The sequence below is a fragment of the Triticum urartu genome, chromosome 7, assembly GCF_003073215.2.
Source record: "Triticum urartu cultivar G1812 chromosome 7, Tu2.1, whole genome shotgun sequence".
NCBI classification, from domain to species: Eukaryota; Viridiplantae; Streptophyta; class Magnoliopsida; order Poales; family Poaceae; genus Triticum; species Triticum urartu.
This window is the reverse complement of record NC_053028.1, coordinates 74,041,069-74,185,247: the sequence shown is the minus strand read 5'-3', so window position 1 is coordinate 74,185,247 and position 144,179 is coordinate 74,041,069. Positions and strand designations below refer to the sequence as shown.

At 46.6% G+C, this 144,179-nt stretch overlaps 5 protein-coding genes and 1 pseudogene across 6 annotated transcripts; 2 read left to right on the top strand and 4 right to left on the bottom strand.

Annotated features, from left to right (window-relative positions):
• Positions 1 to 62,987: 62,987 nt before the first annotated feature.
• On the bottom strand, positions 62,988 to 65,874 carry LOC125523207. 2 transcript variants are annotated; one of them, XM_048688258.1, is made up of 2 exons: positions 65,387 to 65,874; positions 62,988 to 63,044 (listed from the first exon to the last, which is right to left on the bottom strand). In XM_048688258.1, the coding sequence occupies exons 1-2, from the start codon at positions 65,650 to 65,652 to the stop codon at positions 63,008 to 63,010; spliced, it is 303 nt and encodes a 100-aa protein (XP_048544215.1). In that variant the 5' UTR covers positions 65,653 to 65,874; the 3' UTR covers positions 62,988 to 63,007. The 2 variants fall into 2 exon arrangements, with proteins under 2 accessions (XP_048544215.1, XP_048544214.1); XM_048688257.1 differs by lacking the exon at positions 62,988 to 63,044 and adding an exon at positions 64,330 to 64,382.
• Positions 65,875 to 79,722: 13,848 nt separating this feature from the next.
• Positions 79,723 to 87,341, top strand: LOC125519977 (proline-rich receptor-like protein kinase PERK10). Its single transcript, XM_048684754.1, has 5 exons — positions 79,723 to 80,077; positions 80,689 to 80,735; positions 81,777 to 81,995; positions 83,067 to 83,168; positions 86,979 to 87,341. Exons 1-5 carry the CDS (start codon positions 79,858 to 79,860, stop codon positions 87,108 to 87,110), a joined length of 720 nt encoding a protein of 239 aa, XP_048540711.1. The 5' UTR covers positions 79,723 to 79,857; the 3' UTR covers positions 87,111 to 87,341.
• Positions 87,342 to 87,494: 153 nt separating this feature from the next.
• On the top strand, positions 87,495 to 89,507 carry LOC125519976 (GDSL esterase/lipase At4g01130-like). The gene is made up of 5 exons (XM_048684753.1): positions 87,495 to 87,970; positions 88,079 to 88,291; positions 88,375 to 88,526; positions 88,642 to 88,912; positions 89,035 to 89,507. The coding sequence occupies exons 1-5, from the start codon at positions 87,628 to 87,630 to the stop codon at positions 89,289 to 89,291; spliced, it is 1,236 nt and encodes a 411-aa protein (XP_048540710.1). The 5' UTR covers positions 87,495 to 87,627; the 3' UTR covers positions 89,292 to 89,507.
• Positions 89,508 to 90,741: 1,234 nt separating this feature from the next.
• LOC125520496 (histone H3.2-like) lies at positions 90,742 to 91,427 on the bottom strand. The gene has a single exon (XM_048685444.1). It carries the CDS (start codon positions 91,349 to 91,351, stop codon positions 90,941 to 90,943), a length of 411 nt encoding a protein of 136 aa, XP_048541401.1. The 5' UTR covers positions 91,352 to 91,427; the 3' UTR covers positions 90,742 to 90,940.
• Positions 91,428 to 111,400: 19,973 nt separating this feature from the next.
• LOC125523115 lies at positions 111,401 to 121,237 on the bottom strand (annotated as a pseudogene).
• A 4,140-nt stretch (positions 121,238 to 125,377) lies between these two features.
• LOC125520767 (histone H3.2) lies at positions 125,378 to 126,023 on the bottom strand. The gene has a single exon (XM_048685782.1). The coding sequence runs from the start codon at positions 125,939 to 125,941 to the stop codon at positions 125,531 to 125,533; it is 411 nt and encodes a 136-aa protein (XP_048541739.1). The 5' UTR covers positions 125,942 to 126,023; the 3' UTR covers positions 125,378 to 125,530.
• Positions 126,024 to 144,179: the final 18,156 nt, after the last annotated feature.

Here is a 144,179-nt window from a genome sequence, read left to right as displayed (position 1 = left end):
ATTTTATCGCTTTCTGGTAAAAAATGAAAATTATTCTCGTGAGCGCATACTTTCTGTTTTTATCAGCAAGATCAAAAAACAATCACCCAAGAAGATCCTAAAGGCTTTACTTGGCACAAAAACTAATTAAAACATAAAAACACAATCATAACAGAGGATATATGATTTATTTATTGCTAAACAGGAACAAAAATAAAGTTGGGTTGCCTCCCAACAAGCGCTATCGTTTAACGCCCCTAGCTAGGCATGATGATTTCAATGATGCTCACATAAAAGATAAAAATTGAAAAATAAAGAGAGCATCATGAAGAATATGACTATGATATTTAAGTCTAACCCACTTCCTATGCATAGGGATATTGTGAGCAACAATTTATAGGAACAAGAATCAACTTGCATAGGAAGGTAAAGCAAGCAAAACTTCAAAACTTTAAGCACATAGAGAGGAAACTTGATATTATTGCAATTCCTAAAAGCATGTATTCCTCCCTCATAATAATTTTCAGTAGCATCATGAATAAATCCAACAATATAACCATCACATAAAGCATTCTTTTCATGATCTACAAGCATAGAATTTTTATTACTATCCACATAACCAAATTTCTTCTCATGAATAGTAGTGGGAGCAAACTCCCCCTGATGTTTTTAGGGTATAAGAGTATATATAGGCGAAAGAAGTACGTCGGTGGAGCTCTGTGGGGCCCACGAGGGTGGGGGCGCGCCTACCCCCCCTCCCCGGGCATGCCCTCCTATCTAGTGGGCGCCTCACGGAGTTCTAGACTTCCACTCCCAGTCTCCTGGTTTGCGTTTGTTCCAAGAAAGATCCTCGTGAAGGTTCCGTTCCGTTTGGATTCCGTTTGATATTACTTTTCTACGAAACACTGAAATAGGCAAAGAAACAGAAACTGGCACTGGGCCTCTGGTTAATAGGTTAGTCCCAAAAATAATATTAAAGAGCATATTAAAGCCCATTAAACATCCAAAACAGATAATATAATAGCATGGAACAATCAAAAACTATAGATACGCTGGAGACGTATCAAGCATCCCCAAGCTTAATTCCTGCTCGTCCTCGAGTAGGTAAATGATAAAAACAGAATTTTTGATGTGGAATGCTACCTAACATAATTTTCAACGTAATTTTCTTTATTGTGGCATGAATGTTCAGATCCAAAAGATTCAAGACAAAAGTTTAATATTGACATAAAGATAATAGTACTTTAAGCATACTAACCAAGCAATTATGTCTTCTCAAAATAACATAGCCAAAGAAAGCTCATCCCTACAAAATCATATAGTTTGGCTATGCTTCATTTTCGTCACACAAAATGCTCCAATCATGCACAACCCTGATGACAAGCCAAGCAATTGTTTCATACTTTAGTATTCTCAAACTTTTTCAACTTTCACGCAATATATGAGCTCGAGCCATGGACATAGCACTATATGTGGAATAGAATGGTGGTTGTGGAGAAGACAAAAAGGAAGAAGATAGTCTCACATCAACTAGGCGTATCAATGGACTCAAATCATACAAGACGCTCCAAGCAAAACACATATCATGTGGTGAATAAAAATATAGCCTCAAGTAAAGTTACCAACAGACGGAGACGAAAGAGGGGATGCCTTCCGGGGCATCCCCAATCTTAGGCTTTTGGTTGTCCTTGAATTTTACCTTGGGGTGCCTTGGGTATCCCCAAGCTTAGGCTCTTGCCACTCCTTGTTCCAAAATCCATCAAATCTTTACCCAAAAACTTGAAAACTTCACAACACAAAACTCAAAAGAAAATCTCATGAGCTCCGTTAAAAATAAGAAAGCAAACCACCACTTTAATGTACTGTAATCAACTCATTCTTTATTTATATTGGTTTTAAACCTACTGTATTCCAAATTCTCTATGGTTCATACCCCCCCTTATACTACCCATAGATTCATAAAAATAAGAAAACAACACACGGTAAATAGAATCTGTCAAAACAGAACAGTTTGTAGCAATCTGGAGGTTCCGAATACTTCTGTAACTCCAAATATTCTGAAAAATTAGGACGACCTAACTAATTTGTATATTGATCTACTGAAGTTGGAATTGGTATTTTATCGCACTCTGGTAAGAAATTAAAATTATTTTTGTGAGCACATACTTTCTGTGTTTTTTCAGCAACATCAAACAACAATCACCCAAGAAGATCCTAAAGGCTTTACTTGGCACAAACACTAATTAAAACTTAAAAACACAATCATAACAGAGGCTAGATAAATTATTTATTACTAAACAGGAACAAAAAAGTAAAGAACAAAAATAAAATTGGGTTGCCTCCCAACAAGCGCTATCGTTTAATGCCCCTAGCTAGGCATAAAAGCAAGAATAGATCTAGGTATTGTCATCTTTGGTGAGCAATTCTTCAATTGAACACTCATATCCTTTAGGAGGTTCTTTGTTTTTGTTGAAGATGAAACTCCTAGGCAAGAAATCAAGAAATTCATTTGTAGCAAAAGGTTCCTTAATGATAGCGAAAAGGTTGGGGTGAACACTTATTAATTTGAGATCTTCATTCTGCTTACTAGAAGATTCACCCTTATTTTTAGGAACATACAGAAACTTAGCAACTTTGGTAGGAGGATGGTTTGAGGTGTTTCTAATGGAAGAAAAAGCATACCCCAATTTGGTAATAATATCCTCAAGTTTATCAATCCTAGTGGAATATTGATCTATCTTTTCATTAACTATGGGTTCCTTTTCCTTCAATTTTTTCAGAGTAACTCCAACCTTAGATCCATATTGGGTAATTAGGTTGTGAATCTTTTTATCCAAATTCTCGATGAACTCTACAGTGGCAATTTTATTTTCAATAATATCAAGCCTTTGCATTACATGTTCCAAGGTTAAAATAGTTCCATTGACCAAAAGAGGTGGTGGGCCTAACAAATCTATGTAGGATTGAAAGTATGTCTAGAGCGGGGGGTGATTAGACTACTTGACCAAATAAAAATCTAGCCTTTTCCCAATTTTAGTTCTTGGCAGATTTTAGCTATCTTTCCACAAGTCAAGCAATCTTCACACAATTCAAGCAAGCATGCAAAAGAGTATATGAGTAGCGGAAAGTAAAGCATGCAACTTGCAATAATGTAAAGGGAAGGGTTTGGAGGATTCAAACGCAATTGGAGACACGGATGTTTTTGTCGTGGTTCCGATAGGTGGTGCTATCGTACATCCACGTTGATGGAGACTTCAACCCATGGAGGGTAACGGTTGCGCGAGTCCACGGAGGGCTCCACCCACGAAGGGTCCACGAAGAAGCAACCTTGTCTATTCCATCACGGTCGTCGCCCACGAAGGACTTGCCTCACTAGCGGTAGATCTTCACGAAGTAGGCGATCTCCTTGCCCTTACAAACTCCTTGTTTCAACTCCACAATCTTGTCGGAGACTCCCAAGTGACACCTAGCCAATCTAGGAGACACCACTCTCCAAGAAGTAACAAATGGTGTGTTGATGATGAACTCCTTGCTCTTGTGCTTCAAATGATAGTCTCCCCAACACTCAACTCTCTCTCAGAGGATTTGGATTTGGTGGAAAGAAGATTTGAGTGGAAAACAACTTGGGGAAGGCTAGAGATCAAGATTCATATGGTTGGAATGAAATATCTTGACCTTAACACAAGTGTAGGTGGTTCTCTCTCAGAAAATGTGTATTGGAAGTGTAGATATGTTCTGATGGCTCTCTCCGCGAATGAAGAATGGGTGGAGGGGTATATATAGCCTCCACACAGAATCTAACCATTACACATAATTTACCAAACTCGGTGGGACCGAATGGTTAAACTCGGTGAGACCGATTCAGCAAACCTAGTGACCATTAGGATTTTCGATGGGACTGAGATGCAACTCGGTAGGACCGATATGGTTAGGGTTAGGGCATAATGTAATCTCGGTGTGACCGATTACACAAACTCGGTGGGACCGATTTTGGTAATAAGCTAACCAGAGAGTTGGTCAGGTAAACTTGGTGGGACCGATTCGCTCATCTTGGTGAGACCAAAATGTTACAAAAGGGAAACAGAGAGTTTACATTGCAATCTCGGTGGGACCGATCGCTCATCTCGGTAAGACCGAAACGTTACGAAGGGAAACAGAGAGATTACAATACCATCTCGGTGAGACCGAGATCCCTATCGGTGAAACCGATTTGCTAGGGTTTGGGCAGTGGCTATGACATTTGAAACTCGGTGGCGCCGGATAGAAAGAATCGGTGGGGCCGAGTTTGACTTTTGGTTTAGGTCATATGTGGATGTGGGAAGGTAGTTGAGGGTTTTGGAGCATATCACTAAGCACTTTGAGCAAGCAAGCCATTAAGCAACACCTCATCCCTCCTTGATAGTATTGGCTTTTCCTATAGACTCAATATGATCTTGGATCACTAAAATATAAAAAGTAGAGTCTTGATCTTGAAGGTTGAGCCAAAAATTTTGTCCTTAGAATTTTGAGGGATCCACTTTCCTCATCCATGCCATGCCATTCATTGAGATTTTCCTGAAATATTAATCTTGGAATAATGTTAGCTCAATGAGCTATATGTTGTTAGGAATTACCAAAACCATCCGGGGATAGTTGCACTTTCAATCTATCATAGCATTATAAGAATCAAAAGTATGGCTACCCAAGAAATTCCCTCTGGTAATGGTATCAAGAATATATCTATTCCAAGGGGTGATGCCAACGTAAAAATTGCGAAGAAGAACTAAAGTAGATTGCTTTCTAGTGGATCTATTTTGAGCATTGCAAATTCTATACCAAGCATCTTTTAGATTTTATCCCTCCCTTTGTTTAAAATTAAGAACTTCATTATTGGGAGTACTAACAATGATAGAAGGACTAGCCATGAAGGCGAAACAAACGATCTAACACACGGGTGCACAAGAAGCAAGCGAAAAGAGACGAACGGAAAAGGGGCGAATAAAACGGCAAAGGTGAAGTGGGGGAGAGGAAAACGAGAGGCAAATGGCAACTAATGTAATGCGAGGGAGAAGAGTATGATGGGTACTTGGTATGTCTTGACTTGAGCGTAGATCTCCCCGGCAACGGCGCCAGAAATCCTTCTTGCTACCTCTTGAGAATGCGTTGGTTTTCCCTTCAAGAGGGAAGGGTGATGCAACAAAGTAGCGTAAGTATTTCCCTCAGTTTTTGAGAACCAAGGTATCAATCCAGTAGGAGATAACATGCAAGTCACCTAGTACCTACACAAACAATAAAGAACCTCGCAACCAACGCGATAAAGGGGTTGTCAATCCCTTCATGGTCACTTGCGAAAGTGAGATCTGATAAAGATAGTAAGATAAATATTTTGGTATTTTTGTTGTATAGATTGGAAAGTAAAGATAGCAAAATAGTAAACGAGATGCGATAATAAAAGATATGAAATATAATAAGAAAGAGACCCGGGGGCCATAGGTTTCACTAGTGGCTTCTCTCATGATAGCATGTATTATGGTGGGTGAACAAATTACTGCCGAGAAATTGATAGAAGAGCGCATAGTTATGAGAATATCTAGGCAATGATTATGAATATAGGCATCACGTCCGTGTTAAGTAGACCGAAACGATTCTGCATCTACTACTATTACTCCACACATCGACCGCTATCCAACATGCATCTAGGGTATTAAGTTCATAAGAACAGAGTAATGCATTAAGCAAGATGACATGATGTAGAGGGATAAACTCAAGTAATATGATATAAACCCCATCTTTTTATCCTCGATGGCAACAATACAATACGTGCCTTGTGGCCCCTACTGTCACTGGGAAAGGACACCGCAAGATTAAACCCAAAGCTAAGCACTTCTCCCATTGCAAGAAAGATCAATCTAGTAGGCCAAACTAAACCGAAAATTCGAAGAGACTTGCAAAGATATCAAATCATGCATATAAGAATTCAGAGAAGAACCAAATATTATTCATAGATAAACTTCATCATAAATCCACAATTCATCGGATCTCGGCAAACACATCGCAAAAAGTATTACATCAAATAGATCTCCAAGAACATCGAGGAGAACTTTGTATTGAGAACCAAAGGGAGAGAATAAGCCATCTAGCTAATAATTATGGACCTAAAGGTCTGTGGTAAACTACTTACACATCATCGAAGAGGCTATGGTGTTGATGTAGAAGCCCTCCATGATCGAATCCCCCTCCGGCAGATCGCCGGAAAGGCCCCAGATGGGATCTCACTGGTACAGAAGGTTGCGGCGGTGGAAAAGTGGTTTCGTGGCTCCGCCTGATGTTTTAGGGTATAAGAGTATATATAGGCGAAAGAATTATGTCGGTGGAGCTCCATGGGGCCGCGCCTACCCCCGCCCCTGGGAGTGCCCTCCTATCTCGTGGACGCCTCACAGAGTTCTAGACTTCCGCTCCAAGTCTCCTGGTTTGCGTTTGTTCCAAGAAAGATCCTCGCGAAGGTTTCGTTCTGTTTGATATTCCTTTTCTACAAAACACTGAAATAGGCAAAAAAGAGAAACTGGCACTGGGCCTCCAGTTAATAGGTTAGTCCCGCAAATAGCATATTAAATCCCATTAAACATCCAAAACAGATAATATAATAGCATGGAACAATCAAAAATTATAGATACGTTGGAGACGTATCATGTATCAGTTCCCAGAAGGGTTTAAACCCATGAACACTGAATCATACGATGGTACAACAGATCCCGCAGTATGGATCAAAGATTTTCTTCTCCATATCCACATGGCCCACGGTGATGATCTCCATGCCAGCAAATATCTCCCACTCAAATTAAAGGGACCAGCACGACACTGGTTAAACTGTCTCCCAGAAAACTCTGTTGGCAGCTAGGAAGACTTGGAGGATGCCTTTAGAGACAACTTCCAAGGTACCTATGTTCGGCCTCCAGACGCTGATACGTCTCCAACGTATCTATAATTTTTGATTGTTCCATGCTATTATATTATCTGTTTGGATATTTAATGGGCTTTAATATGCACTTTTATATTATTTTTGGGACTAACCTATTAACCGGAGGCCTAGTGCCAGTTGTTGTTTTTGCCTATTTCAGGGTTTCGCAGAAAAGGAATATCAAACAGAATCCAAACGGAATGAAACCTTCGAGAGGATATTTTTGGAACAAACACAATCCAGGAGACTTGAAGTGGAGGTCAAGGAAGCAACGAGGTGGCCACGAGGTAGGGTGGCGCGCCCCCACCCTCGTGGGCCCCTCGTAGCTCCACCGACCTACTTCCTTTCGCCTATATATACTCTTATACCCTGAAAACATCTAGGGGAGCCACGAAACCACTTATCCACCGCCACAACCTTCTATACCCGTGAGATCCCATCTGGGGACCTTTTCCGGCGATCTGCCGGAGGGGGATTCGATCACGGAAGGCTTCTACATCAACACCATAGCCTCTCCGATGATGTGTGAGTAGTTTACCACAGACCTTCGGGTCCATAGTTATTAGCTAGATGGCTTCTTCTCTCTCTTTGGATCTCAATACAAAGTTCTCCTCGATGTTCTTGGAGATCTACACTACAAAAAAAATACACTTCCATGATGATATGTGTTTGTCACAGTAGGTCACGTTTTCTGTCATGCATGTACATCCATGACGATTTTATGACAGAATCAAGATAGTCATACCTGTGCTGTCGTAGAAGTGTTCCATGACATTACCAAAATTATCATCACGGAATTGTCCACTTCCATGACGATAAATCGCGCGTCACAAAAGTGCTTTCGTCAAGGGTGACCGACACGTGGCATTCACCGTAACGGAATGCCGTTAAGCTATCGGGTCCGGTTTTGGATCCGATAACCCATTAATAGCCCCGACCAATGGGGATTTTCCATGTGTAAAATCATCATTGGCTGGAGGAAACACGTGTCGGCTCATCATTGGGACAGATGTCATTGATGACCCACAAGTATAGGGGATCTATCGTAGTCCTTTTGATAAGTAAGAGTGTCGAATCCAACGAGGAGCAGAAGGAAATGATAAGCAGTTTTCAGCAAGGTATTCTCTGCAAGTACTGAAATAAGTGGTAACAGATAGTTTTGTGATAAGATAAATTGTAACGAGCAACAAGTAACAAAAGTAAATAAAGTGCAGCAAGGTGGCCCAATCCTTTTTATAGCAAAGTACAAGCCGGAACAAACTCTTATATAAGGAAAAGCGCTCCCGAGGACACATGGGAATATCGTCAAGCTAGTTTTCATCACGTTCATATGATTCGCGTTCGATACTTCGATAATTTGATATGTGGGTGGACCGGTGCTTGGGTGCTGTTCTTACTTGAACAAGCATCCCACTTATGATTAACCTCTCTTTCAAGCATCCGCAACTACAATAAAAGTATTAAGGTAAACCTAACCATAGCATGAAACATGTGGATCCAAATCAGCCCCTTACAAAGCAATGTATAAACTAGGGTTTAAGCTTCTGTCACTCTAGCAACCCATCATCTACTTATTACTTCCCAATGCCTTCCTCTAGGCCCAAATAATGGTGAAGTGTTATGTAGTCGACGTTCACATAACACCACTAGAGGCTAGACAACATACATCTTATTACAATATCAAACGAATACCAAATTCACATGACTACTAATAGCAAGACTTCTCCCTTGTCCTCAGGAACAAACGTAATTACTCACAAAGCATATTCATGTTCATAATCAGAGGGGTAATAATATGCATATAGGATCTGAACATATGATCTTCCACCAAATAACCCAACTAGCATCAACTACAAGGAGTAATCAACACTACTAGCAACCTACTAGCACCAATCCCGGACTTTGAGACAAGAATTGGATACAAGAGATGAACTAGGGTTTGGAGATGAGATGGTGGTGGTGAAGATGTTGATGGATATTACCCTCTCCCGATGAGAGGAGCGTTGGTGATGACGATGGTGATGATTTCCCCCTCCCGGAGGGAAGTATCCCCGGCAGAACAGCTCTGCCGGAGCTCTAGATTGGTTCCGCCAAGGTTCCGCCTCGTGGCGGCGGAGTCTCGTCCCGAAAAGTTCCTTCTTATTTTTTTCTCATCGAAAGACTTCATATAGGAGAAGATGGACGTCGGAGAGCCACCAGGGGGCCCACGAGGTAGGGGGCGCGCCCCCACCATCGTGAGCAGGGTGTGGCCCCCTGGACTTCATCTTTGGCGAGGATTTTTCTTTATTTATTTTAAGATGTTCCGTGGAGTTTCAGGACTTTTGGAGTTGCGGAGAATAGGTCTCTAATATTTGCTCCTTTTCCAGCCAGAATTCCAGCTGCCGGCATTCTCCCTCCTTATGTAAACCTTGTAAAATAAGAGAGAATAGCCATAAGTATTGACATAAAGTGAAATAACAGTCCATAATGCAATAAATATCGATATAAAAGCCTGATGCAAAATGGACGTATCAGTCATCCACTCATTGGACCCAAGGCGCCTATGATACGTCGACACGTGGCATGGCCCAACAGAGGCCCATTCATATGAAAAGGCCAGCCCGTTTGACTTGGTCAAAAGGTGGCGGGCAGGCCCACGGAAAGCCTGTTAACGACATGTTCGCATATAGCCCATTTACAGCCCGCTAACTCACGGCCCGTTACGGCCTACCGGAATTAGGCCCAGTAGCGTCATCTGGGCCATCCAATATGATTCCAGCCCGTTGTAAATTCCGGCCCATGTATGGCCCATGAAGTATTTCGGCCCATATGAGTCCCTTTGCAATTCTTGGCCCATTAACGATCAGTGGTGAAACCGGCCCGTAATGAATAGTGTATCGCTTTATACCCATTAGCGGCCCATTATTCCATTGGGTCGTTTCCAGCCCGTGTTACCTTTCGGCCTTCTCAGGGCCCATTTATTCTTCGGATCATTTCCAGCATTCGGTTACTTACGGCCCGTTACTAGCCTTTTCTGCTTGTGGGACAAATTCAGCCCGTGGATACAGTCGGCCCGTTTGTGGCCCGTTAATCTTTCGGGCCATTTTCATAGCATCATCAAATACGGACTATTAATGGCCCGTTATGGTCAGCCCATAAAATGTACGATTTCCGCTCTAGCCCGTTTACAGCCCCTTATACGGCCCGTACAAGGCCCATAGAAGAGACGGCCCGTAGAAGGCCCATGGATCCTACGGGACGTAGAAGGCCCATTGACCCGACGACCCATAGAAGGCCCATGGATCTGACAGCCCATAGAAGGCCCATGGATCTGACAGCCTATAGAAGGCCCGTGGATCCAACAGCTCATAGAAGGCCCACGGATCCGACGGCCATAGAAGGCCATGGATCGTCCGTCCCGTAGATGGCCCATGGATCGTACGGCCTGTCGAGGGCCATGGTCACTACAACGTTTGGGCGAGTTGGCCCTCGTTTGAACGATATAGCATATTCAAAGAATTATCCTACTCTATACTATCACCTCTAAAAAACATACACTATACAATAAAGAGACTAAGGCATAGAAACGTAGAATAATCCTACACTATACAATAAAGAAATTATAGCTGATTATACCCATTGTGCATTATGGTACGGCACTAGTGATAATAAAGCATACACAAATAGCAAATTACATACACTAGGCAAATACAGCTCATACATCATGGACGCGCATCAACATAACTTACCATTTGAACTATAATCTCTTCACAAAATAGGATTGGCCGGATTTAGATAGAACAAATTTCAGTCTGCAAAATCTCCAATTCCTTCATTGTTACCTCAGTGTCTTGTTTCATTTTTTTGACTCCTGCATCTAATACCTGCATGTCCAATCTCAACTTGTTGATTGTATGTTGAGAACCATGTACAAGTTGTCTTGCCACCTCTAGTTGATGCTCGAGAACATCAGCACATTCCAATTCCAATCCATAATTATTCGGTAACGGCCATGCCGCACTGCTCGCAGATCTTTGAGTTGATGTCACTTCATCCAGAAATGTTTCTGTAAGTACACATGACTAGGGCAAACATATAGTTAGAACAGTGAAGCGAGGAAGACAGACTATTTTGTACATGGCAAACCAGGACTAACAATAATGTTACACGTCATGAAGCATAAGCAGGTGATATTTTCAAAATTATAAAAAAGGTAGTATGTATAGCCTGCATCCAGAAATCTCTCTTAGCTCACTAATAACCCGCAAGTATATGGGATCGCGACAGTTTTCGAGGGTAGAGTATTCAACCCAAATTTATTGATTCAGCACAAGGGGAGCCAAAGAATATTCTCAAGTATTAGCAGCTGAGTTGTCAATTCAACCACACCTGGAAACTTAATATCTGCATCAAAGTGTTTAGTAGCAAAGTAATATGATAATACATGTAATGGTAGCAAAAGTAATATTTTTGGGTTTTGTAGTGATTGTAACAATAGCAATGAAAAAGTAAATAAGCGAAGAACAATATAGGAAAAGCTCGTAGGCAATGGATCGGTGATGGAGAATTATGCCGAATGCGATTATTCATGCAACAGTTATAACATAGGGTGACACAGAACTAGCTCCAATTCATCAATGTAATGTAGGCGTGTATTCCGAATATAGTCATACGTGCTTATGGAAAAGAACTTGCATGACATCTTTTGTCCTACCCTCCCGTGGCAGCGGGGTCCTATTGGAAACTAAGGGATATTAAGGCCTCCTTTTAATAGAGTACCGGACCAAAGCATTAACACATAGTGAATACATGAACTCCTCAAACTACAGTCATCACCGGGAGTGGTCCCGATTATTGTCACTTCGGGGTTGCCGGATCATAACACATAGTAGGTGACTATAGACTTGCAAGATAGGATCAAGAACTCACATATATTCATGAAAACATAATAGGTTCAGATCTGAAATCATGGCACTCGGGCCCTAATGACGAGCATTAAGCATAGCAAAGTCATAGCAACATCAATCTCAGAACATAGTGGATACTAGGGATCAAACCCTAACAAAACTAACATGATTACATGATAAATCTCATCCAACCCATCACCGTCCAGCAAGCCTACGATGAAATTACTCGCGCACGGCGGTGAGCATCATGAAATTGATGATGGAGGAAGGTTGATGATGACGATGGCGACGGATTCCCCTCTCTGGAGCCCCGAACGGACTCCAGATCAGCCCTCCCGAGAGAGATTAGGGCTTGGCGGCGGCTCTGTATCGTAAACGCGATGAATCCTTCTCTCTAATTTTTTTCTCCCCGAACCCGAATATATGGAGTTGGAGTTGAGGTCGGTGGAGCTTCAGGGGGCCCATGAGGCAGGGGCACGCCCAGGGGGTAGGCGCGCCCCCACCCTCATGGACAGGGTGTGGGCCCCTGACGTGGATTCTTCTTCCAATATTTTTTATATATTCCAAAAATAATCTCCGTTGATTTTCAGGTCATTCCGAGAACTTTTATTTTTGCACAAAAATAACACCATGGCAATTCTGCTGAAAAAAGCGTCAGACCGGGTTAGTTCCATTCAAATCATGCAAGTTAGAGTCCAAAACAAGGGCAAAAGTGTTTGGAAAAGTAGATATGACGGAGACGTAGCAACTCCCCCAAGCTTAAACCTTTGCTTGTCCTCAAGCAATTCAGTTGATAAACTGAAAGTGATAAAGAAAAACTTTTACAAACTCTGTTTGCTCTTGTTGTTGTAAATATGTAAAGCCAGCATTCAAGTTTTCAGCAAAGATTATGAACTAACCATATTCACAATAACATTTAGGTCTCATGTTTACTCATATCAATGGCATAATCAGCTAGAGAGCAATAATAACAAATCTCGGATGACAACACTTTCTCAAAACAATCATGATATGATATAACAAGATGGTATCTCGCTAGCCCTTTCTGAGACCGCAAAACATAAATGCAGATCACCTTTAAGGATCAATGACTGACTAGACATTGTAATTCATGGTAAAAGAGATCCAGTCGCAGTCATACTCAATGTAAACTAACAGTAATGGATGCAAATGACAGAGGTGTCTCCAACTGGTGCTTTTTAATAAGAGGATGATGACTCAACATTAAAGTAAATAGATAGGCCCTTCGCAGAGGGAAGCAGGGATTTGTAGAGGTGCCAGAGCTCGGTTTTGAAATAGATATGAATAATATTTTGAGCGGTATACTTTCATTGTCAACATAACAACCGAGAGATCTCGATATCGTCCATGCTACACACATTATAGGCGGTTCCCAAACAGAATGGTAAATTTTATACTCCCCCTCCACCAACAAGCATCAATCCATGGCTTGCTCGAAACAACGAGTGCCTCCAACTAACAAGAGTCCCGGGGGAGTTTTGTTTGCAGTTATTTTGATTTGATTTGCATAAAGCATGGGACTGGGCATCCCGGTGACCAGCCTTTTTCTCGTGAGTGAGGAGCGGAGTCCACTCCTCTTGAGAATAACCCGCCTAGCATGGAGGATATAGACAACCCTAGTTGATACATGAGCTATTCGAGCATACAAAACAGAATGTTTATTTGAAGGTTTATAGTTTGGCACATACAAACTTACTTGGAACGGCATGTGGATACAGTATATAGGTAGGTATGGTGGACTCATATGGAACAACTTTGGGGTTTATGGAGTTGGATGCACAAGCAGTATTCCCGCTTAGTACAAGTGAAGGCTAGAAAAGGACTGGGAAGCGACCAGCTAGAGAGCGACAACAGTCATGAACATGCATTAAAATTAATCAAAACCGAATGCAAGCATGAGTAGGATATAATTCACCACGAACATAAATATCATAGAGGATATGTTGATTTTGTTTCAACTACATGCGTGAACATGTGCCAAGTCAAGCCACTCGAATTGTTCAAAGGAGGATACCACCCTATCATACCACATCACAACTATTTTAATAACATGTTGGCATGCAAGGTAAACCATTACAAGCTCGTAGCTAATTAAGCATGGCATAAGCAACTACAATATCTAATTGTCATTGCAAATATGTTTCTTTCATAATAGGCTGAATCAGGAATGATGAACTAATCATATTTACAAAAACAAGGGACGTCGAGTTCATACCAGATTTTCTCATCTCAATAAGTTCATCATATAATCATCATTATTGCCTTTCACTTGCACGACCGAATAGTGTGGATAATAATAATAGTGTACGTGCATTGGACTAAGCTGGAATCTGCAAACATTCAATTCAAGAGAGAGGACAAGGTAATATGGGCTCTTTGTTAGATCAACAATAATGCATGTAAGAGCCACTCAACATTTTCATTATGGTCTTCTCCTCTCGACCCCCAAAGAAAAGAAACAAAACTATTTACACGGGAAAGCTCCCAACAAGCAAAAGAAGAATGAGAAATCTTTTTGGGTTATCTTTTTAATTACTACTACTACAGGCATGGAAAGTAAACTGACTAAAAGCTACACTAATTTTTTTTGGTTTTTTCTTAAGATTTTTCAAACACACAAGAAGAAAGCGAGAAAATGAAGATAAACTAGCATGGATGATACAATGAAAGAGTATGGGCACCGACAACTGGCATGAGTGGGTGAACATGAATGTAATGTTGGTGAGAGATACATACTCCCCCAAGCTTAGGCTTTTGGCCTAAGTTGGTCTATGCCCAAGGATGGCCTGGTGGATATCCGAAGTTGAAGCTGGGGTCGTACTGAGATGCATCAGCTACTGCCTGAAGAGTTGCAGCATGGAGGCGAGCTGCCTCCGTTCTCCTCTCGTACTCGGTCGTATCCTCCTTGGTTATAACATATCTCCCTTTTGCCTGAAAGTCAAAGAAAGCAGGAGCGGGGAGAGCAACATGATAGGTGCGTCGTTTGTCAAAGATTAGTCGGTACCGGAGGGACTGATTGTCCCTCTCAACAAACTGATGATGCACCATGGCATCATAATCTAAATAAGCAAGAGGCAACTCAATATCATATCCACGAATGGGTATCTCAAGAAAATCAGCTAAACGGGTTGCATAAATTCCACCAAAGAAGTCTCCATTAATTTTGTTATTATGCAGCCTACGTGCAACAATGGCCCCCAAGTTATATGTTCTATCTCATAATACAGCACTCTTGAGAACAATAAGATCTGGCACACACATGTGACATGCCTCATCCTTACATTTATGCATCTAGCTATAAAGAGAGCAAAATAATGTATAGCAGGAAAATGAATGCTCCCTATGGTAGCTTGCGTGATTTCCCTAGATTCCCCCACAGTTATACTAGCAAGAAAGTCTCTAAATTCAGATTTGCGAGGTTCACTAACATTACCCCACTGTGGGAGTTTACAAGCAGTGTTAAAGTCTTCTAAGTCCATGGTATAAGATTTATCATAAAGATCGAACAGGATAGTTTGAGAATTGCGTGATGATGAAAATTCAAACCTTCTCACAAAGGAATCAGTGAGGTAGTGGTACTGATGGCACTTATCTGCCATGAAGCTCTCAAGATCGATGTTATGCACATATGCGTCAAATTCCTCCTTGATTCCTGCTTGGACCATGAAATCTTCTGACGTCCATTCACAATGCCACACTTGAGCATCCCTCGATGGTTCGTCGTCCGGCTCACGCATTGCGGGCCTGGGTCGTTGCTTCCTTGAAGAACCACCTTGGTACATTTTCCTAAACATATTTCCTCCTCTGAAAAATTTCTGAAATTTTTAGTAACTTCAAAATAAAAGTGAACCCAACTCAACAAAATTGATAGCAACTACTCCTACAAGTGCCTAGAGGATATATCATGCATTAAAATACTTTTGACCACATAAATTTGACATGCAAGCTCAAGAACAAGTTCAACTAAGCAGCAAAAATTTGCAATGAATAAAGCACTAGAACAAAAACTAATTGGACCATTGGAGGAGTCACATACCAAAGAACAATCCCCCAAAGCAGTTTTGTGAATGGAGCTTTGAGCTAGGAGATCAAAAATGGCAGCAAGATGAGCTAGAACTCATGCTTGGGCTGGTTGGTGATTTTTTTTTGGGAGGAAGAAGGAGTGTGTGGTGGCTGGAATAAGTGGAGGGGGGCACCAGGGGCCCACGAGGCAGGGGGCGCGCCCTGGGACCTCGTGGCCAGGTGCTAGCTCCCCCTGATGTGTTCTCGGTGCCAGATATTCTCAAATATTCCAGAAAAAAATCATATTAAATTTTCAGGGCATTTGGAGAACTTTTATTTTCGAGGTACTTTTTATTGCATGGTTAATTCAGAAAACTAACAGAAATTACTATTTTTGCTTTATTTAATATAAATAACAGAAAGTAAAAGGAGGATACATAAGGTTGTTCCTTCTAACTTCATCCATCTCATGCTCATCAAAAGGAATCCACTAACAAGGTTCATCAGGTCTTGTTAACAAACTCATTTCGAAGAACATGAAACCGGAGAATTTTTGAATGACACTATGTTACCTCAACGGGGATATGCACATCCCCAACAATAAGAATATCATATTTCTTCTTGATAGTAGGAAGAGGAAATTCAAAACCTCCAATAGTGATTGTCGAAATTTTTCCAATAGAATTGATACTTTGGACTTGAGGTTGTTTCCTCGGAAAGTGTACCATATGCTCATTACCATTAACATGAAAAGTGACATTTCCTTTGGTGCAATCAATGACAGCCCCTGCAGTATTCAAAAAGGGTCTTCCAAGAATAATAGACATACTATCATCCTCGGGAATATCAAGAATAATAAAGTCCGTTAAAATAGTAACGTTTGCAACCACAACAGGCACATCCTCACAAATACCGACAGGTATAGCAGTTGATTTATCAGCCATTTGCAAAGATATTTCAGTAGGTGTCAACTTATTCAAATCAAGTCTACGATATAAAGAGAGAGGCATAACACTAACACCGGCTCCAAGATCACATAAAGTTGTATTAACATAGTTTCTTTTAATGGAGCATGGTATAGTTGGTACTCCTGGATCTCCATGTTTCTTTGGTATTCCACCCTTAAAAGTGTAATTAGCAAGCATGGTGGAAATTTTAGTTTCCGTTATCTTTCTTTTATTTGTAACAATTTCCTTAATATACTTAGCATAAGGATTCATTTTAAGCATATCGGTCAAACACATACGCAAAAATATAGGTCTAATCATTTTCGCAAAGCGCTCAAAATCCTCATCATCCTTTTTCTTGGATGGTTTAGGAGGAAAAGGCATGGGTTTCTGAACCCATCGTTCTCTTTCTTTACCGTGCTTCCTAGAAACAAAGTCTCTCTTATCATAACATTGATTTTTTGATTGTGGGTTATCAAGATCAACAGCAGGTTCAATTTCTACATCATTATTATTGCTAGGTTGAGCATCAACATGAACATCATCATTAACATTATCACTAGGTTCATGTTCATTACAAGATTGTGTTTCAGCGTCAGAGATAGAAATATCATTAGGATTCTCAGGTGTGTCTACAACAGGTTCACTAGAAGCATGCAAAGTCCTATCATTTTTCTTTTTCTTCCTCTTAGAAGGACTAGGTGCATCTACATTAATTCTCTGAGAATCTTGCTCAATTCTCTTAGGATGGCCCTCAGGATACAGAGGTTCCTGAGTCATTTTACCACGTCTAGTCATAACTCTAATAGCATTATCATCATTCTTACTATTCAATTCATTTAGCAAATCATTCTGAGCTTTAAGCACTTGTTCTACTTGAGTGGTAACCATAGAAGCATGTTTACTAATAAGTTTAAGTTCACCTTTAATACTAGCCATATAATCAGTCAAGTGTTCAATCATATAAGCATTGTGTCAGTTGTCTACCAAAATAAGCATTAAAATCTTCTTGCTTAACCATAAAGTTATCAACTTCATCCAAACATTGGCTAGCAAACTTAGCAGGAGGGATTTCAGCTTTATCATATCTATAGAGAGAGTTTACCTTTACTACCCGTGTCGGGTTATCGAGACCGTGTGTTTCTTCAATAGGTGATGAATTAAGACCGTGTATTTCTTCAACAGGAGGTAAATTCTTAACATCTTCGGCTTTTATACCTTTTTCTTTCATAGATTTTTTTGCCTCTTACATATCTTCAGGACTGAGAAATAGAATACCCCTTTTCTTCGGAGTTGGCTTAGGAGTTGGTTCAGGAAGTGTCCAATTATTTTCATTGGTCAACATATTATTCGATAGAATTTCAGCTTGATCAACTGTTCTTTCCCTAAAAACACAACCAGCAAAACTATCCAGGTGGTCTCTGGAAGCATCGGCTAGTCCATTATAAAAGATATCAAGCATTTCATTTTTCTTGAGAGGATGATCAGGCAAAGCATTAAGTAATTGGAGAAGCCTCCCCCAAGCATGTGGGAGACCCTCTTCTTAAATTTTCATAAAATTATATATTTCCCTTAAAGCAACTTGTTTCTTATGAGCAGAGAAATATTTAGCAGAGAAGTAGTAAATCATATCCTGGGGACTAAGCACACAACCAGGATCAAGAGAATTAAACCATATCTTAGCATCACCCTTTAATGAGAACGTAAATAATTTAAGGATATAATAGTAGCGATTTTTCTCATCATTAGTGAACGGGGTAGCTATATCATTTAATTTAGTAAGATGTGCCACAACAGTTTCAGATTCATAGCCATAGAAAGGATCAGATTCAACCAAAGTAATTATATCAGGATCGATTGAGAAATCATAATCCTTATCAGTAATAAAGATAGGTGAAGTATCATAAGCAGGATCATATTTCATTCTAGCATTCAGAGATTTTTCTTTTAGCTTAGCTAATAGTTCCTTAAGATCACTCCTATCATTGCAGGCAAGAAAGTCTCTAGCAATTTCTTCATCCATAACATAACCCTCAGGCACAACAGGCAATTCATATCTAGGGGGACATTCTTCATCATCACTTTCATCAATATTATCAGTTTCAATAATTTCATTCTCTTTAGCCCTAACAAGTTGTTCATCAAGAAATTCACCTAGTGGCACAGTAGTATCAAGCATAGAAGTACTTTCATCATAAGTATCATGCATAGCATAAGTGGCATCATCAATAACATGCGACCTATCGGAATCAATAGCATGTGTAGGTGTCGCAAGTTTACTCATAATAGAAGGTGAATCAAGTGTAGAGCTACATGGCAGTTCCTTACCTCCCCCGTAGTTGAGGGAAAAATCTTGGTTCTTTGATCTTTCAAGTTCTTCATAATGATAAGCAGATATAAATCCCAAGTGACTCAAAGAATAGAGCTATGCTCCCTGGCAATGGCGCCAGAAAATGGTCTTGATAACCCGCAAGTATAGGGGATCGCAACAGTTTTCGAGGGTAGAGTATTCAACCCAAATTTATTGATTCAACACAAGGGGAGCCAAAGAATATTCTCAAGTATTAGAAGTTGAGTTGTCAATTCAACCACACCTGGAAACTTAATATCAGCAGCAAAGTGTTTAGTAGCAAAGTAATATGATAATAGATGTAATGGTGGCAAAAGTAATATTTTTGGGTTTTGTAGTGATTGTAACAATAGCAACGGAAAAGTAAATAAGTGAAGAACAATATAGGAAAAGCTCGTAGGCAATGGATCGGTGATGGAGAATTATGCCGGATGTGATTATTCATGCAACAGTTATAACATAGGGTGACACAGAACTGGCTCCAATTCATCAATGTAATGTAGGCATGTATTCCGAATATAGTCATACGTGCTTATGGAAAAGAACTTGCATGACATATTTTGTCCTACCCTCCCGTGGCAGCGGGGTCCTATTGGAAACTAAGGTATATTAAGGCCTCCTTTTAATAGAGTACCGGACCAAAGCATTAACACATAGTGAATACATGAACTCCTCAAACTACAGTCATCACCGGGAGTGGTCCCGATTATTGTCACTTCGGGGTTGCCGGATCATAACACATAGTAGGTGACTATAGACTTGCAAGATAGGATCAAGAACTCACATATATTCATGAAAACATAATAGGTTCAGATCTGAAATCATGGCACTCGGGCCCTAGTGACAAGCATTAAGCATAGCAAAGTCATAGCAACATCAATCTCAGAACATAGTGGACACTAGGGATCAAAACCTAACAAAACTAACTCGATTACATGATAAATCTCATCCAACCCATCACCGTCCAGCAAGCCTACGATAGAATTACTCACGCATGGCGGTGAGCATCATGAAATTGGTGATGGAGGAAGGTTGATGATGACGATGGCGACGGATTCCCCTCTCCGGAGCCCCGAACGGACTCCAGATCAGCCCTCCCAAGAGAGATTAGGGCTTGGCAGCGGCTTCGTATCGTAAAACGTGATGAATCCTTCTCTCCGATTTTTTTCTCCCCAAACCCGAATATATGGAGTTGGAGTTGAGGTCGGTGGAGCTTCAGGGGGGCCACGAGGCAGGGGGGCATGCCCAGGGGGTAGGCACGCCCCCACCCTCGTGGACAGGGTGTGGGCCCCATGACGTGGATTCTTCTTCTAGTATTTTTTATATATTCCAAAAATATTCTTCGTTGATTTTCAGGTCATTCCGAGAACTTTTATTTCTGCACAAAAATAACACCATGGCAATTATGTTGAAAACATTGTCATTCCAGGTTAGTTCCATTCAAATCATGCAATTTAGAGTCCAAAACAAGGGCAAAAGTGTTTGGAAAAGTAGATACGGCGGAGACGTATCACTCACCAGAGGAGCATGATGTTGGGGCCCAATCCAAAACACAGACAAGTTACAAATTTAGATAGCACATTGCGTAGCAGTAAGCAAGCAGTTGGCCATTCTGTAGCTCAATTAAAGTCTTAGGGAGCATAATGAACAGCAGAGGGTTTCATACAAACATACTACAACAAGCAAAACTATGCAATCATTAGCCTAGTATAACTAGATTGTGAGCCTCATGCAATAATAGTTGGTTAATAGACTTCGAAGCTTCAAGCACACTTCGGTAGAGTAATTAAATGGTAAGGTCTTTAATTATGTCAACTAATGGTTATACAAGTAGCCAACATCAGGCATCATTCTTTGGGCATCTCATTAACTGAGGACAAATAAAGAAATTGAAAAGAGCAAATTAACTATGCCTGAAACAAACAAGGAATTGAACTGTTGAGTTGGATACAGTGACTTACCTTAGCAGGTTGAAGAGGCTCATCGCAGCTCCTACTTCTCTTGCAAGGCTCCTTCCTAACATCTTGTACTTTGAAATCCTCAATCTTATCTTCATTGCACCCCCTCTGCAAGGTGACACAAACTAGTTACTCGTCTCCTTGGAAGATAAATATGCATACTTTCCAGTATGTGAACACAAAAGGATGAGATTATAACAAAACAACACAACATAATGAAACATGCTGCATCTCTTGCACTTGCACACAATGAAATGAGCATTTACTATGTCTGCACTATGTAAAAACTAGGCATACCTTCGAACTGGATCTCTAGGTACTCTTGGAGAGCCTACTTTAGTGTACAGCCAAACCTTTATGTCACCTATGAGTTAGAAAAGGCCCCACTACAGCATCCCTTAGTGTTTGAATCGTTGACAAGCTCTATTAGAATGTTAGGTCAAGAACAACAAGTAATCAAAGCAAACAGTCCTAGTATGGCTGGCTGATGCAAACAAGCAATTGAACATATGTGTGAGCAAATCTTACATATCAAGAAATAAGCAAAGAAGGAGGCTTAAAGACCATCACTTGACTGACCAGATTTAAGGGGCATTTAAACATCATGTTCAATGTATGAACTAACATAAACATTGCATATTCCAGATTCTATAATGAAATGCACATGTATTAGGTTATGAAATGTATGATGATGCCTAAATGTACACTATAGCAGGCAGGAGTGATTCATCATTGCACGCACAATTGAATTGCAGGTTAAGGGCCAGTTCTATTCCGCCTTTTCAGGGCTTATTGTCAAAATAAGCCATAAAAGATGTAAAGAAGTCATTTTTGAGTTATGTTCTTGGGCTTAACTAATTTCACTTTGGAGGGGGGTGTTTCGGGTAGAACCTCACTAAAAATTGAAGGGAAGAGGAGTAGTGAAATGACTCTATTGTCTGCCTATATTACACTCAAAATGCAACTACTGACGCTCACGTCACACCTCACCCTCAAGTAAAAACAAACACGCAAGCGTTCATTGCCCTGTCCGCTTGCATCTCCTCTCCCCTTTCCCTCTACCTCGATCCCCTGCCTGCAGCACTAGGGTTCCTCCAGCGAGCCGTTGCCACTGGTCCCATCTAGCCTGGTCCTCGATGATGCTCTGTCCAGCTAGGCTACATGGCCGGCGGGTAGGGGCAAATCTCCCTGGTTGCTCCTCCCTCTGGCGCCGCCCCTCATTCTCATGGTCTCCAGCAGCTGCTCCACTGTGGTTCGTCCAACGCACTACTATGGCAGGCGCTGCACAACTACGGCTGATGCCACACTGTGGCAGAAGGCACCTTATTCCCCCTCCCCGCCTCCCAGGCCGTGGCCTTGAGGTGCTGTTGAAGGATGAGCTCATCCAACAAGGTGAGGATCTCCTCTGATTTTTTGCCAAATTTTCATTCTGATCCACTATATGATGAATTGCTATGAGCTGCTTCTGCTGCTGCTATATGATGCATTGCTATGAGCTGCTCCTTCTGCTGCTATATGATGAATTGCTATGAGTTGCTGCTGCTATATGATGAATTGCTATGATCTGCTGCTGCTATATGATGAATTGCTATGAGCTGCTGCTGCTATATGATGAGTTGCTATAAGTTGCTCCTGCTGCTGCTGTATGATGAATTGCTATGAGCTGCTCCTGCTGATGCTATATGATGAATTGCTATGAGCTGCTCCTGCTGCTGCTATATGATGAATTTCTATGAGCTGCTCCTACTGCTGCTATATGATGAATTGCTATGAGCTGCTCTTGTTGTTTCTATATGATGAATTGCTATGAGCTGCTCCTGCTGCTGCTATATGATGAATTGCTATGAGCTGCTGCTGGTATATGATGAATTGCACACTGCTGTTGTTGTTGCTGTTGTATGATGAGTTGCTATGAGCTGTTGCTGCTATATGATGCTTTCAGGTGGTGTTGCTATATGATAATAACCAGCCACTTGGACCATCGAATTTCAATAAATAGTTGTTCTTCATTTAAATGTGGGTCATGCATTCTTCGTTTAAATTAGGCAATGGGATCTCTATGGAAAACATTGACCAAAGTAGATTGTGCCAAGTAGATGGTATCTTTGTATTTGCATTTTGAGCAAATAGTGATGGTTTGTTTTCCTATCATATTAATTACTGCACTGGGTTCGATTTGTGATGTTTGCAAGTCAAATTAATTTTCATATGGGTAGCAAAATGAAAAAATATAATGCAATCTAGACTTTTCACTAATCATACCAAAGATAACCTGAAAACGCAATGAGAAGAACTGGTTCGCTTATTACATGGAGCTTATATTCACAGGTGCTTATTTTCTTAGGATAACTCGTAATAACTGTCCCTAAGAAACTTGGCCAATAGAACTGACATACAAATAACATGTCACGATGATTGCAATGGAGGAGTGGCGTACCATAGCACACTGTATAGGCTCACCGTTGGCTCTCCTTTTTTGCGATGTTGTACTTTTTCATTGTGTAACCCTATCTGCAAGTTGACACGGCAAATTTCAGACATCTCTACATGATAATATATTGCATATCCCTTGCGCATATTTAAACCACCAATTAATGATTGTGTGTGTAGCATAAACTAGCCATGACTCTGTGTGCTGGATTAGCTGGCACTCTAAGGGAGCCTAATGTAGTGCACTGGAATTCCTACATGCCACCTACGATTTTGTGTAATGTACTGCCTCTGTTCCTAAATATATGTCTATGTAGAGATTCCAGTATGGACCACATACAGATGTATATAGATGCATTTTCGAGTGTAGATTCACTCATTTTGCTCCGTATGTAGCCTATAGTGGAATCTCTAGAAAGACTTATATTTAGGAACGGAGGTACGAGGTAGTATCATGTATGACATCTACATATCTAATTTAGCAGCCAGTAGTAGAAATCATTGTCTGCACAAAGGGATTACTGGTAGAAAATCCTAGCAAAGCACGCAGGCAGGCACAGAACAATACAAGAGAGAGAGACACATGCTTACAAGATCATAGCAATGCCTCGGTCTAGGATCTTGGTTGGCCAAACTATTAGATCCAGAAGAAACATCGTCTTTGTAGTTTTTGCCAGCTGCATAACAGGTAACAGCGACCTGTTAGTATATTTGAAGTACATCGGGCAGCTGATGCTGGACGGGTTTAAAGGTGACAAGTACCTAGGCCGTGGCGGCTTGGCATCTTGCCAGACGGTGGGAATCAGGTTAGAAACGTCAAGGGTGATGACATTGCGCTGGCTGTCGGGGTCCGGTAAGGAGATCTAGAACCGCCGAGTAGGGTGTTTGTGGAGCGGCTCTGATAGGGTGGACTACGGTGTGGGCGAAGCGGATCTGTGGTCGTGGACGAGGGCGTAGGTGAAGCTGCTCCGGTGGTTGGGTTAAGGATGGTGTCGACGATACGGATCTGCGGCCGTGGATGGGGTGTCAGAAGCTGCTTCGGTAGGTTGGATGAGGGTGCGAGGAAGCGGATCTGAGGCCGTGGACTTGTGAGTTGGCAAAGCGGCCCCGGTAGGGTTGAGAATGGTATAGGTGAAGCTACTATGGTGGGGTTGACGATGGTGTCGGTGAAGCGGCTCCGGTAGGGTTGAGGAAGGTGTCTGTGAAGAGGATTAGAGGCCGTCGATGGGGGCGTCGGTGGGGCGGCTCCGGGGGGTGTGGACGAAGCGTCTCCGGTGGGGAGTACGAATGAGCCACTGCAGATGCGCTGCGGTTGACGAGAGTACCGGCAAAGCAGATCCGGCGCCGTGGACAAGGCCGGCACTGAATGAGTTGTGGTACAGTGGTGGATGAGCAATCTACTTGTTTCTAGGGGAGGTGGGTAGATGTGGCCGCAGAAGCAGATCCGGCAAGGTGGACGCCGCTGGCAGTGAATGGGCTCTGATGCGCCGGTGGATGAGCAGTCTAGGGTTTCGAGAGGGGAGGGGAGAAAGGCCGATGAAGTACGGACGGCGTGATGTGAGATGCTCTAGTGCTGTGGAGTTAGTCGTTTTTGCGGGAGGGGAGAGGAAACGGGGGCGCCGTGTAGTGGGGGGAATCGGAAGTTACCAAAGCAGATCCGACCTATTATGTAGATGAGGGCGGCATTGTAATTGTTGGTCTCCGTGCACCAAGGAAAAGGGGGGAATTTTGCATGCTAAAAACTAAGGTGGCGGAAATTTTAGAAGGAGGCGGGAGATTTTGCCGCCCGCGGGATCGTTCGTATCCAGTTTCAACTAATTTTGGACCGTGCTAGCGGGAAGGTCATGCGAGACTGTGTACATGGGGCACGCATCAGCAATTAATAACTGGTGTGAAGTCCACCCCAGAAAAAAAGACAATAACTCGGGATGATGCGCCGATAACTTGGATGTTCACACGGGCGTGGCCAATCATACGAGTGTAGTGGGGCGTTCACAAAAAAAGGGATCAAATGCTCAGCCTATGTATTTCTCGTGTAAATAGATAATTTAGTGCAATTGGTTATTTACTTTAAACATAATGCATTGACGTGTTAGTGTAGAGGCGCACAAAAAGAAATGGATATTGTAGTCCGCTACTTAAAAGTGTTACCTCATATGATTACATAGCCTCCATTTCATAAATTGCGTACCCGTTGAATTCATATATGAATATTATATATATTACTTCATAATAGAACCTTAAATCATCCAAGACTAATGATTTTGAATGGAAGAGTAACAATGGTGCATGTACATGATAGCTACATTGGTTGTTTGAAGAAACATCACTGTAACTTTGGCATGCACAACTGAAAAGGTTTATTTAAATAGAAAAAAATGTGATATGTGAGTGTCCAATCTTTATAGCGTTGAATCGATATTGTACCTTTGGCCACGATACGAAGTAGATATTGATTTATGTTCAAGCGGTGCACGTCCACGATCGCTAGATAGTGATACGTGAATGAATTGTGCAATCTCTCTCACATGCATACATATCTCATTTCCCTCTGGGAATCGGATTCACACACGCGCACTTCGTGTATTTCTCTCCCTCCATCAAGGTTAGAATTCGTCTTTCTACCCCGTCCTACAAGTCTCTCACACAGAAACACACACGCTCTCTCTGTCGAACACGCCCACCCCTTTAATTCCGCCTACCCACAACCACTAATGTCTCAAAGTATAATAATGTATCTCACACATATGCCTAAGGTTAACTCGAGTTCCGGAACCATATGAATACATACAATGGGATTCCAGCAGAGCACCTTTTGTTTTGAGATTTCTCTCTCTCACACACACACGCGCGCGCGCGCGCATTGTTTCGTGCTTCATTTTTTCCGGCACTCGCATGCACACCATTTTGTTTATCTTCGTGATTCTTTAAGTATGCCTGGCACAAATGCTATCTACCTATCCCTTAATATAGCTAGATATGTGTCACACAAACTCCTTCTCCCTACTAGCAAGATGCCCATGCGTTGCACGGAACATCAAGATGCATTTGTATGAGTAGTTTATCTTGTGGGAGAAAAGGATGAACGAGGGAATGCCACACCGGCGGGTACTACCTGTAGTACGAAAGTACTCCAGCTGAGGATTGATGCTCGGGACGAAATGTGTCACAGCCGCTGGATGAAAATTCGATGGTCCGGGAGTACGGATCGGAGCACAGCAGCAGAGCAGGAAAACCGCGTCCAATCGGGTGTGGCTGTGGTAGAAAGTTGATGGTCACCACAGTTCAGCTGACCCGCATGTCATGCACACAAAGGCAGAGGAGCGATGGGGCCGAGAGGGATGAGGCGCACGTCGGGGGGATGAGGATCCCCTGACGTGAACAATCCTACCATTCTGTCACTGACATGTGGGACCCCCAAGTGTGGGTCCCAGATGTCAGCAAAGGAAAGGTAGGGTAAGGCAGTGATAGCCATGTCAGAGGATCCATGTCCACGTCGGGGGACATCGTGCTTACAGGTAGGGTTGGAGCAGCGTCGTGGGAATCGCGTGTGGGTGTGGCAGTGGTAGAAACAAGAAACGTGATGGTCGTCGTGGTTCAACTTCCATGGACAAGCTGTCATGTCTACTGACACATGTATATCAAAACTAGTGTTTTATATTTCAAGCACGTGAACAAGTATTATTCTACTACTTTGGATCCATTGCAACACACGGGCCAGCACATTGGTAGTAGTAGTGTCTATCTCTATCTCTAGAGGCCTTCCCTCGTTCATCCTTTTCTCTCACAAGATAAACTACTCATACAAATGCATCTTGATGTTCCGTGGAACGCACGAGGATGTTTCCTTGGGGTCTCTCCAGCACGGCGTGGCCGTAGTTGCAAGTTGACGCCCCTTGAGATGCCGACGTTGATGGGAACTCGGATTTCCTCCGATGAGCAGGTAAGATGAGTTTGATCACGTAGTAAATGCATTCTAAAGACTACTTCCGTGTCCATTTCCTAATTCTCGCCCTGCCCACTATTTCACAGGTTAGGCTCGGTGCGAGTGGAGATTGGCTTGCATATGTACGGGAGGGCACCAACATCAATTTGCACAACATTTACAATGGTGACACCGTTCCTATAGAACCTTTGTCCAACATTGGGATCAGCCATGCAACGGGCCACCACATGAATTGGTAAGATGGAACCACGGTGAGATTGAATAAGATAGAACGAACCTTGCACATGGCGGTCAAAGGTGGACCATGATGTCTGCGGCTGATTTGTTGTTGTACGAGTACGAAGACGCTGTGCTCCTTTCTAACCGCATCTTCGCAGTGACAAACTAGGGGACTTGTTTCGTATGGGACACATCCTACGATATACTCCCTCTCTCCCAGTTTATTTGTTTTGAATCTTTTCGTTTTATAAGTTTCAAGTTCAAATTTAGAGCTCCCCATCACATGCTGAGATTGCAATGTCCATTAAATCGTTGCATGCATGTATAGTAAAGAAACAAATCTCGAGTTTGGCACGAGTTCGTGCAGCGGTAGCACCAGCCTGGTGCAGGAGTTACATTTCCCTCTCAGGGCCCTCGAGCTGAGCTTCAGCGCCTTACTACACCTGCCTTTGAGTCAATAACATGTGGACCCGATAGATGGCTGGTCCACATGTAATGCTCCCGAAGGAAGAGGGGCAGTGGGGACGAGAGGGGTGAGCCGCAGGTCGGGGAACGTGTGGTGTCATGGGTTCGTGTGTCATCGTGGGAATCGCGTGTGGCTGTGGTAGAAACTTGATGCTTGCCGCATTTAAGGTGGCCCACATGTCATGCACACAAAGGCAGAGGGGCGGTGCAGCCGAGAGGGGTGAGGTGCACGTCGGGGGACATGGTGTCGTGGGTTGGAGCGGCGTCGTGGGAATCGAGAGTGGCAGTGGATGAAACATGATGGTCATCGTAGTTGAACTTCCATGGAAAAGTTGTCATGTCTACGGACACATGCATTGCATATCGATCACTAGAAGGAGTAGTATAGAAAGCTAGGCGTATAAATAGTTCCTTATAGTCAAGCAGACCCACGCTACTACTTGTTCCAAAGACATGCACACCATCGAAATAGTCCATCTATATCAATATGCACCGAGAGGGAATAATTTTTTTACAAGAGAGAAAATAGTTCATCCATCCATAATGCCCTGCTGCTGGTGTAGCCTTATCTTCTTCTTCTTCTTCTTCTTCTCATTTTCTATGGGAGACGTCTTCGCAACAAGCTCTTTGGACCTTGCAGCTATCTCGAAACTCACACGGGCATCGAGGGCGGCATATTTTATTTGCTCGTACGTCAAGGGATAATTCTCCCATCTAGACGACCTCAATGCCACCGTCTCGTCACCCTTCTGAAGATTTGTACCGAGCACAAAATTTGCTACGCCGACTAGGGATGGTGTCTGTTTATCACAATCTTCTACATGAATTTTGATTCTTGTTTTGTAGGTCAGCGATGCTTTTCAAATCAAGGTTGTACGGCTCCAGCTTCTGTTTGTCCCCTTCGATGGCTGCCCCACAGAAGTATATGTCTTCCCGAGAAAATAAATCATGAAGCTCACCTGGTATGGAGGGTGCGTGTATGATGTGGTACACCAAAACATCATCTTCGAAGCATAGCTGAAGGACGGCGGCGTGTTGGATCTTCCCAGTGGCATGCTCCGTGTACTCTGTGTCGAGACCGATGACCCTCGTCTCTAACTTTTCGAGGGAGTTGGATACATTGTTGATCCACTTCCAAACAACCCTTGGGTGGACGGTGACGGTGGCAACTATGCTCAACGAGCCTTCGACGAGGACATGTTGGACGCTAAAAACCTGCTTCTCGATCTCTTTCACCATTTGGAACCGCTGGAACGGAGGGCTATGGTTTGGAGAATTAGGATTAGATGGCTAGTCTAACTGAAGTAGTATATGATTATTTAAAGAGGTTAAAACAATGTGAACGCAGTGGGGTTTGGATGCAAATGAAGACAAAGGGGAGGTGAAGAAGCCGAGGAAAATCGGTTCCCGATGGAGAAGTAAATGGGAGAAGTGGCGTGCAGGTAGTTGATTAGACGGCTAGGTAGACTAAACGAAAAGGCTATGCGGGTAGAATGAGGAGTCGTACATGTTCATGTACATGCCCATCCTTCCTGATAGGTGGGACCTATGCAAACAGATAAAAAAATGTGTCATAGCTGGTTCAGATGGATATTGGCGCGTGCGTGGGAGACACAACATTCTCTGGTTAAGGAATACACGGTTACCCTCATCAAAAAAGAAAAGGCCCATCTTCACGCTTCCGCATGCATGAGAATTTGGTTATGTTCGCAATATGGATGATACCTGGAGGATGAAGTGAACAGGCATGCTAGCACGGGAGACCTATTTCCGCTATACAGTAGTAGTAGTATAACTGTGGTACACTTGATGGTCAAAATACTATTCATCCGGTCCTCACAGTGAAGTGACAACACCCTGCACCTGACACTAGTCTAGGCGGCGTGTTCGGGGTACCAAAGTCAGCCTCACCCTGTGCACTGTGCAGTTTGTCACCATCGCTGTACAGCACATTAACATGCCTCGCCTCGTCTCCCTCTCCCCTCCCATAGCACCACTCCATCTCCATCTCCATCTCCATCTCCGTCTCCATCTCCATCTCCGTCTCCATCTCACTGTGCCCCCATGTACCCTCGCCTCGCTCGCCTCCCCCAGTACCACTATTCCCTCGCTAGCCGCTCCAGCACCTACAGCCTTCTCCCCCGTAAATCAAGCCCCCCAAAACCCCCCACCTTCCAAACTCCACCATGGCCGAACGCGAACCGTGCAGCATCCATATGAGCCGAGATTGGAGCAATCTCCCCAGTGACATCCTCGACCTCTGTTGTTCATGTATGGATATGTTGAGCGCCCTGCGGCTGGCTGCATGCTCGAGGGACATGCACACGGACATCGTCGAAGCGAGGCCTAAGCTTTTCAAGACACCCTGCTTGCTGCTATCTGGTCTTGTGAGATTGGCTCACCATGATATGGAGGCGTGCATGATGCCCCTTGACTTCAATCCGATCTCCATTAGCCGAAACTTCTTTGTAGGTATGTAGTGGGTCGACGTACATCATTTCCCTCGACTTCGATCCGATCACCATCGGCCGAAACTTCTTGGTAGGTATGTACTGGGTCGGCATGAACTCCCAATGGATGGCTGCCTTCAGAGAAGATGGTACAAAGTTGGTGCTTGTGAACTTCCAGACCTCCCATGAGATTATCCTTCCTCCGTTGGATTATATAGAGTTTTACCATCGCGGTCCAATTCATCTAGATTACCACGTCGGTTGGACGGACCTTGTTTTGCAGAAGATTGTAATCTGCCAAGTGCCCACACGACATGCGAATTACGCAGACTTCAAGCTAATTGCCTTGTTTGACCGCGGACTCACCTATCTTTACGCCGGTGCCTTCTTTAGCTGGAGACAACTCAGCTCGCAGTGGATCATCATCAAAGCTGATACACACTTCTGTGATGCTATTGAACAAAATGGCATCATCTACGTGATCGACAAAGTAGATGGCACCACGTATTGTTGGGACGGCGCGTGTAAGTTGTTTCCGTCTCATGTTCATGATGACGCCATGACACTGTTTGAACTTTTTGTGATGATTGGCACATCCCTATTTGAGAAGAATTTGAGTAGAACTATGGCAATGTATTAGAGACACCGTAAATCAGCTATATTTGGAATGAGTTAATTCATGCGATTGTGACCATGTCATTACAGCCAATTTGTACCCCTGAATAATCAAACGGTTAGGAATATATGGATATTCTCCTTATTTTACAGTAATCTATATACTACTACTAAATATGAGTGTGTATCAATGGCCATGTTAGTTTCCTCATTTTCATGATGTAGAAACATGCACCACACTGTTGGTTTCATCTAACCATACATTAGGGAAGTAAATGTGCATATGGAGAACTCTATATTTGGAAGTAGTGAATTCCTGTAATGCTTACCATGTATACATACCTATATTCGCCCTTCAGCAATCAATGGCTAGAATAATATCCTCACCAAAATTTTGCCCATAGAACACGAGTATATAACAATGAATGGTCTGTTAGTTACCTTGAAGAATTTGTTTGTGAGGACAGAACATGATTACATAACATGCATGACATGGTAGTGTCCTGTGAAGAATCAATTGCGAGATAACATGAGTATAACCCTGCATGGCACTTCTATATTTTCGAACCCAGTATACATTTCCCTGTATTTTCCTCCCAGTTCCAACAGGGACATATCAATGTTATTTCTTGCATTATCCTACTCATACTCTGAACAATGTTGATCTTACATTAACAATGCATGTCCTTTTTGATATGATGCAGTGTCCCTACAGTTACTGCCCTTTGTAATCACACCACCTTTGCCAAAAACAGGGAAGCACAGCTGGTTCCTCGCTCGATCAGACGATGGCAAAATACTGATGATCATTCGGACACATGAGCCGGAAAAGTTATACTGCAAAACCCCCACTGTATACAAGCACCGTGAAATACATGAGTATCCGGACAGTGGCTGTTACGTCTATGAGCAGGATACCAGCTTGTTGGGGCCTTTGGGATTTTTTAGTTGGAGGCAGGTAAACAGCCTTGGTTCACACTCTCTGTTTCTCGGACTCAATTATCCGATTAACCAGGAGATCACCGTTGGCAAGGACCTTGATGGCAGAGAGGCTCTGTTTGCTATGGAAAACTGTGTCTACACGCCGAGCCCTAGGAGTTCGGGAGAAAACTCCCCTGATTGTCAACAATACAGCCTACAGCCAAAAGAAGGTGAGAATGACAAAGGCATCCGGATTAACTTTGATCCTTGGATGTCTCAATTACGACAAGCAGTGATGTGGTTCAAGCCTTCAGGTTGATAGGTAATTGGGTTGTTGCGTCGAAAGGGTGGAGTACTGGTGTCTCCGGATCATTGGTCGCTGAAGCGGGGCTGCAAATTATGATGGTGTTGGATCATATCTTCGAATGACTTTGTTGTCTTTGCTGCTTGTTCTGGATGGGTAGTTCTTTCTTTTGTTATGCATATTCCTTGTCATTTGGTCATCCTCGTCTATGTCACTCTTACTATGTAATAGTTCCCTCTATTTAGAATGTCATTCTTGTCTGGATCACGAGAGTCTGAGCACTGCAGATCGATGTGTTTTGGTGGTGTCGCAAGACTTCTTATGAACTATCATGTCTTGCTATTTATGTCAGTAGTGGTCACTAGTCAGTGTTTGAATGTTGTATATATCGTTGTTTCGAACTGTTTATTGTCTCGAACTACTGGTGGGCTAAATGAGGGCATCACCATTCTCCAGTGTTCAGAGTGTATCTCCTTTTTTCAAGTTATATAATTTGAGCTCAGTGTCTTTTTGATGATGTACACTTGTTTGGGCCAGTGAGGTGTCGTTGAATATGGGCCGAGTAGTAACGCAGTGCCAAACATGTCAATTATGACTCTCAGGCCGGGCTCTCAAAAGATCCTCAGAAAAAAGGCCGGGCTCTCCAAAAAAGAAAGAATAAGGACTCTTAGGCCGACATGTGGGCGCCACCGGTGTTTTTGTGCGCTTGCGCGCCTAGAGCATATTGGCGCGTGTTCGAAATCCATGCTACCTTTTCATCCCCAATATCCCGCCCCTCCCCCACCTCTGGAATCTTGATTCCTACTCCAGTTCCCCCAAATCCCCCTCCTGTACTCCCTATACTCAAGCGCACTATCATGTCATCGGTCAACGCGGATCTCCAAGCCAGATATCCTTAGGTTCGTCCTGCCTTCGGTCACTGCGTGTTGTCGCTCAACAATGGCATGGCGGCGCTTGACGACCAGTTTGCCGGCAAAGTGCTGATGGTAACCATCAACGGTAAGCGGCCTCCCGTCTCGCCGGACGACCTTGTCAAAGCTCTTGGCATTGCGCACGGCATCCAAATAAGTGACTTGCTCGTCGAAGTCTATCCGCCACTGGCTGATTTCTTTGTCAGGTTCCGGACAACTTCTGCCTGCAGTCATGTGTTCGAATCTTCTCGGCGTTTGTTCTATGATGGCGCGCTGGTGAGCTTTGATCGGTGGCACCCAGGATGGGGCTCGGTGCCCTCTGAGCTTGAGTTTTTAACAAAGCTTACCTTCCACGGCATGCCTCGACGTGCTTGGAACAGCGAGTCCATGAATGAGCTTATCAACGACCTTGGAGGTGAGCTCGTGAGTATGTTTGTTCCTCCAGACAGCTGGGCTCTGACGGTTACGGCATGGATGAAGAAGTCGTCCACCATACCGAAGGTGATTGGTGTTGAGATACCGGTGTAGGAACCGGGGTTGTACTGTTCTTCGCCACCAAGGCCGTCGCGGACCACGTTAGGGATGTACCTGTATCGAGTGTTCGTGCATGTCGAAGAAGTGGTCAATCCATCAATCGAAGTCCTACCGCCGCCGCTGGTGCCAGGGTCCGTCGACGACGTCCATTACAGGAGTCAACGTCAGACTTTCCCCATGTTGCTCGGAACGATGGATGGCACATGGAAGGAAATATTCCCTAGAGGCAATAATAAAGTTATTATTTATTTACTTATATCATGATAAATGTTTTTTATTCATGCTAGAATTGTATTAACAGGAAACATGATACATGTGTGAATACATAGACAAACATAATGTCACTAGTATGCCTCTACTTGACTAGCTCATTGATCAAAGATGGTTATGTTTCCTAGCCATAGACAAAGAGTTGTCATTTGATTAATGGGGTCACATCATTAGGAGAATGATGTGATTGACTTGACCCATTCCGTTAGCTTAGCACACGATCGTTTAGTATGCTGCTATTGCTTTCTTCATGACTTATACATGTTCCTATGACTATGAGATGATGCAACTCCCGTTTACCGGAGGAACACTTTGTGTGCTACCAAACATCACAACATAACTGGGTGATTATAAAGGTGCTCTACAGGTATCTCCGAAGGTACTTGCTGGGTTGGCGTATTTCGATATTAGGAGTTGTCACTCCGATTGTCGGAGAGGTATCTCTGGGCCCACTCTGTAATGCACATCACTATAAGCCTTGCAAGCAATGCAAATAATGAGTTAGTTGCAAGATGATGTATTACAGAACAAGTAAAGAGACTTGCTGGTAACGAGATTGAACTAGGTATTGAGATACTGACGATCGAATCTCGGGCAAGTAACATACCGATGACAAAGGGAACAACATATGTTGTTATGCGGTTTGACCGATAAAGATCTTCGTAGAATATGTGGGAGCCAATATGAGCATCCAGGTTCTGCTATTGGTTATTGACCAGAGACATGTCTCGGTCATGTCTACATAGTTCTCGAACCCGTAGGGTCCGCACGCTTAAAGTTCGATGACGGTTATGTTATGAGTTTATGTGTTTTGATGTACCGAAGGTAGTTCGGAGTCCCGGATGTGATCACGGACATGACGAGGAGTCTCAAAATGGTCGAGACATAAAGATTGATATATTGGAAGCCTATATTTGGATATCGGAAGTGTTCCGGGTGAAATCGGGATTTTACTGGAGTACTGGGGGTTACCTGAACCCCCCGGGGGTTTAATGGGCCTACATGGGCCTTAGTGGAGAGGAGGAGGAGAGGCCAGGGCAGGCCACGCTGCCCCCTCCCCTCTAGTCTGAATGGACAAGGAGGGGGGCGGCGCCCCCCTTTCCTTCCTCTCTCCCTCCTCCTTCCCCCTTCTCCTACTCCAACTAGGAAAGGAGGGAGTCCTACTCCCGGTGGGAGTAGGACTCCTCCTGGTGCGCCTCCTCCTGGCCGTCCGCCTCTCCCTCCCTTGCTCCTTTATATACGGGGGCAGGGGCACCCCAGAGACACAACAATTGATCTTGATCTCTTAGCCGTGTGCGGTGCCCCCTCCACCATAATCCACCTTGGTAATATCGTAGCGGTGCTTAGGCGAAGCCCTTGCGTCGGTAGAACATCATCATCGTCACCACGCCGTCATGCTGACAGGACTCTCCCTCAAAGCTTGGCTGGATCGGAGTTCGAGGACGGGCATCGAGTTGAACGTGTGCTGAACTCGGAGGTGCGTACGTTCGGTACTTGATCGGTCGGATCGTGAAGACGTACGACTACATCAACCGCGTTGTGCTAACGCTTCCGCTTTCGGTCTACGAGGGTACGTGGACAACACTCTCCCCTCTCGTTGCTATGCATCACCATGATCTTGCGTGTGCGTAGGAATTTTTTTGAAATTACTACGTTCCCCAACAGTGGCATCCGAGCCAGGTTTTATGCGTAGATGTTATATGCACGAGTAGAACACAAGTGAGTTGTGGGCGATACAAGTCATACTGCTTACCAGCATGTCATACTTTGGTTCGGCGGTATTGTTGGATGAAGCGGCCCGGACCGACATTACGCGTACGCTTACGCGAGACTGGTTCTACCGACGTGCTTTGCACACAGATGGCTGGCGGGTGTCAGTTTCTCCAACTTTAGTTGAACCGAGTGTGGCTACGCCCGGTCCTTGAGAAGGTTAAAACATCACTACTTGACGAACTATCGTTGTGGTTTTGATGCGTAGGTAAGAACGGTTCGTGCTCAGCCCGTAGCAGCCACGTAAAACTTGCAACAACAAAGTAGAGGACGTCTAACTTGTTTTTGTAGGGCATGTTGTGATGTGAGAGGTAACTGGGTGATTATAAAGGTGCTCTACAGGTGTCTCCGAAGGTACTTGTTGGGTTGGCGTATTTTGAGATTAGGATTTGTCACTCCGATTGTCGGAGAGGTGTCTCTGGGCCCACTCGGTAATGCACATCACTATAAGCCTTGCAAGCAATGCAACTAATGAGTTAGTTGCAGGATGATGTATTACGGAACGAGTAAAGAGACTTGCGGTAACGAGATTGAACTAGGTATTGAGATACCGACGATCGAATCTCGGGCAAGTAACATACCAATGAAAAAGGGAACAACATATGTTGTTATGCGGTTTGACTGATAAAGATCTTCGTAGAATATGTGGGAGCCAATATGAGCATCCAGGTTCTGCTATTGGTTATTGACCGGAGACGTGTCTCAGTCATGTCTACATAGTTCTCGAACCCGTAGGGTCCGCACGCTTAAAGTTCGATGACGGTTATGTTATGAGTTTATGTGTTTTGATGTACCGAAGATAGTTCGGAGTCCCGGATGTGATCACGGACATGACGAGGAGTCTCGAAATGGTCGATACATAAAGAGTGATATATTGGAAGCCTATATTTGGATATCGGAAGTGTTCCGGGTGAAATCGGGATTTTACCGGAGTACCGGGGGTTACCGGAACCCCCCCCCCCCCCCGGGGGGGGGGGGGGGGGGGGGGTTAATGGGCCTACATGGGCCTTAGTGGAGAAGAGGAGGGGCGGCCAGGGCAGGCCGCGTGCCCCCTCCCCTCTAGTCCGAATTGGACAAGGAGGGGGCGGCGCCCCCCTTTCCTTCCTCTCTCCCTCCTCCTTCCCCCTTCTCCTACTCCAACTAGGAAAGGAGGGAGTCCTACTCCCGGTGGGAGTAGGACTCCACCTGGTGCGCCTCCTCCTGGCCGTCCGCCTCTCCCTCCCTTGCTCCTTTATATACGGGGGCAGGGGCACCCCAGAGACACAACAATTGATCTATTGATCTCTTAGCCGTGTGCGGTGCCCCCTCCACCATAATCCACCTTGGTAATATCGTAGCGGTGCTTAGGCGAAGCCCTGCGTCGGTAGAACATCATCATCGTCACCACGCCGTCATGCTGACAGGACTCTCCCTCAAAGCTTGGCTGGATCGGAGTTCGAGGGACGGCATCGAGTTGAACGTGTGCAGAACTCGGAGGTGTCGTACGTTCGATACTTGATCGGTCGAATCGTGAAGACGTACGACTACATCAACCGCGTTGTGCTAACGCTTCCGCTTTCGGTCTACGAGGGCACGTGGACAACACTCTCCCCTCTCGTTGCTATGCATCACCATGATCTTGCGTGTGCATAGGAATTTTTTTGAAATTACTACGTTCCCCAACAGTGGCATCCGAGCCAGGTTTTATGCGTAGATGTCATATGCACGAGTAGAACACAAGTGAGTTGTGGGCGATACAAGTCATACTGCTTACCAGCATGTCATACTTTGGTTCGGCGATATTGTTGGATGAAGCGGCCCGGACCGACATTACGCGTACGCTTACGCGAGACTGGTTCTACCGACGTGCTTTGCACACAGATGGCTGGCGGGTGTCAGTTTCTCCAACTTTAGTTGAACCGAGTGTGGCTACGCCCGGTCCTTGAGAAGGTTAAAACATCACTAACTTGACGAACTATCGTTGTGGTTTTGATGCGTAGGTAAGAACGGTTCGTGCTCAGCCCGTAGCAGCCACGTAAAACTTGCAACAACAAAGTAGAGGACGTCTAACTTGTTTTTGTAGGGCATGTTGTGATGTGAGCATATACTCAGAATGTTTGGGTACTGCAAACACTTGATTCAACTAGGAGTTAATCTTCCGGATGATAGCGTCATTGACGGAATTCTTCAATCACTGCCACCAAGCTACAAGAGCTTCGTGATGAACTATAACATGCAAGGGATGGATAAGACGATTCCCAAGCTCTTCACAATGCTAAAGGTTGTGGAGGTAGAAATCAAGAAGGAGAATCAAGTGTTGATGGTCAATAAGACCACCAATTTCAAGAAAAAGGGCAAATGGAAGAAGAAGGGGAACTTCAAGAAGAACGGCAAACAAGTTGCTGCTCAAGAGAAGAAATCCAAGTCTGGACCTAAGCCTGAGACTGAGTGCTTCTACTGCAAGCAGACTGGTCACTGGAAGTGGAACTGCCCCAAGTATTTGGCGGATAAGAAGGATGGCAAGGTGAACAAAGGTATATGTGATATACATGTTATTGATGTGTACCTTACTAATGCTTGCAGTAGCACCTGGGTATTTGATACTGGTTTTGTTGCTAACATTTGCAACTCGAAACAGGGGCTACGGATTAAGCGAATATTGGCTAAGGACGAGGTGACGATGCGCGTGGGAAATGGTTCCAAAGTCGATGTGATCGCGGTCGGCACGCTACCTCTACATCTACCTTTGGGATTAGTTTTAGACCTGAATAATTGTTATTTGGTGCCAGCGTTGAGCATGAACATTATATCTGGAGCTTGTTTGATGCGAGACGGTTATTCATTTAAATCGGAGAATAATGGTTGTTCTATTTATATGAATAATATCTTTTATGGTCATGCACCCTTGAAGAGTGGTCTATTTTTGTTGAATCTTGATAGTAGTGATACACATATTCATAATATTGAAGCCAAAAGATGCAAAGTTGATAATGATAGTGCAACTTATTTGTGGCACTGCCGTTTAGGTCATATCGGTGTAAAGCGCATGAAGAGACTCCATGCTGATGGACTTTTGGAACCACTTGATTATGAATCACTTGGTACTTGTGAACCGTGCCTCATGGGCAAGATGACTAAAACGCCGTTCTCCGGAACTATGGAGCGAGCAACAGATTTGTTGGAAATCATACATACAGGTGTGTGTGGTCCGATGAATATTGAGGCTCGCGGGGGGTATCGTTATTTTCTCACCTTGACATATGATTTAATCAAATATGGGTATATCTACTTAATGAAACATAAGTTTGAAACATTTGAAAAGTTCAAAGAATTTCAGAGTGAAGTTGAAAATCATCGTAACAAGAAAATAAAGTTTCTACGATCTGATCGTGGATTATATTTGAGTTATGAGATTGGTCTTCATTTGAAACAATGCGGAATAGTTTCGCAACTAATGCCACCCGGAACACCACAGCGTAATGGTGTGTCAGAACGTCGTAATCGTACTTTACTAGATATGGTGCGATCTATGATGCCTCTTACTGATTTACCGCTATCATTTTGGGGTTATGCTTTAGAGACGGCTGCATTCATGTTAAATAGGGCACCATCAAAATCTGTTGAGACAACGCCTTATGAACTGTGGTTTGGCAAGAAACCAAAGTTGTCGTTTCTTAAAATTTGGGGCTGTGATGCTTATGTGAAAAAGCTTCAACCTGATAAGCTCGAACCCAAATCGGAGAAATGTGTCTTCATAGGATACCCAAAAGAGAGTGTTGGGTACACCTTCTATCACAGATCCGAAGGCAAGACTTTTGTTGCAAAATTTGGAATCTTTCTAGAGAAGAAGTTTCTCTCAAAAGAAGTGAGTGGGAGGAAAGTAGAACTTGATGAGGTAACTGTACCTGCTCCCTTATTGGAGAGTAGTTCATCACAGAAACCGGTTTCTGTGACACCTACACCAATCAGTGAGGAAGCTAAGTGAGGAAGCTAATGATAATGATCATGAAACTTCAGATCAAGTTACTACCGAACCTCGTAGATCAACCAGAGTAAGATCCGCACCAGAGTGGTATGGTAATCCTGTTCTGGAAGTCATGTACTTGACCATGATGAACCTACGAACTATGAAGAAGCGATGGTGAGCCCAGATTCCGCAAAATGGCTTGAGGCCATGAAATCTGAGATGGGATCCATGTATGAGAACAAAGTGTGGACTTTGGTTGACTTGCCCGATGATCGGCAAGCCATTGAGAATAAATGGATCTTCAAGAAGAAGACTGACGCTGACGGTAATGTTACTGTCTATAAAGCTCGACTTGTTGCAAAAGGTTTTCGACAAGTTCAAGGGATTGACTACGATGAGACTTTCTCACCCGTAGCGATGCTTAAGTCTGTCCGAATCATGTTAGCAATTGCCGCATTTTATGATTATGAAATTTGGCAAATGGATGTCAAAACTGCATTCCTGAATGGATTTCTGGAAGAAGAGTTGTATATGATGCAACGGAAGGTTTTGTCGATCCAAAGGGAGCTAACAAAGTGTGCAAGCTCCAGCGATCCATTTATGGACTGGTGCAAGCCTCTCGGAGTTGGAATAAACGCTTTGATAGTGTGATCAAAGCATATGGTTTTATACAGACTTTTGGAGAAGCCTGTATTTACAAGAAAGTGAGTGGGAGCTCTGTAGCATTTCTAATATTATATGTGGATGACATATTGTTGATTGGAAATGATATAGAATTTCTGGATAGCATAAAAGGATATTGAATAAGAGTTTTTCAATGAAGGACCTCGGTGAAGCTGCTTATATATTGGGCATCAAGATCTATAGAGATAGATCAAGACGCTTAATTGGACTTTCACAAAGCACATACCTTGACAAAGTTTTGAAGAAGTTCAAAATGGATCAAGCAAAGAAAGGGTTCTTGCCTGTGTTACAAGGTGTGAAGTTGAGTAAGACTCAATGCCCGACCACTGCAGAAGATAGAGAGAAAATGAAAGATGTTCCCTATGCTTCAGCCATAGGCTCTATCATGTATGCAATGCTGTGTACCAGACCTGATGTGTGCCTTGCTATAAGTTTAGCAGGGAGGTACCAAAGTAATCCAGGAGTGGATCACTGGACAGCGGTCAAGAACATCCTGAAATACCTGAAAAGGACTAAGGATATGTTTCTCGTTTATGGAGGTGACAAAGAGCTAGTCGTAAATGGTTACGTCGATGCAAGCTTTGACACTGATCCGGACGATTCTAAATCGCAAACCGGATACGTGTTTACATTGAACGGTGGAGCTGTCAGTTGGTGCAGTTCTAAACAAAGCGTTGTGGCGGGATCTACGTGTGAAGCGGAGTACATAGCTGCTTCGGAAGCAGCAAATGAAGGAGTCTGGATGAAGGAGTTCATATCCGATCTAGGTGTCATACCTAGTGCATCGGGTCCAATGAAAATCTTTTGTGACAATACTGGTGCAATTGCCTTGGCAAAGGAATCCAGATTTCACAAGAGAACCAAGCACATCAAGAGACGCTTCAATTCCATCCGGGATCAAGTCCAGGAGGACATAGAGATTTGCAAGATACATACGGATCTGAATGTTGCAGACCCGTTGACTAAGCCTCTTCCACGAGCAAAACATGATCAGCACCAAGACTCCATGGGTGTTAGAATCATTACTGTGTAATCTAGATTATTGACTCTAGTGCAAGTGGGAGACTGAAGGAAATATGCCCTAGAGGCAATAATAAATGTTATTATTTATTTCCTTATATCATGATAAATGTTTATTATTCATGCTAGAATTGTATTAACCGGAAACATGATACATGTGTGAATACATAGACAAACAGAGTGTCACTAGTATGCCTCTACTTGACTAGCTCGTTGATCAAAGATGGTTATGTTTCCTAGCCATAGACAAAGAGTTGTCATTTGATTAACGGGATCACATCATTAGGAGAATGATGTGATTGACTTGACCCATTCTGTTAGCTTAGCACACGATCGTTTAGTATGTTGCTATTGCTTTCTTCATGACTTATACATGTTCCTATGACTATGAGATTATGCAACTCCCGTTTACCGGAGGAACACTTTGTGTGCTACCAAACGTCACAACGTAACTGGGTGATTATAAAGGTGCTCTACAGGTGTCTCCGAAGGTACTTGTTGGGTTGGCGTATTTTGAGATTAGGATTTGTCACTCCGATTGTCGGAGAGGTATCTCTGGGCCCACTCGGTAATGCACATCACTATTAAGCCTTGCAAGCATTGCAACTAATGAGTTAGTTGCGGATGATGTATTACGAACGAGTAAAGAGACTTGCCGGTAACGAGATTGAACTAGGTATTGAGATACCGACGATCGAATCTCGGGCAAGTAACATACCGATGACAAAGGGAACAACGTATGTTGTTATGCGGTTTGACCGATAAAGATCTTCGTAGAATATGTGGGAGCCAATATGAGCATCCAGGTTCCGCTATTGGTTATTGACCGGAGACGTGTCTCGGTCATGTCTACATAGTTCTCGAACCCGTAGGGTCCGCACGCTTAAAGTTCGATGACGATCGTTTATTATGAGTTTTTGTGTTTTTGATGTACCGAAGGTTGTTCGGAGTCCCGGATGTGATCACGGACATGACAAGGAGTCTCGAAATGGTCGAGACATAAAGATTGATATATTGGAAGCCTATATTTGGATATCGGAAGTGTTCCGGGTGAAATCGGGATTTTACCGGAGTACCGGGGTTACCGGAACCCCCCGGGGGTCCCCCCGGGGGGGGGGGGGGGGGGGGGGGGGGGGGGTTAATGGGCCTACATGGGCCTTAGTGGAGCAGAGGAGGGGCGGCCAGGGCAGGCCGTGTGCCCCCTCCCCCTCTAGTCCGAATTGGACAAGGAGGGGGCGGCGCCCCCCTTTCCTTCCTCTCTCCCTCCTCCTTCCCCCTCTCCTCTTGGCGCGCCTCCTCCTGGTCGGCCGCCTCTTCCTCCCTTGCTCCTTTATATACGGGGGCAGGGGCACCCGAGAGACACAACAATTGATCTATTGATCTCTTAGCTGTGTGTGGTGCCCCCCTCCACCATAATCCACCTCGATAATATCGTAGCGGTGCTTAGGCGAAGCCCTGTGTCGGTAGAACATCATCATCGTCACCACGCCGTCGTGCTGATGAAACTCTCCCTCAAAGCTTGGCTGGATCGGAGTTCGAGGGACGTCATCGAGTTGAACATGTGCAGAACTCGGAGGTGTCGTACGTTCGATACTTGATCGGTTGGATCGTGAAGACGTACGAGTACATCAACCGTGTTGTGCTAACGCTTCCGCTTTCGGTCTAAGAGGGTACGTGGACAACACTCTCCCCTCTCGTTGCTATGCATCACCATGATCTTGCGTGTGCGTAGGAAATTTTTTGAAATTACTACGTTCCCCAACAGCACAGGGCCTACTCCATTGCGCGGCGGAGGCCACTGCTTCTTTGGGAGAAGAGACAGGGCTGGCTGCCTAGATGTGCTCTAATTTGAGGTAACAACTGAATCTTGTCAGATACTAGTTAAATCCGAGCTATGGGTGTGAAGCACTGATGTGCCAGTACATTTGATTGTGACATGTTCTAATTTATTTGTACCTGAACTTTTTTTTAGAAAGGGTTGTACGTGAACTTAATGTGCTAGCAGAACTTATTGTGTTGTCTGTCTGTTTTCTTTGCACATCATTCAAGATATTTCCCCGTCATTGATAAAGACGATGAACCATTATGTACGAGTTCGTTGGTTTGAACATAGCCCTACCCGTAGCGATCCACTGCTTCCATCCTGATTGTGCCGCCTGCGTGAAATTTTTGTATGCAAGTTCAGTGTGCTATGATGTTCTATATGATTATGTCAACTATATAAGTTTTTACTGAGCATCAGCAATGCATATGGCTGAAAGATGTATTTACGAGCATCGACTGAGGGGTCTCTCTCTCTCACACACACACACACACGCACGCGCGTGCGCACACACACACATGCACACACGCACAAGTGGGACCCGTTGAATTATTTCTTTGCTCATGACAGCTTTTAATTAGGTTCCACTATAATCTAACTTTTTTCTTAAGTTATTAATTGAGCTCAGTGATTTCAAAAAGTTGTACAGAAGCCTTGTTTGGGCCTTTCCGGCGTCGCTGAATGTGGGCTGAGTAGCCATGTTAGGTTGTACTGTACTACACAGGACTTTTTTTTCAACGTGACCAATGCAACTGGGCCGACAGTTGTACACAATATCCAGGTCAACTTGTTATTCTCCGCCCCGCTGGGCTGCAAACTTTCCTAGGAGGTATGCATTAGGCTTAACAAGAAAATGGACTTTAAGAAATAATAAATGGGATGTCATTATAATAACTAGGCAGTAACTATAAAAAAATGCACCAAACGCGTAGTTAGTTTAAAAATTATTATTATTGGAATTTGAAAATTTTAATTTCATTACTTGTTGCGCGCGCAATATTTCATTGTATTTTAACGTAATACAACTTTATTTTGAAATTATATTTAATATGACTAGAAATTTCAGATAAAAATATTTCGGATCCCATAAAAATGTGGGAATTTTTTTTAATTCTGTTTTGAGCGGTTAGTTGAAATTATTAATCGTTATCCTAGCTAGAAAATGGGTTGTACTTTTAACAAACTGTAAATGGGCTGTAGTAAATTCCATTGAAATTAAAGAATGGGTTGTACATTCTTACAAATCGCAAATGGGCTATATGTTCTCTGCCACACACTTGTGGGCCTTCTAAGTTGACGCGTCCCTAAAAAAACTAAATCGGCGTATATGCAAGGCTTTGTCAACAACACACGGTTCTGACAGCTGTGGTCGTTGGATGTCCATCCAATGGATGTCGTGCTTCTTCTTCAATCTCAGATATTCTTGCTTCAGCCGCCCAAAAAATGATTCCTCCCCCTGACATCTAGGGCGCATCGTTTCGGAGGCTGGCCTGTGGGCATACTAAGTTGACGCGTACCAAGGGCTTTGTCAACTTAGTCAATATAAATGATTCTAGCTGCAGTGACCGTACGATGTCCATCCAACGGCCGTAGTGCTTCTTCAACCTCTGGTCTTCTTGCTCCAGCCGCCCAAAGCAATGCCAGTCGTGCCGCGTGCTCCTGCCTCCCGTGGCCGGCTGTGATGTCGCGGAGGCCTCACCGCCCCCTACTTCTCCCACCGCTGGCTAGGCCATCCCTCTACTCACCCACACCCCTTGTTATTTTGCGGCGACGGCAGCCTCACACCGCAGCCGAACCAGTGAACCCTCGTACTCCTCTCCGCGCGAGCTTCCGCTGCCGCGTCTTCCCCGACTCCGCGTTGTCCCATTCCTAGGCCTCGCCATCGTCCACCGCCCTGGTGCTCTCGGCGCGGCCTGGTCAACGACCGACATGCATATGAAGTGGACTGTACATGGAGAGGCTGACAGTTTGGTCCACGGCCGCATGCAAGGAAATGCCTCCATAGTACGCGCAAAATAATGATTCCTCCACCTGACATCTGGGACCCACCCAAAGGGCCTCTGTATTTCGCGAAAAAAAACGTTACCGCCGCTGACATCTCGGACCCACCAGCTATATCTTCGCACGCAAGGAAGTGCCTCCTTATTACGCACAAAAAAATGAATACTCCCCCTACTAGCTGGGACCCAGTATAGTGGGAGGCTGACTTGTGGGCCTACTAAGTTAACGGGGACGAAGGGCTTTGTCATCTTAGTCAATATGCACGATTCTAGCTCTAGTGACCGTATGATGTCCATCCAACGGTCGTAGTGCTTCTTCAACCTCTGGTCTTCTTGCTCCAGCCGCCCAAACCAGCGCCGGTCGTGCCTCATGCTCGTGCCTCCCGTGGCCGGCTACGATGCCGCGGAGGCCTCACCGCCCCCTACTACTCCCACCGCTGGCCAGGCCATCCCTCTACTCACCCACACCCCCTATTATTCTGCGGCCACGGCATCCTCACACCGCAGCGAACCAGTGAACCATCATACTCTTCTACGCGTGGGCATCCACTGCCGCGTCTTCCCCGGCTCCGCGTTGTCCCCTTCCTAGGCCTCACCGTCGTCCCCCGCCCTGGTGCTCTCGGCGCGGCGTGGTCAACGTGATCAAGGAACGGCTTCCATCGGACATGGACTGTACGTGAAGAGGCTGACAGTTGGGTCCATGGCCGCAGGAAGTGCCTCCTTATTACACGGAAATAATGATTCCTCCACCCGACAGCAGGGACCCACCGGACGGGCAACCATATTTTGTGAAAAAAAGTTTCCCCCTGACTGCTGGGACCTACCAGCTACATCTTCGCACGCAAGGTAGTGCATCCAGGCAAAAAAATGATTGGCCCCCCTGAGTGCTGGGACCCACCAGCTACATCTTCGCGCGCAAGGAAGTGCCTGACAGTCGGGACCCACCTGGTCGAAGCGTACGTAGCGTTGTCATTCTGGTCACGAATGTGTACGTACATACTGGTCGATGTAGAGGCGTGCACGTGTCGTAGTAGAGGCGCGCACGTAGCATGTACATGTACGTACAACGGCCAGGGTGCAAGAAAGTAAATACGGCCACGTACGTACATACGAGCGGGGTCTCGAATGCCTACTCGCGCGTACGTACGGCCAGGGCTCGTGTACATGGCTGGGTCGGAACGGAGAAACTGCATCGTCTCGTGTTCATGGGGAGGCAACGGAATGCGTCGTGTTCATCGGGAGGCAACGGAACGCGTGGAAGCCAAGCGGCTTGGACGGAACAGCCGATGGAAACGAGGCCTGGCGTACCGCAGAACGGAGGAAATGGCCTTGTGTTCGACCGACCACGTTCGAAACGGGATCTTGTTCATTGGGAGGGGTCTAGCATACCGCAAAACAGAGGAAACGGACCTCCTACGGTCGAAACGGAGTCCTGTTGATCGGGAGGGGTGTGGCGTACCGCAAAACGGAGGAAACGGACTTGTGTTGGAGCGCTACGGTCGAAACGGGGGTCATGTTCATCAGGAGGGGTGTGGTGTGCCGCAAAATGGGACTCCACGGGATACTGTTCATCTCCACCACCGACCCCCTCCAGCCTCCACGGGCTACTGTTCATCCACCGTCGACCTCCTCCAGCCTCCACCTGCGACTATTCATCCACGGGCTCCTATTCATCCAGCCTCCATTGCGCGCTACTCCACCGGCTACTGTTCAACCAGCCCTCTCCACGGGCTCCTGTTCAACCACCCCTCCACGGGCTACTATTCATCCAGCCCTCCACCGTCTACTGTTCATCCAGCCCTCCACGGGGTGGTCCTGTTCATCCAGCCCTCCATGGGGTCCTGTTCATCCAGCCCCAACCGGCTCGATCGATCAGGCTCCTGTTCATCCAGAGGCAACACCATGGGGTCCTATTCATCCACCCCCACCGGGAACTGTTCATACAAACCCCCTAGCAACGCTCACTGTTCATCCAGAGGCAGCATCAATCGGCTTCAGTTAGCAGCAGTAGCGAAGTAATCGCTTGATCGGGTTCAGTTAACAGCCATCGATCGATCGCTCGGGTTCAGTAACGCGTAGCCTACAGTGCAATCGCTCGGGTTCAGTAGGCAAATGCCTCGCTCGGGTTCAGTTAGATCCCAACACCTCGCACCCATGCGCGTGCGTGTATGAGAGAAATGCGCAAACCTCCGTGCATCACTCGGCCCCGACCACCCATCGTAACCGAGAACACCCTGATATTTTCCTCGCCCTCGCTTCTACCACGGTTTTTTCCGTCATGGACGGCCCAAAGAATGTCACGCAGCTGCGTCTCCGGCCCGCCTAGGATGAAAAGCCAATTTTCTGTCATGATTTTTTGTCATAGAAGTAGGAGCCCACCACATCTATGATGATACCGGGTTTTGTCACAATTATCGTCATAGAAGTGTCATAAGTATGACAGGAAAAAAATTAGTTCGGCCCAAAATGTCACGGATGTGTCTTTTTTGTAGTGCTATTCGATGTAATTCTTTTTGCGGTGTGTTTGTCGAGATCCGATGAATTGTGGGTTTATGATTAAGATTATATATGAACAATATTTGATTCTTATTTGAATTCTTATATGCATGATTTGATATCTTTGCAAGTCTCTTCGAATTATCAGTTTGGTTTGGCCTACTAGATTGATCTTTCTTGCAATGAGAGAAGTACTTAGCTTTGGGTTCAATCTTGCAGTGTCCTTACCCAGTGACAGCAGGGGCAGCAAGGCACGTATTGTATTGTTGCCATCGAGGATAAAAATATGGGGTTTATATCATATTGCTTAAGGCTATCCCTCTACATCATGTCATCTTGCCTAATGTGTCACTCTGTTCTTATGAACTTAATACTGTAGATGCATGCTGGATAGCGGTCGATGTGTGGAGTAATAGTAGTAGATGCAGAATCATTTCGGTCTACTTGACACGGACGTGATGCCTATGTTCATGATCATGCCTATATATCATCATAACTATGCGCTTTTCTATCAATTGCTCGGCAGTAATTTGTTCACCCACCGTAATATATGCTATCTTGAGAGAAGCCACTAGTGAAACCTATGGCCCCCGGGTCTACTTTACATCATATAAGTTTCCGATCTACAATTCTAGTTTACTATTTATTTTGCAATCTTTATTTTCCAATCTCAATCTATACAACAAAAATACCAAAAATATTTATCTTATTATCTTTATCAGATCTCACTTTTGCAAGTGGTCGTGAAGGGACTTACAACCCCTTTATCGCGTTGGTTGCAAGGTTCTTATTTGTTTGTGCAGGTACTAGGCGACTTGCGTGTAGTCTCCTACTGGATTGATACCTTGGTTCTCAAAAACTGAGGGAAATACTTATGCTACTTTGCTGCATCACCCTTTCCTCTTCAAGGGAAAACCAACGCATGCTCAAGAGGTAGCAGCCACCTACGACCTTAGCCACATAGTCCAACAACCTGGAGAATCAGCCCAGAAACTCTAGACCAGGTTCTTAATTAAAAAGAACCAAATTGTGGATTGTCCGGACACCGAAGCCCTCGTGGCCTTTAAACACAGCGTCCGAGACGAGTGGCTCGCCCGACACCTCGGCCAAGAAAAGCTGAAGTCCATGTCATCCGTTACCGCACTTATGACCCGCTTTTGTGTGGGAGAAGACAGCTGGCTAGCTCGTAGAAGCAACATCACTAGCGACCCTGGCACCTCCGAAGCCAGGGATGGCAATAGCAAGCCACAACGCAACAGACATAAGCATCGAAGCAATAACGAAGATACCGAAGACACGGTGGTCAATGCCGGATTTAGTGGCTCTAAACCCGGTCAGCGAAAGAAGCCATTCAAAGGAAACAGGGATGGTCCATCTAGTTTGGACAGAATACTCGATCGGCCTTGCCAGATTCATGGCACCCCTGATAAGCCTGCCAATCATACCAACAGAAATTGTTGGGTCTTTAAACAGGCCGGCAAGCTAAACGCCGAACATAAGGGGAAAGGGCTGCCCAGCGAGGGCGACAATGAAGAGCCAAGTAAAGCCTTTAGGATCTTCTTGGGTGATTGTTGTTTGATCTTGCTGAAAAAACAGAAAGTATGCGCTCACGAGAATAAATTTCATTTTTTACCAGAGAGCGATAAAATACCAATTACAACTGCAGTAGATCATTATACAAATTATTTACGACGTCCTAATTTTTCAGGATTTATGGAGTTACATAAGTATTTGAAACTTCCAGATTGCTATAGACTGTTCTCTTTTTGACAGATTCTGTTTTTCGTGTGTTGTTTGCTTATTTTGGTGAATCTACGGCTAGTATCGGGGGGTATGAACCATAGAGAAGTTGGAATACAGTAGGTTTCATACCAATATAAATAAAGAATGAGTTGATTACAGTACCTTAAAGTGGTGGTTTGTTTTCTTATACTAACGGAGCTCATGAGATTTTCTGTTGAGTTTTGTGTTCTGAAGTTTTCAAGTTTTTGGGTAAAGATTTGATGGATTTTGGAATAAGGAGTGGCAAGAGCCTAACCTTGGGGATTCCCAAGGCACCCCAAGGTAAAATTCAAGGACTGTCGGGTGGTAGGTGCGACATATGCCAACGGGTGGCTTATCATTGTGGGAGCCAGTAAGACATCGCCGGTGCCTGGAAACGGGATGAGGCGAAGACATGCACGCCGGTGGATCTTACCCAGCTTCGGGGCTCTCCATGGAGATAACACCCCTACTGCTGCTCTGCGGGGTCTCCACATGATCACTAGATGGACAAGTAGCTACACAATGCTCCTTGAGCTGTTTAGTGGGAGGAGGAAGAAGGGCACGGCTAGCTTGCTTCTTCTCCTTGTGTGATGTCTAAAACTAACTGGGGGTCGAACCCTTTGCATGGGTGCCCTGGGGGGGTTATATAGGCCTACCCCCCGGGGGTACAATGGTAATCCGACTGGGCGCGGGGCCCAGCCGTCGGTGACTGCGCTCGCCGGCTTCTGCGCCGGCCGCTGGGGCCCGCCGACTGGTCGGTCCCGCCGGCTGCCGGCTCCTAGGTCGACAGGCAGGCCCCACTGTCCAGGACCTGGTCGGCGGCTGGTTACTGTTGCTCCATCGTGGTGACATGGGCTTCGTCGTGGTAGGCGTGGCTACAGTACCGCCGTCCGGCGGGCGATTGCTGTAGCCTCACCGCGTCTTGTCTCCTTAATGGGGCGTCTCCTTCGACGAAGATGGCAAGCCGGCTGCGGGGAGCCGGCTCTCTCTTGGGCCGACTGGGGGAGGTGTGGCCGCCTTCGGGTGTCTCTCTGCCCGAAGGGACCCACCGCCCGTGGGCTGTACTGGTAGTCCATCGTGGATGACATCAGGGTCAACATGGCAACAGTGCTGCGCTGGACGGGTCATGGCCACCCGTACGGCGCACTGTGCCAGTCGTGCTCCGGGATTCGGGGTGGCGGGCTTCACTATAGCCACGCCCCGTCTCATCGCCGCTAGGTAGATGCAAACTTTGAGGGTACGGTCTCGACCGCTTTATGGGAGCCGGCTTCTTGGAGTCGGCCTTCTCGCGGCCGGCTTCTTGAAGTCGGCCCTCCCATGGCTTTCTTCATGAGGGCTAAAGTCGGGCCGCCTTCCGAAAGCCGGCCTGGGTGACAGCCAGCAAGGGGAAGGCGGCCCCACGTCTTGGATTCTTGAGAGCCGGACGGGCTCGTAATTTTTTTAGAAGGGCCAAGGGAAGCCGGCTAGGCTACCCATGGCTATTTACTCCGACAGTAGTCCCCGAAGCTGATCGAGCTTCGAGGCGGACAGAGGGACGAGAAGCTTGGTCAGCTTCCTACCCTGAGGAGCCGGCTTTGCTGGTGTATGCCGATTTCAGAGAGCTCCTGTGTCTTGCAGACGGGATGGTGGTTGACCCGCGTGCTGACCGCGGGCCCTCCCGTGGGCCACATGGCAGCGGAAACCTGCCAGTGCACACGCGCGACGGGACGCCGCCGCAGGCCCAGGCCCGCCACTCCTAGGCCTCGGCCCGAGCGCTGATCTTCTGCGGCCCCGGTGGACCGCTCGCCTTCCTGTGGCGATTTTATTTCGCTGTTTGGGTGCAATAAATGCGGGACATGGGGGCGGTGAAGAAGCCTCGGGCGGTCTCAGCGTAAGCCGTCGATTGCTTGGATGCATGCTTTTCATTGTTTCTTCTGTTTGAACATTCTTCCTAACCTTTCTCCGCTTGCTGGACAGGGCGCCACTTTCCCTTGAGCGGGGTCCGGGAGGCTCCGTAGTTGGGCCGACTGGAGGGTCTTCGGGCTCCCGCCGCGTGGACCCCCGCGCCGACCTCAGGGAGGCCACGGAGCGGAACGCCCGTGAGGCGCGGGAGGAGTGTGAGGCGGCGGAAAGAGCGGCCGCCCAGGCGGCGAGGGATCAGGCTGACGCGGCAGCCAAGGCCCAGGCGGAGGCAGCGACCGCGGAAACGGAGGCGGAGGGTTCACGTAACCAGCCTCCGTTGCTCGCCATTCCCCTCCGAGCCGTGGCCCCCGACACCCCATTGCCCCTGGCGGAGGAAATCGTCCAAGACCCGCCGCTGATGGAGAGGAGGGAGGGCCTCGTGGTCCTCACGGAGAGAGCGCCGCCGGCAGCGCCAACCGGAGCGGGCCAAGGCGGCCAACCGTCAGTGGTGCCAGAGGAGCCGGCCGGGGGTGAGCCGGAGGACGGAGCCGGCCTCGAGGTGCAGCCGGTGACGCACCGGCACGCAGGGGGAGGCACCGCTCCGTCGGAGTCGCGCCGAGTTGCGGGCGCCGGCCAGTCGGCGGAGGCTCTGGAGGCGGCCAGCACTGCCACGTCCGAGTGGACTCCCAGCGGGGGGACTGGCGAGCTGAATGTGGCGGCTCAAGAGGTCCGGAGTCGGCTTCAAGCTCAGGCCGCCCTGTTGCAGCAGTACACCCAGGAGTTCCTGTCGACGCGGGCCGCCATCCGGGTGAGTCTTTCATTCTTGGCCGCTTTGGTCTCTTGATTTCTTCCGGCGGGGCGCGTCAGCGCACCCACTGGGTGTAGTCCCCGAGATTCGGGCCGACTGCTGAGCAGTCGGGTCGGATCTTTCTTGACGACTACCTTATTTTTGCTTCCTGTCTGAACTTCCAGGAATATCATAACTCCCGTGCTGCCGCCTTCAACTCCCAAGCTCAGGAGTTGGGTCGTAAGACCGACGACCTAGCCAACATCCGAAGTAAGTGCTTGATCTTGTCTATCTCCTGTGGGGGCGCGCCAGCGCACCCACTGGGTGTAGTCCCCGAGATTCGGGCCGACTGCTGAGCAGTCGGGTCGGATCTTCCTTGACGACTTTTTCCTTATTGGTTTTTTTCTTTCGTCTTTCGTGCTTTCAGGGGCCAACGCCGACTTGAGGAGGGAGCTCGGCGAAGCGCAGGCCGCCCTTCGTACCAAGGATGCTGAGTACGCTGCCTTGGTCCAGGAGCGTGACCGCCTGGCCAAGAAGCTGGCTGACCAGGAGGAGAGCCACAAGGCGGCCCTGCAGAAAGCGCAGGATAGCGAGGCCGCCCTGAAGGCAGAGTTTGAGACCGAGGCGGCGAGCTGGGCTGAGACCCGGCAAGTGCTGGATGAAGGCTTCGGCCGCATCGAGGACTTGATCGACGGTAAGCCGCCTTCCTCGCTCCTCTCCCGCCCCTTGCCGCCTGGTTTTTAGACTGACTTGTGCTGCTGCCTATTTTCTTGTGTAGACTACTTTCCCGGCTACTCCGCCTTCGCCGCCCAAACCATCGAGGCCCATCGCGAGGCGCGTCGCGCCGGACGCGAACCGGACGCTTGAGGAGCAGCTCTTGGCTGTCCAAGCGCGGCTGCAGCCGGCTCACCGGATGCTTCGCCGGCTCCAACGTGCCGGGGCGCAGGTGTTGGCCGCCCTCTGGCCCGGCGAGATGATCCCCCGCACCCCAAGCCGAACTGCCGACTGGTTGGAGGTCGCAGTTGGTCGCTTTGAGGCTTGGAAGGCGTCGGCGGCCCGCCTCGGAGCCGGGCGGGCATTGGATTTCGTTCGAGCTTGGTACCCAGGGCTGAACCTGGACCAGTTGCGCACTTGGCGGCTGGAGGCCGACGCGGAGCTGGAGGAGGTGCGGCCGGCTATCGCCCAGCGTGCTTCGACGATCGTCGAGTGCATCGACATCAGCGTTTTTGCACCTGAAATCAATGATGACGGCATTGCCCAGACGGAGGAGTGGTTCGGGCTGCACCCGGCGGTGGGCGAGGACTCGGCAGAGGAGATCGCCTCCAGCGACGAGGGCGAGGATGAAGAAGAGGACGGTGAAGACGTCGAGCCGGCTAGTGGAACAACCGGCCGGCCTCAGGCTGACCGTGCCTCCAGCAACGAGGCGCGTGGAAGCGCGCCCTCTGCGGGAGGCGGTGATCAAGCCGAGGTTCGCCAGCCGGCCACTCCTTCAGCCGGCACAACCGTCTCCACCGACCAGCCCGGCTCGTCGGTCGCCCCGCCAGCTTGACCTGTCGTCCTTATTTTTCCTGCTTGTTGCCTTTTGAACAATCTTTATTAAGCTTTCGCAGTTCCACCCACTGGGGGTGTATCCAAACTATGTTGAATGCTGGCCTCTTGGAGGTCTTTTATGTAAATATTATTGTGTGCATGTTTGGTTTCCATTCGCGTATGCTTTTTATCCTTAGGCTTTTTCCTTTGCCGCCTTCCCTCTTTGGGGAGGCAAGTACTCGAGCTTTCTTGGATTGAAGTGAAGTGAATGGAAACCGGCTGGCCGGCTACTCTGGTAGTCGGTCGGTGGTAGGCGGCAAACCAGCTTTCGTTATATTAGTCCGTTGGTCCCTAGCCATTTTTCGTGTGGGCATCCTTTCCTGCTTTTGACTCTTGCCAGCCGAACAGCCGGTTCTTCGAACTGCGACTTTGGCAAGAGCTAAGCCTGGGTGTCGGCACACTACTTGTCTGACCGCGGGTAGGACTTCTAATATAACTCCAGTCGGCCAGTCCCCGGGCCGACTAGTCGAACCCGGTGCCGGACGGAATAAGTAAATGAAATGACAAGGTCATAAGCATGATACTCTTCATTCATAGATAAAAGATGGCAGTCCCCGAGCTCTCCTTGGGGGGCCTATTGTCTCGTACTTAGTACAAAAGTTAGCGTGATACATACTGCATTTCAGCTGTAAAACCTTCGGAGGAGGTTGGCGTTCCATGGTCGTTCCGACTCCTTCCCGGAGTCATCTCTCTTTCGCGCCTTCGGCTTCTGCGCGTCGATTAGGTAGTAGGAGTCGTTGCCTAGAGCTCTGCTGATGACGAAGGGGCCCTCCCAAGGGGCCGAGAGCTTGTGCTGGCCGGCTATTCGCTGGATCAGTCGGAGCACAAGATCGCCCTCTTGGAAGGATCTTGGCTTGACCTTCCGGCTGTGGTATCGGCGCAGGCCCTACTGATAGATGGCGGACCGGCTGAGGGCTAACAGCCAGCTTTCTTCCAGCAGGTCGACGCCATCTTCTCGTGCTTCCTTGGCCTCCGCTTTCGTGTACATGGTTACCCGAGGCGAGTCGAACTCGATGTCGGTTGGGATGACCGCCTCGGCACCATACACGAGGAAGAAAGGGGTGAAGCCGGTTGACTTGTTTGGTGTAGTGCGCAGACTCCAGAGGACAGCCGGTAGCTCATCGAGCCAACAGCCGGCTGAACGCTCCAGTGGTACGACCAATCGGGGCTTGATGCCGGAGGGGATGAGGCCGTTGGCTCGCTTGACCTGGCCGTTTGACTGCGGGTGGGCGACGGACGCTAAGTCCACCCGGATACCTTGCGCTACGCAGAAACGTGCCAAGGCTCCTTTGGCAAAATTCGTGCCATTATCGGTGATGATGCTGTGTGGCACGCCGTACCGAGTTGTTATGTCTGCGATGAATGTCACAGCAGTCGGCCCATTCGGCTTCTTGATCGGCTTTGCCTCAATCCACTTGGTGAATTTGTCCACGGCGACGAGCAGATGCGTCATGCCGCCGCGCGCCGTCTTGAATGGGCCCACCATGTCCAGTCCCCAAACGACGAAGGGCCAGGTGAGGGGAATGGTCTTGAGTGCCGAAGCCGGCATGTGTTGCTTGGAGCTGAAGAGTTGGCACCCTTTGCAATATTTAACTAATTCTTTGGCGTCATCCAAAGCAGTCGGCCAGAAGAAACCATGGCGGAAAGCTTTGGCGACGAGTGATCTTGAGGCCACATGGTGGCCGCATTCTCCTTGGTGGTTGTCTCTGAGGATTGCAATGCCCTTCTCTTGCTCGACGCACCGTTGGAGGACTCCAGTGACACTGCGGTTGACGAGTTCTCTGTTGACGATTGTGTATGCTCCGGCTCGACGTTGGACTTGTCTTGCCTCTGCTTCGTCAGCCGGCAGATCTTGGTTTACTAGGAAGTTGAGGATGGACTGAGCCCATGACGGAGCCGCGACTTCTCCTACTGCCAATGTAGCTACTGCTACCAGGGTGGGCGGGTTGGGTGGTGAAATGCTGGAGTCGGCCGCCGGCTGTTGTGTTGGTGCAGTCCCCGGGCCGGCTACTGCAGTCCCCGAGCCGGGTGTGGCAGTCCTCGAGCCGGCTACCGAAGTCCCCGGGACGACTACTGAAGTCCCGGGGTCGCCTGCTTGGTTCTTCGAGCCGGACCCGGCCGCGTCGCGGTCAGGCGGTACGAAGATGGAATCAGACTCTGGAGACGGCTTGACGGACGGCTTGAGGAGGCGTTGTAGAGCGACGCCGGTTGGTATTGCTTGCCGAGTGGAGCCTATTCGAGCTAGGGCATCGGCTGGCTCGTTGTCGGCTCGCGGTACGTGGAGGAACTCGCATCCTTCAAAGTATCCGCTGAGTTGCTGAATGAGGAAGCGGTAGCTTGCCATATTTGCGTCCTTGGCGTCCCAGTCGCCAGATGATTGCTGGACCACCAAGTCCGAGTCGCCATAACATAGGATCCGGCGAATGCCGAGCTCTTTGGCAAGCCGGAGCCTGTGTATGAGCGCCTCGTACTCGGCTACATTGTTGGAGGCGGCAAAGTGGATTTGCAGCGTGTATCTGAGCTTGTCGCCTTTGGGAGAGGTAAGGACGATGCCGGCTCCCAAGCCGGTGCGCATCTTGGACCCATCGAAGTGCATGCGCCAATGGGTGGAGTCGGGAGCCGGCGGCAGGTACTGGGTCTCGGCCCAGTCGACGAGGAAGTCAGCCAGTGCTTGGGACTTGATGGCGGTGCGGGGCTGGTAGAAGATTGTGTAAGGGGCTAGCTCGATGGCCCATTTCGCCACCCGGCCGGATGCATCCCGGCTGCCTATGATCTCGGCCAGCGGGGCGGTGCATACGACCGTGACGGGATGCTCTTGAAAGTAGGGCTTCGGCTTCTTGGCGGTGAAGTACACGCCGTAACACATCTTCTGGTAGTGCGGGTAGTTCTGCTTTGAGGCGGACAGCACCTCGCTCAAATAATACACCGGCCTCTAGACCGGCTGGGCTCGGCCTTCTTCTGGGCGTTGGACTATGATGACGGTGCTGACCACCTGGCTGGTTGCGTCAATGTAGAGGAGCATGGGCTCTTTCTCAGTCGGCGCCGCCAGGACTGGCGGTGTGGCTAGCATCTTCTTCAGCTCATGGAAAGCTTGGTCAGCTTGGTCATTCCACTCGAAGTGAGTGGTCTTCTTCATGAGGCGGTAGAGGGGGAGAGCTTTCTCTCCGAGCCGGCTGATGAAGCGGTTTAGGGAGGCCAAGCACCCGGTGAACTTCTGGATGTCTCGAAGCTTGGTGGGAATCGCCATTCTCTCAATGGCCTTGATCTTTACTGGGTTGCATTCGATGCCGCGTTCGGAGACCAGGAAGCCTAGGAGCTGGCCGGCTGGCACTCCGAACACGCATTTCTCGAGGTTGAGCTTGATTTGGAACCAGCGTAGGTTCTCAAACGTTTCTTTGAGGTCTTCCAGCAAGGTGCCACGCTTCTCCGTCTTCACCACAATGTCGTCCATGTAGATGTGAGCGTTTCTGCCGAGTTGCTTGAGGAGGCACTTCTGCATGCAACGCTGAAAAGTGGCACCGGCATTTCTCAAGCCGAATGTCATAGTCAGGTAGCAGAAGGCTCCAAATGGCGTGATGAAGGCGGTCTTCAGGCGGTCTGCCGGATTTAACTTTATCTGGTGATACCCTGAGTAAGCATCCAAGAAACTCAACAGCTCGCATCCGGCCGTGGAGTCTATCACTTGGTCAATCCTTGGCAGGGCAAAGGGATCTTTGGGGTAGGCCTTGTTGAGGCTCGTGTAGTCTATACACATGCGCCATTTGTTATTCTTCTTTAGCACGAGGACTGGGTTGGCGAGCCACTCTGGAAAGAAAACTTCCATAATGAAGCCGGCTGCCAGAAGCCGGGCTATCTCCTCTCCCACAATCCTGCACTTCTCCTCCGACAGTCGGCGGAGGGGTTGTTTGACTGGCTTTGCGTCTTCTCGGACATGTAGTTTGTGCTCGGCGAATTCCTTCGGAACGCCCGGCATGTCCTTGGGGGACCATGCAAAGATGTCCCGATTCTCACGGAGGAAATCGGCGAGCTCGCCTTCCTATTTGCTGTTCAGGCTTGCCCCGATGACGGCAAACCTCTCGGGGTGCTCGGGGTCAAGGGGTATCTTCTTGGTTTCTTTGGCCGGCTGGAAAGATCCTTGGGCATCATACTCCTTGGGATCGGGGGACAGGGCCGACTGCTTGCCGGCCATGGCCACGACTCGGTCCAACATCTTCTTTTCTTCGGCAATCACAAGGGACTCGGCCAGCTGGCTGCTGGCCGCTGCGCACTCGGAGGACTTCTTGTAATCGCCGGCTACGGTGATGACGCCTTTGGTGCTTGGTATCTTCATTTTGAGGTATGCATAGTGGGGAACTGCCATGAATTTGGCCAAGGCGGGTCGGCCAAGCAATGCATGGTAAGGGCTCTCCAGGTCCACCACTTCAAACCAGATCGCTTCCCAGCGGAAATGCTCCTTGTCCCCAAAAAGTACATCAATCTTGATCTTGCCAATGGGGGCGCAGGACAAGCCGGGCACGATGCCATGAAACACTGTCCGAGTAGGCATGAGCTGCTTTGTCTTGACATTTAGCTTCTCCAGGGTGTCACGGTACAGGATGTTGATGCTGCTCCCGCCGTCTATCAGCACGCGGGAGAAGAGGGCAGCGCGTCTGTCCATCGCGAGGGTGGCTTCCAGGACCAACGCATAAGAGCCGGGAGGCGGCATCACCTCTGGGTGGTCGGCCCGGCTCCAGCTGATGGGTTTTTCTGACCAATGCATGTGTCCGGCGGGGTTGGCAGCGACCACACTGACTTCCTGGTGCTCTCGGCGTTTGCCGCGCCGGTCTTCGAGCTGGCTTGTAAAGACGATGTAGGTTGCTTGTTCGTCGGGGAATTCGTCGTGCACGGCTCCGACTGCGGGCCGAGCGGCCGGAGGCGGCGGGCCGACAGGCGAAGGCGGCGCGAGCCCTTTGCCTTTGGAGATTCGGGTGAGCCAATGGCACTTCCGGGTTGTGTGGTTGGACGGCTTCGCGGCGCTATGGAATTTGCACGGGGCGTTGAGAGTTTGCTCGTAGGAGAAAGTCGGCTGCCAAGCCGGCCTGCCGCCCTTGGGTTTCTTGGGCGCGGGCCGCCCTTCGGGCGGCACGTCTTCGACTGTGGCCACCTGCCGACTGGCGGGAGGCGGCTGTAGGATCTAGAAGTAGATGTGTCTAGAGGGGGGTGATTAGACACTTAATGCTAAAGTTGCAATTTTTAAGCTTTTTCGGTTTAAGTAGAGTTTAGGCACAATTTCAACATACATAATACATATCAAGCAAGCATGCAAAGAGTATATGAGCAGCAGAATGTAAAGCATGCAACTTGCAAGAATGTAAGGGGAAGGGTTTGGAGAATTCAAACGCAATTGGAGACACGGATGTTTTTCCCGTGGTTCGGATAGGTGGTGCTATCCTACATCCACGTTGATGGAGACTTCAACCCACAAAGGGTAACGGTTGCGAGAGTCCACGGAGGGCTCCACCCACATAGGGTAATGGTTGCGCGAGTCCACAAAGGGCTCCACCCACGAAGGGTCCACAAAGAAGCAACCACCCACAAAGGGTCCACGAAGAAGCAACCTTGTCTATCCCACCATGGCCATCGCCCACACAGGACTTGCCTCACTAGCGGTAGATCTTCATGAAGTAGGCGATCTCCTTGCCCTTACAAACTCCTTGGTTCAACTCCACAATCTTGTCGGAGGCTCCCAAGTGACACCTAGCCAATCTAGGAGACACCACTCTCCAAGAAGTAACAAATGGTGTGTAGGTAATGAACTCCTTGCTCTTGTGCTTCAAATGATAGTCTCCCCAACACTCAACTCTCTCTCTCATAGGATTTGGATTTTGTGGAAAGAATATTTGAGTGGAAAGCAACTTGGGAAGGCTAGAGATCAAGATTCATATGATAGGAATGGAATATCTTGGTCTCAACACATGAGTAGGTGGTTCTCTCTCAGAACATATGAGTTGGAGTTGTGTATGTGTTCTGATGGCTCTCTCCCAGAATGAAGAGGAGGTGGAGGGGTATATATAGCCTCCACACAAAATCCAACCGTTACACACAGTTTTCCCTACGGGTTCGAGAACTATGTAGACATAAACTCATAATACCGATCGTCACCGAACGTTAAGCGTGCGGACCCTACGGGTTCGAGAACTATGTAGACATGACCGAGACACGTCTTCGGTCAATAACCAATAGCGGAACCTGGATGTTCATATTGGCTCCTACATATTCTACAAAGATCTTTATTGGTCAAACCGCATAACAACATACGTTGTTCCCTTTGTCATCGATATGTTACTTGCCCAAGATTCGATCGTCGGTATCTCAATACCTAGTTCAATATTGTTACCGGCAAGTCTCTTTACTCGTTTCTGTAATGCATCATCCCGCAACTAACTCATTAGTTGCATTGCTTGCAAGGCTTATAGTGATGTGCATTGCCGAGAGCGCCCAGAGATACCTTTCCGACAATCGGAGTGACAAATCCTAATCTTGATCTATGCCAACTCAACAAGTACCATCGGAGACACCTGTAGAGCACCTTTATAATCACCCAGTTGCGTTGTGACGTTTGGTAGCACACAAAGTGTTCCTCCGGTAATCGGGAGTTGCATAATCTCATAGTCATAGGAACATGTATAAGTTATGAAGAAAGCAATAGCAACAAACTAAACAATCATCGTGCTAAGCTAACGGATGGGTCAAGTCAATCACATCATTCTCTAATGATGTGATCCCGTTCATCAAATGACAACTCTTGTCCATGGCTAGGAAACTTAACCATCTTTGATTAACGAGCTAGTCAAGTAGAGGCATACTAGTAACACTCTGTTTGTCTATGTGTTCACACATGTACTAAGTTTCCGGTTAATACAATTCTAGCATGAATAATAAACATTTATCATGATATAAGGAAATAAATAATAACTTTATTATTGCCTCTAGGGCATATTTCCTTCATGTCAAACTCCTATGGCTAAGTGAGAATGATAAAACGGTATAGTTCGATTGCCTGGTTTGCCGCGCTATCACCTCCTTTACGGACCAAGACGTTGGGTTAAGTGTGGTCACGCGCTATTCCGAACACCCCCGTAGTATCTATGTGGGGGCTGAAGCTGACAACTGGTAAACTCTCAAGAATTAAAAATGGCCGCACAGGGGGGATAACACTTTGATATAAATGCATACAACATATTACACAGCCTGGGTTTATAATACATTGTCCGGGTAGCCCGGATACATTTACTCGAACATGATATCCTTCGAGCATTGACCTTCTATCAAACAGGCACCCTCGAGGACGTCTTCGAAATAGCGCTCCGGCTTGCGGTGGTCCTTGCCTCCAGGCGGACCCTCAACCGCCACGACGGTGGCCTTCATCTTCGCCGAGTGCATCTTAACACGGGCAAAGGCCATTCGCGCACCTTCTATACACGCCGAGCGCTTCACGGGCTCTACTCGGGGCAAGGCATCGCCAAGCCGCTTGACCAAGCCGAAGTAGCTGCTTGGAATATGTCCTTCATGGCCAAACCGGACATCCTATGCAGCTCTGCCAGCTACATCATCTGATTGTTCAGCAGCGCTAGTCGCTCCGGCGCCAAGTACTGAGACCAGAAGAGCTTCTCCGTCGCGTTCCCTTCTTGGGCTCAGAAATACTGGGCGGCATCGGCAGCACTCCTCGGGAGATCTGCAAAAGCGTCTAGAGCACTCCATAGTCGATTTAGCAAAGCATATCTTCGACCGCCGAATATACTCTGTAAAAGAAAAGGCTTACTAGCCGCTATATGTTCAGCTTGTTTGATCTCCTCACGAGCCGCCTAGGACTCGGACTGAGCCTTCTTCGCAGCTTGAAGAGCCTTGGTGAGTTCGGCCGCTTGGGCCTTGTTACTCTCCTCCAAGGACTCACACTTGTTGGCGACGTCCTGGAGCGCTTGCTCTACTTCGGTCACCCTTGCCACATACTGGAGGCGGGCGGCCTTTTCGGCCTCTATATCCGCAGCTACTTTCTCTGCGACTGCTTTGCTTGCCCTCGCCTCCTCCTTGGCTTCGGCAAGGGCACTCTTGAGGGCCTCGACCTCGGTCGTGTTGCCTGTAATCATTTACATAGCAGCGCATGAGCTTAAACTCTGGGTTTGCATTATAATTTAGGCTGGTAAAAGGGTCTTTTTAAAAAACATACCTTGGGCCTCATCGAACCGCTTGTTAATACGGTCGATCTCATTGTCAGCCAGCTTCAGTTTCCGCTGCAGTTCGGACACTTCAGCATCCTTAGCTGAAGCCGCCAACAATGAAGCTTGTTTATCAAAATAGATGAATGCGTTATCTTTGGCGACTATTTGATCCTCTATCCGGCTCTTTTTCCCAAAGATCCAAACAGAGTCTCAGGGGCTACTATCTATATACAGGCATATTCTTCCAATACGAAAAGCGGCTAGGCATGTTATATCACTTACTTCAAAACCTATTAACAGACTAGTGAAAGCTTCGTTCAGACCGCTTTTGGCAGACTAAACCTTCTCAACCACCGTACCCATCAGGGCACGGTGCTCTTCCACGACAGAAGCACGTTGAAGTGCTTCCTTCAACATATCCGGCGCCTCCAGATTGATAGAGGTTGCCTGCGGAGTCGGCACTCCCCCTTCCCTTGAAGGGGGCTGCTCGCTCGACTCCGGAGCCATGTTGGTCTCCAGAGTGGTATTTGGCTAGGGGCCGTGTGACGCCCCCGATTCAATCGTACACTAATCATACACGCAAACGTGTACGATCAAGATTAGGGACTCACAGGAAGATATCACAACACAACTCTACAAATAAAATAAGTCATACAAGCATCATATTACAAGCCAGGGGCCTCGAGGGCTCGAATGCTAGAGCTCGATCATAGACGAGTCAGCGGAAGCAACAAAATCTGAGTACAGACATAAGTTAAACAAGTTTGCCTTAAGAAGGCTAGCACAAACTGAGATACAGATCGAAAGAGGCGCAGGCCTCCTGCCTGGGGTCCACCTAAACAACTCCTGGTCGTCGTCAGCGAGCTGCACGTAGTAGTAGGCACCTCCTGAGTAGTAGTAGTCGTCATCGACGGTGGCGTCTGGCTCCAGGGCTCCAACGTCTAGTCGCAGCAATCGAGTATAGAAAGGGGGAAAAGGGAGAGCAAAGCAACCGTGAGTACTCATCCAAAGTACTCGCAAGCAAGGAGCTACACTACATATGTATGCATTGGTATCAAATGGAAAAGGCTATCATATGTGGACTGAACTGCATAATGCCGGAATAAGAGAGGGATAACTAGTCCTTTCGAAGACTACGCTTCTGGTAACCTCCATCTTGCAGCAGGAGAAGAGAGTAGATGGTAAGTTCACCAAGTAGCATCGCATAGCATAATTCTAACCGATGATCCTCTCCTCGTCGCCCTGTTAGAGAGCGACCACCGGGTTGTATCTGGCACTTGGAAAGGTGCGTTTTATTAAGTATCCGGTTCTAGTTGTCATAAGGTCAAGGTACAACTCCAAGTCGTCATGTTACCGAAGATCACGGCTATTCGAATAGATTAACTTCCCTGCAGGGGTGCACCACATAACCCAACACGCTCGATCCCATTTGGCCAGACACACTTTCCTGGGTCATGCCCGGCCTCGGAAGATCAACACGTCGCAGCCCTACCTAGGCACAACAGAGAGATCAGCATGCCAGTTTAAATCCTATGGCGCAGGGGTCTGGGCCCATCGCCCATTGCACACCTGCATGTTGCGAGGGCGGCCGGAAGCAGAACTAGCCCCCTTAATACAAGAGCAGGCTTATGTTCCAATCCGGCTCGCGCCGCTCAGTCGCTGACGTCACGAAGGCTTCGGCTGATACCACGACGTCGAGTGCCCATAACTGTCCCCGCGTAGATGGTTAGTGTGTATAGGCCAGTGGCCAGACTCAGATCAAATACCAAGATCTCGTTAAACGTGTTATCTTGAAATAATCGCGAACGCCGACCAGGGCCAGGCCCACCTCTCTCCTAGGTGGTCTCAACCTGCCCTGTCGCTTCGCCACAAAGATCCACTCGCGGGTACTCCTACGAGCCGACCCGTCTTTTAGTCATCACATGTATCATGTATAAGGTATATAGTATATACCCGTGATCACCTCCCGAGTGATCACGACCCGATAGTATAGCATGGCAGACGGACAAGAATGAAGGGCCACTGATGATAAACTAGCATCCTATACTAAGCATTAGGATTGCAGGTAAAGGTAACAACAGTAGTAGCAAGGACAGGCTATGCATCAGGATAGGATTAACGGAAAGCAGTAACATGCTACACTACTCTAATGCAAGCAGTATAGAGGAGAGTAGACGATATCTGGTGATCAAGGGGGGGCTTGCCTGGTTGCTCTGGCAAGAGAGAGGGGTCGTCAACACCGTAGTCGTACTGGGTAGCAGCGGCGTCGATCTCGGTGTCTAGCGAGAGACGAGGGGGAAGAAACAATAAATATAATGCAAACAAATGCATGATGATGCATGACATGACAAAGCATGATGCTAGGTGTGCCCTAAGGCGGTACGAGGTGGTACCGGTGAAGGGGAAAAACATCCGGGAAAGTATCCCCAGTGTTTCTCATTTTCAGGCAAAGGAACCGGAGGGGGAAAGTTGCGTGTTCGCTATGCTAGAGATGCGTGGCGGACGAACGGGTTGCGTATCCGGATTCGCCCCGTCACTCTGAGCAACTTTCATGTTGAAAATATTTTAATCCGAGTTACGGATTAAAAGATATGATTTTCTAAAGATTTTATTAATTTCTGGAATTTAATTAATTATTTAATTTAATTTCAAAAATGGATTTATGACATCAGCAGTCAACGGGGTTGACTGGTCAACCTGACCAGTGGGTCCCACTGGTCAGTGACACATTTTAATTAAACATTTTAATTAACCTAATTAGTATTAATTAGGGGGGTGGGCCCCACTGTCATACTCTGTTAGCTAATTAACAGTAGTTAATTAGGTTAATTAGTCATTAGGTTAATTAATCTTAATTAGCTAATTTAATCATAATTAATTAAGTTAATTAATTAATTAATTAATTTTATTTTTATTATATTTTTTATTTTTATTTTTATTTTAAGAAACGTTCGGGGGTGGGGCCCTTTCGTCATAGGCCCAGAGGGCCTTAGCGGTTCGAGCGCGGTTGCGGGCGTGGGCGCCCAAGCCTAGTCAGGCGCGACCTAGGCAAGGCCAACGATGCGGTCGTCGGCCAGGGGAGGCGGCAAAGGCCAGTGGGCGACGCGGAGAGGCCGCAGCGGCAGGCGGAGCAGAGGCGGGGCAAGGCCTAACGAGGGGCGCGCACGAGCGCTGGCCGGCGAAGGCGGCCACGGGCTAGAGCAGAGCGAGGCGCGCGGGACAAGGACGACGCTAGGCGCGGCGCGCGTGAGGGGCGGGGCAGAGGAGAAGGAGGGGGCCTCACGAGGGGTTGCAGGGCACGGGGCAGTTGGGGTCGAGGAGGAAGTCGGAGACGACGGTGATGTGGTGACGAGGTGCAGCGGCGCGGCGGCGTGCGTTGACGGCGTCGGCGACGGCAGGGGTCGAGGAGGAGCTCCAGTGGACGCGACGGGGAACCGTCGATGTCGCCGACTTGGGGCCGCTCCAGTCGGTCTCGGGCACGTGGAGGTCGTGGACGACGTCAAGGAAGCCGTAGGGCAGCACGAGCAGCTCAGGAAGGCCGTTGGCCATGGCCACGGCGAGGTGGTGGCTGCGCTCGGCCACAGGAGGAGGAAGAGGGGCGCGGCGAGCTGCTGGGGAGAACGAAGGGAGGAGAGATGACCGAGCGACGGGGAAGGGCAGTGAAGCGGCCAGAGTCGTCGGCGCAGCATCGGACAGGAGGGAGCTCCTCTCCCGTGTGTGTGTTGTGCAGTGGCGGCGGGGTGGAAGGACGAGGGAACGGGGTGGGGATCGGGGGGAAGTGGGGAGGGGGTCGCTAGGGTTCAGTCGTAGTGGGTGGTTAAGGGAGTGGGGCTGGGCCGGTTAGGGCCAGATGGGCTGGCCGGCTGGGTCGTCGGGCCCAGTTGGCTAGGGGGGGTCCTCCTCTTTTGTTTTGTTTTTTTTCTTACTTTTTATTTATTTCCTGTTTATTAGTTTTCTATTTTATTTTCTATATACTTTTGTTTTATAAAATACATAAGTAGTACCTAAATTAGTGTTTCAAAATACCCCAATGCCACAAAAAGGTTGGTGACAAAATAAAATAGTTTAGTATTTTATTAATTGTAAAAGGCATTTAATTAGTTGTCGTTGCTACTATCTTATTTACTTTTAGAGTAGTTAAACACTTTATAAAAGTTTATTTTCTCCACCATAATTACTTATGCATTATTGGGCACAACCCGAACAATTTGGTTTTAAAATTTGAAAACTTTTATTGTTTGCCTTTAATTAAATTTGGTTTTGTTTCGTTTTTGAACTATTCAGAGTTTATCAACAGTAACTGAGGTGACGTGGCATCATTAGCGGGGGATTACTGTAGGTTAATTATCCGGGCGTCACAGGCTGGACTGATCCAAGCCCCGTCGTCAGTTTCCATGGGAGTAGTATGTTGGAAATATGCCCTAGAGGCAATAATAAAATGGTTATTATTATATTTCCTTGTTCATGATAATTGTCTATTGTTCATGCTATAATTGTGTTATCCGGAAATCGTAATACATGTGTGAATACATAGACCACAACACGTCCCTAGTGAGCCTCTAGTTGACTAGCTCGTTGATCAAAAGATAGTCATGGTTTCCTGACTATGGACATTGGATGTCATTGATAATGGGATCACATCATTAGGAGAATGATGTGATGGACAAGACCCAATCTTAAGCATAGCTCAAAGATCGTGTAGTTCGTTTCCTAGAGCTTTTCCGAATGTCAAGTATCATTTCCTTAGACCATGAGATTGTGCAACTCCCGGATACCGTAGGAGTGCTTTGGGTGTGCCAAACATCACAACGTAACTGGGTGACTATAAAGGTGCACTACGGGTATCTCCGAAAGTGTCTGTTGGGTTGGCACGAATCGAGACTGGGATTTGTCACTCCGTATGACGGAGAGGTATCTCTAGGCCCACTCGGTAATGCATCATCATAATGAGCTCAATGTGACCAAGTGGTTGATCACGGGATCATGCATTACGGTACGAGTAAAGTGACTTGCCGGTAACGAGATTGAACGAGGTATTGGGATACCGACGATCGAGTCTCGGGCGAGTAACCTACCGATTGACAAAGGGAATTGTATACGAGATTGATTGAATCCTTGACATCGTGGTTCATCCGATGAGATCATCGAGGAACATGTGGGAGCCAACATGGGTATCCAGATCCCGCTGTTGGTTATTGACCGGAGAGTCGTCTCGGTCATGTCTACGTGTCTCCCGAACCCGTAGGGTCTACACACTTAAGGTTCGGTGACGCTAGGGTTGTTGAGATATTAGTATGCGGTAACCCGAAAGTTGTTCGGAGTCCCGGATGAGATCCCGGACGTCACAAGGAGTTCCGGAATGGTCCGGAGGTGAAGAATTGTATATAGGAAGTCCAGTTTCGGCCATCGGGAAAGTTTCGGGGGTCACCGGTATTGTACCGGGACCACCGGAAGGGTCCCGGGGGTCCACCGGGTGGGGCCACCTATCCCGGAGGGCCCCATGGGCTGAAGTGGGGAAGGGAACCAGCCCCTGGTGGGCTGGTGCGCCCCTCTTGGGCCTCCCCCTGCGCCTAGGGTTGGAAACCCTAGGGGTGGGGGCGCCCCACTTGGCTTGGGGGGCAAGCCACCCCCCCCTTGGCCGCCCCCCCCCCTGAGATCCAATCTCTAGGGCCGGCGCCCCCCCCCTAGGGGCCCTATATATAGTGGGGGGAGGGAGGGCAGCCGCACCAAGTCCCTGGCGCCTCCCTCTCCCTCCCGTGACACCTCTCCCTCTTGCTGAGCTTGGCGAAGCCCTGCCGAGATCGTCGTTGCTTCCACAACCACGCCGTCCTGCTGCTGGATCTCCATCAACCTCTCCTTCCCTTTGCTGGATCAAGAAGGAGGAGACGTCTTCCCAACCGTACGTGTGTTGAACGCGGAGGTGCCGTCCGTTCGGCGCTAGGTCATCGGTGATTTGGATCACGACGAGTACGACTCCATCAACCCCGTTCTCTTGAACGCTTCCGCTCGCGATCTACAAGGGTATGTAGATGCACTCCCCTTTCCCTCGTTGCTAGATAACTCCATAGATTGATCTTGGTGATGCGTAGAAAATTTTAAATTCTACTACGTTCCCCAACAGTGGCATCATGAGCTAGGTCTATGCGTAGCTTCTATGCACGAGTAGAACACAAAGCAGTTGTGGGCATCGATATTGTCAATTTACTTGCCGTTACTAGTCTTATCTTGATTCGGCGGTATCGTGGGATGAAGCGGCCCGGACCAACCTTACACGTACGCTTACGTGAGACTGGTTCCACCGACTGACATGCACTAGTTGCATAAGGTGGCTAGCGGGTGTCTGTCTCTCCCACTTTAGTCGGATCGGATTCGATGAAAAGGGTCCTTATGAAGGGTAAATAGAAATTGGCATATCACGTTGTGGTTTTGGCGTAGGTAAGAAACGTTCTTGCTAAGAAACCTATAGCAGCCACGTAAAAATTTGCAACAACAATTAGAGGACGTCTAACTTGTTTTTGCAGCATGTGCCGTGTGATGTGATATGGCCAAAAAGGATGTGATGAATGATATATGTGATGTATGAGACTGATCATGTTCTTGTAATAGGAATCACGACTTGCATGTCGATGAGTATGACAACCGGCAGGAGCCATAGGAGTTGTCTTAATTTATTTATGACCTGCGTGTCAACATATAACGTCATGTAATTAGTTTACTTTATTGTTATACCGTTAGCCATAGTAGTAGAAGTAATAGATGACGAGACAACTTCATGAAGACACGATGATGGAGATCATGGTGTCATGCCGGTGACGACGATGATCATGGCGCCCCGAAGATGGAGATCATAAGGAGCAAAATGATATTGGCCATATCATGTCACTATTTGATTGCATGTGATGTTTATCATGTTTTACATCTTATTTGCTTAGAATGACGGTAGCTTAAATAAGATGATCCCTCGCAATAATTTCAAGAAAATGTTCCCCCTAACTATGCACCATTGCGAAGGTTCGTTGTTTCGAAGCACCACGTGATGATCGGGTGTGATAGATTCTAACGTTCGAATACAACGGGTGTTAGCCAGATTTACACACGCAATACACTTAGGTTGACTTGACGAGCCTAGCATGTACAAACATGGCCTCGGAACACGGAAGACCAAAAGGTCGAGCATGAGTCATATAGAAGATACGATCAACATGAAGATGTTCACCGATGTTGACTAGTCCGTCTCACGTGATGATCGGACACGGCCTAGTTGACTCGGATCATGTTTCACTTAGATGACTGGAGGGATGTCTATCTGAGTGGGAGTTCATTGAATAATTTGATTAGACGAACTTAATTATCATGAACTTAGTCTAAAATCTTTACAATGTGTCTTGTAGATCAAATGGCTCACACTAATGTTGCCCTCAACTTCAACGCGTTCCTAGAGAAAACCAAGCTGAAAGATGATGGCAGCAACTATACGGGCTGGGTCCGGAACCTGAGGATCATCCTCATAGCTGCCAAGAAATATTATGTCCTAGAAGCACCGCTAGGTGACGCACCCATCCCAGAGAACCAAGACGTTATGAATGCTTGGCAGTCACATGCTGATGATTACTCCCTTGTTCAGTGCGGCATGCTTTACAGCTTAGAACCGGGGCTCCAAAAGCGTTTTGAGCAACATGGAGCATATGAGATGTTCGAAGAGCTGAAAATGGTTTTCCAAGCTCATGCCCGGGTCGAGAGATATGAAGTCTCCGACAAGTTCTTCAGTTGTAAGATGGAGGAAAATAGTTCTGTCAGCGAGCACATACTCAAAATGTCTGGGTTGCACAACCGCTTGACTCAGCTGGGAGTTAATCTCCCGGATGACGCGGTCATTGACAGAATCCTTCAGTCGCTTCCACCGAGCTACAAGAGCTTTGTGATGAACTTCAATATGCAGGGGATGGAAAAGACCATTCCTGAGGTATATTCGATGCTGAAATTAGCGGAGGTGGAGATCAAAAAGGAACATCAAGTGTTGATGGTGAATAAAACCACTAAGTTTAAGAAAGGAAAGGGTAAGAAGAACTTCAAGAAGGACGGCAAGGGGGTTGCCGCGCCCGGTAAGCAAGTTGTCGGGAAGAAGCCAAAGAATAGACCCAAGCCCGAGACTGAGTGTTTTTATTGCAAGGGAAGTGGTCACTGGAAGCGGAACTGCCCCAAATACTTAGCGGACAAGAAGGCCAGCAACACTAAAGGTATATGTGATATACATGTAATTGATGTGTACCTTACCAGTACTCGTAGTAGCTCCTGGGTATTTGATACCGGTGCAGTTGCTCACATTTGTAACTCAAAGCAGGAGCTGCGGAATAAGCAGAGACTGGGGAAGGATGAGGTGACGATGCGTGTCGGGAATGGTTCCAAGGTCGATGTGATCGCCGTCGGCACGCTACCTCTACATTTACCTACGGGATTAGTTTTAAACCTCAATAATTGTTATATAGTGCCAGCTTTGAGCATGAACATTGTATCAGGATCTCGTTTAATTCGAGATGGCTACTCATTTAAATCCAAGAATAATGGTTGTTCTATTCATATGAGAGATATGTTTTATGGTCATGCCCCGCTGGTGAATGGTTTATTCTTAATGAATCTCGAACATAATGTTACACATATTCATAGTGTGAATACCAAAAGATGTAAGGTTGATAATGATAGTCCCACATACTTGTGGCACTGCTGCCTTGGTCACATAGGTGTCAAACGCATGAAGAAGCTCCATGCAGATGGACTTTTGGAGTCTCTTGATTATGAATCATTTGACACGTGCGAACCATGCCTCATGGGTAAAATTACCAAGACTCCGTTCTCAGAAACAATGGAGCGAGCAACCAACTTATTGGAAATCATACATACTGATGTGTGCGGTCCAATGAGTGTTGAGGCTCGCGGTGGCTATCGTTATGTTCTCACCCTCACTGATGATTTGAGTAGATATGGGTATGTCTACTTAATGAAACACAAGTCTGAGACCTTTGAAAAGTTCAAGGAATTTCAGAGTGAGGTTGAGAATCAACGTGACAGGAAAATCAAGTTCTTGCGATCAGATCATGGGGGAGAATACTTGAGTCACGAATTTGGCACGCACTTAAGAAAATGTGGAATAGTTTCACAACTCACGCCGCCTGGACACCTCAGCGTAATGGTGTGTCCGAATGTCGTAATCGCACTCTATTGGATATGGTGCGATCTATGATGTCTCTTACCGATCTACCGCTGTCATTTTGGGGCTATGCTTTAGAGACTGCCGCATTCACTTTAAATAGGGCTCCGTCGAAATCCGTTGAGACAACACCATATGAATTATGGTTTGGGAAGAAACCTAAGCTGTCGTTTCTAAAAGTTTGGGGATGCGATGCTTATGTGAAGAAACTTCAACCTGAAAAGCTCGAACCCAAATCAGAAAAATGCGTCTTCATAGGATACCCTAAAGAAACTATTGGGTATACCTTCTACCTCAGATCCGAAGGCAAAATCTTTGTTGCCAAGAATGGATCCTTTCTAGAGAAAGAGTTTCCCTCAAAAGAAGTAAGTGGGAGGAAAGTAGAACTTGATGAAGTATTGCCTCTTGAACCGGAGAGTGGCGCAGCTCAAGAAAATGTTCCTGAGGTGCCTGCACCGACTAGAGAGGAAGTTAATGATGATGATCATGAAACTTCAGATCAAGTTGCTACTGAACTTCGTAGGTCCACAAGGACACGTTCCGCACCAGAGTGGTACGACAACCCTATCTTGGAAATCATGTTGTTAGACAACGGTGAACCTTCGAACTATGAGGAAGCGATGGCGGGCCTAGATTCCGACAAATGGCTAGAAGCCATGAAATCCGAGATAAGATCCATGTATGAAAACGAAGTATGGACTTTGACTGACTTGCCCGATGATCGGCGAGCCATAGAAAATAAATGGATCTTTAAAAAGAAGACAGACGCAGATGGTAATGTGACCATCTACAAGGCTCGACTCGTTGCTAAGGGTTATCGACAAGTTCAAGGGGTTGACTACGATGAGACTTTCTCACCCGTAGCGAAGCTGAAGTCCGTCCGAATCATGTTAGCAATTGCCGCATTCTATGATTATGAGATATGGAAAATGGACGTCAAAACGGCATTCCTTAACGGCTTTCTCAAGGAAGAATTGTATATGATGCAGCCGGAAGGTTTTGTTAATCCTAAGAATGCTAACAAGGTGTGCAAGCTCCAACGCTCAATCTATGGGTTGGTGCAAGCATCTCGGAGTTGGAACATTCGATTTGATGAGATGATCAAAGCGTTTGGGTTTACACAGACTTATGGAGAAGCATGTGTTTACAAGAAAGTGAGTGGGAGCTCGGTAGCATTTCTCATATTATATGTGGATGACATACTGTTGATGGGAAATGATATAGAATTCTTGGAAAGCATAAAGGCCTACTTGAACAAGTGTTTTTCAATGAAGGACCTTGGAGAAGCTGCTTATATATTAGGCATCAATATCTATAGAGATAGATCAAGACGCCTCATTGGTCTTTCACAGAGTACGTACCTTGACAAGATATTGAAGAAGTTCAATATGGATCAGTCCAAGAAGGGGTTCTTGCCTGTATTGCAAGGTATGCAATTGAGTACGGCTCAATGCCCGACCACGGCAGAAGATAGAGAAAAGATGAGTGTCGTCCCCTATGCCTCGGCCATAGGATCTATTATGTATGACATGCTGTGTACCAGACCTGATGTAAACCTTGCCATAAGTTTGTTAGGAAGGTACCAAAGTAATCCCGGCATGGAACACTGGACAGCGGTCAAGAATATCCTGAAGTACCTGAAGAGGACTAAGGATATGTTTCTCGTTTATGGAGGTGACGAAGAGCTTGTCATAAAGGGTTACGTCGATGCTAGCTTCGACACAGATCTGGATGACTCTAAGTCACAAACCGGATACGTGTATATTTTGAATGGTGGGGCAGTAAGCTGGTGCAGTTGCAAGATAAGTGTTGTGGCGGGATCTACATGTGAAGCGGAGTACATGGCAGCCTCGGAGGCAGCACAAGAAGCAATCTGGGTGAAGGAGTTCATTACCGACCTAGGAGTCATTCCCAATGCGTCAGGCCCGATGACTCTCTTCTGTGACAACACTGGAGCTATTGCCCTTGCCAAGGAGCCCAGGTTTCACAGGAAGACCAGGCATATCAAGCGTCGCTTCAACTCCATTCGTGAAAGTGTTCAAAATGGAGACATAGATATTTGTAAAGTACATATGGACCTGAATGTGGCAGATCCGTTGACTAAACCTCTCCCTAGAGCAAAACATGATCAACACCAGAACTCTATGGGTGTTCGATTCATCACAATGTAACTAGATTATTGACTCTAGTGCAAGTGGGAGACTGTTGGAAATATGCCCTAGAGGCAATAATAAAATGGTTATTATTATATTTCCTTGTTCATGATAATTGTCTATTGTTCATGCTATAATTGTGTTATCCGGAAATCGTAATACATGTGTGAATACATAGACCACAACACGTCCCTAGTGAGCCTCTAGTTGACTAGCTTGTTGATCAAAAGATAGTCATGGTTTCCTGACTATGGACATTGGATGTCATTGATAACGGGATCACATCATTAGGAGAATGATGTGATGGACAAGACCCAATCCTAAGCATAGCTCAAAGATCGTGTAGTTCGTTTGCTAGAGCTTTTCTGAATGTCAAGTATCATTTCCTTAGACCATGAGATTGTGCAACTCCCAGATACCTTAGGAGTGCTTTGGGTGTGCCAAACGTCACAACGTAACTGGGTGACTATAAAGGTGCACTACGGGTATCTCCGAAAGTGTCTGTTGGGTTGGCACGAATCGAGACTGGGATTTGTCACTCCGTATGACGGAGAGGTATCTCTGGGCCCACTCGGTAATGCATCATCATAATGAGCTCAATGTGACCAAGTGGTTGATCACGGGATCATGCATTACGGTACGAGTAAAGTGACTTGCCGGTAATGAGATTGAACGAGGTATTGGGATACCGACGATCGAGTCTCAGGCGAGTAACGTACCGATTGACAAAGGGAATTGTATACGAGATTGATTGAATCCTCGACGTCGTGGTTCATCCGATGAGATCATCGAGGAACATGTGGGAGCCAACATGGGTATCCAGATCCCGCTGTTGTTTATTGACCGGAGAGTCGTCTCGGTCATGTCTACGTGTCTCCCGAACCCGTAGGGTCTACACACTTAAGGTTCGGTGACACTAGGGTTGTTGAGATGTTAGTATGCGGTAACCCGAAAGTTGTTTGGAGTCCCGGATGAGATCTCGGACGTCACGAGGAGTTCCGGAATGGTCCGGAGGTGAAGAATTGTATATAGGAAGTCCAGTTTCGGCCATCGGGAAAGTTTCGGGGGTCACTGGTATTGTACCGGGACCACCGGAAGGGTCCCAGGGTCCACCGGGTGGTGCCACCTATCCCGGAGGGCCCCATGGGCTGAAGTGGGGAAGGGAACCAGCCCCTGGTGGGCTGGTGCGCCCCCCTTGGGCCTCCTCCTGCGCCTAGGGTTGGAAACCCTAGGGGTGGGGGCGCCCCACTTGGCTTGGGGGGCAAGCCACCCCCCCCTTGAGATCCAATCTCTAGGGCTGGCGCCCCCCTAGGGGCCCTATATATAGTGGGGGGGAGGAAGGGCAGCCGCACCAAGTCCCTGGCGCCTCCCTCTCCCTCCCGTGACACCTCTCCCTCTCGCTGAGCTTGGCGAAGCCCTACCGAGATCGCCGTTGCTTCCACCACCACGCCGTCATGCTGCTGGATCTCCATCAACCTCTCCTTCCCTTTGTTGGATCAAGAAGGAGGAGACGTCTTCCCAACCGTACGTGTGTTGAACGCGGAGGTGCCGTCCGTTCGGCGCTAGGTCATCGGTGATTTGGATCACGACGAGTACGACTCCATCAACCCCGTTCTCTTGAACGCTTCCGCTCGCAATCTACAAGGGTATGTAGATGCACTCCCCTTTCCCTCATTGCTAGATAACTCCATAGGTTGATCTTGGTGATGCGTAGAAAATTTTAAATTCTGCTACGTTCCCCAACATAGTATCCCCCATGTTTTTGGCAGCCAAGGCATAACCCTCTGGCGCCGTTTAAGCGGCCTTCCGCATATCCCCCTGGCATGGAGAAGTCCTTGGGATAACACCTCGGTGTCATCCGCGGGTCGTGGCGGAGAGGCTCGCAAATGCGTTTTGCTCTCCATCATCTCCGGCACCAACGAGTTTCCCGAAGACGACGATTGTTGGGGGAGATCACGGGCCAGACTGAAAATACATAAATAAAATGTTATCCTACGATATGTAAAAGGCCAGATGTATGTATAGTATCTTTAAATACTTACGGTTCGGCCGGGGGCTTTGGCCTGAGGCGTCGCTCGGGGATGATTTCGGCGTCAGAATCTGAATCATCAGAAAGGGAAATCTTCCCCTTCTTAGACGCCTCCGCTTCTAGGTCCGCTGACGCCGCCCTTTTCTTCTCCCCCCTTGAGGGGAGAATTGCTCTCCTCCTCTTCCTCTTCCTCTTCATCTTCATCACCCTCGTGGGAGGAGAGAACCTTGGTGTCTTCGGACGCGAGGTCCGAAGTACCTTTACGGCGGAGGTCACTTCTGGCCTCCTTGCCCTTCTTCTTGGCCTTCTTCTTCGGTGCCTGGTACAGCACCGGAACCAGCATCTTTGTTAACAGAGGGATAGCTGGGTCTTCGGGCAGCGGAGCCGGACATTTGATCCGCTCCGCCTTCTTCGTCCAGCCCTGAAGGAGAAAAGGAAGGCTTAGCATACTCCTCGAATCTACAAGTAGAGGTTATGTTTGGAAATCTGAAAACTTACTGGAGTGGTCGGGTGAGCGCAGTCGAGGCCGAGGTCTTCGGTCGTTCCCGGCCACGACTTCTGGGCCTTGAACATCAGCTTCCAGATTTCTTCATGCGCTGCAGGGTCCGAGGGCCGGCCGGATCAAACTCCCACATATATAGAGTCTGGCGCTGGCAGGGGAGAATCCGGCGAAAAAGCATCACCTGGATCACATCGGCGAGGCTAGTGTTCTTCTCTATCACACCCTTGACGCGCTTCTGCAGCGTCATCACCTCATCGGACGACCCAGTCCAGGCCCTTTTTAACCCACGATGTGAGCCGCATTGGAGGCCCAGATTTGAACTCAAGAGTGGCGGCCCATGTGGCGTCGTGAGGTTCTGTGACATAGAACCACTCATGTTGCCATCCCTTCACGGTCTCCACGAAGGCCCCCTGGGGCCAAGTGACGTTGGGGAGCTTGCTCACCATGGCACGGGCGCACTCCGCATGTTGATCGTCGACCACTTTCAGCTTCACATTGAAGACCTTGAGCCATAATCCAAAGTGGGGGGATGCGGAGGAACGCTTCACACACGATGATGAATGCCGAGATGTGGAGGAAGGAATTTGGGGCTAGATCATGAAAGTCTAGCCCGTAATAGAACATGAGCCGGACAAAAGGGTGGAGAGGAAACCCTAGTCCGCTGAGAAAGTGGGGGTTAAATACTACCCTCTCATTGGACTCCGGAGTGGGGATGATCTGCTTTTTGGCAGGAAGCCGGTGGGCGATTTCCGCGGCCAAGTACCCCGCTTCCCGGAGTTCCTTGATGTTCTCCTCCATGATGGAGGAGGCCATCCACTTGCCCTGAGTGCCAGATCCGGACATGGCTGGAGTGTTTGCTGGGGACGGAAAGGATTGAAACTTGGGCGCTGGAGCTCGAGGGCAAGTGGGCTGAGGAGGAAGAAGGCGTGGGGTAAAAAGATGGATCCTTATATTCTTATAAAGGCAGTGAATATCAAGCGTCCCCCCACGAGCCTTAAAACTCGCCTATTCCCAAGGGGTCGTGCAAACGGCATGGTTGGATTACTCAAACACGTATTGATGAGAATCCCGCAATAAGGGGACACGATCTCTGCTTTTACAAGACGCGTCAATATGACCGCGTCTCAAAACACGAAGCGGGAGGCTAAAAAATGGTTCGAAATAATAATAAGGCCAGAACATAACGTCTCGCCGAAAAAGCTGTCAGTAGACATGACTTATTTTGTTTAAGTATTTTGCCCTTGTGGTTCAGGGTTGTGACTGTTATACAGATTCGAACATAGTTCTTTTGACCAACTGCTTTGGAGTATTCAGAGGAGGAACCCGCCTTGCAATGCCGAAGACAATCTGCGCACCGGACACATCGTCATTGAAGCCTGGTTCAGGGGCTACTAAGGGAGTCTTGGATTAGGGGGTCCCCGGGCGTCCGGGCTATGTGATCTAGGCCGGACTGATGGGCTATGAAGATATAAGATAGAAGGCCTTCCCCCGTGTCCGGATGAGACTCCCCTTTGCGTGGATGGCAAGCTTAGCGATTGGATGTGAAGATTCCTTTCTCTGTAAACCGACTCAGTACAACCCTATGCCCCTCCGGTGTCTATATAAATCGGAGGGTTTAGTTCGTAGAGGCAATCATAATCATACAGGCTAGACATCTAGGGTTTAGCCATTACGATCTCGAGGTAGATCAACTCTTGTATCCCCTATACTCATCAAAGTCAATCAAGCAGGAAGTAGGGTATTACCTCCATTAAGAGGGCCCAAACCTGGGTAAACATCATGTCCCCTGCCTCCTATTACCTTCGATCCTCAGATGCACGGTTCGGGACCCCTACCCGAGATCGGTCGGTTTTGACACCGACAGATACCGATGCTTTTCGTGAATTTAGCACTAAATATGGACTTGACTCTGAGATAGTAACTTCTTTCTGTGAATCATTTGCTACTCATGTTGATCTCCCTAAAGATAAGTGGTTTAAATGTCATCCTCCCATTGGAGTAAAAGTAGTGGAACATATTAAAGTTGAAGAAGAAACTATTACTTATAATGGTGATCCTGTTATTCCTACTTCTTATATTGAGAAACCACCTTTCCCTATTAGAATAAAGAAACATGCTAAAGCTTCAACTGTGGTTCGTGATGTCTGCTAGAACTACGTCGGTATTTCTCCAAAGAGGAAGGGATGATGCAGCACAACAATGATAGGTATTTCTCAGTGATGAGACCAAGGTTATCAAACCAGTAGGAGAACCAAGCTGGTCCAACGGTAGGCTGGTGGGTGTCCACACAAGGAGGTGGCATTCAATATCCACCTGATGAACTTCCCCAATGGCAAGAACTTGAAAGGTGCCTTCTTTGGGAACTACAAGCCACACACCAACCTCCAAGACGTCGTCAAGATGTATATGAGGAAGGAGCCGGAGCTGGAGAAGTTCATCACGCACGTTGGACCTTTCTAACAGGTCAAATTGTATTCATCATTCTAAAGAGGAGGGATTGCTGCTTCACGAGGTTGGATGATTAGATTGAGCTTCTTTTGTCATGTCCCTTGCTACTTTTAGATTTGGTGCTTGAGAAACATAAGAAAAATGCTTATAAGATTTTCCCTCGGGTAATAATGTAATAGTTGTGAGACACCATGTGTTGAGCTCTTTTTTGTCACAAAGAACGAACATTGTTTTGTGTTGTCGTACAATTTGGTCTTTATTTTAAGTGTGTCTACAACACTTGCCAGCAGCCAGCAGTCTTTTGTTACTTTGTACATGAACGTTTTGCACAATAATGGTCTGCACTTTCTCTGTTTTTCTTTTGCACATCAGCTTCTCTATTAATGTCGATGTTTTTTCTTTTTTTAACTGAATATCAGTGTCTCCATAGCACATTGCAAATCAGTTCTGATATTTTGTTATCTTCTTGTTTGCAGTTAGCCATTCTTTTACTCACCTGTCGTAAAAATAGTACTCCTTCCGTCCGAAAAAGCTTGTCCCTCAAATGAATGTATCTAGCACCAAGTTAGCACTAGGTACATCCATTTGAAAGACTAGGTTGGGACAAGTTTTTTCAGACGGAGGGAGTAGATATTTCAAGTCCAATTTCTATGGGCAAAGTGGTGATCTAAAAAAAACATCATCTAGCGAGCCAAGTGGAGTGTCCACTGTAGGCCTAAAGGCCAAGAGGATCTTGACATGCATGATCTTGAGAGAAAAATACTAGCCTCCTGCAAATGGCATTTGGTCTATTATAATGAACATCTTATGCTACAAGTGCGCAAAAAATCACAATAATATGTATACTACAACTACTATAACTTTAGATAAAATAAAATTGTACATAATTACATATAGTTAACTTTCAAATAAAATACCTACACAACATTGCATCAATACCTAACATTCCGTATTAAAAAGACGGGTGCGGCAACGCGCGCCAACGATGATCTAGTACGGTATGCAAACTGAACCGGGAATAGTCCCGTCCGCTCATAATGCCATGCCCAGAAAAAGCAATGGTTTTTTCTATCTGTTTTTTAATGGTTTTTTTTTTCATATGTTATGGGCTCGCTACGGCCCCTTGACCGGTGGCCCGCACAGCCCATCGGGGCAAGAGAAACGTCGCGCTTTGCTTGGGGCCGAGTGCGCGAAGGGCCGGCCCTTGATGAGCCGCCCTTTACCGTCAGCACCGCGCGCCTGGGTCCGTGTATAGTTTTTTTTCTAGGGGAGCCGTAATTCCGTGTACACTTTCTTTCTTCCCCGACGAAGACGAACACGACTCCGCTCCATCGCTAGCCCTCCAAAGTCCAAACCGCGTTCCGCCGACCGATCGCCCGTCGACCCCACCACCACCGCCACCCCCGCGCCGGCGCCGATGGACTACGAATTCCGCAGCCGGTCGGGCTCCGGCTCGTACGGCGGAGCCGGCGGGGGCGGGGGCGGCTCGTCCCTCTACCCGCGCGTCGGCCAGCCCACCCACGGCGCCGCCGGCCCACCGCCGCAGCGGCCCGCGCCGTACCTCCACGCCACCGCAGCTCCCTCGTCCCCCGCTGCCCCGCCCCCCGCTCCCTCCTCGTCGTCGTCCTCCACATCGAGTAATCCCCTCTCCCTTCACTCTGTACTGCTTGGATGCCATACGGCCGATTGGTGCCCTGGTTGGTGGGCTGTTCGGTATCCGAGAACCCGGGTGCTCCGTGCTGTATCGAGTAGGGCTCGCTAGATCTTTCGTTCGATCGAACTGAGAGTGGTTTCGTGCGCGTTAGATTAGCGGATCTCTTAGTTGAGTTCTGATTTAAGAGCCCGTGAGTGGAAAGTGGAATTGAACAATCTAGACCTGAAACTGAGGCAGTTTTACACGAGTTTGTTTGTTGATCTTTTAACCCTATCATTTCTCTTGTAGCCAGCATGTGTGTGCGCTTAAACTTGTTTAGCTAGTAATTTCCCCCAATTTGGCCATTACATGTGTAACTTAACTTAGCTTGTCAGAGCATGCTTCCTCGCGAAGAAGGGGGTCATGCTGAAAATTGAAAAATATTGTGAGACATTGGTTGGACTTTGAATTGGTATACAGAGAAGGGAGTGCCTGCTTGTATATATTTTACTGTTGCTACCATGCCAGACTAACAAACTGCCCAATATTGTGCCCTTCTGTACTGTTATTGAGAACAGTTCATGGTTACTAACGTAATTCATTGTTTCGCTGCAGTGGGCATACAAGTTGTTATAAAGCCAGAATATCGGATAACCCCTCCTGTAAGTTATATGATTTATTATACAATCACTACTTTCCTGTTCTCTTATGCAAGAGCTGTCAATCTACTTTGCTACCAAAAAAGTTGTATTAATGAGTAATGACTGAGTTCAGTTTTCATTCTCCAGTGTTAAGAGTGTTGCTCCAAAAAAATGCTGTTTCGTAGTTAAATGGGTGCCTTTAACTTCTGTGCATTGGCTGGACATCAACATACTACCATAAGTGTTTTGTTTTCTGTTGCCAGTTATTCTCCTTGGGATTGTGAGAAATAGTACTCCTTGGAGTAGTGAATAAATTGTGATGCATTCAAGCAAGACATTTTAGCTAATAACTAATTGTTCTAAATGTCTGTTTCTGTCCTCATTTAGTGCATGGGTATGTGCTAGAAATGTACAAACGAGTTATTGTTAGCAACTTAGCATCATACGGTCAGCGAGGAGACAGCTTTAGCTGTCAATTAGTGCCCTTGGTGATCTTAAGCACCGCTGATTAGTTTTAGTGGTTTATCCTTTTTATCCTAGGTTCTCTGTGCCATGTGGGTCTGGACCCACATATAATAGACAGCGAGGAGGTTTTGTTAAGTTTGCAGGGGCATGTCAGGTTCTCCTGATGGACCATTCCATCCTTAGCAGACTAACTGAAAAATAGATGGTGTAGCTTGTTCCATACTGATGATGGCATATCTAAACACTGGATGCAACATATGTCTGAATGGAAGTGTCTAAGGAGTAAGGAATACATGGAAATAGTCTTGTTATGGTTCACAGTAGAAGAACTCATCCTATTGCTGTTGTAACTATTTCAGACTTTGATCCTAAAATGTTGGTGTGATAGTTAATAGTATGGGTTGAAATGTATGAGAGCATGCTTCACCAGTTTTGTGGGTTCCCTGAAAACTCATCCTATTCTGTTCATTTTCTAGAGAAGCATCCCACCATTCTGCAAACGTGTATGCTTATGCAAGGCTGTGCTGCTTTTTATTTACCCTTCCCCTCACAGCGTTTGGATAATTAGCACCCTTTTAATTAGTGTTATGTTTTCAGCCTCAGTTGGCACCACAGATGGTAGAAGTTCCCCGCAGCACCTTTAACTTCGATTTTGAGTATGAAAGAAAGATTCTTGCGGAGGCAGAGAAGGAAAACCCCAACTGGGGGAAGTTTGTAATTGAAAGGCAGACGCCACCACCACCACCACCACCACAACAACAACAACAACCACAGCCGCCAAGAGGGCCAAGACACTCAACATCCACTACTTCTATGGTAAACAATATCTCTCACTTGCCCCATCCCTCTCTGCCAAAGCAGTAGTACATTAATATGGTGAAATCATGTATTGTAATTACAACAATCTTTGCAGTCTGGTCTAGCAACACCTATTATGTTGGTTCATTTTATACCCTTTTCTGTTAGACCCAACTTGAATCCACTTTCTCATGTACATAGTTGCTTTTTGCTTGGATTTTCTATTAGCTCAAACTCGATGCCACTTTTAACCTTAAGCAGGGGCAGAGACTCGCCTGGGGCTGCCATGGCCTATGACTGAAAATCCATTTAAATATACCTTCAAAATTGCAAGAAAATCATGAGGGTATACTGGTTAAGCTAGTTTAGCCTCAGGCCTATGTATGTGCTTGTTGTTCTATCCATTCTAAGTTCGAACTTGTTGAAATAGTTGTCTCTATGGCAGAAAAGGCTTGCCTACTTAGAGCATTGCAAGAAAATTATGTTGTTAAGCCCACACCCTTAAGTTATGTACTGAAGTCCGTGCTATCCGTTGACAGCTTGCTACCAAGGTTCTGCTACTTATATTAAAAATTAAATAAAAAGATTGGTTATACTCCCTCTGTTCCAAATTATTCTAAGTCCTAGCTTTGTCCTAAGTCAAACTTCTTTAAGTTTGACCAAGTTTATAAAATAATATATGAAAATCTATTACACGAAATAAGTTTCATTAGATTCATCATAAATATATTTTTGTAGTATATAAATTTGATGTTGCAGATATTAGCACATTTCTCTATAGTCTATTTTATGACTCCGCTCGAGGTTCCTCACCTCCTTTGCATCCCTAACTTAGCTGTGTCATTCCACATGATTCATCTCTCGTCCTTAGTTAGACGTGGTCTTCTTGGATCCATCTCCGGCGATGTGTTTAGACCGTCAGGGTTGTTGGCATAGACTATGTCTCGGCATACTATCGACCTTTGTTCACTCGGGTGTCTAGGGTTGCATGCCAGATGTTTATAACAGTTGGGTATATTCATTAAAGTCTTTAGTGTAATAAAGTATCTCTGAATACTTGTTTTTCTTTCTGTTTTGTCCCTTTTTCAGGCTACCCCAGGAGATCCACTTGTGGAGAAGTATATGTCTATGGGGCTTGGACGTGAAGCTGTTTCATTTGCTGTGCTAAATTATGGAGATAACCCAACAAAGGCATGATCTTTCTCTTTTATCTTGTCCTTTAGCAATACTTTCTTTCATCATCGTCAATTACAAAAAACCAATGCTTTGCTGTATTATGTGACTGTATCGGTGAACCAATACTATCTTTCATTGTGGCCAATCACATAGGTACAAACAGCTGATGGCTGTTACATTTTACAGTTAACTAGACGATACCCTGCGTGTTGCGGCAGGAATTTATGCAATTAATTTGCAAGGAAACAAATACCAACTATATTATATACATGTGATAGCAAATAATGTACTTATGTGGAAGTGTCATGTATGCGTTATCAGCACATCAAATGGTGTTTCGACCATTAAGGGGAAAAAAATCAAATTACCTAACAAAAGGTAACTTATAATAACTTAATGTTTCCTATTCATACCTGAGGTTAGGCTAAAAGGTTTCAATTTCGTAATATCATCTCAACCAGTTAGATGTTCACAGAAGATGTTACAATCTTGGCCACATTTCGATATCACACATTTACAGATTTCCTGAATTACATAACAATAAAATGAGTGTTACATTTATCGATATTCTGTTCATGTATATGAAAAAAATGGCAATCACTAAATGTTCTTTCTAAAGTACAATCAGAAACATCAAAATTGAATAACATAGACGTGACATGAAGCCCTCAAATGACAAAAAAAAAACTTAGCATACCAAGTATGTTCTCGCCCTCCAATTCAGTCTGCATGCTGCCAGAAATATTAGATGGATTCCATATGAAACAAAAAAAATGCTATCAGTAACTTTTTGGGTAAAGAGGGTTCACACTTGAGACAAAAAATGGTAGTTTAGCTTTGCTGACAAAACAATGTGCAAATAATAGACCATTAGAGAAAAAAACAAAAATAATGCATCAAGATTAGATAATCAAATGGATGGGCCACTTTACCAGGTCTTTGATGTGTGAAGTAACCATCAAGAGCTAAGAGAGGCCTAGTCTGCAGAAAAATTGCAGAAAATCTAGGAAAGTAACATGGTGTTTCTAACTTTCTTCTAATGAAAAAAAAACATGCCAAATTCTTGGGTGTAAAAAAACATGTGATCATATTTCATCTCATTTTTACCCTCTTTCTGAGTTCGCACGAAAGAATTAAAATTCAATCCCTGCTTGACTGGATAAATCCACATATAAATCAATAAGGAATGTCACTACTTGTTGATTTAAATCTTCAGTACAAATGCCTATCGAAATAAAGAAAATGAAACCCTACCTTTTTAGGAAAAGGTAGGCTCAACCAATTCAGAATATATTTCCAAGTGAAGCAATATGCATTTGGTTAAGATCACAAAACACACACTATTGTACCTATAAATTATTGATCCAATAATAGAACACAAAGCAATGCAAAACAAAGGCATAGAAACTATTAGGTTAAATTTTGGAGAGAAGGGCATATTATGAGGTTGGAGGGACAATAGTTAAACAATTCAGTTTCAGAATTGTTACGATTTGGGTTAGTTTGTTTGTACTCTTGGAAGATACTCCTCAGGTTTTCTGCTCCACTGTAGTGATACCATAGGAAATTGCTTAATTTCTGATGAATAAAACATACATACAGGAAAAAGTAGCTGGAAGGACACAATAGTAACTGACATACTCACTGAATTAACCGCAATGCTACAACACTTGGAGAAACTGCATAAAACATTACAACACTTACCTTTGTGGGGAATTCTTCATAGTTTCACACGCATTAATTTGTAGCCTAGACTACTGCTGGACTAGTCGACATGGTACTGTAGTTCACAACTTGCAGTAATCAATTACTAAAACCTAGTATAAATATGTAATATATACTATAAAAAGATCATTAGAGCGTCAATTTGTCCTGCAGATTAGGCCAGTAAGCATATTTCCATTTTGGATCCTTGCTCCTAGTTGGCTTCTTGCAGGATCCTTCGATGGATCATATTGCTCATTGGCCTGAGCTGCTGCTGCTGAATACAATACTTGAGATATTTCCGGCATAGACATTGCACTTCAGACCTAAGGATCTTGAAACTGAAGCAAACAAAACGAAATAAGGAAGAGGGCAGGGGGTAAAAATTGAATCAAAGAAGGGAAGAAGAGAAGGGAGAAATTACTTTGCTAGTATGCTTGCTTGCTTACTGCAACCTGAGGGACAAGCGGATCCAGTAGCCAGAAGGCAGCAGAGGGAGACCGTAGGGCAGATCTAGGGAGAGCAGAAGCAATGGAGGGAAAGGGCCAGAGCAGAGGAGTGCAGATCCATGAAGAGCATAAGCAATGGAGGGAAAGGGGGAGGATGTCTGGCTCACTTATCCCCTCCCAATCCCTAAAAAATAAAAATAAAAATGAGTCGAAAGACTCAAGGTGCACGACTAGTCTAGACTAGTCTACGACTAGTCCTTCGACTCCTTTGACTCGGCGAACTAGTCTACACGAGATTTCTAGTCGACACCCAGAATGCGACTCATAGACTAGTCTAGCGACTAGTCTCGACTAGTCCCTCGACTCGTAATCAATGGAATGGATGCAAGCCAAGATGACATTGTGCTAGCTTATTCTTTCTGAAACTCTTCCTAATACTGTTGGCCTCAACATCACACAAGCCAGCTAACCAAGTTTTGCACTTATGCGGAAGGGAAAACCATAGTACATCTTACAGGCAACAACATCAGCACAGCTACAATAACAAAGTAACACATCTACATATAATCTGTTTCCAATCCCTCACTGCCCCAGATCCATAAACAAAATTGAAGGGTGAATGTGAGGCTAATTAAATACTGAGCCCCTACTTTGGTTACCATCGACTGTAGGTAGAGACAGGTTAGGCACGTTTGTGACAGCACCTTCAGGAGGCCAACGGCACCGTGGGACGTTGAGGACGGGCATGGCAGAGAGAAGAGGCTCCAATTGGGGTTAACAGGAGCCAAGCCTCCATCCTCACGTGCAGGTGGGCGGATCTGCATGTGCTGGAGAGGCTTGACGCCGACGGGGGGCGCGGGACTCGTCGCGCATGGAGGTGGCCCAAGATGGGCGCGCCTAGGCTGCAGGGTAGCGGTGGGGTCCATATGTGTGTGTTGGTCCTCTCGTCTTTTTCTGGCGGAGATGGTGGTCGATCATTTTATTTTCGTTCGCATAGGGGAGGGTCAGTGGTTTACGGCTGGAAACGGCGAGATGGCTGGTATTCGTCGGTTATGTACTTGTTGTCGCTGGTTATGGAACACACTGAGGGGACGACATGGCATGCTTGCTGATGCTGGTAACGGAACGCACTGAGGTGATGACGTGGCATGCTTGCTGATGTGGACGGGCTTCATGTGAAGAGAAATAAGATAGTGGGGATGAACTATTTAGGTATTATAGATTTGGTCCATTTCTCTCTCTGTGTGTGTGTGTGTGCGCGCGCCCCAGTGCCACACACTAATCGATTGGAGAACTGCACTGTGCTTGTCGTTCTATCCAGTCTAAGTTAAAACTTGTTGTAATAGTTGTCTCTATGGGAGAAAATGCTTGCCTACTTAGAAATCCTCTTACCAAAAAAATTGACGTGGACAGTTATAAAATAATGAGCAGAATACTTCCCGTTCTGGCTACAGCTGTAAATCACACAGTTTAACGAACAACAGTCACTTAGTAGTGGAACAATAGTGTGCATTTGTGTTATGTCCATCATTCATTCAATCAACAGTGCGCATGTGTGCTTCAGCCCTTTTATCTTCTGTATGCGTGTACAATTTTGTCCTGACGTTTCATTTTCGGTTATGGTGGCAAAGCATAAACCTGGACTGTGTGGTTTGTTTACCTTGTGGCGCAGGTGAAGGAGTTTGTGAAAGCCTACAACGCCCTCCACGAGATGGGGTTCACCTCGCGTAACGTCCCCGAGCTGCTGGCGATGCACGACAACGACCCCGACAAGGTTATCCAGCACCTGCTCAGCACGACATAACATTGCCCGTGATTCTCGTCTCCGCATATGTACAGTGAGACAGGTCCCGCCTCTAGTCTAGCCAACATTATGCCTACACTGTACTACCTGTAACTTGTAATGGAGTCTGGAGCGGTTCAGTGTGTCTGTCAGCTGCGGGTGTGGCGCATCAGCCCGACGGCCAAGATTGGCGTGTCACAGTCTTTCTACACAGTACGTTATTTCAGTTATGTGTGTATGCGTTGCTGTGAAGATCTCGTCTGGAACTTCTTGTCTGCGTGTAGTTTGTCATCGGCTGCCCACCGTGCAGCTCCAACGAAATGTTAGGACCCAGGGCTACATGTGTCATGTATGTATGTGTCCATTTAGCTTGTTCGTGCAGCGACGCGCTTCCAAAGCAGAACTGCACCATCGAATCGCCTTTGGCCTAACCATATGCCCAGCACGGGCCAAGCGAGAGACAAGCAAATAGTATCTGTGGAGAACTGGAGATATATAACATACAGCTTATGTGGTGATATATATCTACAGTGACGAAATGCAGATTGAACTCGATCAGTACGGCCTCCAGCCCCAGCACCGCTGTATAAGCATGGCAAGCTTGGCCACGCCCAACACGACAACGCCGCTGTGTGCTCGCTCGCACGTGGTTTTGCTCCCCGAGATGAGGACAGCGTCGGCGTGGCAGCTGCTCCTGCCGGCTGTGCTGTGCTGCTGCTGCATCGGCGGCACGGCCGACGAGGGGTGGCGGTGCAGGTTCCCGGCCGTGTTCAACTTCGGCGACTCCAACTCCGACACGGGCGGCTTCTGGGCCGCCTTCCTGGCGCAGCCGCCCCCGTTCGGCGTCACCTACTTCGGCCGCCTCGTCATCGACTTCATAAGTAGGTGCCTGCCACTAATCGCCGTTCTATCGATGACGCAGTGGTTTGATTGATTCTGACGAGAGAAAAGTGGTGTCGTACTGTTGTGTTGGTTTGATCACTGATCAGCTCAGGCCATGGGGCTGCCGCTGCTGAGCCCCTACCTGCAGTCCGTCGGCTCCGACTTCCGGCACGGCGCCAACTTCGCCACCCTCGCCTCGACGGCGCTGCCGCCCAACACGTCGCTCTTCGTCACCGGCATCAGCCCCTTCTCCCTCGCCATCCAGCTCCGGCAGATGAAGGAGCTCAGCAGCAGAGCCATCGCCTCCGATGACGCCAGTGGTAAAAATAGCAAACAAAACACGGTCTGAATTCTCTGAGTTTTACAGCTCCATCAGAGACTGATCGTTTCGATTGAATTTCAGGCCAGCTTCCCCCGCCCGGTGTTCTCCGCGATTCTCTCTACACGATCGACATCGGCCAGAATGATTTCACCTCCAACCTGGCGTCCCAGGGCATCGAGCGTGTCAAGCGAACGCTTCCTTCGGTTATCAGCCAGATCTCACAGACGATGCAGGTAATTTTCTGCAGTAGAAAACTAGAAATGGTGGTTAGTACAACTTGAAATGATCGAAATAATTGGCAAATCTGGTGGACTCCATCATGTGTGGCACCTGCTCAACTATTTGCAGGACTTGTACAGCATCAGGGCTCGCAAATTCATGGTGTTCAACATGGCACCGATCGGGTGCTACCCGGCTTTTCTCGCGGAGCTTCCACATGGCAGCCATGATCTGGATGAGTATGGCTGCATGACAAGTTACAATAGCGCGGTTGTCTACTACAATGAGCTGCTGAACAACAGCTTGGCCAAGGTTAGGAAGACGCTGCAGGGTGCGTCGATCGTGTACGTCAACAAATATTCCGTCATGCTCGAGCTGTTCAGGCATCCAGAAGATCATGGTGAGCTTTCGCTCAAATCTTTTTCTGCCATCCAACGAGTACATGAATCGGTTTGGTGCTCAGGCCATATCTGAAATTACAAGCATCGAGTACTACTTAAACTGGTTTTGTGGTTATTTCAGGGCTCAAGTATGGGACCAAGGCGTGCTGCGGATGCGGCGGTGGAGCTTACAATTTTAGCCCAGATCTGTACTGTGGCACCAGCAAGGTTGTGAAGGGCAACATCGCAAGTGCGACGGCCTGCGGAGACCCGCAGAACTACGTGAGCTGGGATGGAATTCATGCCACCGAAGCTGCAAACAATATCATAGCGTCTGCAGTGATGAGTGGCGCCTACTCATATCCACCTTCCGGTCTTTCAAAACTTTGCCAGCCATGACCCCATAGCCTGATCACAGCATAAGTTTACTCAGAGATACTGCTTGCTCAAACCAAGTTATCCCGCTGTCAGATAACAGCGCAAGTTCAGTCAGACACCAAATTACTCATTCTGTCAGTTAAAAGATGTGTAGAATGATACAGAAAATAAGAGCGTCATAGTAAGTGTGTCCTGTTATAGACTTGTTTCTGCTATAATGCACCACTACTTGTAGTACTGAAAGATTAGACAAAAAAAATGTAGTCTCTACTGTAGTTATCAACTGCAGATTTCTGACGCACAAGAATCATCTTGAAGACATGAACAATCACAACCATAAAAACTCCAGCACAAGAATCATCCCCAGCATGATATCATTCACCAAACATAACATCAAGCACAGAACTTAATTAATAAGATCTGAGAAATGGAGATAAAGTAGACCACATCCATTGCAAGTTTCGAACTAGCAGACGACACATAATTCAGAATCACGTCAGATGTAGCCGCTTCACCTTCAGATAGTCCACATCAACCAACCCAACTATAATTCAGAATCACATCAAACAAATGTGCCACTATATATTGTTAACCTGTTAGATTAAATGGATAGTACTGAAAGGATCAAAGAAAAATATTGCAGTCTCTACTGTAATTGTCAACTATGATATCTAATCCACAAGATGAACAATCACAGCCAGAAAAATTCCAGCACAAGAATCATTCACAGGATGATGTCATTCGCCAAACATAGCATCCAAGCACATGACTTGTTAACAAGATCTGAGAAATGGAGATAAAGTAGACCGACCACATCCATTGCAAATTTCCAACTAGCAGACAGACGCATAATTCAGAATCACATCACACATCGCCACCTCGCTCAGCTAATCCACATCAACCAACCCAACCATAGTTCGGAATCACATCAAACAGAGCCGAAAGCCCAAATGAATTCACCAAATCCCTGTACAAGTGTGCGCAAAAGGTGCAAGAAAACTGAATCACACAGCAACAAATGAAGAATAACAGAGCACCCCAGCAAAATCACCAAACCCATGGGACAATAATCATTCCCAGGATGAAATCATTGGCCAAACATAGCATCCAATCACAGAACTTGATTAACAAGATCTAGGAAATGCAGATGAAATAGATCACATTCTTTGCAAATTTGAACTAACAAACACATATTTTAGAATCACATAACATGTAGCCACTTCACCTTCAGCTAGTCCACATCAACCAACCCAACTATAATTCAGAATCATATCGAACAGAGCAGAAGGCATAATTAGATTCACCAAATCCCTGTAGAAACGTGCAAAAAAAACCTGAATCGCACAGCAACCAAACAAAAATAACAGACCACGCCAGCAAAATCACAACACCCATGGGACACTGCATCATGCATCCAACACTGCAACAGGGCTACATGCGGCAAGAACACCATTGCAGAATCACAGAGGAATAAAGTGGCAAACAGTAGAACTAGAGGGCAGATTTACCATCACATTATAACTGAACTTCTCATTGCCATTTCATTCGAGCATCACGAATCACAGGACCAAACGATACGATCATATCAACACCAACAAACACAACCGACACACATCCAGATCACGAGACAGGAACAGCTACTACCCAGCAGTATTACCGGCGACCAAGACCTAGGCACGCTCGCCGCGGATGCGGCGTGCGAGCTGGATGTCCTTGGGCATGATGGTGACGCGCTTGGCGTGGATGGCGCACAGGTTGGTGTCCTCGAACATCCCCACCAGGTACGCCTCGGCGGCCTCCTGCAGGGCGGAGACGGCGGATGACTGGAACCGCAGGTCGGTCTTGAAGTCCTGCGCGATTTCCCGCACCAGGCGCTGGAAGGGGAGCTTGCGGATGAGCAGCTCCGTGCTCTTCTGGTACTTGCGGATCTCCCGGAGCGCGACGGTGCCGGGGCGGAAACGGTGGGGCTTCTTGACGCCGCCGGTGGCCGGCGCGGACTTGCGGGCCGCCTTGGTGGCCAGCTGCTTCCTCGGCGCCTTGCCGCCGGTGGACTTGCGCGCCGTCTGCTTCGTGCGGGCCATCGGCGCGGGTGGTGGTGGTGTCTTCTTGGGAGATCGGGTGCGGCGGCGCTGTGATTTGTGAGGATTTGGGGGAGAGGAGGAGGGGTTAAGTAGGGGTGGGGAATTTTTGGAGGATGGCGCGCGGCTGGAGCATTTCGAGCGGAAATTCCCGGTTTTGGACGGATTCTTTGGCGCCACGGGCGAGGAGCGCGCGGGGTCGGATGAGCCGTTGGATCAGCCGGAATGGACGTTGGAGATGTGTTTGTGCGGGTTGGCCACGGATCACGATCCGTTGAGTAGCATCTCTCACTTGTGTGTGCTACACGAACGGTTCAAACTGGTGGAAAAACTTGTTCGGTCTTTCTTTTTTTCGAAGTCGACCCGTTACAACATGATTCATTCAAAAAGGTAGAATGAAGTTGTCAGATTAATATATGGAAAACCTGACGAAATAATTAAAACACGCCCACATGATAGGGAACCCTGCCTAAAGTGGCAACCGCAAGACCCACACACACCATCGACGAGAGGAACAACGTCGAAGATGCCTACGAGCTATCATCGTCGTCACTCTCCTTGAGCAAGCGACTCTAACTTCACTGAGGACGACCGACCAAGAGCCTCTGGGACGAACAATGCACTAGAACACATGTCGTCCTATGCCAAACAATCGGTCAACCGCGTCAAGGACTAGGCAGCTCTGACGATAACAAGTTTTGTAGGAGAAAGAAGCACGTCTTGCAAACACACAGGATGTCATGACCATTACACGGCATCATTGCCACCGCGTCACCCCGCCACTATACAGCTCTGACTTTACACGTAAAGACAAGTCGATCGGTCGATGACAAAGGACATGCCACTATCCCACTCCTCTTGTTACCATCATCGTTGCACAAGTCGCAACACCAACCAACCACACACGTCCGGCACCAAGGAAGTGCATGTGGATCAAGAACTTCAAGACGACGCCCCAAATGAGGAAATGACGTTGGAGACACCTCCATCGCATGCCCCCCGTGCGGGATCGTGACTTTCTCCAAAGAGCTTGATTCGGGGGTTGACGATACATGAACTCCTCGATGACGCATCCAAGGAGGATAGAGACGCCCATGGGCACCATCTTCGCCGTGCAGTAGTCATCGGCCAAGCTTTCACCGAAGTAGCGCAATACCACCACCTCGCAAAATGGCCAATGTCGACAAACATCTCCACTAGCCCGCACACAACCTACACAACGACCACGCCATCACCACACAAGGTCATCATTTCCCATCTCGCCACGAACCGAAACCGACCCAGGCTGGCCGGAGCAGGCGCCTGCTTGAAAGTACAATCATGCACTTGATATAATTTTGGTATGTGATGACACACACTTTGTTTGGACTAATACATTTTGCGAGTGATGACCCACAAGTATAGGGGATCTATCGTAGTCCTTTCGATAAGTAAGAGTGTCGAACCCAACGAGGAGCAGAAGGAAATGATAAGCGGTTTCCAGCAAGGTATTCTCTGCAAGTACTGAAATAAGTGGCAACAGATAGTTTTGTGATAGGATAATTTGTAACGAGCAACAAGTAACAAAAGTAAAAAAAGTGCAGCAAGGTGGCCCAATCCTTTTTGTAGCAAAGGACAAGCCTGGACAAACTCTTATATAGAGAAAAGCGCTCCTGAGGACACATGGGAATATCATCAAGCTAGTTTTCATCACGCTCATATGATTCGCGTTCGGTACTTTGATAATTTGGTACGTTGGTGGACCGGTGCTTCGGTGCTGTCCTTACTTGGACAAGTATCCCACTTATGATTAATCTCTATTGCAAGCATCCGCAAATACAACAAAAGTATTAAGGTAAACCTAACCATAGCATGAAACATATGGATCCAACTCGGTCCCTTGCGAAGCAACGCATAAACTAGGGTTTAAGCTTCTGTCACTCTAGCAACCCATCATCTACTTATTACTTCCCAATGCCTTCCTCTAGGCCCAAATAATGGTGAAGTGTCATGTAGTCGACGTTCACATAACACCACTAGAGGAGAGACAACATACATCTCATCAAAATATCGAACGAATACCAAATTCACATGACTACTAATAGCAAGACTTCTCCCATGTCCTCATAAACAAACGTAACTACTCACAAAGCATAAACATGTTCATAATCAGAGGGGTATTAATATGCATATAGGATCTGAACATATGATCTTCCACCAAATAAACCAACTAGCATCAACTACAAGGAGTAATTAACACTACTAGCAACCCACTAGCACCAATCCCGGACTTGGAGACAAGAATTGGATACAAGAGATGAACTAGGGTTTTGAGAGGAGATGGTGCTGATGAAGATGTTGATGGAGATTGTCCTCTCCCGATGAGAGGAGCGTTGGTGATGACGATGGCGATGATTTCCTCCTCCGAGAGGGAAGTTTCCACGGCAGAACAGCTCCGCCAGAGCCCTAGATTGGTTCTGCCAAGGTTCCGCCTCGTGGCGGCGAAGTTTTGTCCGAGAAGATGGCTTGTTATTTTTTCCCATCGAAAGACTTCATATAGTAGAAGATGGCCACCGGAGGGCCACCATGGGGCCCACGAGGTAGGGGGTGCGTCCAGGGGGGTAGGGCGCGCCCCCCACCCTTGTGGGCAGGGTGTGGCCCCCCTGGTGAATTTCTTCCGCTGAGTATTTTATATATATTCTGAAAACGTCTTCCGTGAAGTTTCAGGACTTTTGGAGCTGTGCAGAATAGGTCTCTAATATTTGCTCCTTTTCCAGCCCAGAATCCCAGCTGCCAGCATTCTCCCTCTTTATGTAAACCTTGTAAAATAAGAGAGAATAGACATAAGTATTGTGACATAATATGTAATAACAGCCCATAATGCAATAAATATCGATATAAAAGCATGATGCAAGATGGACGTATCAGCGAGTGTATCTCAGGTATTAATGCCATGCATGGTGCATGGTTGATGGATGATCGTCGACCTCACAAAAACACAAGAATTAAGATGTGATCCTCGGCGACTTAGGGTAGTCTTTTATGATTATTGATTTGAGTTGATAGGAATTCCACACTATTAAGATGGGAATATACCAAGGTGAAGAGTCCGGCCCATTTTTCACATCATTTCCCTCATACATGATCACCTAAGACATAGCATGCTGGAGATATGCCTTGAAGGCAATAATGAATGTATTATTATATTCTCATGTTCATAATTAATTTTATTTTTTATGCTATAATTGTATTGGTTATTGCATATGGGATTCAGAGGAAAAGCCCATTACATGTGCGGAAACATAAACACAAATATGAAAATAACTCTCTACACATGGTGACAGATGCACACAACCCCAAATTTCATCTCTAACTATTTTGGTAAATTACTTTGGACCATGAATAAAAAGGTATATAACAAAAATAAAGTTTTTTTCATGACGTATGATCATCCAAGCAAGCAAAAAGACAGAGGGAATCGAGAAAAAGTCTTTTATATACAAAAAAAAGGCATTTGTGCCAAAAGACAAGCAAAAAGACAAAGAGAAGTGAGAAAAAGACACTTCTATACAATGGCAGTTGTGCCAGTGCCATGAAAAACCTAACACCCCATATATCAAAAAGGCACTTATGTGAAATGGTGTGTAGCTGCCACTATGTGTGCGTAGTTGCCATCATGCATAGGAAAATCAGTCTCTCAATGCCAATATGATCCCTAGTCATGCCTCTAAAACTTGCTCATGTATTCATGATCATATTGTTTTCCTGAGTATGAGCATTGTTATACTAACAATGTTGTTATCAATAATGAGACAACACTGTTATCAGAAAAAATAGTGTCGGATATACTCGACTTATGAATTGCTGAGAGTCGTTATTATGTTGTCGGTATTTTCATATAAAGTGTCATCGCTTACTTAGTTCCTTAGACCATGAGAATATCATTTACCAACATACCGGATGGTTACTTCGGGGTTATCGAATGTCACTCCATAACTAGATGTGAATAAAAGTGACTTACGGTTATACCAAAAAAGTATGTCTCGATATCGATAGTTTGAGAGTGGGATTTGCTCCTCTGACGATGGAGAGATACTCTCTGGGACAACTCGGTGTTATGATATCATTATCATATGGCCAGACATATGTGATGAAGATCACAGGGATACCAGAATATGGATACAAGCAAAGAGAACAAAACTGGTAACGAGGATAACCAGTATAGTGACCAGGAGTTGATCACGAGGATACCGATAATATCTTGCATCAAAATTTCTAAATGTACCGCGCAACAAAGGAAATGGTATTCGGGAACAAAAGGTTTGCTTGAGAATTTCATGAATATACAGGAGTTAACAAGGGTGTCCATATCCCATTCTTAACTATTGACCAAAAAGGGTCCCGGGTCATTTCTGCTTATTTCCGAACCTGTAGGGTCACATGCTCAATGACTAATAGCTATGATAACCATAGGAACGAAAGAATGAGCATAGGAAATGTTTTGGATGGATCGAAAAGTGTTCCGGATTGTAACGCCCCGAGACCGATGTGCTAGGTGTCCTCCAGTTATTCGTTGTTGTTGCCTTGTCATTGCTTGCGTGCCATGCATTGCATATCATGTCATCATGTGCTTTTCATTTGCATACATGTTCGTCTCTTGCATCTGAGCAAACTTGTAACGCCCTCGATGCGGCTATATCTCCCACGTGTCGAAGCACGACTTAGAGGCATAACCGCATTGAAAGCAATGTCGCAAGTGAGGTAATCTTCACACAACCCATGTAATACATAAGGGAAAGAGATACATAGTTGGCTTACAATCGCCACTTCACACAATTATATGAATAAAGCATTACATCAACCAGCTACAATCAAGGCCCGACTACGAAGCCAAAATAAAAGAAGACTACCCCAAATGCTACACAGATCCCCGATCGTCCCGACTGGGCTCCACTACTGATCAACTAGAACGAAACAACACAAAGGACAAGATCTTCATCGAGCTCCTCCTGAGCTTGGTTGCGTCATCTACACGGACTCATCGGCACCTGCAAGCTGGTTTGGAAGTATCTGTGAGTCACGGGGACTCAGCAATCTCGCACCCTCATGATCAAGACTATTTAAGCTTATGGGTAAGGTAAAGGTATGAGGTGGAGCTGCAGCAAGCGACTAGCATATATGGTGGCTAACATATTTGCAAAAGAGAGCGAGAAGAGAAGGCAAAGCACGGTCGAGAAACTATGATCAAGAATTGATCCTAGACCAACCTACGTCAAGCATAACTCCAACACCGTGTTCACTTCCGGGACTCCGCCGGAAAGAGACCATCACAGTTGCACACGCGGTTGATGTATTTTAATTAAGGTCAACTTCAGGTTTTCTACAACCGGACATTAACAAATTCCCATCTGCCCATAACCGCGTGCACGACTTTCGAAAGTTCATAACCCTACAGGGGTGTCCCAACTTAGCCCATCACAAGCTCTCACGGTCAACGAAGGATATTCCTTCTAGCGGGAAGACCCGGTCAGACTCGGAATCCCGATTACAAGACATTTCGACAATGGTAAAACAAGACCAGCAAAGCCACCCAGATGTGCCGACAAATCCCGATAGGAGCTGCACATATCTCGTTCTCAGGGCACACCGGATGAGCCAGACGTCGGGTGGGCCAGCCCAGAGTTGCCCCTGGTAGCTCCGGACATCGCTCAGTTTGGACCAACACTCAGAGGAGCACTGGCCCGAGGGTTTAATAAAGATGACCCTTGGGCAGGCCTACCCAAGGGAAAGAAAAAGGCTAGGTGGCGAATGGTAAAACCAAGGTTGGGCCTTGCTGGAGGAGTTTTATTCAAGGCGAACTGTCAAGGGGTTCCCATTATACCCAACCGCGTAAGGAACGCAAAATCCGGGAACATAACACCGATATGACGGAAACTAGGGCGGCAAGAGTGGAACAAAACACCAGGCATAAGGCCGAGCCTTCCACCCTTTACCAACTATAGAGATGCATTAATTAAATAAGGTATATTGTGATATCCCAACAAGTAAACATGTTCCAACAAGGAACAACATCTCCATGTTCCAACAAGGAACAAACTTCAATCTTCACTTGCAACTAACAACGCTATAAGAGGGGCTGAGCAAAGCGGTAACATAGCCAAACAACGGTTTGCTAGGACAAGGTGGGTTAGAGGCTTGGTTCAACAATATGGGAGGCATGATAAGCAAGTGGTAGGTATCGTAGCATAGGCATAGCAAAAGAGCGAGCAACTAGCAAGCAAAGATAGAAGTGATTTCGAGGGTATGATCATCTTGCCTGAGATCCCGCAAGGAAGAAGAACGAGTCCATGAAGAAGTCAAATGGACGTAGTCGAACGGGTCCTCACAAACACGACGTTTACGGAACCAACCCAAAGAAGCAACACCGGAAAAGAAGCACACAACATAGTAAACAACCAACACATGAACATGATATGATATGCGGGATGCGGTATGCGATGCATATGCATGATTTGCAAAGGAATGATTGAACCTGGCCTCAACTTGGAAATCCAAGAGTGCCACTGGAAAGGTGAGGTGATTTCGGTTGAAACCGATATAAGGATCGCCGGAATCGGATGCACGGTTTGGAAATGGCAAGCGAAACAAATATGGCACCGGTGTGCGATAAACAGCAAGTAGCTATCTAAATGTAACAAGATAATTATGCTACAGCACTCAAACATGGCAACAAAATACATGGCGGGGATGCACTCATAAGGCTTAACAAAAGATGAACACTGAGCTATGGCCAATTCATCCATTAACAGGTTCAAACAAGCATGGCAAAAGTGCAATTGGTAAACAGGTTTCAGACTTAATGAAATTAACACAAGCCTGGAATTTCAGATCAGGTAGCACACTTTGAAGCATGAAAACTAGATGTTACAGGAACTTAACATGGCAAAGTAAGGCATGGCATGGAGCTACTCAAAGAGCTTAACAAAAGTCCCTTAGTGACCTTGAGCCAAAAGGGATCGGAAAATACAATTGCAAGCATGTGAACATGGCAAAAACATAATCAGATCTCAGACTTAGTGAAAAACTGGAGCATGCAAATATGTTAACGAGTAGGCATGTTTACTAGCTCGATGCACTCACTACAGAGTAAGGCATGACAATCTAAGCACACACCCATCAATAATACACATTATATAAGCTAGACATGGCAAGAACAACAACATAGCATGCACGGATCAATAACAACATCCTCGGTAAAATCGCTAACAAGTAGACAATCTGCCAGGAATTATGAAATAGCAAAAGTGGAGCTCGATTGACTCAAGCTAGGATGCTCCATAATTGCAAACAAAGACATGGATGGATAGAGCACTACAAGATTAACAATTCATCATTACTTATCATCCTCAAAAGAGGCATGGATCACTGGAAACAACATGAACATATGGCATATTGATAAAAATAGATCAAGGACTTAGTGATATCTCTAAGTCCCTGAAATCAGCATTAACGAATGCACCACTTTGCAAGCTTGTGCTAGTCACCACACATATCACAAAAATACATGGATAGCACCTCTGTAAAGATGGCAAAGCATATAACAAAACTCATGTAGAAAACAGAAGCATATCATGCACACATTAATCATGGCAAAAATGACAAATACCTATTTGGTGCAGCAGATCTGACAACTAACTCAAATAGCTCTCTTCCAACAGCATTTCGGGCATCAAGATGAGCTCAAATGAAAATGATGCAATGAGATGAAATGATGTACTATCTGAGACGAACATTTTGATATGTTGCACGTGCAAAACGGAGCTACGGATGCAAAGTTACGATGCAATGAAGATGGACATAAAGTTAGGGTTTCGGGGATAAAAGTCAACCTAGGGCAAAACAGATCCGGATCGAGATCCGGCGGTACTGTAGCAGCGGGTGCTCGCCGGAGATGCTGCTCGCCGGAGAAGGGGAAGTCGCCGGAGTACTCGACGGTGAGGAGGACGGGGTCGCCGGGAAGGTCGAGGCGGCGGAGGGAGGCGCCGGGGTGAGGTCGTCGGCGCCGGAGCTTGCGGCAAAGCGGCGCGGGATCCGGGCGGCGATGGGCGGCGCCGGCGGGAAGGGGCCGCGGCCCGCAAGCGCGGTGGCGGCGCTCGTGCAAGGCGAGGCGAGGCGGCGGGCTCCTGAGGCGGCGGAGGGAGGCGCGCGGCCCAGAGCGGCGAGGCGCGGGCCGGCCGCAGGCCTGGCGGCGGCGCGGTGGCCAGGGTCCAGGTGGCGTGCTCTGGTTCGCCGGGGGAAGCGGGGCGGACGTGTCCGGCCCCGTCGGACACGTCCGACGGCTGGAGGAGGGAGGAGACTAGGGTTAGGGGTAGGAACGATCCGAAAATTTCGGGGGAGTGGCCTTTTTATAGATAGGAGGAGCTAGGAAGCTCAGAATGAGGAGCGGTTTTCCGCCACGCGATCGTGATCGAACGACCGAGGTGATAGAGGAGGTTTAGGTGGGTTTTGGGCCACTTTGGAGGGGTGTTGGGCTGCAACACACACGAGACCTTTTCGGTCCCCTCGGTTAACCGTTGGAGTATCAAACGAAGTCCAAATGATACGAAACTTGATAGGCGGTCTACCGGTAGTAAACCAAGGCCGCATGACAAGTCTCGGTCCAATCCGGAATGTTTAACCCCCACACACAAAAAGAGGTAGAAAGGAACACCGGGTGACATAGGAGCGCCGGATTGCAAAATGGACAACGGGAAAAATGCTCGGATGCAAGAGACGAACATGTATGCAAATGAAAAGCACATGATGACATGTTATGCAATGCATGACATGCAAGCAATGACAAGGCAACAACAGCGAATAACTGGAGGACACCTGGCACATCGGTCTCGGGGCGTTACAACACTCCACCACTACGAGAGGATCTTGTCCCGAGATCTAGGATGGCACCGGAGGAACAAAGGAAGAGAAAGAGGAGAGGTAAAGCTAAGTTGCTTCTTTGACAAACGAGTGAAACCAAAGAACCTTGAAAAGGTTAAGCCATATCGAGAAAAGAATACAATAGAGATAAATGGAGTTGAAAGCACTTCGTTAGCAAAGAGGAACAAGGAAGAACAACTTTGGATAGCACTCCGGTTGAGAGGGCATGCAAAGCTTGTTAAGATGAAAAGAACTGAGTAGAGGGCACAACTCTCTGGTTAATTGGATAGGCATGAAAAGAACATGATATTTGCCAAAACGAGATGACTGGTGAAAGAACAACAACGCAATGCCTCCGGAACAAAAGAATAGAAGATAGATAATTGACATAGGAGAAATGAGGAGAAAATGCCAATTTCTGCCAAAAAGAGTTTGAGAAGGCCTCCTTAGGAGAAGGGTCGAACGGAGTTGTTGTAAAACCAACAACGAAAAGAATAAGCTTGATATGGTCTTATGGAATACATCTCAAATTATGAGGTGTCAACCTGCCACTCACGGGAAGCTGAATTGGATTGATATCAACAAGGAGACGAGAAACTATATCGCACCGGAAAGGATAAATGAAGAAATTGGATCATTTATAAGCACCATAGATAGCAACAATCCTTAGGGAAGGCTTTAGGTGAAATATAACCCAAGATAATTCCAACGAAGAGGTTGATGGATTTAAAATATCTCATTCTTAACAACATTCGAATCATGAAACATAAACTCAGATTATCAAGAATGACACAATACCATCTCCAATGATACGGAAGAACGAATTGCACTCCGGATTACAATATGAAGAAAGCTTGAGCTTCTTAGAAAAGAATCTCGATGAAAAAGTTAGAGAAGGAATTAAATCCTTGATGGACCATTATGTAGAACCTCCATGAAGAACTCCGGTAACGAAAGGATGACCAAAACGGAATGAAGGAGAAGTTGAAAACACCAGTTGAACCCTTGCAATGATTAGATGGATCTTCGTGACGATATAGTTGAGAGGGCTTGGAACTCCTGTAAAAGAATAGATAAAGCATCTCGAACCGAGAATTTGATGAGCCTCCGGAATAAGGAATTAATCACTTGGATGAAACAAGAATAAGAATTAAGTTATGCGTATCCTTCACCAATTTAGATTGATGAGAAGCAACGGATTTGACATACTACTTATTCTCGTAGAAAGGATTAAGATAGATATAGCGTCAACTTGGAAAGGTCTTCCATGATCCACCGGTAGGATTTGAAAGAACGGAAGTATGATAACGTAAGCAGAGGAATCTTGAACAAACCACCGTAAGAATTTAAAATGAACGAAGAAAAGATAAAGAAACACTGGAAAGAATTAGCAAATGAACGAAGAAGCTTGAGGGGATTTAGATCCATTAGAACGAAGAGATCAAGAACTGATTAGAGGATATTTGATTGATGCGCCAGTAAGATTTGGAGAATGTGAGCTGCCAGCTGAAATGAATAATATTTGAAAAGATGGCCTTCGGAGGAAAGAAATGGAAAACAACTCAAGAAATGCTTCGGATGGGTGAAAAGAATTCTCACGATCAAAACAATTATGAGAGGATGGTCTCGAATTAGAACCACGAATCTCTGAGAGAACGGATAAGATATAGAGGTAAAACTCTTCTTCGGTCTTCGAATTCTGAGAATTACGACGGGACACACCAGCAAATTGTTGAGATACTCCGGGATGAAAATTAGAAAGGTTGAACCAACGATGAAAAGAATTTGGAAGATCTTGGAGAAAAACATTTGACTGATGACAATTCATTCTTACGTCAAACTTTAAAAGAATTTGAGGATAGCTCCAGGGAAAATAAGAAGAGTCGGGTAGGGACAAGACCTGTGGGTTAAGGCCCATTCAAAAGAAACACCTTTGAACGATTTAAAAGAGAGAATGCACTGGTTGAATTAAATGGCTTGAATAAGATAACATCCTCGCAAAAGCTTGAACGGATTGAGAATGGAAACGAATCTCCTGAGATATCTTGAGCACTCCGGAACAATTGAATAGTGAGAAATGATTGAATATAAGGTGCACCGGCATGAAAAACATTTGAAACAAGGAAAAGAATGTGATCAAACACCGAAAGCTTGAATTGAATCCACCGGAGAAGAAAAGAATGAAGAATGATGAGTTTGAGGCCCGTTAGAATCTTCATGAAAATCACCGGGTAAGAAGATTGAAGGGAAAAGAATGGAGAGGCTTCTCATCAATAAGATGATACTGGATTACGAAATCTTAGTCCTTGAAGAAAAAGGGGGGGGGGGGGGGGGAAAAACAAAGGCAACTTGAGGACAGATGAAACGAACAACGTTGGAAAACCCAAGAGGTGATCTTGCGGATGTTGAAGTGATCGGATCCACTTGAAGAGAAAACGCGCCGGTTGAAAAGAAATTGAAATGACAAACTCGATGATCGAGAAGGATTAGTATTCACATAGGAATATGAGAATACCGCTTAGGAAAAGTATGGAATCAACTCTTGACATTGAAGCAACTCGAATACCACAACTCAAAAGCAAAATAAGAATTGGCTTGCAGAATAAGCCAGAACAAACATATGATAGAGATTTCGTCCGAAGTTTTCGTGGTGGGGCCTACATGGGCTCGATCGTACAACACCATCATGTACAAGGCAGTGCACATGACATACGAAGCATCCCCGAGTCGGCATAGCCAAGGACTCTTTAAGACACAACGAGACCACTGTAAAACCAACCGAGAATAGGCGGACCACTAGACGTCGAACCCCAATTTCATATCATACATCTGTCGAAAAGATATCCTAAGAGCTACTTGAATTCTCACTTATAAACTCCCGAAACTTTCCGGTTATGCAATCAGGTGTTGGGGATATAGGGGAAGCATAATATGTCACCCAAAACTAGCAAATCCTACATCCAGCTGTATCCATCCTTCAACACATAACCAAGAAACCTTCGGCAATCGTCTACCTCAACCTTCCAAAAGCATCCATTATACAAGTTATGGCAATACTCCCGAACTCCCACCCCAGTACTGGGTGGCATCGAGGTTATCTCACCAACAACTGCATAAAAGAGATTTTCGATGTCGGCGAACTAAACTCAGGTATTCCAGAACTGCAACGATAAAATTGTGACGACAACACCTCGAAGCTCAACTCCCCAGGACACTGCCACAACCCCTAAATGACAGGAGGCACCAAGAACAATGTTCTCGTCACAAAACCATCGAAACGATTCCAAGATACCCGTGTGATCCTAAATTTTTTTTAGTGAAATTTGAGAAGATAAGAGTCAAAACTCTACGTCAGGATGCCTTACCAGAGCGATGAAGGGACTGGGGAGTAAAAAGAATTCCTAAACTCTCCGATATATAATTCCTAAATGACTCAAAACATTTTTTCTAGACTCAACTCGTCAGCTAATTCGATCAAGCAGTGGGGGCTCCTAAGGTCGGGGCTGGCTCTGATACCAACTTGTAACGCCCTCGATGCGACTATATCTCACACGTGTCGAAGCACGACTTAGAGGCATAACCGCATTGAAAGCAATGTCGCAAGTGAGGTAATCTTCACACAACCCATGTAATACATAAGGGAAAGAGATACATAGTTGGCTTACAATCGCCACTTCACACAATTACATGAATAAAGCATTACGTCAACCAGCTACAATCAAGGCCCGACTACGGAGCCAAAATAAAAGAAGACTACCCCAAATGCTACACAGATCCCCGATCGTCCCGACTGGGCTCCACTACTGATCAACTAGAACGAAACAATACAAAGGACAAGATCTTCATAGAGCTCCTCCTGAGCTTGGTTGCGTCATCTACACGGACTCATCGGCACCTGCAAGCTGGTTGGGCAGTATCTGTGAGTCACGGGGACTCAGCAATCTCGCACCCTCGCGATCAAGACTATTTAAGCTTATGGGTAAGGTAAAGGTATGAGGTGGAGCTGCAGCAAGCGACTAGCATATATGGTGGCTAACATATTCGCAAAAGAGAGCGAGAAGAGAAGGCAAAGCACGGTCGAGAAACTATGATCAAGAAGTGATCCTAGAACAACCTACGTCAAGCATAACTCCAACACCGTGTTCACTTCCCGGACTCCGCCGGAAAGAGACCATCACGGTTACACACGCGGTTGATGTATTTTAATTAAGGTCAACTTCAGGTTTTCTACAATCGGACATTAACAAATTCCCATCTGCCCATAACCGCGGGCACGGCTTTCGAAAGTTCATAACCCTGCAGGGGTGTCCCAACTTAGCCCATCACAAGCTCTCACGGTCAACGAAGGATATTCCTTATAGCGGGAAGACCCGATCAGACTCGGAATCCCGGTTACAAGACATTTCGACAATGGTAAAACAAGACCAGCAAAGCCACCCAGATGTGCCGACAAATCCCGATAGGAGCTGCACATATCTCGTTCTCAGGGCACACCGGATGAGCCAGACGTCGGGTGGGCCAGCCCAGAGTTGCCCCTGGTAGCTCCGGACATCGCTCAGTTTGGACCAACACTCAGAGGAGCACTGGCCCGGGGGTTTAATAAAGATGACCCTTGGGCAGGCCTACCCAAGGGAAAGAAAAAGGCTAGGTGGCGAATGGTAAAACCAAGGTTGGGCCTTGCTGGAGGAGTTTTATTCAAGGCGAACTGTCAAGGGGTTCTCATTATACCCAACCGCGTAAGGAACGCAAAATCCGGGAACATAACACCGATATGACGGAAACTAGGGCGGGAAGAGTGGAACAAAACACCAGGCATAAGGCCGAGCCTTCCACCCTTTACCAAGTATATAGATGCATTAATTAAATAAGGTATATTGTGATATCCCAACAAGTAAACATGTTCCAATAAGGAACAACATCTCCATGTTCCAACAAGGAACAAACTTCAATCTTCACTTACAACTAACAACGCTATAAGAGGGGCTGAGCAAAGCGGTAACATAGCCAAACAACGGTTTGCTAGGACAAGGTGGGTTAGAGGCTTGGTTCAACAATATGGGAGGCATGATAAGCAAGTGGTAGGTATCGTAGCATAGGCATAGCAAAAGAGCGAGCAACTAGCAAGCAAAGATAGAAGTGATTTCGAGGGTATGATCATCTTGCCTGAGATCCCGCAAGGAAGAAGAACGAGTCCATGAAGAAGTCAAACGGACGTAGTCGAACGGGTCCTCACAAACACGACGTTTACGGAACCAACCCGAAGAAGCAACACCGGAAAAGAAGCACACAACATAGTAAACAACCAACACATGAATATGATATGATATGCGGGATTCGGTATGCGATGCATGTGCATGATTTGCAAAGGAATGATTGACAAAAGTCCCTTAGTGACCTTGAGCCAAAAGGGATCGGAAAATACAATTTCAAGCATGTGAACATGGCAAAAACATAATCAGATCTCAGACTTAGTGAAAAACTGGAGCATGCAAATATGTTAACGAGTAGGCATGTTTACTAGCTCGATGCACTCACTACAGAGCAAGGCATGACAATCTAAGCACACACCCATCAATAATACACATTATATAAGCTAGACATGGCAAGAACAACAACATAGCATGCACGGATCAATAACAACATCCTTGGCAAAATCGCTAACAAGTAGACAATCTGCCAGGAATTACGAAATAGCAAAAGTAGAGCTTGATTGACTCAAGCTAGGATGCTCCATAATTGCAAATAAAGACATGGATGGATAGAGCACTACAAGATTAACAATTCATCATTACTTATCATCCTCAAAAGAGGCACGGATCACTGGAAACAATATGAACATATGGCATATTGATAAAAACAGATCAAGGACTTAGTGATATCTCTAAGTCCCTGAAATCAGCATTAACGAATGCACCACTTTGCAAGCTTGTGCTAGTCACCACACATATCACAAAAATACATGGATAGCACCTCTGTAAAGATGGCAAAACATATAACAAAACTCATGTAGAAAACAGAAGCATATCATGCACACATTAATCATGGCAAAAATGACAAATACCTATTTGGTGCAGCAGATCTGACAACTAACTCAAATAGCTCTCTTCCAACAGCATTTCGGGCATCAAGATGAGCTCAAATGAAAATGATGCAATGAGATGAAATGATGTACTATCTGAGACGAACATTTTGATATGTTGCACGTGCAAAACGGAGCTACGGATGCAAAGTTACGATGCGATGAAGATGGGCATAAAGTTAGGGTTTCGGAGATAAAAATCAACCTAGGGCAAAACAGATCTGGATCGGGATCCGGCGGTACTGTAGCAGCGGGTGCTCGCCGGAGATGCTGCTCGCCGGAGAAGGGGAAGTCGCCGGAGTACTCGACGGTGAGGAGGACGGGGTCGCCGGGAAGGTCGAGGCGGCGGAGGGAGGCGCCGGGGTGAGGTCGCCGGCGCCGGAGCTTGCGGCGAAGCGGCGCGGGATCCGGGCGGCGACGAGCGGCGCACCGGCGAGGGGCGGCGCCGGCAGGAAGGGGCCGCGGCCCGCAAGCGCGGTGGCGGCGCTCGCGTAAGGCGAGGCGAGGCGGCGGGCTGCTGAGGCGGCGGAGGGAGGCGCGCGCCCCGGAGCGGCGAGGCGCGGGCCGGCCGCGGGCCTGGCGGGCCTGACGGCGGCGCGGTGGCCAGGGTCCAGGTGGCGTGCTCTGGTTCGCCGGGGGAAGTGGGGCGGACGTGTCCGGCCCGGTCTGACACGTCCGGCGGCTGGAGGAGGGAGGAGACTAGGGGTAGGGGTAGGAACGATCCGAAAATTTCGAGGGAGTGGCCTTTTATAGATAGGAGGAGTTAGGAAGCTCAGAATGAGGAGCGGTTTTCGGCCACGCGATCGTGATCGAACAACCGAGGTGATGGAGGAGGTTTAGGTGGGTTTTGGGCCACTTTGGAGGGGTGTTGGGCTGCAACACACACGAGGCCTTTTTGGTCCCCTCGGTTAACCGTTGGAGTATCAAACGAAGTCTAAACGATACGAAACTTGACAGGCGATCTACTGGTAGTAAACCAAGGCCGCATGACAAGTCTCGGTCCAATCCGGAAATGTTTAACCCCCCCCCCCCACACACACACAAAGAGGTAGAAAGGAACACCGGGTGACATAGGAGCGCCGGATTGCAAAACGGACAACGGGAAAAATGCTCGGATGCAAGAGACGAACATGTATGCAAATGAAAAGCACATGATGACATGATATGCAATGCATGACACGCAAGCAATGACAAGGCAACAACAGCGAATAACTGGATGACACTTGGCACATCGGTCTCGGGGCGTTACACGGATGGACCCGGAAGGATTTCAAGAATTTCAGAAAGGTATGACATGTCTAAAAAAGTTTCAGATCTATATATGAAAAGCTTTGCAAGGTTCCAAAAACTTCCGAAAATTCTGAGATTTTATTTGTGTAATAAGTCCTTATTGGGCCTACCCAAGTGGACAAGCCCTAGTGGGTCGCCCCGAATATATGATAGAGGTGGCCAAATTGGACAAGCCCTAGTGGGTGTTTGATGATTTGTTTGAAAGCAAGAGCAGTCACAAGAAAGTAAATAGTACTTTCTCTGTCTCAAAATATAAAAACGTTTTTAATACTACATTAGTGTAAAAAACATTTTTATATTATAGCACGGAGGGAGTAACAAAAATTGCAAAATGTGCAGCAAATTGCTCAATCTCGTTGAGTTGAGGCCAAACGGGCCCATGACCCCTACAAAAGCTACAAAAGTGAAAACAAAAATTTACTACCATGCGTTCTATAGTTGCTCAGGGCCAGCCCATTTGCCGATGGAGAGATTCAGAAAGCAGTCCGTCCGCCTCCGGCCTCCGCGTCGGCCGCCGGCGACGTGATAGCTTATCCCGAGCTCTGACCAGCAGTCACTTCTGACCTCCTCATCGGAACCTCCTTCCCCTTCCAACCACGCGGCACGCCCACGGCTCGCCGTCCCAGTCCGCCAACACCGGCAGCCCGCACGCCGGCGCCCGAGGCTCCTCTGGCTTCTCCGCGCTTGGAACCGCGTCGACCGCACATGGCTCGTCCATGCCGGCAGTGCACGCCGAGACGCCGCTCCCTCGTCGGCTCGTCGGTCACTCGCCCTGGACCCTTGGTTTTGGTTAGGTATGTTCAGTAACCACCTCCTATTTTTCTGATCAGTGCAAGTCCCGAGTTGTCCTTTTTTTCTGATTATTGCAAGCGCCCAAGATGATTTAGTACTAAAATTTCGATGTCGAACCCCAGTAGTGTACACCCATTGGTTAATTGTTGAAATTTGGATGCTTTATGCAATTTTATTTATTTAGGAAGCAATGGGGAAACAGCAGAGTCGATGCAGTCATTGGCGGAAATTGGTAAATCTCCATCAGCTCCTGATGGTCTAGCATTGGTGGTCGTTATGTGTAGTATTTTCTGGAGTACCAAAATTTACTTACAATGCCCAGGTATGTGTGAACCTGTCAGATCTGTTTTATTTGGATGTGTCCATCTAGATGATGCAGAGGCAGGGGCCTTCCCTCCCTTTTCTATTTTTTTGTGTGTTCTAATATAGTGATATGGTCAATTGTGTGAACTGATGACAAGTTCAATTGGTCATTTAATTATCCCTTTCTATTCTACTCCCTCCGTTCCTAAATACTTGTCTTTCTAGGCATTTCAACAAGTGACTACATACGGAGCAAAATGAGTGAATCTACACTCTAAAATACGTCTACATACATCCGTATGTAGTAGTTATTTGAAATGTCTAGAAAGACAAGTATTTAGGAACGGAGGGAGTACGACTTAGTAGTATCCTTTTTCAATTTTCATGCATATTGTGTGTCTGATATGGAGTTGACCTACAAGTTCATGACCATTGTAATCCTCTCAACAATAAAGACATATATGTAGGACGTAGGGCTATTACTCATCCGTGGATCTGAACCTAGGTAAAACTACCATGTCACCTTCATCGCCGTTGAGATCCCTTTGGGCACCATCTGTCACTCTACATTCCTCGACTCCATGTAGATCATAAAATCGGCTGTTCATTAATCGTTGACAGTTTTTAACAGCAAAAGATTTTCCGATTCCTTGTAGGTTATCCACCTGACTATTGGATCCGTACGTGGTTCTTATTTTAGTGTGTGGACGCATGACATTCCCAGATATCTAGGTGTAGCCAAATCTATCTTCAACCTATTTTGATTATGGTCTACCAGTAGGACCATTGATGCATAAGTGCGTCATGTTATCCCTACTGAGGCTATCTTAGGGCATCTCCAGCCGTTGGCCTCCCAGGAGGGGCAAAAAATCGCCCCCTGGGGACGCACCGGCGCTAAACCGCGCACTGGGGCGTGATGCCCCCCAGTCGCGGCATCCACGTTTTTTTAAAAAAGTTAAATACAGCGCAAACACGACTCAAATTTAACGCAAACATCGACGAGTTCGTTCAAATTTAAACATAATTTACAAAAAAGGGAAAAACTACCGCGGGCTACCCCGCCGTCTCCCTCGCCGCCCGCCCACGCGGTTCTACATGCCGAGGAGGCGGTAGAACCGCGTGTCGTCGTCGTCGTCGCCCCGGCCGACGCCTCCGCTGTCCCTGCTGCATCCCTTCCCCGGTTGGCGCGGCGGGTTGGACGGTCCGGAGGCGGCGTCGTCGTCGTCGCTGTCGAGAACCACGACGCCGTGCTCGTCCTCGCGCCCACGCTTGCGGGCGGCGATCTCCTCCAGGGCTCGGCGCTGCCGGACCATCTCGTCGCGGAGGTAGTTGTCCCGCACCCACCGCAGGGCGTCCTCGTCGGAGAAGCCACGCCGGGCTATCTCCTCGTACTCCGCGGGGAGGCCGGGCTCCGGCTTGGGCTCGACGAGGACGAAGCGGCCGGTGGGGGAGGCGTTGTCGCCGATGCGGACGCCGGAGCTGCGGTTGCGCGCGCTGACAGGCGTGCCCTGGGGCTCCGGCTTGACGGTGCGGAGGTGGAGGCAGTGGGACCCCCCGGTCTCCATGCGCCTCGGGGTCCAGGAGCTTCCCCGGCGGCGTGTGAAGGACGGGGGAGCGGGGTACTCGAGGCGCGGCGTGTTGCCGCCCTCGATGTACTCGAGGACGGCCTCCAACGTGCGCCCGGGCACGCCCCACCACTGACGCCAGCCGACGGCGTTGAGCCTGCCGGAGGGCTCGACGCCGTTGGTGGCCTCGAGCTGCTCGGCGTGACGGCGGCGGAAGTAGGGCTCCCAGAGCGGGCTATCGGGGACGTACCGTGGCCCCTCCCTCGCCGCACGCGGCAGGGACGAGCGGATGCGTGCGATCTCCGCACGCCGCGCCGCGCAGGTGGTATCGGGGGCACCGGCACGTCGCCGGCGCTGATCCTCCACGTCCCGGGTACCCGCATGTCCGGTGGGACCGGGTACTCGGCCTCGAAAAGGAGGCGAGCCTCGCTCTCGTGAAGATGGCGGCAGCCGAAGCCGTTCGCCGCCGCGCCGTCGCCTGGGAAGCGCTCGGCCATGGGTGCTGGAGACGGCGAGAGAGAGGAGAGGGAGGAACGACGACGGCGAGAGAGAGGAGAGGGAGGAACGATGACGGCGAGAGAGTACGAGTCGCTGAGTGCGCTGGGGCGCGTCTTATATAGGCTGAGGCACCGCCCGTGCGCGAGCCGCCGTGAGTACGCGTGGCGGGCGAGGGAGGGCGAGGGACGCGCGTCATCCGGCCTTCACTGCGCCGCCCGTGAGGCATCAATGGCGCAGGTTGACCTGCGCGGCAGCGCGACAGCTTTGGCATTGATTCGCCGCGGGAAACGAGGCGATGAGGACGACGAAGGGGCGAGAAGAGGGTAGAGTCGCTGACGCGGCGGGCCCGCGGCTGTTTCGCGCCAAAACAGTTCGCCCCGGTGCCCCCGGGCGCCCCCAGCGCGCCGGGTTCGGCCTGGGTCCGCCAGCGCTGTTTTCGGCCCAAGCCGGCGAAAATCGGGCTCCTGGGACGTGATTGGGTCGGTTTTTCGGCGCCGGCGCAAAAAAAACGCCTGGGGAGGCCTTCCTGGGGCGCGGCTGAAGATGCCCTTAGCCCCGACTGACATGTTTATTTTATTTTCTATAAGACTTGACGCTTCATAATAAAAGATGGTTGCGTGCGCCAATCAATGAACATATTATGAGCTCTCATTTAGCCTTGCTAATCAGTACGGTCAGCAGGGTCCCTCCTGCTTAGCCTTTTATACTGTATCTGACTTCTGGAGCAAGGAAATCTCCGGGGATTTACTCTCTTCAACTTCATCAGTTAACTATGACAGCTCACAGTGTATTGCACAGAATTTCCGGTAGCAATAAATAGCAAAAGAAACTTCGAAATAATACAGATGGTACTGTTTTTCCTAGGGTACCAAATTGATGAACTCCTCCGAGGAATATAGCTTCACGTCGTATCTCTTTTGGAAAGCGTAGAATAAAAGCTGATTTATTTTCTCTCTCTTGGAAAGCTGCAGCAAGTAAACAATCAAAATCGACAGTCTCTTCTAAATATTTGTGTTTGATGTGTGTGACCGATACTCCTTGACCAGCTCACGAAAGAGAGATCCTTCAGTCTCCATGAGCTTTACAGGTTTGTCATACTCTGCTACTCTCCCTGAAGTGTTCGTACACACATCATTAGTACGGGAAAGATCTACAATATACTCTGTATGTGGTATCAACTATAATTCATAAATTCCATATAAATTGGTGTTGTCAATAAGACGATGGGTTGAACTATAAGAAACAACTATACTTCTAATAAGTTGCCGGTAAGAGAAACATACCATCTCTCAATGCAAGTATCATATCACAGTCCATAACTGTTGGTATACGGTGTGCAACTGTAATAACGGTGCAATATTTGAACTCTGTTCGGATCGTTTTCTGAAGGACAACATCTGTTGCGTTGTCTATAGAGGCCGTCGCTTCATCAAGAACTAAGATGCGGCATCTTCTCAAAAGTGCGCGTCCCAGACAGAAGAGCTGCCTTTGGCCCATGCTCCAGTTCGACCCGCCTTCCACAACTATTATGATAGGATCTTGATCAATACCATGAATAAGATAGTTCCAAACATCACGCTGGCGAAAGGATATATAACTATGTCCATAGGCAGGTCTGGGCACAATTTCTAGAGACACCACATTCAACACATACACATTGAACATGATTTTGTTTTTGCTAAGAGCCCGTTGGTGTATTTGAAGTACTAGCCTGCACGCCCATGATACTCCTCCTTTGGTGAAGAATACTCTAGGAGGACCACTAACAATTTAACATATTTAGTAGCAGATGCATTTTCACACCTATTTGAATTTCTGGAATGATTAGAGCGGAGTTTTCTGTTTGCCCAGTCTATTAGCTTCAAAAGAGGAACTCCGTAAACCAATTATAGATGAAGAGCAGTTTCATACCAAGTGAATCCAATCCATGTCCCTTCTCTCGGACAGCTTCAAGAAGTTGACATTTGCCAAGAACCTGCACCGTAATAACAAATGGAGTGACCACTTTAGTGGTTCCTTTTGAAACGTACATCGTGCCATAAAATGAGAAAGGAGGCCCTAAGCCTAGCTCAGTTGGTGGAAGGTGTGGCTTCACACTCCTACCATGCCATCACTCATGTTTGAGTTCTCAACCCAACTTTCGGTGCTTATTTCTTCGATGAATGAAAAGTTGTCAAGTAATTCCTAGGCAATCTGGTTTTTATATGAGAAAGGCAACTTGTCATCTGAGATTCCCCTAATTGGCTAACTTGGTTTATTCGCCCTACTTTGGTAATCTGCTGAACTTTCTGAATTTGTTAGGTACTCACTCCGTCCCATAATAATGTGCACATTGGTTTTCGTGAAAGTCAAGCTTCACAAACTTTGACCACACAATACCTAATATATACCAGATGAAAATAAATTTCGTGATGAATCCAATGGCATTGATTTGGTATTTTACATGTTGATAAATTTTTGTATAAACTTGGTCAAAGCTTACAAATTTTGACTTAAAAAAATTCGAATGTGCACTATATTTTCGGACAGAATGTCAAAGTAACTAAGTTGAATTGACACGGTACTAAAGATGACTGTCACATGATTAAACATTATAGCAGGTTGTTTTGATCTAATACCTTTTCATCATAATATTATCTGATCATTGGGTAAAATGAGAAAAATCAACATAGATAGCAGGGTAAATCTTACCTCCCATATTTGCTGATCTGAGAATTGTCCAAGAGGATCTAGATTGTATCTTACTGTACCATGAAAAAGTGTTGGATCTTGTGGAATGATACCCAAACGCGAACGCAGGTCATGTAACCCTATCGTACCGATGTCCATAGAGTCTATAATTATTTTCCCTTCATCAGGTTCAATAAGACGAAACAATGTACCAATTAACGTTGTCTTGCCACTTCCTGTCCGACCAACTATACCAATCTTATCTCCAGCTTGGAACTTGCAAGTGATTCCATGTAGTACAAGGGGAGTATCTTTCCTATACCTGATCTGTTGAATGAAAATTAATCGCTTAAATTTGTTAGTACTGTTAGGTGTACATGTAATTATTTATATTTGATTACCTTCAAATCTCTAAGTTCCACATAGCCATCTTGGGGCCAATCTTGCAATGGCCGATTTTCTTCAATAACTTTCGTTGCTTCACTTTGTATGTCCATGTACTGGTTCACCCGTTCCACTGATATTATCTGATTCGCAAGGTTGCATTGGTTTTGAATAGAGCAAACAAAAGACACATTTAGCGAAAGACCATAGGACAATACCATTCCCACAAAACCTGTGCATGTACGAAAGCAATGAATTAATTCTACTATTTGTAATGGTGCCATTCATAAACGGTATAGCATCAAATACTTATTTAGTTGACTCCGGCACATAAGCATTAGGACTTAAAATACATTTTCATAAAAGATGAAAACGCATCCATAAAATCACCAGAGCAAGTGGTAGCTTGAGAAACGCATGGTGTTTTTTATTCACCATGTTCTGCCTGGACATTACTACCTCTCGTAAACACAAGACATTCTAAAAAGTGTTCATTTAAACATTTCTAACTTCACTAGCAAGTAAAGCTTTTCTAACTTTGAGTACTATCATATTCTTTATCAATATTTTTTTCATAATATTTTTTTTCTACTCCCTCCGTTCCGAAATATAAGTCTTTTTAGACATTTCAAAAGGACTACAATATACGGATGTATGTAGACATATTTTAGAGTGTAGATTCACTCATTTTGCTCCGTATGTAGTCACCTATTGGAATCTCTAGAAAGACTAATATTTTGGAACGGAGGGAGTAGTTCTCTACAAACATGCACATAACAAAAGTAACAGTCAAATAAATTTGTTGGAGACCCATGTCATGTCCAAAATGTTATCTATTTAGGCGTGGAGGGAGTATAAGTATGCTGTCATGACAAAAGATATGAAAAGGTAGCAACATTTACATGGCAATGCATCTAACACTTATCGCAAATTAGTTGTAAGCACCGATGGCCTTAGAACAAGCTGGCTACTCAATTTTGTCCAATTGAAGCAGCATGGTGTTCATACAGTTTCTTACCAGGGCTAAAAGTTCCTTGAGGAAGAAGAGCCATGACAAAGGCAGAAAAAGAAAGCACGGAGGCGCTCATTATTTCCAGGCGTTGAATCAACCATTCAGTTGCGGCAAAATTACAGAAATATGGACAGGCATTCTTGTCAACAAGATCCAAATTTTTAGCAAAGAAACGATCTTCTTCCCCAAAGGCCCTTATTGTTATAGCCCCTGAAATCGATTCACCTAAGTGATTCACCAGAGCGGACTTGGTAGTACCATTGATCCGCATCAGCTCCTTGGCCGAGGCTAGATAGTACCTCTACATGACCAAACATAATAGGTTTCAGTTAATGATAATTTTGAATACAAAACTGTAGGCTCATTCACCCCAGACAAAAATAGCAGCAGAGAACATCAATTGGTAAATCTAATCAAATAATGACAGAAATGAGAGCCATAAAGTAACAAAGTCATACCAATTACCTGCAACCTAATTGCCAAAACTATCATTGGCACAGATACAAATAAAACTTCCCATGTAGCAACAGCCAATACCCCTAGATTGCTATATGCATTTAAGGTATCACCAAGGCTAAACACGAAGGCAAATGGAAGATCGAGGTCAATGATATTCAAATCTGAAGAGACCTGCATTAAAAGAAAAAAGAGAACAAGTTAATCCATCAGGAAAAAAATCTCTGGGTGTAAAACAGATTGTACTTTGTTGTATTTGCCATTTGTTTAAGAATTCTTACCCGGCTAAGAACCCTTCCTACAGGAGTAGAATCAAAAAAGGACATTGGTGCACGGAACAATGAATTGAGCAATTGGGAAAATAAGGATCTTGATGTCTGGATCCCAAGAACGACGACTACTAAAGATCTTGATAGCATGAACAACATTGTGCAAACTCCAATTATAATGTACACAGAAATTAACTTCAGCATACTAACATGAGGATTCTGGACATTAGCAGCCATCCATGAATTCTGTGATATTTGCCCAGCTACGAAAATTATGTGAAAAATAACACAAAAGGAGAAATACAGGAAGCCTTTGTTCTGGCACAGATAAAGCATATAAGGCTTAACACCTGAATCCCCCTTTTCTCTTTCCTCTTTCTTGATCAGTTGATCTGCCGGCGATGGCTTCATAGACTCTGTATATCCGCTTCCATGAATACCGTCTGTCTCCTTTATTGATACTTCCTTAGATCTTTGAGGTGGTATATTGTTATTAAGATCCGATGCACCAGTAGTATCTTTATGGGCTGTGACAAGGTTTTTAAATTCTTCACAATCTGCCAATAAATCTTGATAAGGTGCACACTGGATAACCTCTCCATCTGACATTAACTGCAAAAAATCATCGCAAATTTTAGACGAATCCACAAATAAATAAAGCTCATTACATACAAATATAAATTATACAGGCACAAATATCATCAAATGCTGACTTTTTCGAAGTGGATAGAGGTACCAAAATGGAGTCAAATGCAGGTAACAAATCCACTTGGTGGGTCACCAAGAGAACAGTCTTGTCTGATAGAGCACTCATGACATATTCCTGTTACAAAGAGCTTTGTAAAGAAGTTCACAACCAAATAGTAATACAATCTGCATCTGTTGAATATGATCCTTACATTGAATATACTTGTGGCTGTATGGGCATCAACAGCACTGAAAGGATCATCAAGAAGATAGATGTCTGCATTTTGGTATAGTGCACGAGCAAGCTGGACACGCTGCTTCTGACCACCACTAAGATTTACTCCTCTCTCCCCAATTTGGGTACAATCCCCATATGGCAACATTTCAAGGTCCTTGACCAATGAGCACCTCGCCAGTGTGTTGTTGTATCTTTCCCTGACCATCGACGATCCAAAGAGAATATTGTCTTGCACGGTTCCTGTTTGGATCCATGCATTCTGAGAAATATATGCTATTTTCCCAGAGATTTTGATCTGAAATGTTTATGCAAAGATCAAGAATTTGATGTTAGGATGTTATGAAAAAAATGATTAATGTACTTCATGTTGGAAATATTGCCAAGCCTAATTTTCATAACAACTTTGCAAACTTTCATCAAAAGATGATGTTAGTAAAGAAACATACCGTGCCTTCAATTTTGGGGACCTCTCCGAGTGCAGCAGACAAAAGCATTGACTTTCCTGAACCTACCTAGCCACAAATTGCTACCTTTTCTCCAGCTTTGACTATCAGATTTATATTCTTTAGGGTTGGTTTTGATGTACTTTCATCCCAAGAGAAGATACACGAATTCATCGCTATAGGGTAATCAATGCCAACATAGAATTTCTTCCTAACTTGCCTGTTTAGCTCAGGTGCATCAAGGAACTTTGATATCCGGGTGAAAGCAACCTTAGCTTGTATCACAACTGCAATTACATTGGGTATTGACCTAACTGGGTCTTGCACAAGACGTAGAGTTGTCACGAAGGTGAACACATTGCTAGCATCAAGAGGAATTTTCAGAAGATAGCATGTTAGAAAGGTCACTGCTGAAACCAGGACAGGTGATGCCCAGAACAGGAAGCTGTTGTACGCCCTACTAAGCTGGAATGCTGACAACCACTTGTACTCAACCTCCCTCAACCCCTCGATGATCTTCTTGAAGTGAGCTTCCCATGCATAAAGTTTCAAGACCTTCATGTGAACTAGTGACTCGGACATGGTCTTCAATCTCTCATCTTGTGCTTCCATAAGTTTACTCTGAAATCTGTGTTGCAGTTTGGCCAATGGAGCGTTGCAGAGTACGGTGATAATGATGGCAACCAATGACGAAACCATTGCAGCACCGACCGCATGGTACAGAATTGCCAGGGCAATGCAAAGCTGAACAATTGTTGTCCATGTTTGGTGGAACCAGTATGGGAATTCCCCAATCCGATAGGCATCGACGGTCACATAGTTCATAATTTCTCCAGTAGAGTGCTTCATTTTTGCTGCATTTGTTAGCCTCTGTTGTTTCTTGTAAATTGCTGCTGATAGGAGTGACCTCACCTGCAGTCCTAATCTCCTGGTGCGGAAATACCACTGTCTCTGTGAGAAGGATTCACAGCATTTGCAGACAAATATTACCACAGCAAGTACATATCCTTCATATTTAAAGGTGCATTTCCCAAGTGATACATTGATGAATTCCCTAAGAAGTATTGGGCCTGTGGATAAGGACAGAACCTTGAGCAAAGCAAAGAAACCCGAGACCAAGATGGCACGCTTGTGGCAAGAAACAATAGCCCAGAAGAATGATGGTGTGGGGTGCGACGGCGACTGCTTCTTGTCATTGAGCTTCTCCATGAACATCACATACAGGTTGCGCGCTCGATCTGTGGCGCCTAAAAGTGGCATGTCTTTGTCCTCAAGGGGCTTTTCATATCCCATCTTCATCAGAGGATTCAACCACCAAAATGTCATCTTGCTGAAAAAAGCAGCTTTAGCAAAGGGAGTTACCTGACTTTCAGAGTCAGCTACCTCACTGTCTGTCTCCGTGTGCAGGGGCTTGTATAAACCATTTCCACTTCCTCCATAACCCTCTTCATCATGGCTGTGCCGAATGCCATAAAGGAGGAGGAGAACTGCACCTGGTAGGGACAGAACATCTGAACAAGCCTTAATGGTGATCGTCTTCTCTGCAACAATATTAACAACCGAAGAACAACAGATGAATGCTGCGCAGATGGTCAGCAGGACCGGCCAAAATCTAACAAACGCTGCCCCAAGAAACAGAGGCCTGGTGCTGAAAGCGAAGCTGGCAAGGACCAGATTCAATCCTTGAGATAATGTTACAAGCCACCAATGTGGAAGGTAAACAACGGAAGCATCCTGATTGAATCCAGTCCCCAGCATCCACAGTCCTAGCCCGAGATAAACCAAACCCAGGCAGCCATTGAACACCACGGCGGAGAAGTGCAGCAGTGAGCTGAGCGAGACGAGCTGTCGCGCGGACACTCTGCTATTTGGAATTTTGACTAGCAACTGGAGCATGAGCACAAACACGAGCAGTGCGACGACACCGGTCGCCCCTAGGTGATTAATGCAGGTAGAGGAGTCGAATATTTCCTTTAAAGCACATGATGCCACATCTTGGTTGGAGCATATTGGTCTGCCACACAAGTCCATCACCCAAGAACCTGATGTGCAGTTGCAACAATAGTGAGATGAGATTATTCCCAGATTCCAGTTGTGCATGGTCAAAAGGTAACAATGATTATAGTTTAAGAAATGATTTAACATGAAGTTAATTTAGTTTTTAGCTATGTACTCTCTCCATATCACAAAATACAAATACATGTCGTTTTGGACGTGTTTTAAGTCAATTTAAAAACCTTGACTATATATATTGTCTGAGATTAAAAACTTGCAAATCAAATGTTCAGATTGATCTCGAAAAGTATATGTATGATATAATCAGTTTCTTGAGTTATATATACACCATAGTAAAAATTAGTGGTGAAAATTTAAATCTTGAAGACCGTGCTAGTATCCAAAACGACATGTATTTTTGTGACATGGAGGGAGTAACAAGAGAAAGTGAGGAGAGAATTTACTTGTGAGGGAACCCATATGTATTGCACTCCAGGCTGGATCGGGTCTCGTTGCAGCCCTGCGCCAATCATGAACAAGAAAATAGTTACTACCAGACAAAGCAGCGAAAATGTTGCATTCCACAGGTGTTTCAAAAAACAATCCTCTAAAACAATATTCACTGTCATCTCCATTTCTCTTGACTTATTTAGATCTTTTTAATGTGCCTCGATGTATGCACTGAAATATAATTGAAAAAAATCACGGAAAACAAATCGTAGTGGAGAAGACATGAATATTGTGACTTGTGTTTAACATTCAAAATCTTTCTATTTTAGGCACCAGATTTATTTGGTGAGGACACAAAAATATTCCTCTTGTGTGAAAATTGACATGAACACATACACCAACATGATGCTGGATTTTCTTTTCTTATTATTTTCCATATTTTTCATGAATGTTCGTACTGGAAGTTCTGTTGATGTGCAAAAATAGGAACTAAGTACATGTCCTCTTTTTAGTGATGACCACGTGGTTCACCACTGCGAAGTGAGATGGTAGCATTAGCGCCAAGAGAATAGAGAAGAGACTACTTTGTCCTAGACCAATTACTGTACACTAGACCTTTTACTATACACTGGGCACTACAAATCGCTATATTAACTTAGGTTAGACCCAATAGTATTAAGAATAAGAGCGGGCAGACCATGGTCCACGAACTTTTCTATCAATAAAGTAGAATGGAATACTAAAAACACTAGTCCTGAATCAACATTAGAGAGGCTAAATTCCATGAAATTACTCTGGGGTGACACAGAAATTCCAATGCCGGGAACGCAAAAGATGCAAAATCGAGGAACCCAAAAGGTGAAGAAGAAAGCAGTACTCGTCGGCTACGGACCTTCTTCACGATCCACGAACAAGAGGGAGATGATTTTCAGAGGGCCAGTGGAGAAGAAGAAAGCAGAAGTGTTTTTGTAGATGAAAAATCGATAGGAAAGGCAATACAACGATCCATCACCCGGTCCAACCAGCAGGGAAGAAGGGCTCCTCTCGAACAGAAGCCCCCCGGGTTCTGTTTCGAAGCTCGCGGAGACGAGGAGGAGACCAAGCACGACTCCCAAGAAGCAGGACCTTCTTTTTGTGGACTGTATATGAACAATGATGATGCCAGTGTTGTCTGTGTTGACCTCTCAAGCCGCAAGGAAGTGAGCAGTAGCTTTGGCATCCTCCTCGTCGCCACGAGCTTTCTGCATTGCTATGTGAGGGCATATGGGGTCGTCCCCACGCGGTGCGTGCTGCCGCAGATGCGCATGTGACCCGGTTGGTGGTGACCGGTGAGTGGACGACGTATCCCGCATCCGCATCGCTTCTCCTGTCGTCCGTCACCATGGGCTGGATGGCCCGAAACAGCTGCTAGTCACCTGGGAGTTGCTTCTTGGGGAGTAAGAAAACCCTTTGTTCTGTTAACTACTCGAGCATGAAGATTAGGTATTTTTTTAGGTTAGACGGCTAGCTACATCGATCTAAACATATAGAAATCATAGCCAACCTTAGAATTATGGAAACTGCATAATGAAATGTAATCTATGTTACCTCTAGTGTTCTTTGTACTGACTTGATAGTTGATGAATATATCGGAAGTTCTTTCCGTAAAATAAAATAAAAATGTCGCACAAAGTGTGCGGGCTACAAGGATATCTCACTCTTCTACTTACTGCCTGCCACCTGGGCATTGAAGGTAGCTACGAACCCCACACCTTGGCATTGGATTTTACTATTACTTTTTGCTATTTTTACATGACTGATACAGGCCCTCCATGAAGATGCCGCGCGCATCGGCCTCCCTGGTCACCAAAACCCTGCTGCTTGGCCCTCCTACAGTCCTACTTTGGTGTCAACTAGGCTTTCACGCTCTTCCTGCGCTGGCTCGTAAAATCCTCCTGGCTCTCTATTGATTCCCAGGCTTTTTTGCCTGCTCAGCGCATCCAAAAGACCAAAACATGTGGTTTTTCTGGGATCCTAAAGGTTACATGGCAGGCAGACATTAGTGCTTATCAAAGTTCTTGTCAAAGTTGTCAGCGTGGGGCATGAGCATGCAAAAATCTAAGAAGAACCGATGCCTGGTTGCCTGTACAAGAAGGAATGCATAAAAGCAAAGGAAAAAGAAAGAAAGGGACAAATGCAGCTATGGGCTAAGAAAGAATCCTTCATTAATTTCCTTTGGCAATGTGGGTCACCGCCCCCAACTTATACCAAAGCCACAACCTTCAGCTTGTTCTACAAGTGCTCAGGATAACTCTTATTTGTATACTTTTAATTTAATTCATCCTGCAGGCGATCCCATTGCTGTAACACGGTTCAATGCTATGCAATCCGGCGTGTTTGTATCTGGCAGCTTAGCGCCAAAGACTATGGCGTTGATCATGTGATCGTTGAGTTTTTCCAACGCCAAGGCGTGTGTTGCTGGCAGTCAACTTCAACAACGCTGAAGAAAAAGATCATACAGTACTTGGTTGTTGAGTAGGTTAGTAAAATACACCAGCTAATATGTGAGGTGATTTCCAGTGCAAATCGACCAAAGATTGTTTGAGAATGGATTCAGATCCATGGTGTTGATGGATGGCATAGTTCAAGACAACTTGGAAAAGTTTTTTGCATACTTTTAGTACTGGCATTATAAAATACACCATGGTAAGAGAAGTTTACATGCTCTTTGAATTTCCCTGTGTTCTAACTCTGCATTTTTTGCATGTGCAAATGAATCAATGAATGCATTTTGGTTTGTGTCAACGAACCAAATAATCAAGCAGTGCATCGAGTCTCACAACAAACGATCTGACAAAACGGCGCGGCGGAACGTGTGTGCTATAAGTTGTCACCATATCATCTATCGCTTGATCGGCCCATAAACTATTCAAACGGGGAGCAATGCCGGCCGACGACAGGTTCAGGCGGCGTCAACACTAGTGCGTCAACCGAGCTCCGTCGCATTGCGGAGGAAAGGTGCGTCACATCGATCGGGCAATCTATCGCGCCCGTCCGTGTGCATGTTAAGTACTATTCCCTTCATAAAAAAAAATACTTAGATCGCTATTTATTGTACTCACTAAAAAATGTCTTTAATTAATCCTTTGGAGATGAACGTGAAAAAATGCATGGCCTGGCCCTGTTTGAAAAGAACGATGCATGCATGGACCACAACCAGGGGTCCAGGGCGGTGCCTACAAGTACTGCACGCGATGCATTCATCGAAACTTCTGCACGAGGAGCGTATCGTGCTCAACACAGGAGGTTCCAGAGAGTAAACGTGTTTTGTTACAACGCACAAGTACTCCCTCTGTCCCGAAATATAAGAACGTTTTTGACACTATGCTAGTGTAAAAAACGTTTTTATATTTTAGGACGGAGGGAATATTTAGCTACTTGTGTTAGAATGCAACTAACAACATTTGTTAAAATCGGAATTAAAAAATGGGATTTTAAAATTATTTTTAATAAATATTGAGAAAAGTATATGAAATTTTCTTGGATTTTAAATTTAGAGAACTATTTTCTAATATTTGTGGCCACTTTTTAAAAAGTTAAGAACACTTTTTATTTTCTGAATACATTTCTAAAATTTACTAAAAAAATAATATCCTGCTTTTCTCTAAATTCTTGAACATTTTTAAAAAACATTTTCTGAGAAAAGGACTAAAATTGCACGGGAACGAGAAAACGTACCAAATGAAAATAAGGCAAGCGAAGCTTAAATGGGTTAGCCGTGTCACTCGCCTAAGCGATTGTGCGGCATTTTGTGTTTTTATCTTTGAAAGAGCTGCAAATAGGACCTCCCACATTAAGCGTGGCGCATAGCCGCACCCGCTGCTTGATAAGATAGAAGAATCTGCACTCTAGAGAGTGGGCCTCTAAGAAGCAAACATTTTTAAAGCCCAGTTGAACTCAAGTTACAAAACACTGGCCTATCTAGGATGAATGCCCAAAAAACACAAAAGTGCCCAAGAAAAAATAGAATATTCACCCAAAGAGAAGAATAAATCTGCATCACCAAAATGCTCTACCAGATTGCAGCAATCAACTGGGTGTCTCTTTCTTTAACAGCCAAATGGGTGTCTTATTTACTCAGAAAAGATCTAGCGGCAAAGAAATTAAACACCGAAGCAGATTCAGAGTGAAAGTTTCGTGATTTCCATTCATATAACCAGAGATTTGAAGATTTGGTGGTATGTAATGAATAATCTCACTGAACAAAACATGTCTATAGTTATACACTTGTATATCGTCCACTCTTCCTGAAACCAAGGAAACCTCTGCTTTACTTTTTTTTGCGAGTAAAAAAAAAAAAAGAGTAAAGCGGAGGTTTTCACTCCTTGAGTGAAAACCTCTGCTTTACTGATGCTTAATACAATCACAGGCATAGGAATACACTTGTGTCACTTGTGCCTCAACTCTTCCTCTCATTACACAAAGATTAATATACAGGCCACCATCTCTGAATGCTTCCCCCCTGCCCATGCTGAATCTATTAGCCTCCTCTTACGGGTGGATGCCATAACTTTTTTGCAGGTACAACATTGTTGCATCTTGGTGGACAACCAAAAAACTCTCCTGGGCTGTACATGATCAACAACGACAACAGGCAACAATGAACTGGAGACTTCGTCCAACAATTGCTTATTGCAAAGCTATTCACTTATCTTCACAGGAATCAACACAAAGTAGCTGATGGTTTTGCTAGAGCAGCCCAGCAATCAGTTCTACATGTAACCTGTTTGAAACTTTGAATGCTTCTCATATCAATACCTGTAGTCTTCTGCAGAGGCTATCGGTCATGCCTCCGCATCCATGTAACTGGTTGTGAAGCCTAACAATCTGAAACTTAGTGTACATCATGCAAATAAAATGCATCTGATGGGCCTTTTGCCTGCCCAAAAATATGGTATCGGCTACATCATGCAAATGTAGGTACTCCCAGACTGCAGGAAACAAATTGGTGGTCGCCTTATTTGCAAGGACACACCTAACTAGACCATCACACAAAAGATTTTAAACAGCAGCATTGCAGAATTATGTGAGCTGGGACAGAATCCATGCCACAAAACTTGCAGAAAATACTTAGCATCCGCGGTGATGAGTGGCTCCTACTCATATCCACCGACAGATCTTTCAAAACTTTGCCAGAGGTAGCCTCACAGTAACCAGCATCACAACAAGTTTATTCAGAGACAGTGTTGCTGACACCACCAAACTACACAATCTTTCAGTTAACAGCTGAAAAGAATGAATGGTAGGGAACTTGTTTGCCTATGTACCACTTGTTGTGAACTTGTGAGATTAAATGGATGGCAGTAAACGGATCACACCAACATGAACAAGAAAACGTAATCCCTACGGTAATTGTCAGTTGCAATAGAATTTCTGATGCGCAACCCAGAAAAATTCAGTACGAGAATCATTGGTATCATACACCGAAGAAAGCATCCAATCACGGAATTCAATTCATAAGATCTCAGAAATGGGGATAAAATAGACAGCTTCCATTGCAGTTTTCCAACTGGTAATCAACAGCAAACGACCATTACATCAACTAGAACCTAGCAGTAACAACTCAAAGCACGGGTGGACTAGAATAACAGAACGGATCGAATCCAATCAGGATCAACAGGATGGAACCATGGCGGCCGGACGAGACATAATTCAGAATCACAACACATGTCGTGACTTCACCTTCAGCTATCAACTAGCCCTACCATAGTTCAGAATCACATCAGACAGAGGCTTAAGCTGAAATGAGTTAACCAAATGCCTGTACAAACATGCAAAGAAACTGAATCACGCAGCGACAAACAAAAAATAACAGAGCGCCCCAGCAAAATCAAGAAGCCCATGGGACACAGCATATCTTCTAATTCCATCACGGCAACAACTTGGTACACGTGACAAGAACACCATTGCAAAATCACGGAGTAATTTACAAGCAGAATTAAATTCATTCGAGCATCAGATCGATAACTGAACTTTCCATTGCAATTTCATTCGACCATCACCATACATAGGACCAGATGACACATCATATCGACACCGACAAACAGAAGCACCAGACACACACCAGGATCACACGACAAGAACAGCTAGCAAGCATTACCGGCGACCAGGACGAACCTAGGCGCGCTCCCCACGGATGCGGCGGGCGAGCTGGATGTCCTTGGGCATGATGGTGACGCGCTTGGCGTGGATGGCGCACAGGTTGGTGTCCTCGAACAGCCCCACCAGGTACGCCTCGGCGGCCTCCTGCAGCGCAGAGACGGCGGAGGACTGGAAGCGGAGGTCGGTCTTGAAGTCCTGCGCGATCTCCCGCACCAGACGCTGGAAGGGGAGCTTGCGGATGAGCAGCTCCGTGCTCTTCTGGTACTTGCGGATCTCACGGAGGGCGACGGTTCCCGGCCTGAAGCGGTGGGGCTTCTTCACGCCGCCGGTCGCCGGCGCCGACTTGCGAGCAGCCTTGGTGGCGAGCTGCTTCCTGGGCGCCTTGCCGCCGGTGGACTTGCGGGCCGTCTGCTTCGTGCGGGCCATCGGGGATTGGGGGTCGGCGGCTCTGGTGGTGGTGTGTTCTTGGGAGATCGGGTGCGGCGGCGATCTGAGTTGTGGGGGTTAGCCGGAGCGGTGGGTGGTTTAAGAAGGGGGTGGGGATTTGGAGGATGGCGCGCGGCCTGAGAATTTCGAGCCGAAATTTTCGGGCTTTGGCCGGATCTTCGCGCCACGGAGGGAGGAGCGCGCGGGATCAGGTGGGGCGTTGGATCAGGGAGGGATGGACGGTGGAGATGTGGTTCTGCGGGTAAGGCGCGGATCGTGATCCGTGGCAGCATTTCTCACTTGGTGAGTGGGCCAGGTTGCCAGAACAATTTCTAATGTGTGCTCGTTTAATTTGCTGATACGTATTTCACCGGAATTCAGCAAAAAAAAACGTTTTTTTGAGGGTAGCAAAGAAAGAGCATTGACTCGGAAGAGAATGTAAAAGCTTCTACAGTCAGGCGCCCCAAATCGGTCTCAAAAGTCCGGGCCACGGTCGCTGACCGGTAAGAATAAAACGACTCATTTGGGCACCTCAAACCGGCCCTAAACACCTGGGCTGTCCGAACCCCTCACATCCAGCCGAGATGTAGGAAGGATATGAGGCGGCCTGGGCGACGGGCGTGCCCCGGCGCGTCCGTCACGTCAGCCCGGTCCACCGTGGCCATCAGTGACCCCACAAATATCCCAACCCGATGAAACTAGACCTCAGACCGCTCCAGGCCACTCCATTATCTCCGCCCCTTCTTCTTTCCCAACTGATCTATGTCGTTTGACTGCAGCAGGACAGGTTTCGACAATGATGACTTCAACATGGATGTGGTCGCTCTCCGCATCGCACTGCACCGGGCGCGGCTAGATCAGGGCGACAACAGATAACGCTTCGGGGCGTCGTCCCCCTTCGCCCAACATGGCAGGCGGGCGATGTTGTCGGGCCCCTCTCATCCGGCGCGTAGCTCCGCCCGCTCCGCTTCACTCCAGATAGGTTGCCCCGCCCCTTCTCAGTCACCTCCGGAGGGCGTCCATAGCCACCGTTGGGTGCTCATGCCCTCGTTGGGGCGGACGAGGACACCCGATTCGGAGGAGAGCGTTGCACGGCGCAAGCGGCAGCGTGTGAAGGAGAGGGTGGCGGCGGGCGAGGGGTCGGCCAGGGGCAAGGGAATTGCACGCGCGTTGGTGGATCCTAAGGACGCACTCCTCATGTCAGTCCCCCGCCGCTCCCTGATGATGATGGAGTCGGAGCACGATGGCTCCAGCGCAAAAATGCCAAAAGCGCTCCGTCTTGCCATCGAGCTGTTGGAGCGTGAGGCAACAACACAGGCGAAGGGAAGGCGACATGCTGAGGAGCAGGAACGATTTGCTCTGAAGGCTAGTGAACGAGAATGGTGCCCCCATGTTTGGTTTTGGAAATTGATAAGTGTCCCTATGGACTAATGGTTGCCCTATATTATATTTGAACGTTTTGTCCATGGGCATTGCTTGAAGACTATTTGTTGTTTTCAAGGGCATAAAAAGAGATTATGTGTTCACCAAGGTGCTATTCATGGAAATGTCCAAAGATTGGTTATGCGAGTGTTCAGCCTATTGCAAGCATGTCTTGAAGAATAAGATTGTGTGGACATTCATGTTACCTTTAAAACATCAACTTTATGAAGAGAGAAGATAAGATACAAGATTTACCAATTCAAAGTACAAAGAGTGGATTCAAGTTGGTCTACACATAAAAGGGTAGAAGATGTACCGAGTACGATCAAGTGATCTCATGGTATGGTTAATATTGTTGGGGAACGTAGTAATTTCAAAAAAAATCCTACGCACACTCAGGATCATGGTGATGCATAGCAACGAGAGGGGAGAGTGTGTCCACGTATCATCGTAGACCGAAAGCGGAAGCGTTAGCACAACGTGGTTGATGTAGTCGTACGTCTTCACGATCCGACCGATCCAAGTACCGAACGTACGGCACCTCCGAGTTCAGCACACGTTCAGCTCGATGACATCCCACAAACTTCGATCCAGCAGAGCTTCACGGGAGAGTTTCGTCAGCACAACGGCGTGTTGACGGTGATGATGTTGCTACCGACGCAGGGCTTCGCCTAAGCACCGCTACGATATGATCGAGGTGGATTACGGTGGAGGGGGGCACCGCACACGGCTAAGGGATCAATGATCAACTTGTGTGTTCTAGGGTGCCCCCTTGCCCCGTATATAAAGGAGCAAGGGGGAGGCCGGCCGGGCCCTGTAGGGCGCGCCAGGAGGAGGAGTTTGTAAGGACATTTCCCTACTTTGTGTTTTGGATGATGATGACAACCCTTTGTTGGTCTAATCTTGTGCTAAGTGTTTCAGGTTTCGGGATTTAGGCCTTCTTCGGTTAGCTATTCTCTCCGAAAGAAAAAGATCGAAGACGATGTTTTCTACTTGTTTTTATCTCTTTTGGTCATAGGGAACCCGTACTATCAAGAGGGAATCCACATTGGAAAGTGTTGGGGGCATCATTTCACGTACACTTCCTCACCCCTCACTTGCCTTCCTAAAACTGTGTGAGAGAGAGCTCTTCCCCTTTATTTCCTACTGCTTACTGTGGGTTCCCAGCGGTTGTACCGCTCTCTGGAGCGGTTGTACCGCTGGGTCTTGGCGCTGACCTGTTTTGATCGAGCGGTTATACCACTGCTTCCGGGCGGTGGTACCGCCAACATGCTCAGCAAAGATTAGGGCGGTTGTTCCGGCCAGGCACCACCCAAGTACCGGTCAGGCTTCTGTTTTGATGCGGTACTCGGGCGGTGGTGGCCCGGTTGGTCCGGTCGTACCGGTACCACCGGTGACCAGAGCGGTTCTACCGCTCAGGACTTAGCCGCCCAAGCGCTCAAGGCCATGCGGTTGCACCGGCCCTGTACCGCTCGACTCCCGCACTCAGGGGTGACTCCCTTCTGTTCCTATGTGGTGGTTGAGCGGTTGGTCCGGTTGTTCTCCTCAATCGGTACTACCGCCTGGTCACCCGGTTGTACCGCCTGGTAGGGTTCTGCACGTAAACTGTGAGTCCCGGTTGTACTGGGACAAGGAGCGGTTGTACCACTGCAGTACTGAAAACACAATAACGGTTGGATTTTTAGGGTTGCTATATAAGGGTGCTTCTTCCACCTACCACACCCACCTTTTGACCTCTTTCACTCCACCATTAATGCTACTCAAGCTCTCTTGCCTGATCTCTCTCTCTCTAGCCACTCAAACTTGTTGATTTGCTAGGGATTGAAGGAGGAGACCTAGGTCTACACTTCCACCAAAGGATTTTTGCTTCCCCCATACTTTCTTGTGTGGATTTTGTTATTCTTGGGTGTTTGAGCACCCTAGACAGTTGAGGTCACCTCGGAGCCACATTCCATTGTGGTGAAGCTCCGCGGTTTAGTTGAGAGCCTCCAATTAAGTTGTGGAGAGAGCCACAACCTTGTTTGTGAAGGTCCGTTTGCCACCTCCAAGGGCACCAATAGTGGAATCATGGCATCTCGCATTGTGTGAGGGCGTGAGGAGAATACGGTGGCCCTAGTGGCTTCTTGGGGAGCATTGTGCCTCCACACCGCTCCAACGGAGACGTACTTACTCTCAAAAGGAAGGAATTTCGGTAACACATCCTCGTCTTCATCGGCTCCATTCTTGGTTACTTCTTCCCGTTACTTGTGCAAGCTTTTTGTGCTATATATCTTGTGTGCTTGTTGTTGTTGCATCATATAGGTTGCCCACATAGTTGCATATCTAGACAACCTACTTTGATGCAAACTTTAATTTGGTAAAGAAAAGTCAAAAATTGTTAGTTGCCTATTCACCACCCCCTCTAGTCAACTATATCGATCCTTTCAATTGGTATCAGAGCCTCGTCTCTTCACTAAGGACTTTGCCGTCCGAAGAGTATGGTTGACACCGTAGACGGTGTGGAGGAGCACTCCGGTGTGAATCCGATCTCGTCTACGGGCGATGGGGGAACCTCGGTCTCTCGTGAGGAATTCAATGTAGCCTTGGAGACATTGAAAACCTCCATGACGACCGAGGTTGAAAGCATGTTTACTAAATTCATTGAAGGGCTTAAACTATCCACCGCACCGTTGAAAGTGGGTGATCCCACTGACAAGATGACGGATGATAACTCCGACAAGGGGGAAGCTAGTAGTGAAAAAGCTCCTTCTTCTAGTGGTAAAAACGGCACCGGCATCTTTGCCCATGTGGAACCACCACTTGTTTATAGTGGACCGATTCCTTCCACTCATTTGAATCATGCCGGTGCTCCCCCTAAGATTGTGAAAAATGAGGACTTTGATTCTTGGGTTTATCGCTTTAAGCGTCATTTAAATCATGTGAATACTAATATTTGGAGAATCATTGAAGAAGGCTTCTATCCGCATGACCCAAGCAACTTCACTCCTCGAGAAGCCGCGGACAATCAATTCAATAAGAATGCTCTCTTCATTATCCAAGATGCAATTCCACTCGAAGATCTACCTCATCTTCGGCCCTTCGCCTTGGCCAAAGATGCATGGCTTTGTGCTGTCTCTCTCTACCGGGGAAGCGCAAGCGTTCAATGCTCCAACTATGAAGTAGTGCAAGATGAAGCCGATTAGTTTGCAATGAAAGAAGATGAAGAACCTCGTGAGCTTTATCGGAGAGTAACCAAACTCGCGGTCTCACTCCGAGATCATGGGAGCAAGGACACGGATGACAATTGGATCAAGCGCAAATTCCTCAAGGCAATGATGCCTTACCACAAGGCCATGCCCTCCGTCATTCGTCAAAGGCCGGACTTCCACACTTTGACCTCAAGTGAAGTGTTGGATGAGTTTGTGGCTATGAACATCTTGGACAAGACCACCGACAATGCGGTGCTTCGCTCTCAAAGGGCAAATAAGCCCAACCTTGCATTGAAGGCCAAGGTTTATGTTGAAGAAGAAGAAGAAGAGGAAGAAGAGGAAATCAACCCCGAAGATACAAAGTATGCCTATCATGAACACATGGCACTTGCTTCAAGGCAATTTTGGAGCAAGAAGAACTCAAGGCCAAACTTCAACAAGAACAACTCAAGTGGCACGAAGAGCAAGCAACGTGTGAGGACTTGCTACAATTGTGGCAATGTGAGCCACTTTGTTGCGGAGTGACCGTATGAGAAGAGGGAAGACAATGGTGGCAAGCTCATCCGAAAGGACAAAGCCAAGTCTTTCCCCAACAAGAGCAACTTCACCAAGAAGACCCCACACAAGGCGTTGGTGGTTCAAGAAGAGTACCATGAGGATGATGATGATGATGAAGATGATGAGTCGGTTGCCATGGCCTCCATTGCCATTGCAAAAACTCCATGAGTGTCTCTCTTCGACTCACCCAATGAGAACATCACCGCCCAAGTGCCTCATGGCTAAATCCACCAACAAGGTAACCCCCAGCATCAAAACTACCATCATTAATAATCCTTCCTTGATGGATTGCATTGATGAATATGAGGGATCTAATGTGGAGGAAAATGAGTCTGAGTCCTTTATGGGTAAACTCAAGGGTAAATCCAAGAAGCATTTTGTTGCTCTCTTGGAACAACTTGGTGAAGCCAATGACATGATCAAGGCTCACGAAGATACTATCTCCAAGATGGAGGGGCATAGTCGTGACTATGCCGATGAGATTTCGGATCTTTCCAATGCTCTTGAGGAAGAGCGTGGTCTTCGTTTGGCTCTTGAGGAGTCATACAACGTTGATCACACTAAGTTAAAGAAAGATTTTGAGCATGCTCTTGTTGTCTCTCGTGTGCTAAACTCCGAGAAGGACAAGCTTGGGGTTGATCATGCTAGACTCAAAGAGGAGTTTGATCTACTTGACAAGGCTCACAAGGTCTTGAAGGGTACTCAGGGGTGACTCCCTTCTGTTCCTATGCGGTGGTTGAGCGGTGGCTGGGCGGTTGGTCCGGTTGTTCTCCTCAACCGGTACTACCGCCTGGTCACCCGGTTGTACCGCCTGGTAGGGTTTTGCACGTAAACTGTGAGTCCCGGTTGTACCGGGACAAGGAGCGGTTGTACCGCTACAGTACTTAAAACACAGTAACGGTTGGATTTTTAGGGTTGTTATATAAGGGTGCTTCTTCCACCTACCACACCCACCTTTTGACCTTTCTCACTCCACCATTAATGCTACTCAAGCTCTCTTGCCCGATCTCTCTCTCTCTAGCCACTCAAACTTGTTGATTTGCTAGGGATTGAAGGAGGAGACCTAGATCTACACTTTCACCAAAGGATTTTTGCTTCCCCCATACTTTCTTGTGTGGATTTTGTTACTCTTGGGTGTTTGAGGACCCTAGACGGTTGAGGTCACCTCGGAGCCACATTCCATTGTGGTGAAGCTCCGCGGTTTAGTTGGGAGCCTCCAATTAAGTTGTGGAGAGAGCCCCAACCTTGTTTGTGAAGGTTCAGTTGCCACCTCCAAGGACACCAATAGTGGAATCACGGCATCTCACATTGTGTGAGGGCGCGAGGAGAATACGGTGGCCCTAGTGGCTTCTTGGGGAGCATTGTGCCTCCACACCGCTCCAAAGGAGACGTACTTCCTCTCAAAAGTAAGGAACTTCGGTAACACATCCTCGTCTTCATCGGCTCCACTCTTGGTTACTTCTTCCCGTTACTTGTGCAAGCTTTTTGTGCTATATACCTTGTGTGCTTGTTGTTGTTGCATCATATAGGTTGCTGTAAGGGCATATTTATCCCTAAGGTGTTTTGGTGATTGATGACAATGCTTTTGCGGACTAATCGTGTGCCTTGAGTTTCCCAGACGTTTCATCGCTAGGCACAAGACGGTTTGGTGCCCCTCGAAGACTATTGAAGACGGCGTTTTTTCTACGTTTCTTTTTGGTGGATTTGAGTCGTAGGAAAGCCGTACTATTAAGAGGGGGTCCGCGTCGGAAAGGTTTGGGTGGAATCATCATGTACATGTTTTCTTCCTTGTCCCCTCCTTTCCCCTACACTTTGGAGCATCCTCCGTTTATCCTCTTTACCTTGTCCTGGCTAGGGATGGCACCCGCAGGGTTTGGGTACGGGTGGAGTTACCCCATACCCTTACCCATCCCCTTTGAGCTTACCCATTACCCGTACCCATACCCGTCAATGGGTATAATTTTTTCCCATACCCATCACCCGGCAGGGTAAATGGGTATCCATGGGTAAAAATACCCATGTATGCACACATCAACTTAAGTAAGAAATAATCATAAAGGACAGCACACAATGCTCATATATACATACATCATAACATGTCTACGTATTGTCTATATACAAAAAAAATCTTACTCATCACAACAGCTATATACAACATGTATAGGCAGAAATCAATGCTTGTATGGATGGTGAGCACTGAAATCACGACGCTCATATATACATTGTAACATCACTATGTATCATGTATATACAAACACAAATCATATTCATCACATCTCCTATATACATCATACCATCACATCATCTATACATCTACGTAAAATCTATGAATGCATCTCACCATCTATATAGAAAACAAAAACTACAAGATTAATGCTCATATTCATAAAATCATACACAAAAAATGAAACTCACCAAGCCAAAATAGCCTTGCTCTTGTTCTTGGTGGTAGAAGAGGATCGACTAAGTGGGGTAGGGCAAGGTGGCCGGCTTGACGTGTTGTGACTGTGTTGTGCCTTGGATGCGGAGGCAGGAGGTACATGTCCTTTACATTGGCCAGGAGCTTGGCCCTTTCCTAGCGGATGGAGACGGATGGCACCATCGGACAACGGTGCTGCGCCGTGGTGGTCGCCACCGTCCGACTTAGTCCGCGTGAGCGTGAGCTGCATCTCCTCCCCGTCATAGTCCACACAAAAGCTGTGGTCCTTATCCCCAAGGTCCATGGCGTCCAAGCGGCTGGCGACGGCGAGGCAGTGAGCAGCTGGAGCGTTGGCGGCGGCGACTAGCGATCCTTGAGGAGGCAAGGAGATGAGGAGATGGGTAAGATATCAATCTCCATCCTAAATATGGAACATGATCACGTAATTATTATTTACCTAAGTGGCTAAGCCTAATCACGTTAATCACGCAGAGAAAGAGAGAGATATGAGATTCCTTCTATCATTCCATCTATGGCCCTGTTTGGATTCCTAAGTTAGAGTTAGATATAGTTAGTTTGGGCTCAAATAACCCAAAAGGATCCAAACATGATGGGTTAGTTTGGGTTAGTTGGATCTAACCCACCCAAAAAACTAGCCCACACTAGAGGAGCTTATTTGGGTTAGTTTTCCTGGGCCCACTAAAAAAATAGTAAAAAAACTCACCCCTTCCGCACCAGATCCCTCCTCCCCACCCACCTCGCACGACTCCTCCCCATCGTGCCGCTCGCCCAAGCGCAGCGCCGCGCCGCCGGAACCCCGGGAGCGCCCTCCTGCGGCCCTGCTCGCCCTCCTCCAGTCGCCGCTTGCGCCGCTCCCTCCTCACTGGCCGCCGCTCGCCCTTCTCCGTCAGCCGCTCGCCCTCCTCCGGTCGCCGCTCACGCCGCTCCCTCCTCACCGGCCGCTGCTCGCCCTTCTCCGACCGCCGCTCGCAGCGCATCTAGGGGTGAGTTCGAGGGTTCCTTCTCTGGTTGCTAGATGGCCAATCTATTCCATGAATTTCTGTAATTTCGGTCATGTGTTTTGGTTGCTAGATGGCCAATCTATTTCATGAATTTCCTGAAGAAGGAAGACTATTATTATACATCCAATGTTGAGTGCTTTGTGCTATTGTTTAGATTCAGGTGGTGAAGGAAAGCAAACCTTCATGCTTATTATTGTCCTAATTAAGTGATTTGTGATGCTTGGATCATAGTTGCCAAGTTCCCGGTTCGAGCAGGTCGAGGTACGGGAACGAGGGTCGAGGATCGCTGGTTGCCAAAACTAGGGATCGATTGGGGTATACATCTCTGGAACGGCCGTTCGACAGCGGGAACGCGATCCTGTTAAATCGGGGACGATGAGCCCGGGTCGATTAGTCTGATCCTTCCAAGTATTGTACATGGAAACAAAAACAGATTAAGGAAAGACTGCAATATCGTTCAAGGCAAGAGCAAATTAAGGAAGTCCATCCGCTATTAGAGGGCCGCTGTTATTTTCGTCCTTTCTGGCCTTCTGTTCCTAAATTATCTCGCCTACAGTTATGGCCACGCTGTGTTTCGTTTTCTACTATCATTGCTAAATGGCTGCAATACAGGCATGTGAAAAGGTGGGGGCTGAGGTTGTTCTTTGCTATTTATATTTACTTACATTGCTTTGCCTAAAATGAAGGTACTCCTGTCCTGTGTATCACAATCATTGTTATAAAATGCTTGTGTAAAAGTGGAACCGCATGCTTGTGTAAATGTCCTGTGTATCACAATCCTATGTATAGCTGTTTGTCGCAGAAGTTGGTTATCTTAACCTATATATTTTATCCATCTTTTCGTGTGTTCCCGAATATTACTCCGGTCTCCTTACTCTCTTCTTTCTGCGTGTTTCCATTGTGCTTTCCTGAATGTGCTACTGATTCTTCTCTTCTGGTGCAAGTAGTATAGCTTGGAGTAGAGCACCCGCGATGGATGGAGACGGCTTCGACGTGTGGGGTTCGCAGCCATCGGCAAGCGGCCCTGCTACCCATGCCGGTCTCGACCTCAACTCGCAAGCGCCGGTGTCGGATAGGGAATTTGATGCTTGTGATGCAGATGAAAATTATAACCCAATGCCTAGTTCTTCTGCATCCGCATGGCCAGAAGACGAACCTCTTGTTGAAGATATCAACATGAATGCCTTCCGTGATAAGTTAGCTCATACTTTGTTTTATGGAGTGTAATATTTTTTGAAGATTCAATTGACGACTTGTATGTTTAAGTTATGTTTAAGTGGGACATCTCATTTGTATGTACAATTTTTTTATCATGTTTTGCATGCTTGATTTGTAAACATGGTTCGTTTATGTCAATTGTGAGCGGGAGGAGACCACACAAGAGCCGGCCACACCAAATCCGGCAGGAAATAGGGTCTAAAGTAGCCAAATGATTGAGAAAGAGCATTTATTGTCAATCTAACCTTGCTATCCAAACACCACTTTGGTTAGAGTTAGTTTAGGGTTAGTTTAGAGTTAGAATCTAACTCTAGCCTCTAACTTAGTTAGAGTATCCAAACAGGGCCTATGTTTTCTTGAGCGAAAATCATTCCATCTACGTGCGTGTGTGAGCAAGTCATGTATCTCGTCGGCTACATAGAATGATTTACTGGCAAGTTAGATTAGATTAATGATTGGTGAAGGCCCACTTAACAGATTTTTCGTGGGTATATGGGTATACGGGTATGGGTTATGCTGTCCCATACCTGTACCCACAATACCCAACGGGTTTAATATTTTCCTATTAATATACCCTTGGGTAATTTTTTATCCCATACCCTTATCCTAATAGGGTTTTTACCCGCCGGGTACATGGGTAATGGGTACCCATTGCCATCCCTAGTCCTGGCTGTTGTTGATGGGCTGCGGTAGTACTACTCCTTCTTGAGCGGTAGTACCGCAGGCACCCGCGGTAGTACCGTACTTCGGCGCGGTAGTACCGTAGGTGCCCACGGTAGTACCGCTCCTCTGGAGCCGTAGTACCGTGGCCCCCAGGCCAAGTACCACTCCTTCGCGGTAGTAGGGGCGGATGTAATTTTTTTACATCCGCGCCACTGCGGTAGTACCGCATCCCTTGCGCGGTAGTACCGTGCGCGGCCTGGCTCAGCTGCCAGGCGGTAGTACCGCTCCTCTGCGGTAGTACTGTATCAGATTTTTGCTTCGTCCATTTTCCAGCGGAAGTAGGCATGGATGTATGTTTATCCGCGCTCTTCCCAGGCTAGGGGTTTCCTGCCTTGCGGTAGTACCGTCCTCAGCCCTTGTGCTTCAGGTATGCCCTAGCTACTGCTGCTGCTGCTGCGGTAGTACCGCGGTTCCTCATGGTAGTACCGCATGGCCTTGCGGTAGTACCGCTTGTCAGGAGCGGAAGTACTGCATGGCCTTGCGGTAGTACCACTGGTCTGGGGCGGTAGTACCGCTGGTCGCGGTCTGGTAGGTGGATAACGGTTGGATTTTTGTCCTAAGTTGTAAAAGGGGTGTCTTCTTCCTCTAGTTGACTACCTCTTCCAACCCTAAGCTCCATTGTTGCTCCAAGCTCCATTTTCGCACGATCTCACTCCCTAGCCAATCAAACTTGTTGATTTGCTCGGGAGTGGTTGAGAAGGCCCCGATCTACACTTCCACCAAGACAAATTTGATTCCCCCCACTAATCCCTTGCGGATCTTGTTACTCTTGGGTGTTTGAGCACCCTAGACGGTCGAGGTCACCGCGGAGCCATAGTCCATTGTGGTGAAGCTTCGTGGTGTCATTGGGAGCCTTCAATTGAGTTGTGGAGTTTGCCCCAACCTTGTTTGTAAAGGTTCGATCGCCGCCCCCAAGAGCACCAATAGTGGAATCACGGCATCTCGCATTGTGTGAGGGCGTGAGGAGAATACGGTGGCCCTAGTGGCTTCTTGGGGAGCATTGTGCCTCCACACCGCTCCAACGGAGTCGTACTTCCCCTCAAAGGGAAGGAACTTCGGTAACACATCCTCGTCTCCACCGGCTCCACTCTTGGTTATCTCATGCCTTTACTTGTGCAAACTTATTTGTGATATATCTCTTGCTTGCTTGTGTACTTATCTTTGTTGCATCATATAGGTTGCTCACTTAGTTGCATATCTAGACAACCTACTTTGATGCAAAGTTTAAATTGTTAAAGAAAAGCTAAAAATTGTTAGTTGCCTATTCACCCCCCTCTAGTCAACTATATCGATCCTTTCAATTGGTATCACAGCCTCGTCTCTTTATTAAGGACTTTACCGTCCGAAGAGTATGGTTGACGTCGTAGAAGGTGAGGAGGAGCACTCCGGTGCAAATCCGGTATCTTCTACGGGAGATGGGGGAACCGCGCTCTCTCGTGAGGAGTTCAATGTGGCGTTGGACACATTGAAAACCTCCATGACGACCGAGGTCAAAAACATGTTTAAAGATTTCTTAGAAGAGTTTAAACTTTCCACCGCACCGTTGAAAGTGGGTGATCCCGCCAACAAGGTGACGGATGCTACCTCCGACAAGGGGGAAGCTACTAGCGAGAAAGCCCTTCCTACTAGTGGTAAGAGTGGCACCGACATCTTTGCCCATGTGGAACCTCCACTTGTCTATGGTGGACCTCTCCCTTCCACTCATTTGAATCATGCCGGGCCGGCCCCTAAGATTGAGAAGAATGTTGAATTTGACTCTTGGGTCTACCGTTTTAAGCGTCATTTAAATCATGTGAACACTAACCTTTGGAGAATCATTGAAGAAGGTTTCTATCCGCATGACCGAAGCAACTTCACTCCTAGAGAAGCCGTGGATAATCAATTCAATGAGAATGCTCTCTTCATCATTCAAGAAGCTATCCCACCCGAAGACCTTCTTCATCTCCGGCCTTACTCCTTGGCCAAAGATGCTTGGCGCCAAGTGGTTTCCCTCTACCGGGGAAGCACAAGCATTCAACGCTCCAACTATGAAGTGGTGCAAGATGAAGCCGATGAGTTTGCAATGAAAGAAGATGAAGAACCTCGTGAGCTCTATCGGAGGGTAACCAAACTCGCGGTCTCGCTCCGAGATCATGGAAGCAAGGACACGGATGACAATTGGATCAAACGCAAATTCCTCAAGGCAATGATGCCCTACCACAAAGCCATGTCCTTTGTCATTCGTCAAAGGCCGGACTTCCACACCTTGTCCTCAAGTGATGTGTTGGATGAGTTCATTGCTATGAGCATTGAGGGAGTCCTGGATTAGGGGGTCTCCGGACAGCCGGACTATATCCTTTGGCCGGATTGTTGGACTATGAAGATACGAGATTGAAGACTTTGTCCTGTGTCCGGATGGGACTCTACTTGGCGTGGAAGGCAAGCTAGGCAATACGGATATGTATATCTCCTCCTTTGTAACCGACCTTGTGTAACCCTAGCCCCCTCCGGTGTCTATATAAACTGGAGGGTTTTAGTCCGTAGGACAACATACAATCATACCATAGGCTAGCTTTTAGGGTTTAGTCTCTCCGATCTCGTGGTAGATCAACTCTTGTACTACTCATATTATCAAGAATAATCAAGCAGGACGTAGGGTTTTACCTCCATCAAGAGGGCCCGAACCTGGGTAAAACATCGTGTCCCCTGCCTCCTGTTACCATCCGCCTTAGACGCACAGTTCGGGACCCCCTACCCGAGATCCGCCGGTTTTGACACCGACATTGGTGCTTTCATTGAGAGTTCCTCTGTGTCATCGCCGTTAGGCCTGATGGCTCCTTCGATCATCGATAGTGATGCAGTCCAGGATGAGACTTTTCTCCCAGGACATATCTTTGTATTTGGCGACTTCGCACTGCGGGCCAACTCGCTTGGCCATCTGGAGCAGATTGAGAGTTACGCCCCTGGCCACCAGGTCAGGTTTGGAAGCTTAAACTACACGGCCGACGTCCGCAGAGACTTGATCTTCGACGGATTCGAGCCCCTACCGAGTGCACCGCACGGTCACGATGAGCATGATTTAGCTCTACCATCGGACAGTGTTCAGGAGAACGCACCGGCAACCGCTCCGACCCTCAATTTGGAGCCAATTGCGCCATCCATGGACGGGCGGATAGACCCCGCCACGGAGGCCGTATTCTCAGCGGCGATCGAGCCGAGGATTGACCTTACCCTCCACGGGAGCCGTGACGCCGAACTACCGGATTCTTCCCCGGTCACGGACTCCGAACCGCCTGCGCCCGTGCCTGTCGAATCCGATTGGGCGCCGATCATGGAGTTCACCTCCGCGGATATCTTTCAGCACTCGCCTTTCAGCGACATACTGAACTCATTAAGGTCTCTCTCCCTATCAAGAGAGTCCTGGCCGAACTATGTTCGGCAGGATTGGGATGCGGATGACGAAGAAATTCACCGCCCACCCACCACCCACTTAGTAGCCACTGTCGACAATTTGACCGACATGCTCGACTTTGACTCCGAAGACATCGACGGTATGGACGACGATGCGGGAGACGAAGAGGAACCACTGCCCACATGGCACTCGACAACCACCTCATCATATGATATATACATGGTGGACACACCCAAAGAAGGTAATGGCGACGAGACAGCGGAGGATAACCCCTCCAAGAAGCAACCGAAGCGCCGACGTCAGCGGCGCCGCTCTAAGTCTCGCCAAAGCAAAAGCAGTGACACCGGCACAGGAGATAATAGCACTCCGGACAGTGCCGAAGACGACAACAATCCCCTCTAGCAAGATTTAGAGCAGGAGGATGGAGAAGCCAGCCCTCTCGAGAGAGCGCCAGATGGAGAGGCGGAGGATGACAATTACATGCCTCCCTCCGAAGACGAGGCAAGCCTCGACGATGACGAATTTGTCGTGCCTAAGGATCCCGTCAAGCAAGAGCGTACTACAACTATAGAGAACGATGCTACTGTATGATGCCGCCACATCACGTATATCCAAAGCTGTGCCACCTTTTTTTTTTTCTCAAAGAGCGTGTTGGAGCCCGTGCAAGAACCACACAAGTTGCACGTACACATAACACATCTACTAGTAATAAATTCTAAATGACAAATGCCAGTATGCCACACAAGTTCATCTCCAATTCATGTGATAAATTTGTGCACGACTAGTCTACATATATTCACAGCGCTACCGTTCACAATTACCGTACTCCACTTACTCATTATAGATGGGCTACATGTCCTCCTCCAGGTTCCAGTCCCAGGTGTTCTTCATGGATGACACGATCCATAGCGGTGGGCAACGGGAATCATTGTCGCAGCTTTCTAGTCCGGTTCCACACGATGGAGACTCATCCAAGCTGAAGCGGCATAAATCAGGGATAGCGTGTCCCAGCATGTTGTTCATCCGGCGGTGTGCACTGAAGACACAACCATGCTTCATGAACGGCAAGCCTTCTGTGTCGTGCACGGAAGGTGGCATCCGCTTCACAATGGGGTAGCTGTCCCCGATGAAAAGCGAGTACTCTCCAAGACTGTTCCTCGGCACCGACGTAGCATCACGGGGGTCGAACTCGGCGCCGTTCATCTGGTACACGCGGCATCCCGGATCTGGACACATGGTGACGTACATAGTCAAGGTCCATGCATAATAATGTTGTGCTCAAATATGGCGGTCAGTAATACTGTGCAGCAAATAGTACTACTCCGGTATAGAGGAAGTAAAATAACCGGCTTATTATATATAGCCACTCTTTTGGCTACATGGATGAGATAGTAAGACATGGAAAAACAAAAATGGTGGCAGCTAGTGGGTTCAAGTCTTCAAGGGCCTAGCTAGCTATACGCGTCCTCCAAGGTAAAAAGTACTCCTGCTAGCACTACAAAGTATACTACTAGTACAACAATGAAAGAGAAGGCGAGAGGGTTAAAAAATGGAATACCTGGGTAGATGGTAACGGTCCGATCATGGTAGATTGTGTGACCATGTTGCACATCAGTGGTACCATGGGTAACGACTTCTAAAATAGTTGATCCCAATATGCTAAAGTCAGCTACAAGGTTCCAGGTTAGACCGAATCGCGGATGAAAATGCACATCCAGGATCGGCGATCTTATTTTGATCGGGGGATGACTGGTCCCTGCAAAATAATGGAGTACCGTTAGGGATGCAAATGATGGTTTGTGCATTCGTTTGTAATCTCCCGTACTGTAGGATGGCAACCAGATGAAACAAGTCCCCTGGCTTGTCACCGCGAAGATGCAACCTAGATGGCGCACGACGTCTTCGAACGTGTAGGGGTACAAATCTGCCGCCGCCAACATGCGCCAGCCTCTGCCGTTACTGCCTCTTGCATTGATGGAAATCCTTATGTCAAACACCGCGATGAGATAGTAATCGTCATAGCCGCGTCGCTTTGTCGGCGGGTCCGCAATTGCTATCTTCTTCAATCTCATGTAGGCATCATCATACGTATTCAAGCCCAGCCAGTCCGGAAGGCCGATCCCAATGGTGGAGAAGGGGTCTACTGGAACGGCCGCACTGCTGTGGATGTTATGCAAAATGATGGTGGTATCCGGCCGGAGGTATGCAAGCCAATCTTCATTGGCACCGACCCAGACCTATATATAAGACGGTGGGCAACGGAGAAATTACGGGATGGAAATGGAATAACTAAGTACTACATGATCAAACTCCATTACTGACCTGCTCATCGGACAAAATTCGACTACCTCTCAACGTCGGCAACTCTAGCAGAGTCAACGTGCAACCATGGCCAGGGAGCGGTGGACTGTTCGAAGGATTGTCCCATAGAAGAACCTTCTCCTCGAGGACGCATGGAAGACCAACAATCATGGCCTTTTCCCAAGCCTGTTTAAGCAGCGTCTTGGAAAAGTTGGTACAGGAAGCACCGAGTCTTGCGGCGGTTAGGACGTCGGAGCGGCGTGTGATTTCTCGATCGTCGTCCAAGGTCTCCCAGCCTCGACGAGGAGGAGAACCGCCTGGCGAATCCATGGGAGCAGCGACGAACTGCCTTCTCTTCGGGGGGAGGGGAACTGGCGAGGAGGAGATAAGAGCGTAGTAACCGCAGGGCCTCATCCCTTCCAACTGTAGATCGTTCCTCAGTGAAGGGGTGAGGCTATTATTTACTACTAGTACTAGCATTATGGAACGTTATGGGATTGCATTATACTGTAAATAATAGCACTAGTAAGAAAATTTTGGCACCAGGTAGTAGTTTTTGGCGTGGATTAAGAAATTTTGGGTATGTTTTTGCCATTTTTGGTACACGCCAACTAGTGTCAAAAAACATCTTACATTATGTGACGGAGGAGTACGTACTCGTACTGTAGTAGTACTAGTACTACTTTTCTCAACTAGTAGTGCGATGTACTGTACTTCTAGTCTAGTCTAGCATAGTGCATCCGTTTTGAACTCTTGAATCTCAGGGCCAAGGAGCTACAGTTGGAAGTGGAGGGTACTACTGTTCTCTAGAACCATTGTTGTACTATCAATGCAGGGGAAGTACACCTGCATAGTGGCCTAGTGGGTACTCTCGGTGCTCTATTCAGCCGCTCCTCTCACGTAGCTGGCCTACTCAGCCGCTTCTCTCATGCACATACTAGCAGCCTGTTTATCAGCGACGGTTACTGCGGGGGCAGAACATTTGAGTTATTTGATACAGCAAGACTAGGCTTTTCGCTTCCATTTGTGGAGGTGTAATGGATCTCGTCGAACTTTGTTAGTAGTTCCTTCTTTATGAATGAGATGAAGCAAAGCTTTTGCCTCCGTTTCAAAAAAAACACGTCAAGAGGAATTTCTTTTATAGTAGAGCCGATAATGGAGTGAAGTCCACGCGTGCAATGCCACAAGCTACAGAGTAGTAGTAGAGCACTCTACGTACATATCCATATTGCACAGTTCCCAATGCCCCGCCAAGCTTTTCCGGCTCCTCGGGCTTAATTGGGAGGCGCTAGTTTAAATATGCTACTAGCTGATGAGGAAGCTGCAAGCGATGTGCGGCTAGGGCGAGCACGCGAGCCACAGGATGCTGGGAAGGAAAACCCGTTCACGTGGCTAGGTTGTCCAGTGCACCCAGATTGTGGGGCCGCACATCCGTTTGACTTCAAAACTCAAACTAACCGTGTAAAATATTGGCTCACAGCGAAGTGTAGTAGCACTATTTTAAAAAAAGGCCGTCGTGCGTTCGGCCGGGATCGAACCCACAAAACGAGGTATACACTCCCGCGACCACTAGTAGTACTCGTTGGAGTACAACGCAACCTAGAATCGCCTTTTGTCGCTAGTAGTACGTACATTGTTCCTTACAAGAAACCCCTAAGAGCATGGTTAATAGTATAGCCAGCTGCTGACTATAAGCCAGTGCCATGTCGTCTACAACCCATCTTATAGCCAACATGTACAATAATAGATCAAAAGAGTGTACTACTTTTTTATTATATAGCCCACTTCTCATTCTCACAAAGTGCCTGGGAGCACGTGCTAGAGCTGGCTCTTCATGAAGAGGTCGCTTACCTTCTCTCTCCTCTTCTCTTTCCTCCAACTAAGCAGAAATATACTAGTTTATTTCTTATAGCCCGCTGACTCAACTCTACTGTACTTGCTCTAATAATGCAAAAAACCACTAAAATGCCAAGAAACTACTACCACTTGCATACGT

Coding starts and splice junctions, on each gene's coding strand:
- LOC125520496 (XM_048685444.1), bottom strand. CDS start 91,351: ATGGCCCGCACGAAGCAGACGGCGCGCAAGTCCACCGGCGGCAAGGCG.
- LOC125519977 (XM_048684754.1), top strand. CDS start 79,858: ATGGACTACGAATTCCGCAGCCGGTCGGGCTCCGGCTCGTACGGCGGA. Junction 81,996..83,066: donor CAACATCCACTACTTCTATG/GTAAACAATATC, acceptor TCCCTTTTTCAG/GCTACCCCAGGAGATCCACT. Junction 83,169..86,978: donor ATGGAGATAACCCAACAAAG/GCATGATCTTTC, acceptor CTTGTGGCGCAG/GTGAAGGAGTTTGTGAAAGC.
- LOC125523207 (XM_048688257.1), bottom strand. CDS start 65,652: ATGGCCAACGGCCTTCCTGAGCTGCTCGTGCTGCCCTACGGCTTCCTT. Junction 64,383..65,386: donor CCCGTGCCCTGCAACCCCTC/GTGAGGCCCCCT, acceptor GTCTCTCGCTAG/ACACCGAGATCGACGCCGCT.
- LOC125519976 (XM_048684753.1), top strand. CDS start 87,628: ATGCAGATTGAACTCGATCAGTACGGCCTCCAGCCCCAGCACCGCTGT. Junction 87,971..88,078: donor CCTCGTCATCGACTTCATAA/GTAGGTGCCTGC, acceptor ATCACTGATCAG/CTCAGGCCATGGGGCTGCCG. Junction 88,913..89,034: donor CAGGCATCCAGAAGATCATG/GTGAGCTTTCGC, acceptor TGGTTATTTCAG/GGCTCAAGTATGGGACCAAG.
- LOC125520767 (XM_048685782.1), bottom strand. CDS start 125,941: ATGGCCCGCACGAAGCAGACGGCCCGCAAGTCCACCGGCGGCAAGGCG.